General features: G+C 61.6%; 4 protein-coding genes and 2 long non-coding RNA genes across 12 annotated transcripts in view; 2 read left to right on the forward strand and 4 right to left on the reverse strand.

Annotated features, from left to right (window-relative positions):
- The window catches only part of NAP1L4 (nucleosome assembly protein 1 like 4), a 52,826-nt gene extending 52,639 nt beyond the window's left edge, over nt 1-187 (reverse strand). Inside the window, exon 1 of one of the 3 annotated variants that reach the window (XM_049615463.1) lies at nt 81-186. The gene's annotated coding sequence lies outside the window, so the exon portion shown is untranslated. Of the gene's footprint in view, nt 1-80 lie in introns of all 3 variants that reach the window. The other 2 variants (XM_049615452.1, XM_049615474.1) reach the window with 2 other exon arrangements.
- Nucleotides 188-5,006: 4,819 nt separating this feature from the next.
- Nucleotides 5,007-50,118, reverse strand: CARS1 (cysteinyl-tRNA synthetase 1). Of its 5 annotated transcripts, XM_049615390.1 has the most exons (23): nt 50,020-50,118; nt 41,401-41,649; nt 37,314-37,405; nt 36,551-36,639; nt 35,986-36,082; nt 35,477-35,575; nt 34,462-34,611; nt 26,007-26,147; nt 25,715-25,803; nt 23,810-23,931; nt 19,974-20,086; nt 19,365-19,493; nt 18,824-18,953; nt 18,612-18,715; nt 18,091-18,188; nt 17,785-17,974; nt 17,293-17,361; nt 14,756-14,837; nt 8,347-8,427; nt 7,737-7,804; nt 6,304-6,363; nt 5,864-5,947; nt 5,007-5,321 (listed from the first exon to the last, which is right to left on the reverse strand). In XM_049615390.1, exons 1-23 carry the CDS (start codon nt 50,042-50,044, stop codon nt 5,187-5,189), a joined length of 2,496 nt encoding a protein of 831 aa, XP_049471347.1. In that variant the 5' UTR covers nt 50,045-50,118; the 3' UTR covers nt 5,007-5,186. The 5 variants fall into 5 exon arrangements, 3 of the variants coding, with proteins under 3 accessions (XP_049471347.1, XP_049471366.1, XP_049471357.1); XM_049615409.1 differs by lacking the exon at nt 41,401-41,649; XM_049615400.1 differs by lacking the exon at nt 5,007-5,321 and having other exon boundaries at nt 5,860-5,947; nt 6,090-6,363.
- A 101-nt stretch (nt 50,119-50,219) lies between these two features.
- On the forward strand, nt 50,220-53,689 carry LOC125911619 (uncharacterized). Its single transcript, XR_007454385.1, has 3 exons — nt 50,220-50,322; nt 50,821-50,916; nt 52,020-53,689. It is a non-coding gene; the product is annotated as an uncharacterized LOC125911619 (long non-coding RNA).
- LOC125911526 (tumor necrosis factor receptor superfamily member 1A-like) lies at nt 51,292-70,269 on the reverse strand. Its single transcript, XM_049615436.1, has 11 exons — nt 70,146-70,269; nt 64,754-64,841; nt 63,427-63,555; nt 61,271-61,388; nt 59,986-60,065; nt 57,782-57,880; nt 57,142-57,183; nt 57,013-57,038; nt 55,272-55,553; nt 53,607-53,649; nt 51,292-52,731 (listed from the first exon to the last, which is right to left on the reverse strand). The coding sequence occupies exons 1-11, from the start codon at nt 70,203-70,205 to the stop codon at nt 52,427-52,429; spliced, it is 1,272 nt and encodes a 423-aa protein (XP_049471393.1). The 5' UTR covers nt 70,206-70,269; the 3' UTR covers nt 51,292-52,426.
- A 13-nt stretch (nt 70,270-70,282) lies between these two features.
- On the forward strand, nt 70,283-74,570 carry LOC125911625 (uncharacterized). The gene is made up of 2 exons (XR_007454387.1): nt 70,283-71,774; nt 72,646-74,570. It is a non-coding gene; the product is annotated as an uncharacterized LOC125911625 (long non-coding RNA).
- Nucleotides 74,571-87,493: 12,923 nt separating this feature from the next.
- Nucleotides 87,494-106,493, reverse strand: part of OSBPL5 (oxysterol binding protein like 5) — a 53,230-nt gene continuing 34,230 nt past the window's right edge. Inside the window, exons 4-22 of the mRNA XM_049641446.1 lie at nt 106,293-106,373; nt 105,934-106,035; nt 104,658-104,861; nt 103,843-103,927; nt 101,802-101,973; nt 101,279-101,474; nt 99,341-99,525; nt 98,632-98,713; nt 96,264-96,362; nt 95,841-95,937; nt 94,824-94,922; nt 93,131-93,228; nt 92,618-92,707; nt 92,394-92,530; nt 91,764-91,949; nt 91,391-91,517; nt 90,136-90,274; nt 89,480-89,582; nt 87,494-88,456 (exon numbers count right to left, since the gene is read on the reverse strand). Of these exons, the coding sequence (XP_049497403.1) occupies nt 88,318-88,456; nt 89,480-89,582; nt 90,136-90,274; nt 91,391-91,517; nt 91,764-91,949; nt 92,394-92,530; nt 92,618-92,707; nt 93,131-93,228; nt 94,824-94,922; nt 95,841-95,937; nt 96,264-96,362; nt 98,632-98,713; nt 99,341-99,525; nt 101,279-101,474; nt 101,802-101,973; nt 103,843-103,927; nt 104,658-104,861; nt 105,934-106,035; nt 106,293-106,373 (2,421 nt within the window). The 3' untranslated portion in view covers nt 87,494-88,317. The remainder of the gene's footprint in view (nt 88,457-89,479; nt 89,583-90,135; nt 90,275-91,390; nt 91,518-91,763; nt 91,950-92,393; nt 92,531-92,617; nt 92,708-93,130; nt 93,229-94,823; nt 94,923-95,840; nt 95,938-96,263; nt 96,363-98,631; nt 98,714-99,340; nt 99,526-101,278; nt 101,475-101,801; nt 101,974-103,842; nt 103,928-104,657; nt 104,862-105,933; nt 106,036-106,292; nt 106,374-106,493) is intronic.

A 106,493-nucleotide genomic window follows, 5' to 3' on the forward strand; every position in this document is an offset into this window, starting at 1 on the left:
GCCCCGGACCTCGCCCTGCCGTCCCGGCCCCCAGCGGTCCTGGCCCCGGCCACCCTCCGGCCACCCCGGCGCGCCGTTACCCGGCCGAGCGCCTCGCGTCTGCTTCTCACGCCTCCTGCGGCTGCGGCAGTGGCGGCGGCGGTGGCCTCGCTCGCTCCAGGGGCTGCGCCGCCGTGGCCGCCAACAACCCCGCCTCCCATTGGCCGAGGCTTCTGGCCACGCCCTCCTCGAGCAAAGCGGGCTGTGGTTGGGCGGCCTCGGCGCAAGTCAACGACGCTTCGGCGCCGCCGGCGACGACCAATCAGAGGGCGTGGGGCGGGGTTCGCCACGCTGCGTCGCTCTCAGACCCGCCGGCCGTACGCAAATGAGGGCGTGTGACGTCTGCGGCGGCGCGCGTCCGCATTCCTTCCGCCTCTTTAAGGGGCGGGGGCCCGCGGAGGACGCATGGAGGGCACCTGCTGCGGCCGGTTGCCCGCCGCCGGTCCCCGGCCAGCCCCTTCCCGAGCCCGCCACCAGTTCGGCGGCCACTCCCCTCCCCCCCAGTTCGGTGCCACTTCCAACAACGCGCGCGCGGACCCCGCAGACCCCCGGCGTCCATGCCTGTCCCCTCCTCAAATCCCAGGGCTCACCCTGCCTCGGGGATTGGCACTTGGGGTTCCCTGTTTCTCACGCCTCCGCGTCCGCGCGCAACGTGGCTGTCTGTCGGGCACTGGCCGAGGCAGAGCCCACCAGCGGGAGAGGGAGCGATGCGCGCTGCCCCCGACCCCTGTCCCAGGAAGGCCCAGGGGAGCCGGCCCTGCCGCCTGGCTGGGTCCCCACCACGGGCTCCTCACATGGCAATTTGTAGAACAGCATTGACCTAACAAGAAATAAGAGGACAGTGCGCCTGGATAGCCATATGCGCAGGTCCGGGGTTCCAGAGGCTCTTCGTTAAGGGGCTACACCTGCAGTTGGGGGTCGCGTTATTTTGTCCGCTTTTTCAGAAATGGTTGTTGGGTAAGCAGTGCCTGGTCCTTGGGGGTCTGATGGAGGTGGGGCAGGTAGTGGTGCACTCTTTTCCTGGGGTCACTGAGCGGGTGGGAAGGAGCGCCAGGGGTGTCGGAAGGCTTTCTGTCTGTATCATGTTGAGAATGCTGTTTTGGTTTCCTGTGGCAGCAAAGTATACGAATTGAGGTGCTCAGAAAACACAACAGGAATTATTCTCTTGTGGCTAGAAGGCAGAAATCAAGGTGTCATGGGGCTGGGCTCCCTCCGAAGGCTCCAAGGGAGGGTCCTTCTTGCCTCTTCCAGCTCTTGGGGCTGCAGCCATGTCCCGCCCCGCCCCGCCCCGCCCAGTCTTTGCACCTTCACATGGCCTTTCCTGTGTCCCTCTGTGTTCTCTGCAGTGACTACATTAGGGCCTCATTTTAACATCTACAGAGACCCTATTTCCAAATGTCAAGTGCACAGGTACAGGGGTTAGGGGCTGAATCTCTTGGGGGCCACCATTCAGCCAGCAGCACACTCAAAGGTGCATCCTGTCAGTCATACTGGCCAGAGGGCTGTGCAATGGACAGAGCAAGAGTAAAAGGGTGGGTGGGTGTTCCTGGGTGAGACCCCTGGGGCCAGATCCGTGACCTTCCCAATTCTAGCTGGATGGTCCTGAGAGCCTGTGCCTCAGTTTCCCCATCTGTCAATCACGAGCACTTGTAGTACCCGCTTCATAGAGCTAGCAGAGGGTTGGAACAACGCAGGCAAATGGCTCAAGGCGGGTGTCCACTGTTCTGATGACGCCACTCACCCTGGCCAGGGGAGGTGACTAAGTGCCTGAGGACAAGGGTGGGGGTCTTAGAGTTGGTCCCTGGGCCTGTCACCTGGGGCTCTCCTAAGAAGTCTGTCCTCCGAGCGACTTAGCCTGTACCAGGCTCCAGATGACCTCTGGTCCCGCGCAGGCCCTGGTGCTCAGACTGACCAGGGAGCGGCCACCGTGGAGCCTGTATACTGAGCCACCCTTTGAGGGGCCAGAAGAGCTGGCTCCTGGGTCCACTGGTGGCCCAGACACTGCTTGGAGAAAGCAGTCCAGGTGAGGGCCGGTAGAGTCTATCTGTCCACACCTGCAGTTTTCCACACCCACTGGCCCACCCCTTGGGCCCCTTTTGGGGGGTTGTGAATGATATCAAAGTCCTCTCCATCCACATTTTCCTTGTCGGCTCCTGCCTGTCCATGAAGTCCAGCCGGACGGTCACCTCTTCTGAGAGGCTGGCCTTGAACACCCTCCCAGCTGCTGCCACCTCTCCCTGCTTTATGTCCACCAAGTTACCCATTTCCAGCGTCCCTGATGCGTGTGCACCTGATTACACGCATGCCTCCTCCCCCCTGGTCCCTCCATTAGGAGGAAGTGTCAAACGGGCTTCCAGAAAGAAGCAGTGCCCCAGCCCATACCTGAGAGCCAGTAAGAGTGGGCCAGCAAGGAAGGCCCTGTCTGCACAGTGCATTCCAGGACCTACGCATAGCTCAGGGTGGCTCTTGTCCCTAAAGATGGCATGTGAGATCCCCACGGGAGGTGAGCCCTGGGCAGGTGCACACATTTGCACGGCAGAGATCTGGAGGCGGGGGGTAATGCGTGGGGCAGGATGTACTCTGTTGTCACCTGCTAGGGAGAGCGGCAGGCAGGGCTCCAGGCTCAGAGTGACACCAAGCAACCCTGCCATCCCGAGCACTCTGCCTGGCTCTGACCTGTTCTCAGATCTCGGGCACTGGGTCTCCGGTTCCCCAGCAGAAATGGGAGTAAGAGTCCCATACGCTTGACCTCGTGGGGAGTGGCTCTTTGGAACACGCAAAACGTCCTGTGTGTCTGTTGTGAAATTAGGCAACATTCTTCACCTGCCTGCCCTGTGGCTACCTTTTGTCCCCCATTATACCCATGAATGGATTTACTTAGATGAAACATTGTCATAGTAAACGTGTTTCTCTGTTACAGAGAACAAGGTACAAGAATGGATGGTCTGGTGGTTTCCTGGGGCCTGCCACCACCAAGTGCCCTGAACTGCGTGGCTTGAACACAGACGTGTTTTCTCTCCCGGTTCTGGACAGAAGTCTGAAATCCAGGTGTGGGCAGGGCCGTGCTCCCTCCAGAGGCTCTAGGGGAGGACCCTCCCTGCCACTTCCAGCTGCTGGGGGCTCCGGGTGGCCCTGGACTCGTGGCCGGGTCACTCCTGTCGTCACGTGGCCTTCTCTCTGTGTCTGGGCCCCTCCTCTTATAAAGACACCATCCATGTTACGCTCAGGGCCCACCCGACTCCGGCGTCACCTCATCTTAATCTAACTCATTACACCTGCAAAATCTGATGTTTCCAAATAAGTTCCGTTTCGGAGTTCCGGGTGGACGTGAATTCGGGAGCGGGGGTCGGGGGGGATACTACTCGACCCTGTACGTCTCTCCTGGAAAACCCGCCCTTCCCGGGCCAGCTGGCCATCTATCAGGAACGGCCCCTGCAGGGCGGTCTCCCTCTGCTTCCCAGCGGGGCAACTGCTCCTGGCCCTTGAGTTTCTGGAGCCTCCAGTCGGTGTCGGGGCTGAGGGGCTGAGGCCCAGCCCGGTGCTGGAGGGCCTGGGAGGCGGCCTGCGACTGCCCACCTCCCCTCAGGGATCTGCCCTCACCCTTCCAGTCCCTGGGCCAAGACACCCAGTCCCACCGGCCACCCAGGGACAGTGAACTCCCGGTCTCAGCACTTCAGCTCGAAAGGGCTCCCAGCATGTGGGGGCTTGTGCCTGAAGGCACCACCCCACCCTGGACCACAGGCTTTGGGGATCCAAGAGGCTTCCCAAGAGCCCCGAGGGAATGTGGGTTCCATCTCACACCCGTTTCCGGAAGGCCCCATCTCCGCCCTTGCGACGTTTTCATCGTGAGCGGCCCCCCTGCCCCCATCCCAGGCCCTTGGGCTGTTCGCCTCCGGGAAGAGGGTTGGCTTGGCAGTTCCTGCTCTTGCCGTGGGCCGGCCAACCCAGAAGCACCAGAGATGGTGACGAGGTGACTGCTGTTTTCAGCCACCAGGTTCTGGGGCAGTTTGGTGGCAGGAGACAACGGGAACGAGTTTGTTTCACTTTGTCTTGGGGCCTTTTCTTTCTGGTTCAATTTTGCTTGCGTGTAAGATGTGTACAAGGTGGGAGGGCCCGGTGCCTCCATATCAGGGCGGCTCTCATACTCACGGAAGCACCGTGCTCCCCGTGGCTGCGGTGCCCCCGAGGAGCACCGGGTGCCCGGGGGACGGTCAGCCCCCTGAAGGACGCTGCGGCGAGGGGCACACACACATCGGCACGCACGCGGGCGTCTCTCCGGGTTTCCCACAGCGGGGCCCCAGGCGCAAGGGCTGAGGGGGCCTACACGCGGACGTCCCCGAACTCCCCCACGGGGGCCACGGTGCCTGGTGCTGCCGTCAGTGCTGCGTGAGACGGCGTCTCCCGACCTGACCACCCGGCACCGACCACCCTCGGGTCCGAGCAGGTGCCCAGCCTTGGCAGGTGTGCAGCCGAGCTGAGCCGGCTCCGCCCACACCGTCCTCGACAGGGTTCTGCCGGGGATGCTCTGCCCCCCTCCCCCCGGCTGGGACCTGGCGACAAACGGCTGCCCTCCCCGCCCCACCCCCTTATCTCCGCGGCCAGCTTCGGGATCCGGGCAGCGGCCGGGGCCCGCCCTGCTGAGCCAGCCCTTCGCTGCCCCCGGAGCGCGGGACAGCGGTCGGAGCCGTGGCGGTGTGTTTGCTCAGCAGAACGAGAGGGGCCGACCGAGCGGCCTTTGTGTGGGTGTCAGCGGCCTCGCCAGTCTGAGCCTGCCTTTCTCCCGCTTAAATACCTCCAAATGCACCGGCGCGCAGAGGTCAGCCGATAGCGATCTGCAGGGGGAGAGATTTCCCGGCTGAGCTGCGCGGCCAAGTCGTGCCCTGCTGAGCAAGCACCCCGCAGCCGCTTCCGCACCAGGGCCGGGCCTGCGGGCGACAGGCGGCGGCACAGAGGACGCGCAGCCCTGCTGTCTGGAAAAGTTTATTACGGAGTCTCAGAGCCGGCGACGGCAGGTGAACACAATTCTCAATTTGGGACCCGAGGGCCACTGTAAACATCATCGAGCGTGGGGCAGTGTCACTAAGGACGCAGAGAGAAAGCCGTCAGGCCACCGACGGCTTGGTGTGAAAACTGAGTCCCCTGCTGTTTCATTTGAAGCTTCCGTTTTGAACCATTTGCAGGTACTCCTTGTGGAGCCTCTCCTGAGCTTCCAAAAGCTTCTTCAGCTTCTTGGCTTGCCCTTTGCTCAGCTCTTTGCCCTCGCTGTCATGTGTGGGCAGACCCTGGGGACGGAGGGCACGGGGGGTCACCTGCACGCACCTGACTCCCGCTCCCGGGCTCACAGACTCGCGCTAGGATGCGCCTGGGCGGGTACCCGCCACGGCGCACCAACCCCAGTCACCGAGAGGCCGGTCTGGGGCGCCCTCCTCCCGCCCGGGGGCGAGGGCCACTGTTCCCTCTGGAGGCAGCGTGGCTCAGTCCTGATGGGACCGGCCCAAGCGTAAGAACCAGTAAGGAAGACCCAAGGGTCTAGCGGCAAGGCAGCCGAGCCCCGTCAGAAGGAGGAGCCCTGGGGGCAGCGTCCTCGCCTCCTGAGTCACGATCCCGGCCAGCTCGGGAGCGACACCTTGTCTCGGTTTAGCCAGGCCACGACTCAGTGCGGCCGCCGCCACGGCGGGGAGACTCGAGAGGCCACAGGCACTGACCCCGGATAGCGCCTCCCCCGGACTGAGCCCCAGACAGAATAGCCGCTCGCCCGAGGCTGGAGATCCCCACCATTTAGGAGCCCAACGAGGTTCTGAAAAGACAAAAACGGGCTCCTTACGTTTTCATCAAACTTGGAGTATTTGTCAGTCTCTGACAAGAACATCTCACTGGGTGAGATCTTCATCTTGGCCAGTTTCGCCGCCTGCAACACAGACCCTCCGTCACCGCAGCCGAGCCCACGAGGGGAAAGGCGTGACCTCGCATCACTCCCGCCCAGCCCCGGGTTCAGAGAGCGACGGAAGGCGGGGCGGAGCGAGTCAAAGGAGGGACAACCCAACACTGACCGAGCTTCACGGTTTTTCTACGGAACGTCGAGAAGCTCGTTCCGAACGATCACAGCAGCGGGAACCCGGGAGGGTGCCGCTGGTGGGCGTGGGCGCGGGCACAGGCCAGGGTGGGCCCGGCTGGGCCCAGGGAGGCACAGAGAGCAGGGCTCGGGGTCAAAGTGTGCACTTCCTCCCAGGAGAGCCCGGGCCCCACACAGACGGCACGTGGTACCTCTTGTTCCTGTTTTTTCCTGGCGGCCCCCTCTTTCTTCTTCCTCTTCTCTTCTTCAACCTAGGGGGCAGCAGGGGCTCCATGAACCAAGTCTGCCCCAGGGCCTCTGGGGGTGGGAGGCGGAATAAAGCAAGTGCCCGCCACCCCCCACTGCCTGGACTGTGACCTGGCCCAACCCACGGAGGGAGCGGGGAGCCCTCGTTCATTCCCCGCGGGGTGATGCCCCGGGGCCTCGAACCAGCACACGTGACAAGGTCCGGGGTGCGGCTGGCACGAAGTCAGGAGCAGAGCAGCGAGCCCGGCTGGGGGGCTCTGTCAGATGGGTGAGCGGAGAAGCATCGCGAGGGCCCAGAGAGGGCGGGGGGCGGGGAGGTACAGGGCAGCAGGTGCCAGGACACAGGGCCTGGGCCAGGGGAGGGGCCTGCAGGAGACAGGTGGAGGCCGGAAGCCCACCCCCACCCGTAGCCTGCGTCAGCGCAGGGCCGAGGGGGGGCGGCCTGGGAGCAGGGGCGGGGAGGGGGTCCCCGGGCCCGGGTGTCGGGTGGTGCCCGTGAGGACAGGCGCAGGGCCCCGGCTGTGCCACCACCGATAGGAGGGAAGGGCAGGTGTGGGGAGTTGAGTCATGATACCGTCTTGGAATCTGGGGTTCTCAGGCGGGCGGCTGGGTAAAGGCAAGCGTGGGGCCAGAGAGAAGCGGGGCGGGGGGGGGGGGGGGTGTCCCGGGCAGACAACCGTGGGACGGGGCGAGGTCAGGGGAGGGCCAGTGCAGCGGGCAGTGGCACTACGGGAAGCTGCACCTGGGGCCGCGGCGAGCGCGAGCAGCAGCAGGCAGGGCCGCCCCCCTGCCGCCCTCAGCAGAGCCGCCGTCTGCCTCTGTGCCCCACGAGCACCTGCACGGGCAGAGCGCCAGCGGAGCGGAGCGGTAGGCTGACGTGTCTGCTTCCCGGCCCAGCCCGCAGGGATGGAACACAAGGCTGGGCCACGGGACGGGGCGGACACGGGAGGATCGGGGAGGCCAGCTATCGAGGACCTGCCCTGGCTCCTCGCCCCGTGAACCGCGCGCCCGCCCCCCCCCCCCCGGCACCCGCGCCCCCCCGCTTCCTGGGCAGATGGAGGGGTGACTGGCGGGTCCCACCTCAGGGACAAAGGGGACAGCACTTCCGTAGGGCCAGGTACAGCCCAACATGTCAGCTGCGCTTTACTGAAAGGGACCTATTCTCCCTCAAACCCCGGGAGGAGCTTTTTAAGAAGAGGGTCCTTCCTTAGAAGGCAGACCTTCCCGTCACTGGATCGCCCGGCGGTCACACGCAATTAGGTCTCCCCCGACACTCGCAGCCACGGGGCCTTAGCACAGGAGCTGGCACAGCACAGGGCACACGAACGCCGCGGGTCTCGTGTCCCCGTAAGCCCGCAGCGGCTCCAGCACCACTCACCCGTCTCTTCTCCTCTCTCTCCTTCAGCAAGGTCTCTCTGTCCCCCAGCTTGACCACGGTCGGCAGCCCTGAAAAGCCAAGTCTGTGAGACGGGGCCCGGCCTCCACGCCGCCCACGCGCCCCCTCGCCGCTCGCTTCAACGGCCTCAACGTTAACTGACGCGGGAAGGCCTTGCCGCTCGTGACGGAAAGCCCAGAGGTCGTAAGATAGGACAGGCCCCCTCAGTGTTTAAAATCTAATAATCTGCCAAAAGTCAAGCCCAAACCCCCACAAAGTCGGAAGACACACAGTGAAACCGGAGGACGATCCCATAGGCTGTCTCCCGAGTGACAGACAACAAGCAGGGGTGGCCGGTGGCCTAGCCGCCGAAACGCCCGTCAAACACAGGAGGTGTCCTGGACGGCCACAACCACAAATCTACAAGGCCGGCCCCCAGGGGCCACGGGGGCACCACTCCGGGACCCCTCCTCACGTGAAACCCCAGCGTCCTCTGACCCTGTCCCAGAACTTTTTAAAAAACAGCCCCCCACCCCAGCCTCCTTCCCTCCTGCCCACCCACCACCCCGAAGCTCCTTACGACGGGTCCCCAGAAGCAGCCAGGGGGACCCACCTTCGTGATCTTCGAGCCGCACCCCGAGCTCGGGCAGGACGTCGTCCCGCAGGGCGTCGCTGAGCTGCAGGACCTCAGGGACTATGGAAAAGACAGCAGCTCAGTCAGACCAGACACGAGGCGCGCCCAGGACGCGGCGGACGGGCGCCTTGCTGAGCGCCGCGGAGGGAGCCCAGGCCTGGGCACGAACGGGGCCGCTGCCAAGAGTGGCCACGGTCTGCGCCCTGCCCTAGGACGCCGATCAGAGGCAGGTGCTGTCTGAAGACACACACAGGCTGGTCCCAGGGACTCTGAGCAGGGCAAGGTCAGGGCCGCCTGGGGGGGGGCTCAGTCAGTTAAGCGTCTGACTTCGGCCCAGGTCAGGATCTCACGGTTCGTGGGTTCGAGCCCCGCGTCAGGATCTGTGCTGACAGCTCGGACCCCGGAGCCTGCTTCTGATTCTGTGTCTCCCTCTCTCTGCCCCTCCCCTGCTTGTTCATTCTCTCTCTCTCTCTCTCTCTCTCTCTCTCTCTCTTAAATATTAAAACAAAACAAAACAAAACAAAACAAACAAAACAAAACACAAGAAAAAAAATAAACCACCCCAAGCACCTGGCCAACTGGGAAGGCATCCGGGAGTGCTGAGCGCCTGCAGCCCGGCACCATATTCCACACTCCAGGACCCAGGGACCCAAGGCCACCCGCACGTCCTGCAAAGGCTCCTTGCACTCTTCACATCGCAGTCAGGCCCAGGGCAGGCCCAGCGGTGACGAGTCTAGGCTCCCCCAGCTCCCCCATTTCCCCCTCGTTCTCGTGGTGAAACGTGCTCCCGTCCACACGCTCCCCCGCCCTCCACACGTCCTCGGGACTCCGCAAGATTCCAAGCCCCCACCAGCCAAGAGCCGGAAACGGGTCTGGAGGTTGGGGCGGACCCCAGAGCTGCCGGCATTCTCAGCGATGCGGGAGGCCCAGCCGAGGGGTGCGGGAGGGCCAGAGGCCTGGGGGACAGGCACAGGTGCGGGTGACCCTGCCTCGAGCACCAGCTCCACTGCGGGCACGCCGCTCCCGGCCAGGCCTCAGCCCACCCCCAGGCTTGGGCCAGAGTGATCAGAGGGCCCGGGAAGTCCAGGAGGAGGTACAGAGCCCGCCGTCCCACTGGCTTTGAAGTGACGCCCCGAAGAAAGAGCACACACACCCCGACCCAGCAGACGGAGTGGGCAGGGGTGAGGTGGCCACCGACGTGGCCTTCAGACCTCGGTGGACGGTCCCTGCGGGCTCAGACGTTCTCAAACCTCCGTGTCAGTCTCTGTGAGTCCCAGAGGCAGAGCCAACGACCACAGGCTCGCTCCCTCCAGGCCGGGGACGGCGGCCTTTACGGCTCTGCGGCAGTGGTCGCAGGGCGAGCCCGGCGGCCAGAGAGGCCCTGTTCCAGGAGGCTCAGTGCCGGGGATGAGGCGGCAGGGAGAAGCAGTCCGTCTGCCTTGGGGGAGAAGAGCACCTCGCTCAGGAGCTCCGCCGTGAGGACCTGACCTCCGTGAAGGACATTCAGCCGCAGTGACAGCCCCGCAGGTCGGCCGGTACCTGGGACCAGCCGCCTGCCAGGCGGGGCCGACGTTCACGTCTGAGAAGCGGGCACGTGCTGCCATCCCTGAGAGCTCACAGGGTCTGGTGGCGCCGGGACACTCTGTTGTTCACAGCCAGGTCCCAGACCGGATCGGCTCACGCTCCCAGAAGGCCGCCTGGCCCAGCCGCCACGCCCACCAAGTCCCGGGCTGGCCCAGCCCGCACCTGCGGAAATCAGCGCGGGAGCTGGGCTGTTACGGGCACGTCTGTCTCGGAAAGGTCTAACGGTCACAGACCACAGAACGAGGGTCTTCCGGTGTCGGGACAGGCGTGCCGGGGCCCGGCCTCGTCTCGCGGATGCACCGCGGCCGGCGTCTGCCGAGTCCGCCGCCCTCCCCCGGCACCCGCCGGCACCCCGGGGCCCAAGTGGTTCTGCGTGCCCTGGCCGCGCCCCCGTGAGAGCACCTGTGCGGGAAACCGCGTGCCGCCCCCCACCCCTGCCCCTGCCCCCGTGCCGGCCCGGCGTGCCCACACCCTGCACTCGCACTCCGCCTCGTCCCTCTCTGCCGCCCTGACCCTGGCCCACGGGCTCGCGCACTGCCAAAAGGACAGGTGACGCACGGGCGGCGGTTCTGCGGTCTCAGAGGACTTCAGAGGCCCCTGCCCACGAGCACAGCCACCCCCGGGGCAGATTCCCTCTTCCAGATGCCGTCCGCAGAAAAGCCCTTTCAGCCTCCCCGGCACGGCTGATGGAACGCCACCCTTTACGCTCGCTCCCTGCCCTGGCCCTTGCCCTGCCCTGGCACCGTGAGGACGGCGGACCCCGGGCCGGGCGCTGAGCCAAGCTGACCGGACCTGGAAGGAGAGCAAAGCCAGGGCCCACGCTCACCGCCACCAGCCGCCCGGGGGGGCTCCTCAGAGCTGAGGACAGCGGCCATCACCCCCACGCGAGACCTGCCCTGTGCACACAGCTCGGACCCCCGCCTGGCTGGCTTTCTCCTCCGCCTCTTCTGAGTCACGTGCTGACGAGGCCCCGGGGTCCCACAAGTCGCCAAGGTAAGACGAACGGCCCAATGAGAGGCACGGGGGCGCAGGGCCGGAAGGGACCCCTCCCCCCCCCCCCCCCCCCCCCCCCCGCCACGGCTGGCGGGAACAGGAAACCGCGCAGCCGCTGCGGGACAGCTTGGTGGTTCTTACAAAGTCACACGTGCAGCAGCCACGGGACCGCCACGACTCCACTCCTAGGTCCGTCCCCAACCCAGACGCTTGTACCCGCGTGTCCCGAGCAGCCACGAGGTGGGAACAGCCCGGAAGTCTGCCAGCAGCGGAACAGACACGGCGTGGCGCGTGCACTCGGGGGCGTTCCGTCCCGCCCGCACGAGGAACGCAGCCCCACACACGCCGCAACACGGGGGACCCTCCGTGAGGCAAAAGAAGCCTCCGTGGCCGACGGGCGTGCGGGGCCCAGGCCACCCCAGGCCACGGGGACAGAAGGCAGGCTGGTGGGGGCCGGGGGCTCACGGATCACGGCTGCTCCTGCGGCCGGTGGGAACCAGAAGGAGGCCGAGCACGGCTGCACGACTCGGGAAGCGCGAAACACCAGTGGACTCGTTCACTTTAACGGCAGCTGGGTTTACTCGTGTGAAGTTTGCCTAAGTTGTTTTTATTCTTAAAAAACAGGAAAAGTCTGGTTGGATACTTTTGAGGAGTTCGATAAAGCGTTCTTTAAAGAAAAAAATGGTTTTTTTTGTAATTTTAGAGAGTGTGCAAGTCGAGGAGAGGGGCACAGACAGAGATGGTGACAGAGGATCCCAAGCAGGCTCCACACTCAGCACAGGGCCCAACGGGGCCTCGATCCCACGACCCTAAGGTCATGGCCTGAGCCGAAATCAAGAGTCGGACGCCCAACAGACTGGGTCACCCAGGCGCCCCTCGATAAACCATTCTTAAACTAAACGTCTGGAAGCACCAGGTCTCCACAGCTAACGTGACCTTATAAGAGAAGCAGAGAGGGGCCTTGCCTCCGGGGTGGCTGGGGACAGGCGGGAGGACAGGGCGCAGACAGCACGACGGCCGGGACTCCGGGAGAGGCCCCGCCGCACTGCCTGCAATGTCCCCAGAGCGGAGCTGGGGCTCCGGGGCGAGCTGCAGCCTGGCTGCCGAGCCTGGGGCTGGGGCGGGACCCGGACTGGGCAGGGCTGTCATGTGGAGAAGGGGCGCAGGGAGGGCGGGGCCGTGACTTGGGACAGCAGAGGCTGCCCTGAGCCCTGAGCGGCAGGGCAGACGCAGAAGAGCCGCTCCCAAGGGTGCGACCACATAGGCTCGGACCCCGGCACCGCTCTTCCAGGGAGGAGACAGCCCCACAGCCACTCGAGGGCCCAGAAAAGACGGGCCTCCCTGGGTACAGCCCGGGGCACCCCAGCCAAGTGTGCCAGCCACAAGGACCTCGCGGCCCTGTCCACTCTAAGGGGCTCCGACAGCAGCAGATTCTGGAAAAAGAGGGTTTCCGTCGCGGTCCTCCGTGAATGAGCAACAGCTCAGAAGCGTTTTGTATGAACCCAAAGAGATAGCCCCACCGCCCCCGGTGCGAACCCAGAGCCAAGACCCCTACCAGCACCTCCCTCGCGGGCCCCTCCTGGCATGGGGCTCAGAGTCCACGGAGCCCGGGCCCACAGGAAGGGGGTGTCCGCCGGGGCTGAAGGCAGGAGGAAAACAGCGGGCACGGAACAGGCAGGGCTCGGGAGGGGACACAAAGGGCCGTGGGAATCCCCCGAAGGACGAGCGAATGAACAGGATGTGACAAGCACACAGGGGGTATTACCCAGCCTCAAAAAGGAGGGAGACTCTGACGTCATGGCATCTGTTGGGACACAGATGGACCTGGAAGACGTCAATGACACCGAGTGATATGTGCTGTCACCGAGGCACAAGTGCTGAGGATTCTACGTGTATGAGGTCCCCAGAGGGACCAAGTTCATAGAGAGCGAAGGTGCAACGGTGGGCACCACGGCCGGCACAGAGGACGGAGGTTAGCGCTTAATGGGACAGAGGCTCAGTTTGGGAGCATGGAAGGTTCTGGAGAGGAAGGTGGGGACGGGCGCTTAACAGCAAGAATGTGCCTAATGCCCCTGAGCGGAGCACCTGCACGTGGTTAAGACAATAAATTTTACGTTCTGCACCTTTTACCAAAAATGAAAACACAAAGGGGAAACGGCTCTTGTCTCCCCCACCCCCACCCCGGGCCCCCCGCCGAGCTCTGACCACAGGCACATCCCTGCTCCTGTGACTTCCCAATTTCCCAAGCCTCTCCTGGTCAGACACCCCCACACCCCATCCCTCCTGGCCAGGGCTGAGCTCTGGCCCTTTACTGGGGAAACTGTCTCCTACTCCTGTGTCAGGCGAGCGCCTGGACCTGGGAGACTTGGCCGAGTGAATGGACCAGGACCCGCCCTGAGCCTCTCGCTCTGTCTCCACGGCCAGCCCAAGGTGCTCGACAAACCAAAACTCAGCACTTGCCGCTGCTGTCGGGTCGGGAGGGAGTTGGGGTAGGGACAAGGGTGATGCCGCCTTCGGCCCGGAAGGCTTTCCCCATCTGCGGACCGAGGTCCACAGGCCCCGGGTCTCTGGCTCACGGACGGTTCCCTATCCGCAGGGCCCCAGGTCTGCACGTCCCAGGTCATCGCCTCGGGTAGGATGACCTCTCTAGCCACCTGAGCCTCAGGGTCGCACAGCGCAGCAGGTGGGGAAAGCAATACGGCATACACACAACGACCCCCGTCCCGACTGGCCACTTGGCCTTGTCCATCTACCAGAGCAACAAACGTAACAGAGCAGAGAAGCGGCCGAGGAAAAGCAAGACCGAACCGTCCCCCAAGCCGGTCGACGGGCACCGCTCTCGGGGCCTGAGCAGGGACGTGGCTGGTCAGGGCTGCTGTGCTCAGCCTCCCATGGCCCTGGTTCCCCAGAACCTGCCAGGAAGGATGCCGTACAGCCGGGGGGAGGGGGGGAAGAAATGCCCAGGCTGCGCGGCCCCCCGACAAGAACAGTCACCCCCAAACCCAAGACACCAGCACTGTCAATGCTGTTGGACAAGTCAGCACAGGACCTGAACGTCCACCCGTTTTTCAGCTGCTTTAAAACGGCGTGAGGGCCAGGTGTTAGAGACAGAGGACCCTGCTTATTCAACTGGTCCAAACGCCACGGCCCCGGCCTAAAGCCCTCTGCTCCCCACAAAAGCACCGTCAGATCCCGGCTCCTCCCCGAGGGGCCCGTGGCCTCGGCTGGGGGGGGGGCCCTCCCGCCCTCTTGCTCTGCCCTCCCCGGCACAGGCCCAGGCCTGCTCATTCCTCTTCACGGTGCTGCTTCCTCCAGAGGCTCCCCGGCCAGGCCACGCCGCTGGGCCCTCTGCCCGCTCCACCCGCAGGACACCCTGCCAGGACCCGCTCTGCGGGGGTGGCGGCCAGATGAGCTCCGGGTGGGACTTCCCAGCACAGAAAGGCCTGGGGAGGGAGCACAGCACAAGAGGTGACAGGTGGCATCTCCGGTGAGCGAGTCCAGCATGACCCTGGCAAGGCTCAAACCTTCCCGCTTTCCTTTCCACTCCGTGAAATGCCGAGCCTTGAGCCAGGCAGGTGAGTGTGAGCTCAGCCTGGCAGCCCCGGGCCCCCGCTCACCATGCCAGCCCCTGGCCGCCGATTCGGCAAGGGCGGAGAGGCGTCCCGGCCTGGCAGCTCCCGGGAGGCTCCGCCCTCACCCGGCTGTCCTGCCCCGCGGGGACACTTGGGAGCTAGAGACGACGTGGCTGTCACGAGTGGGGGCGCCGTGCTAACCCCCGAGCTCGCCCCCGCCGGGCCAGGAGGAACCTCACCTTTCTGCTCTCTGGCGATCTTCCGCACGCCTTCTCGGAAGTCCGACAACACCTGCAGGTAGGGCATGACCGTGGACTCGAGCTGTGGAGAGAACGATTTCGCTCAGAGACCAGCTCGGCCCGTACTTGAGGACGGGCTTCAGCACGCGCTGCGGAGCTGGGCCGCCTGCACGCTGCCTGTGGCTCCGCTACCACGACCGGGGCCCCGTGTGGACGGTGGGAGCCGGGGCCCGGCAGAGAGCCTCCCCTCCAGCCCGGCCGGACGGGCTCCACAAGCCGCACCGCTCAACCACTCGAGGGAGCAGCTCCGTCCCAGGCCAGACACACGCTCGTTAAGAAGCACCCGTGTTCACAGCGAAACGGTTCGACCCAGGTGAGTCTGCAAGATGGGCTGCCTGCGGACAGGCCGCCGCCGTCCCCCCGGGCTGGGACCTGCGGCCACACGCGCTCCCGTGTGAGGCCAACCAGCGCCTCTGAGAACCGTCCACCATCCACGCGCGCTCGCACCCGCTCCACGGCGCACTCCCCGCAGCACCACGGAGGCGGCCACGGAACACAAAGCCCGCCAAGGAAGGGAAGCCGACGACGGCAGAACCCGAAGCAAAGAAACAGTGATTTTATAAAAACTCTTTCTGGGGGCGCCTGGGTGGCGCAGTCGGTTGGGCGTCCGACTTCAGCCAGGTCACGATCTCGCGGTCTGTGAGTTCGAGCCCCGCGTCAGGCTCTGGGCTGATGGCTCGGAGCCTGGAGCCTGTTTCCGATTCTGTGTCTCCCTCTCTCTCTGCCCCTCCCCCGTTCATGCTCTGTCTCTCTCTGTCCCAAAAATAAATAAAAAACGTTGAAAAAAAAATTAAAAAAAAAAAAACAAAAAAAAAACCTCTTTCTGTTACAGCTTTCCTATTTTTCTAGCAGGCTTTTAAGCAAGGTCTCTCCCTGCCTCCTCATTAAGTCATCCGGCGGCTGGGTAACCCAAGCAATGACCAGTAAGTAAACGCAGAATCGGGCTAGGCCTCCCCGGGCCCATTCCCGCACCCGGGCTGGGGCGTGGCCGTCCTGCAGGGGAGGGGCTGGGCTTCTGGGGTTTAGGTCTGGATCTCCACCAGGCTGAGGCAGCTGTGGTGAGCCTCGGGGCAGAGGGGCAGGGGCCTCAGCCAGCACGCCTGGGGGTGCGTCTGGAGGAGGCCGGCCCCAGCGGTCCTCCCTGCTCCCTCAACAACTCAGGTTTGGGGCAGGTGCACACCCTTCAAGGCCCGGCCCTGTGGCCTCTGGCAGCTCACCTGGCTGGTTCCCTGGGGCTGCTTATCCCAAAGGGCCCGCTGAGGTCACCTGGAAAGGCTCCCACCCCACCACCGCATTTGGAAGTATCTTTAAGGGGCGCCTGGGTGGCTCAGTTGGTTAGGTGTCCGACTTCCGCTCAGGTCATGATCTCGCGGCTCGTGGGTTCGAGCCCCGCGTCGGGCTCTGGGCTGACAGCTCAGAGCCTGGAGTCTGCTTCGGATTCCGTGTCTCCCTCTCCCCCTGCCCCTCCCCTGCTCGTGCGCTCCCTCTCTCTCTCTCTCTCTCTCAAAAAAAAAAATAAACACTAAAAACTGTAAAAAAAGAAGTATTTTTAAGTTCGAAAGCGGATGGTCTCTAATGTAGGAAATTTTTCTTTTTCCCCTGGGAAATAAAAATCTGGTATCGCTGACACAAGAGAACAAAGCAGCTTGTAGGTTTCCTTTTCTGAAAAGCGCCAAAAACGATGAAGGTTTGAGGCTCAGACGGGCCTTCTTAAGTCAGTTCTCGGGGAAACACCTCCAAGCTCCCCTGAAGGACAGAGTTTTCACACCAGCCGCTATCACGAAACCATCTTAAAGAGGTTTTGCCCTTCCGCCCTGTACTTGGTTCCTGTTTTCATTTAAGTTATGTTTAAATATCTACACTCGCATTCCAATCAAACCACAGGGATCATTCTGGAGCAGGGGTGGGGCGTGGAAGCAGTTCTGACAAGGCACACACTCCAGGAGAGTCGGTCACCAGGTCACCACACAGCGGCTCCCGGCCACAAGGGTGACACCAGCTGCTTCTGCTGAACCTTGTCCCCATCAAGACGTGCGGACCAGCGTGGGATCTGATCCACACGAGCAAGGACGTGAGCGCCTGTGAACCTGGGCCGTGTGGCTGTGGCTTCTTCAGAGACCGTCCCAGCTAGCCTGCTCTCCCGGGACCACCTCACACAGACAGCACGGCAGCGCGGTTCCCTGACAAACGGCCGGGAGCAAGGCCCTGGCTGCCCCTGCACACGCACTGGGGTAGCTGACTGCTCAATTCTCCCAGCCAGGCCCAGGCGTGACCCGGGGCTCAGTCCGGAAGGTCCAGTGCAGGTGGGACCTAACGTGGGTCTCCAAATGTCCACAGGCTCGGCCAAGGAGGGGGAACAAGGAAGGCACGGAGCAGGTGTGGAGGGTGAGAGCGTGCTCCTCTGCATGGGCACGCTTCCCGGGGGCGGGGCGACCCAAGGGAGGGGGCTTCTCTGTACCAGGTGCACTTATACTCACATTTAGGCTGCTCCCAGGTCCTCTGACCGGGAATCCCAGGGAGCTTTCCTCTTCTATGGCCCCAAAGACCTGGAAGAGAAACGGACGTGCGGGAGCGTGTAAAGAGGTCCCGAGAGGCGGCCCGCGGAGGTCGGGTCCAGGAAACACGCTGCTGCAGATGGGTAGGGGGAGGCGGGGCAGACGGCCTCGCCGGGTGGAGAGAGACGCCAGGCCCGAGGGTGCCCCCCTCCCCTGCCCTCTCCGGCCCACTCTCGGTGAGGCCACTGGGCAAGAGGGGGCCGGAAGGGCAAGGAGGCCGACCCCAGAACGCGTGAGCACGGAGGGCAGCTGCACGCAGGTGCTTTCTGAGGCGCAGGAGCGCAGCGGGAGCGAAGGACGGGACGGGTCTCGCTTCCGAACGGCACGATTCGCCGTGCCGCCCGGGGCCTGACCGCCTGCGTGCACACAGCCCGGCGAGCACACGGCGGCCTGTGCCTCCAGGGAGCCGCCTACCTTGAGTATGTGGGTGAGGTACCGAGCGATGCTTCCCAGCAGAGCCCGGTTGGGCCTCCTCCTCGCGGCCTTCCGGGCCGCCATGTAGAGGTTGCACTGGCCGACCAGAGCCCGCATCTCTTCTAGGACCGTGCGCGTGTCGACGTTATCACAGAGGGCCTCGTGCACCGCCGTCTTCTTGTCGTAAAAGCTGAGTAAGAGGAGGCAGGAACGTCAGCCGACGGACACACTGCCAAGAACCCCCCGCGGGCCAGCGCGCCCCGGGCGCAACGGCTGCCGGACCCCAGAGGCACGTCTCCCTCCTACCTCTTGTTCAGCTCAGACTCTTCGTCTTCCCACTTTTCAAACCGACCGGTTATGTCAACAGGGGCTCGGAGGATGTCTTTCACGTTTAAGAAAAACTCCTAAAGTCAGAAAGTTCCGTTTAATGGCATTTAGAAACCTCTGCCCTCCGGGGAAGCGCCGAGGAGAGGCTGTTGGAGGGGAGCACATCTCCTTCAGGTAAGATCTGGGGAGCCACGGCACGCCGGCAGCACCCCAGGGCCGGCCGAGACGGGGAAAGGTTTTCCTTCGAGACGGAAACGCGTCCCGGCGTTAGCTTGAGACGCTGGTCCGGCCAACGCCACGGGTCCGAGCGAAACGAGACGCACGAGCGCTCCTGACGCCAGCGGGCGCCAGGGCTTTCGGGAAGGGGGCACGGGGCTGGGCGGCCCCGGGCGAGGCTGCTCTCGCCAGTCTCCGGTCCTCCACCGGGGGCGAGGGGGACGGTCGCGGTCCCGCCGCGGCTGAGCCGAGGCGTCCCCGCCCCGGGGGAGGCGGGCACTTACGTTCATGAACTTCTCGTACTGAAGTGCGGACTCCATGGTGTTGCTCGAGTAGTCCAGCGTGTCCTTCCACGAGTGCATGAGGAAGGCCAGCCGCAGCTGCCGTGCTGGGGGAGGAGACGGCACAGTGGTCCCCCCACCCTCCCGAGCAGCCACCGCCGTCGCGCATCCAACAAGAGGGGCGCTCGGGTCTTTGGGAGAGGCCAAGTTCTTACCTGAGTGCTTCTGCAAGGCGTCTTTGATGGTGATGAAGTTCTTGAGCGATTTGGACATCTTGCAGCCCGCGATGGTCAGGTGGCCCGTGTGGAGGAAATAGCGGACCCAGCAGTCGTTGTCGAAGTAGGCCTGCTCGGGGGGGGGGGGGGGGGGGGGGGTGCGGAGGGGGCAAGGTCGGGCACACGAGGCAGCTGCTGGCAGGGGCAGGGGCACGCTCCGTGAGCACTCTGTGCCCCCCACGATGCAGAACAGGGGGGGCTGCCTTTTCCAGCTGGGGAACGGGGCCCAAGGGACGGCCCTGGACCAACGATGCAAGAGGTAACCACTGCGACCACCCCAGGCCTGTCTGTTGTCCAAGGTCAGGCTGTTCAGGTGGGAAATCGGACCCAACAACCAGGGTTCAAGTTCCACCGGCAAGACCCTGATGTGGAAATCAGGCTCCACGCAGCACCCCGTTGGCAGTGCCCTCGGCTTCTTCCTCCCCCGCAGGGAGAACTCGAGGCCCCCCCAACCGGAACAGCAACCCCGGCCCCTGCCCACCTCTGACTGGGCCAGCTCGTTGTCATGGTGGGGGAACCGGAGGTCGAAGCCCCCTCCGTGAATGTCCATCGAGGCTCCCAGGAGAGCGCTTGCCATGGCCGAGCACTCGATGTGCCATCCCGGACGCCCCTAGGGACCAAGATGACCCGGTGACCGATGGCCAACCCTCTGCGTCCGGGCCTTCAGTTACCCCAGCGTTCATGAGCCTCCAAATCTCTGGGCCTTACTGGAACAGGGGTTATGTTCCACACGTGAAAAACTCAGGGGAGCCCACGGCAGGTTGTGGAGGCCAAGTAAGGCTCATGTAACCCCCAGAGCCGCCTAGCACTCGACCAGAAGCAGATGTCTACACCCCCTCCCGCAGCCTTGGGCCAGGGGCACTGTTGTCACAGGGGACATCAGACAGTAGACTCATCTCCAGGAGCGGGTAACACTCAGAGTCAAAGGCCCCCAGGACAGAGGGGCCACGGAGGTCGTCCAATCCTCCGGGAAGGAGTCCCAAAAGGGACGTCTCGTGCCCCGAGGCCCACGAGGCTCTGTGGCATCTGGGTCCCCGCCAGCAACCGGGTCCCGCCGTCACCGCAGCCCCACCCCTTCCCAGGGGCCCACCTTTCCCCACGGGCACGGCCAGGACGGCTCGCCGGGCTTGGAGGCTTTCCACAGAGCGAAGTCATTGGGGGACCGCTTCTCACTCAGGCGGTCTGCCGAGACGCTCAGGTCACCTGCGGACACGAGGGAACCAGGTCACCCGGTGCTGCCCGGCGGGCGGACCAGTGTCGCCGCGGGGCCCCCGCTGGGAGCGGCTGGCCGACGCTTCTGGTTTGTGCGGATTTCCTCAGCCGGTGCCGCGGCTTCACGGCAAGACTTCGGTGCTGCCCCGCGGTTTGAGGGCGACCACCCGGGACCGGACCACGCCTGCCGCTTCCTCAGACCCTCCTCCCCGCCTTCCCCTCATGGCCGCGGCCCGGGGCCGGGGTGAGCCACGGGGCTCCGGTCTGAGAGGTGAGGCCGTGGCGGGGTGGCAGCCCTCGGTGGGGCGGGCTAGTCTCGGCGGCCCGCACGGCTCCCGGTTCTGGGAGGTCTGAGAACCAGCCAACCCGCTCTGTGCGGCTCCTTGGGCCTCCAGCTCGGCCCCATAGATGGCGAAGCGGGACGTCACCGCTCCTCCTGGCTGAGCTGGGCTCCCAGACGTGGCCCCCCAGGAGAAAGCCGCGGCCAGTCACGGCCGGGCCCCCAGGGGCAGGCCAGCCTGGGGTGGGAGCAACGGGAAAGGACAACGCCATCACCCCGGGACACTTCCCTGGGCCACACGCAGGAGCCGTGGCGCCCACGGACCCACCGGCTGCCGAGAGAACGAACGAACGCCTGCGGTCAGTCCCCCTCACAGGGGGGCCAGGTGAGCGGGGCCAGCGCGGGGCATGGTCCCCGGGCCCCGTGCGTGGTCTCCACGCCGCCTCGTCCTGGGTGCTGTCGCCCCCCCCATGGACAACAGCGGAACAGGAACGACAGACTCCTCCCAGGGCCCACAGTTGCAGACACAGCCGACCTCAAAGACAGCCACCGTTCAAGCAACAGGGCAGGCGACCCAAGAACAGCGGAGGGAGAGCGCGCGCAGGATATTTTTACGACAGACCTGACGCCTATGACACGGGCACTATAAGTAGAATACTTGGGAACTACGGGAAGACCCGGAAAACAACGCCACGGTCACAGACGAAGGCTGACATGTACTGTCAGTTTCCAGGTGCCCCCGTGTGCAGGTTTCTGGGTTGTTTTAGTCTCTGCAAACAAAACACACATCCACACACAGCAGGACAGACTCCACCCCGGTCTCACGTCTCTTTCTCACTGAGCCAGTCACCACATCACACCAGCCGCTCAAAGACGATGTGACGAGCCGTCATGACACCCCTCTGGCCAGCCTGTATTTAGCCGACAGCGTGCATCCAGGCTTTTAATTTTCACGATAACGAACACACTTACTATGAACGTACCTGACTTTTCAGAAAATTTTTTGGAAAGTTCTGTAACCGAGGACCCCCTTTCACACACACCCCTCCCCACACCCTTCGCCAAATGCCACTTTGGGGGACACCTGATAGTTGCTCTAGACTCTTCAAGAGGAGTAAGTCACACGACCCCTGCTACTCTCCTGGTGTCCTTTCTCGTCTCCCTCCTGAGGCACCCAAAGTGACCCCAGGCACAGCGGGTTCGTGCCTTCTGCCTCCCCGATGCCCCGCGCCCCGAGATGGCTCCGGGCCCCTTCTCCCCCGGAGCCCCGCATCCCAGCGTCCATGCCGTGAGGGGCCTCGTGCCGTCAGCACAGCCAGGGAAGTGGAACTGTCCCCGAAGGAGGGCGTGACCCCCCCCCTTGTCCCTTTATATTCGCTGTCGGATCTACTGCTTTGGCCCCCGGAACACAAAGATTCTGACGTCAGTCTGGGAAAAAAGATCCAAGAACAAGTGACATTTAAGACCCCGGGGCGCCTGGCTCAGTCGGATGAGCACGAGGCTCCTGATCTCGGGGTCGTGAGTTCAAGCCTCGTGTTGGATGTAGAGGTTACTGGAAAGGACAAAAGAGAAAAGAGAAGAAGAGAAAGCAGAAAGAAAAAGAACGCAGCTGGGGCAGATGGTGCGGGGTCCCTAGCGCGGCGGGCAACCCCCGTCTCTGGGGCTCTCCCTGCCCCCCAACTGGACGCCGCCCCTGGCCGCGCTGGGCCGAGCGGCGCGGTCCCGTCCTCCCGGGCTCTCGCAGACGCCACCGTCTCTAGTCCCGTGCAGCCCTGTCTGGACGTATTTTCGAATCTTCTGTGTTTATTCATCGGTCCCGCTAGCGGGTTTTCTGTATCGCGAATCCTTACGAAGAACCAGCTGTTGACTGTTTCAATTACCGCTATTTCAGGCACCTCTTCTTTGAGGCTCTGCTGCTCCTTTCGGGGCTTTTCTGGCAGCTGGCCCCACTCATTTGCCGTCTGCGTTTTTTCACAACTACACGTAACACGTCAGGCGGCCCGGAACTGGCGCGAGAGCTCCCCCAGTCCGGTGGGGGGGGACCGTGCGGCCCTCCTGTGGCCGTTCAGTTTCAAACCCGGAGTGACCTCCACTGCGGCTCTGGTGCGACTTTAAACAGGCCCGGACGTCCCCTCAGTGCGGGTGTCCAGCCCAGCGCGCCATGGGCAGAAGCTGTGGTCCTCGTGAGGAGCAACTCCTCCTGCGGCCTGGCGTGGGTCCCACGCGGGCTTATGGGAGGGCCCTGCCCTCATTCGCGTGTGTGAAGGCCCGTCTGCTAGACAAAGCCCCGCTGCCCGCGTACCTCGACCCCTCTGCGTCTTGGGGGCCTCGGCCCGTCTGAGCGACCCATGCGTGGGGCGTGCCCGGCACCTCTCGTGCACACCAGGGTGCGTCCCTGATGCCGCAGGGATGCGGGGGCCCCGCTGCCGGTCCACCCAAGTCTGTGACCATCCTCTGAGGACACGGGTGCCTCAGCATCGTGACGGGACCTCCTTTACTCTGCGGGATGTCTTCAGCGACCCTCGGGGTGGCCGGGGAGCTCAGGGGGCTGAGCGTCTGACTCTTGGATTTGGTTCGGGTCACGATCTCATGGTTCATGAGTTCCAGCCCCAAGTCAGGCTCTTCTCCCTCTGCCCCCTCGCCCCCGCTCACGTGTGTGCACAGAGGCATTCTGTCTCTCTCTCTTTCCCTCTCAAATAAAAAACTTAAAAAAGAGAAAAAAAAGAGAGAGGAACCAGGGATTCTGAGGCGCCGCCCAGAATCAGAACATGCCCACAAAGACCTGACCTGGCAGTTCTTGCCCCGCGTTCCTGCCTTGCTCGTCCCGGGGCACCTTTAAGACAGCTGCGCAGAGCTGAGCCCGCGGAAAGCGGTGACCGCCACCCCAACCGCCTGACAAGGACCAGGGTCCCGCTTCGCCACTGTCTCCCATTCCCCCGGGACAGAGGGCCGCTCCTCCCCCGGCTCACTGTGTGCGACCAGAACCCATAAGGGCCAGCTCTCAGGACCGTACTTCCTCTGGCGTGGGTGTGCTGAAACCGGCCTCAATCCAAACAGCCCCGGGGTTTCCACTTTCCCAAAGGCAGGACCTCAGATGCCAAGGGGGCCACCTGCTGACCCTGGTTGGGGGCGGGGGGGAGCGGCTTCTGCCCCCTCATTCACCAGGTCGCAACCTGCATATTCGTGACACATCGGCACTGGGCGTCCCACACCAGCACGCAGGGCGTCCCACAAGCCGCCCTGACCCTCCGGATCCAGGCCCGGGGTCCGCTACGCTTTTTGAGATGGTGTTGGATGCGCTCGCCTTTTTGTTTCTTGCGGAAAACCCCGCAAACTCCGTGGGCAACAAGGCGCAGCCCCCAGGCGCCCGGGTGAGGCAGGCTGGGGGCGGGGGCGAGGCCTGGGCTTGAACCCCCTCACCCGGCCCCGTTTACCTTCCCCTTCCTGCAGGGCTTTCTGGTCCCCAACGGCCTCGGGCACCAGCTTCCCGTAGGAGTGTCTCTCGCTGGAAGCGAACTTCACGGTGTCAAAGTAGACGGACCCATTGGAAACGTAGCTGGAAAGTAAGAACCAGGCTGTGGGAAGGCGGACAGACCCACGGACAGCCCGGGCGCCTCGCAGGAGGACAACCTGCAAAGCCAAAGGGCTGCACGGGCCGCGGGCCTCTTAAAACTCTGCTCTGGGGCGCCTGGGTGGCGCAGTCGGTTAAGCGGCCGACTTCAGCCAGGTCACGATCTCGCGGTCCGTGAGTTCGAGCCCCGCGTCAGGCTCTGGGCCGATGGCTCGGAGCCTGGAGCCTGTTTCCGATTCTGTGTCTCCCTCTCTCTCTGCCCCTCCCCCGTTCATGCTCTGTCTCTCTCTGTCCCAAAAATGAATAAAAAACGTTGAAAAAAAAAAAAATTAAAAAAAAAAACAACTCTGCTCTGCCCACCGCGTCCAGCGCGGCCTCGGCCGTCCTGCGGCCCCGTGACGTAGCTACTCGCAACCACGGCCGCCGTACAGGCCGAGCGGGCCCGACACGCACGCCTCGTCACGGAGGCCAACTCCTCACTCTCGGGACGGCGTGTCCCCGTGCAGTCCCTCCGCCTCGCAGCCCGGGACCACACAGCTCCCGCCCTGCCCCTCGCCTCGGTGACGGCGCGGTCCCGGGTGCCCTGCCCTCGCTCGGTCCGCCTTCCACCCGCCTGCACGGCCCCGCCAAGGCTCTCTGCCTCTCAGCAGCCCTCCATGTTATTCCAGCCCGGAATGATCCGTCTTCTCTCACCTTGGCCTCGCCCGCGGCACTCAGTCTGGCACACGACCCCGTGTCGCCCTGCAGGGGCCGTGCCAGGTAGGGGACAGGGGAGGCGCCACCACCTCCAGAGAGCCTGTGCTACTCCGGGCCCCACACCAGGTCTTGTGCTCTCCTCGTTCCGCTCGGTGGCGCCTCGTCTCGCCCGAGAGGCGGGGACGGAATCTCCCAGAGCAGGGGCGCAGGGGAGGGCGCCCCCCTCCCCCTGCGCGGCAGACCCCACGCCCCCAGTTACGCTTCTCGGCATCGGTGACTCCCGACAGCGCTACCTTCAGAGACGCGGACGGTCTTTCGCGGGTCAGGTGGTGCCGAGAGGGCAGACCAGGGGTCGCCACCGAGGCCGAGGGCCTCGAGGAAACACGCGTCCCCGGGAGGTGACTCGTGGACAAGGGGTCTCACGCCACGCGGCGGAAACCGCGCCTCCACGCTCGCCAGCCCGGCCCCGTGCTCGCGGACTTAGCCGTGGGCTCGCCGGCAGCCGCAGGCGGGCGCTCTCTACGGCACGCGCATCCTTGCTGCGGCCCCGACGCTGAGGACTCAGCGGCACCGAGGAGCGAGGCTGCCGGGAGGGTCGGCGGGACACGGGGGCGGTTGCTCCCGCGGTGAGGCCATGGGCTCGGCCGCGTCCCCCCCAATTCCTGTGTGTCAGTGCTAGCCCGTAGCCCCCCCCAGAACGGGACAGTGTTTGGAGACGGGGTCTTTGCAGGGGCGAAGCGAGGTCACCAGGGGGAGCCCCAACCCCGCATGACTCCTACGCAGCGTCTGCGTCAGAGGAGGTGACGAGGACACAAAAGGAGCCCCAGCAGCCGAGTGCAGAGTGACAAGTATGTGCCAAGGCGGCGAGAGGGCCGCCGTCTGCCAGCCGAGGCCAGGGGCCGGGACAGAGCCCGCCCTCGAGGCCCGTGGAGGAACGACCCCGCCCTGTGCCGTCCGGAGCCAGGGGCTTGGTGGCCGCAGCCCCACAGCACGACGAGCTCCCCTCCCCGCCGCCTTCCCTGCACAACCTTCCTGGAATGCCGTGCTCCCACGGGGAGGGCCCCGAGCTTACCCGTAGCCGTTGTCCACGATCTTCTGGACAAAGTTCACGATCTCCGGCACATATTCACTCACCCGGGTCAGGACGTCCGGAGGGAGAACCTGGGGGCGAGAAGAACGAGTGCCCCTCTTCCTTCTGGAACGGCAGCCTCGGACGGCACGCTCCAGGAAGCACCGGCACCAAACGCAGGCCAAGAAGGCCCGCAGGCCCACGGCCCGCACTTGAGACCTGACTGAAGACGGTCGGGATCGCGATCATCGGGCCCCGCTGAGAGAGCAAGGGCAGGACAGCTGGCGACACTTACGTTCAGGGTTTCCATGTCTCTGTGGAATTCTTCTTCCCAGAACTTGGGCAGTTTGGAGAAAATAGAATTGTCCGTAACTTCGCTGCCCAGTGTGGAGTCCAGCCAGTCAGAGAGTAAATCTTTTGCTTCTTCCAACAACACCTGTGGACAAAGAACAGCATCCACACGCGTGTCCGAGCTTTACGGGGCCGCATCTCGTGCAGTTGGTCCGCACCGAGACCTCGAATTCGAGGATGTGCCACGCAAAGCCACGTCCACGACGAGCGCCATCTCCGTGAGACCGCGGTGCTCGTGTAAGCGGGTCAGCACGGGGACAGACGCCAGACTCCCTAAGTGGGAGGTTCCAAGACGCAGCACATTCAGGAGGTCCGACTACTGTGGTCACAGGGTTGGGGTGGCCGTGGGGACAAGCGGGGCCGCCGCTGCCACGGGGCGGGGCAGGGCAGGAGCGGGCACGGTGCGGTCGTCCACAGCCAGGGCACAGAGATGGCAGGGCCCCGTCCCGGAGGGCGGCCTCTCGGCCAGGGCGCCCTGACCGCCGGATGCCATCACTGAAGACAGCAGGCCCACGTCACGGGCAACAGCGCAGTGCTGGTACGAGACGTGTCCTGTCACCGCAGCACTCCCGTCAGACAGGAGAAACGTCCATCTGTGATGGGAGGTGAGTGTCGTGGCCGCGGCCTGAGCCGGGCAGGCCGGGGGGGGACCCTGAGGTCCTGCTCTGGAGGCACCCAGCGCCTTCGGCATCCTAACCGGAGCAGTGACAGGGACGTGGGGACAGGCAGGCGGTCTGCGGTCCGCCAGTGGGGGCAACGGGGCCAAGAACAAAGGGTGCAGGAAGTTCAGGAAAAGTGGACACGGAAGACACAGTGAGGACACGCAGGGAGGCACGTTTGTACCACGACGTGGACAGGAAAGGCGCAGCTAGGGGCTCCCGCCAGGCTCCCACCTGGAACACACCTGCGACCTGCTGCCGGGCTGGCGGGCGGTGACAGGGACCCACCAGGACGCTCGGCCCCACGGCCACCACGTCGGGCGCCAGGGAGGCACGGACCAGAGGCGTGGGCTCGCTTGAGACTGAACCCCGCTCGCGGCACCTGGCACGGGGCCCAGCCCCCAGCCTGGTCACCTCCCCGCCCATCCCCTCACAGCCGGGAACCTCACGGCTGGCTATCGAGGAAACACGACCGGGCACGCCAAGAGGCAGGGAACGACGTGAAGACACAGGGCGGCTGTCAGACCCGGGGGTAAAACTACTGGGATTAATACGCTCAGGGTTCCGATGGATGCGGCCGACCATGCGCAGGAACAGAGGGTCAAGGTGAGCAGAGAGAAGGAAGTCCTGAGAGAACGGGCAGGAGACGTCGGGGATTCACCACAGCGTGATAGAAACAAAGACTGTCCTTGTGGGGTCATCGGGAGACTGGACGCAGCCGGCGGAAGAATCTCGGGGCTTGAGGACAACAGAAGAGAAACCCCCCAAACTGAAAATTAGAAAGGCTTCATTTTCACAGAGTGAACAAAACCGAACAGGGTAGCCGAGGACCCGGGCCCGCCATAGACGTGCCACACGTGCGTCACGGGGACAGCAGAGGGAAAGGGTGGGAGAAACATCGGACTCCCGAGCGAGTGAGAGCGCCCCACTCGTGTCGGACCCTAACCGCAGGCGCACGGAGCCCCCGGGACGTCGGGCAGGAGAAACACCGCAACGCCACACCCAGGCACGCCGAGCTCGGGCCGCACCCCATCAAAGCTGACGCAATCCTGAAAGAAGCCAGAGGAAAACACCTCGCCGGTAGACGAGCAGAGGCGAGCACTGCGCCCGACTTGTCCTCACACTCCGTGCAAGCAAAGGAGGACGGGGATATTTAAGTGCTGAGACAAAACGCTTGCCACCCGGGAATTCTGTGCCCTGTGACGTCGGCCTGCAAAAGCAAAGGGAAACCAAACTCTCAGGGAAACAAAACCCAAGGGAACGTGTTGCCAGCTGACCTGCTTTGCAAGAAATGTCCAAAGAAGCTCTTTACAGAGGACGGAAGTAACAGAGGTTGGAAGCTTGGGTCTACATAAAGTAAGAAAGAACATCGCGGAAAGAATTAAGCGCGGGTAAAATAAAAGCAATTTATTATTATTTATTTTTTAGAGAGAGAAGAGAAAGAGCATGCACGTGAACAGGGGAGGGGCAGAGAAAGGGAGAGAGAGAATCCCAAGCAGGCTCCAAGCTGTCAGCGCAGAGCCAGATGTGGGGCTCGATCCCACGACCCTGGGATCACGATCTGAGCCAAAATCACGAGTCGGACTGCTCAACCGACTGAGTCGCCCAGGTGCCCCAGAACTTCTATTTCTCTTAACTGATCCAACAGAGAACAGCTTGTTCAAAATGACGGCAGTGGGAACGCATCGACCTGCACACTTACGTACCCGTTTAAGTAGACACAGCGCCCTCTGTGTTTCCAGACAGCTAAGACAAGTGACGGCCACGACACAAGGGCGGGAAGCAGGAACTGGGGTCATCTCGTTATTGTAGGGCACTCCTATGACCACGAAGGGTACAGTGTTTTTGAAAGTGGGATTAGTCGTAAGTGTATATTGCAAACTCTAGGGCAACCACTGAAAATCAAGCGTTAGATATGCGGGAAAAGGAGAGAAAGCAGAATCATGTGAAATGCTCACCTAAAACCACGAAAGACAGACAAGGAGTGGAAGACAAAACAGGAACGAAGAACGAGGGCAACGAGAGAAAACAGCAGCGTGGATAAGAACCCAACTACATCAACATCACTTTGAATGTCAATGGTCTAAACGCGCCAATTAAAAGAGATCGTCACAGTGGATCAAAATCCAAGACCCAACTCTCAGTTGTCGGCAAGGAATCCACTTTAAGTAAAAAGACACGTACAAATCAAAAGTAAACGGATGGTGGAAATGGACTGCGCGACCACGGTGCAAATCAGTGAGATAAAGCAGGAGTAGCTCCCTTCAGACAAAGCAGACTTCGAAGCCAGGAGAGTCGTCAGGGATAGAGAAGGACGTGGCAGGACGAACGGGTCAGTTCTACAGGGCGACCGTGCTTACGGTGTGCGGGCCCAGGGCAGGGCGTCAGACCACACGAGGCAGAAGCGAGCAGAAGTGCGAGGAGAAACAGATGAATCCGCAGAGGTGGCTGGGGACTTTAACACGCCTCCCTCCGAAGGGGACGGACCCAGCAGTAGGAGATGGGTAAGGAGGCGGATGAACTCAACACGACCATCAGTCGGCTGGACCCAATGCACGTCCACAGACCACTTCGTCCGACAGCAGGCAGAACACGCAGCGTTCACCAACACGGACCACAGGCCGGGCTGTAAAACACGCCTGAACAAACTCAAAAGAACGGAAATCATATGCCGTGTCTGCTCTCGGACCACTGTGCAACTGAACTAGAAACCAGTAAGAGAAAGAGAGCTGGAAAACCCCCCACAATACATGGGGATCAAAGAACACATTTCTAAAGAACACATGGGCCAAAGAAGGTTATCCCAAGAAAAAATTAAAAGTCTTGAACTAGGGGCACCTGGGGGGCTCAGTCGGTTGAGCGTCCGACTTCAGCTCAGGTAACGATCTCACGGTTTGTGGGCTGGAGCCCCGCTTCGGGCTCTGTGCTGACAGCTCGGATCCTGGAGCCCGCTTCGGATTCCGTGTCTCCCTCTCTCTGTCCCTCCCCCACTCATGCTTTGTCTCACTCTGTTTCTCAAAAATAAATAAATGTAAAAAAAAATTTTTTTAAATAAATAAAAAGTTTTTGAGCTAAATGAAAACGAAAACGCAGCGTACCAAAATTTGTGAAATACGGCAAAAGCAGTGCTTAGAGGACATTTGTAACACTAGGTGCATAGATCAGAGAAGAAAAAGAGGTCTAAAATTAATCATCTACACTTCCACCTAACAAACTGGAAAAAGAAGAACAAATTAAGTCCAAAGTGGAAAAAAGAAATAATAAAAATTAAAGCAGAACACGGGAACTCCATACAGAAAAAATGCACGAAACCAAAAACTAGTTCTTTGGGGAAATGAATAAAACTGATACGCCTCTAGCCAAGCTACTTAAGAAGAAAGAGAGGACACAATACTAGGACAAAAGTGAAAGAGGGACATTACTACAGACCCCACGAAAACTAAAAGCAGAATAAAGTAACACTGTATACAACTCTGTGCCCCCAAACTTGAAACCTGGACGAATGGACCAATTCTTTGAAAGACAGAAGTTGCCAAAACTCACCCAAGATGATCCACACGATCCGAAAAAAGCCTGTATCCTATGTCTATTAAAGAGATTTAATCAATAACTTGTAACTTTCCAAAATAGACATCACCCAGCCCAGGTGGGTTCACTGGTGAATTTTATCAAACATCGAAGGAACATGTTATATCAATTTTCTACAGTTTTTCAGAGGAAAGTAGCAGACAGACTACTTCCTAACTCATTCCACGAGGACAGCATTACCCTAATGCCAAACACAGACAAAGACATTGCAAGAAAAGAAAACTGCAGACCAGTATCTCTCATGGACATAGATGCAAAAATCCTTAATAAAATATTAGTGGGGCGCCTGGGTGGCTCAGTCAGTTAAGCATCCGACTTCGGCTCGGGTCACAATCTCACGGTTCTTGGGTTCAAGCCCCGCGTCGGGCTCTGGGCTGACAGCTCAGAGCCTGGAGCCCGCTTTGAGTTCTGTGTCTCCCTCTCTCTCTGCCCCTCCCCCACCCGTTCTCTTCCCCGCTCTCTAAAGAGCATTTAAAAAAAAAAAAAACAAAAACAAAAACAAAGAAAAAGGAAAGGAAGTGGTGTGCCCACGGCTGAACTTTAAGATCACAAAGTTCTGCTCTAGGAAAACCACAGTCAAGAACACAAAAAGACGAGCCTCAGACTAGGAGAGACTACTTGCCAAAGACACAACTGATAAAGGGCTCTTATCCGAAATGTGCACACTCAACAGTGAGAAAACAAACAACTCGATGAAGACTGAGTCAAAGACCTCGACAGGCCCCTCGCCAAAGAGACTCAGATGGCAAAACAGGGAAGGACGTGGGAAGGTGCTCCCCACCGATGCCGTCGGGGGAACACAAACCCCAACAGCGAGATACCATCACACGCCTGTCAGAAGGGCCAAAACGCACACACACACGCCATGCTGGGGAGTCAGAACAGCAAGGACTCCCTCTTGCCGGGATCGGGGGCGGAGCAGCCACTCTGGAGGACGGTGTGCTGGTTTCTTGCAAAACGGAGCCGGCTCCTAGGATCCAGCAGCCACACCCCTGGTATTTGCCCAAAGGAGCCGGAAACTCACGTCCACACGAAACCCTGCAGGTGGACGTTTCCATCAGCTTCTTCACAACTGCCTAACCTCGGAAGCCACAAAGGTGCACTCGGCAGGTGGGCGGATAAACCGGCTGTGGGGCGTCCAGTGGACGGAGTCTTACCCCGCGCCCAAGAGACGCGAGCTCTCAGGACGTGAGACGCGTGGATGACCCTGACGTGTAGATTTAGTGACAAGAGCCAATTTGAGAAGGCCACACGGGGTGCGATGCCAACTCTGTGACGTTCTGGAAAGGGAAACGCACGGAGGCCGCAGACAGACGAGTGGTTTCCAGGGGCTGGGGACAGGGAGGGACGTGCAGGCAGGGTGCACGGCATGCCCAGGGCAGGGAAACCACTCCGCCCGACGTTCGAGTAGATGTGTGCACCACTGCACATCCGTCCACACCCACGGAACACGCACCCCCTCCCCCAGGACAGAACCCGTGTCTGCTGTGGGTTCTCGGTGATGACGACGCGTCTGCGGGTGATGTGCTGACAGTGGAGGAGGCGGGGCTGGGGGGGAAGGCCCCGTGGGAAATCTCCGTGCCTCCTCTCAGTCTTGCCGGGAACCTCAAACTGCTCTAAACACCAGGTCTTTAAAGAAACAGACGAAACAGAAAGACAGAATGGAGGGGACCGACCCGTCCGAAACGACGCCTCCCTATGAAGGTTAAGATCCCACCCGGGCCCCCCATGGGCCTGGACGAGCAGAGGATCGAAAACACACGGGAAGAGACAGCACAAACGAGCCTAGACCTCCTCCCTCCCTGACGCCAGGGACAGCTGGTGAGATGCTCACACGGGGTGGGTGGCACGGCCAACAGAGGAGAACCTGGGCAACCACATGCTCAGACCTGACACAGAACACAAAGGAGCATTTAAAAAGCTGATACGTTTGACTGCGTCATTATTAAGACCCTCTGTTACTGAAAGAAAGTGAAAAGAAGAGCCAGAGATTGGGAGAAAGCGTTTGCCACGTATTTAGATGACGAGGGGTTAGTGTCCGGGAGTAAGGACGCTTTTAAACCCGTAAGAAGACAGAAATCCAGGTGGACAATGGGGCAGAAGACCTGTGCCCAGAATCACGGCCGTCAAGAGAGCACACGGAAAGGCCATCTCGCAAGAGGTCAGACACATGCGGACCCAAACTACAATAACGAGCACGTCACGTGCTGGCTCCTATCCCACCCGTGAAAGGAACCCGGCAACCCCAAGTGCTGGTGCACAACAGCTGACACGTGTCGCAGACACGGGAGGACACAGACACTTAGGGAAGCGTTACTGCACGGCAGGCCCCAGCTGCCAGCCCCCCTGGAGAGGCCCGCGGGCAGGGCGGCCCCGGCTGAGTCTGCAGGAAAATGTCCCTGCACGGAGAGGTGGGGACACCGGGACCACTCTGTGTCATCGAGCGAACAGTGTGGCTGACGCAAAACATAAACCTGCTCGTTTCTGGAGTCGGAAACTCAGTGGGTGGGAGCCACGGTCGGGGGAAGCCGTGCTGGGTGCCGGGTGGATGGGACGGCACCCGTGAAGCCTCGGGCATGGAGGGTCCGATGGGCTCTCTGCACACGAACATCTCCCGCGGGCGGCCACGCATTTTCTGGTGGGGGAGGGCCAGCCGCGCGTCTGCGGGAACCGGGGAGGCCCGTGCGTGGATTCCTCCAGACTCGGCCCGAGCCTCGCCTCCAGCCACAACCCCGTGAGACCCGTGAGACCCCTTCGACGTGAGGACAAGTCTACGCCGAGTCCCGCGCATCCTTCCGGAGAATCACCGGACGCGTGGCCAGTGTTGGGGACCCGACGGTTAGGCAGACACACGGCCCGACAGCCCGGCACCTCCACCCCAGACGAACAGCCTAAAGAAACTCTTGCAAATGTGCGTCCACAGACAGAAAAGGACTCCCAGCTCAGGGTCAGCCGGTCAGCCTCACCGGTGCTCAGAGAAGTGCGAACCCAGCGCCCCACGGGCCACGGCCCCCACTCATCAGGAAGGCTACCGTCAGAAGGACGGAAATCACAAGTGTTGGTGGGAACGGTCAGAAACCGCGGTCTGGATGCTGCTGTGGAAACCGGTGTGGCGGACTCTTGGAACCCTGAAATCTAGCTGCCAAACAGTCCAGACTTCCGCTCCGGAAGTGTCCACGTGAAGGAACGAGGCGGGATATTTGCACAGCGCTATTCACAGCTGCGTTACTCATCACGGACAAAAGGGGGCCCGTGTTTCACAGGGACAGAGTTTCTGTTTGGGAAGACGGAAAGTTCTGGACGCAGAGGGTGGGGACAGCTGCACAACAGCGTGAACGTGCTTAGCGCCCCTGAGCTGTGCACCTGTAAGCGGTTTACGTCACGTCTGTGTTATCGTACTCTTCGAAGAAAAGGGTATCGGTGGAATAATCAAGGAAAAAATTCCCAGTCACACTGCCATAACCAGGAAACGTGACTGGCATCCCAGGAGAGGGAGAAACAGCGGAGGCAGGAGGCCCACCGAAGGAAGGCCAGCTACGATGCGGGGCAAAAACGCTGGTCCGCAGGCCTGTGTGCATCAGGCTCTGTCTCATTAAGCTCGGCAGGAGGCCACGCTGGCCATCTGAACCACGGGAGAATGTGAAAGTGAAAGTAAAGCCTGAGCTGCCTCCCCCCCACTCCAGGGAGGGATGGCCTTGTCAGTCGTCCCACCGAGCGCTGGAGAGGGCAGCCAGCAGGGGGCGCCAGCGTGCAGGAGAAGGGCCAGGCTGGAGGCACCGGCAGTGACAGCCTCCCAGGCTCCAGTGCAGTGCCCTCACCCCGTCCAGGGGGCGGAGGAGCCTGCCCGGGAGGCCCCAGGGCCGGCGGGGAACCCACACAGGGCCCCACAGCCCAGTTCAACTCCAGCCTCACTCTGCTCTCTGCAGGTGCCGCCGAGAAACACGGGGGAGGCCACCAGAAACCCCTGGAACGATCTCCGCACATGCTCCGATGCGCCGCCCCCGCCCGCGAGGACGCTGGCGTGGGGTGAGGGGAGGCCTGCTCGGCCCCGGGGTGGCCGGGCCCAGGTGCCGCGCGCAGAGGCACAGGCTGGAACCCGGGAGCAGCGAGCCACCTCGGGGCAGGGTGTGCGGGACATGCTGGAGACCTCACCTCTGCGCAGCGGGCGGCCTCCTCTGCCGGGAGGCCGCCCCGCACGGCTCTCTCCAGGGGCTCTGCGGCCAGCTCCACCGCGCGCTGAATGCGCTCCAGCATTTGCTTTCTGTCCGGGTCCGTGGTCTCATTTAACTTGACTGAAAACGGCTGCAAGCACAGGGGAGGGCAGGGCCGTCAGAGGCTGCCCCTGTGCGCCCACGGGGGCGCCTCACCGGAGAGGAGGGTCCCTCCTCCTGCCCTGCAAGTGTCCCCAGGGCGTGGTCCTAGCTTCCCCGAAGGAGGGGCAAGTCCGGCAGTGGACAGGCCCGGCCCGACACCCTGCTCCTCGCGCCCCCCCCGGCCTGTTTCTCTGATGTTAAAACGCCTGTGCTCGGGGCCACTCAGGTGTCACCTGGGGACTACTGAGCCTCGCAAAGACGCGAAGTCCTGGCGGGCCCGCCCCGTGTCAGCCTAAGACACTAAGCTCTAATTTCATTCCCACTTTCTCTTCTAGAGATGATGCACGTAAGCACTGATTACTGCTGCGGTCACTAAAATACTAATCACTCTTAAAGAGAATAAAACGACTTATTCTAGGCTTACCCTGTTAGCACCATACTTTGTGATACCGTTACTCAAAATATTAAATTGGAAAGAATTTCTGCCAATAATTCTGAAAATTTCCAGTGCCCCCAACGAAAGGGGCTTGGACGGCTTCCGTGTCGCACACTCAGAATCATCAGATGTGGCTGTGATCTCAGCACAGAAGACACAGGAGCGTTAGGGACATCGTACGGGCAAGCATACTTTACTGCCATCGTGACAAACTCTGACATTGTCCCGTGAGCGGCAGGCACAGCCCCCTACTCCACGCCCCGTCCAAGTGTGTCTTTCCTGGCGACTCTTCCCACAGGCCAGGGGACCACATGACCCAGAGCTCCGGTGCCCAGATGGCGCTAGCTTTCATTGAGGACAACTGAGGCCCCACGCCAGGGACGGTCAGGAGTCAAGGAACAGACAGACGGGGGCCCACCTTCAGGGCGGCATGAACATCCTCCAGGAGCTGGGCCGCCCGCGGCTGCTTCCCCCGGTACTGCTCAAACAAGTAGTTCTGCCGGGCCCTCTTGATGATCTGGAGAGATGAAAGGGAAACCGGGGTCCCGTCCAAAGCGCGCCCTTGTCCCTGCAAGCCGGCAGACTCTGAGCCCCGCCGGGCGGCCGGGGAACACCGCCCTCCTCCCGCGACCTTTCTGATCTTCAGGAAATTGGCTGCCCTCCCCCCGCCGCCCCATCGCTGCACGCAAAATCGCGTGCCACCCGAAGTCTCGTTGCCACGAAGTACCTCGGGCTGACATCTTATCAGCCGGGTCCCGGTCGTTCAGGTTCTCGCGGCATCTTCGCATCTGAAGACGGACGTCGTTCGTACGAACCGCGACGCTAACTGGATGTGTACGGGGCCGAGGCCCACCGGGTTCTACTCACCGACGTCACTTCCTCCTTCCCACCCCCGCCGTTCCGAAAACGGCCTGGTGAGAGCCCCACCTTGTCGTCGATGTCCGTGATGTTCATGCAGTAGAACACGTCGAACCCAAAGTAGTCCCGCAGCACCCTCCTCAGGATGTCGAAGGAAATGTAGGACCTAGAGCACACGGACAGACCTTTCCCGCGGGAAAGGTCACGCACCACCCCCCCGCCCCCAGGGCCACGGCCACGAGAGCAGCCACGGGGGAAGGCTCCCGTGGCACCGGCACCCTGCTCAGGGCCCGTGACCGCCGTGGGGGCCCCAGCCTGCCGCCAGAGCCGCGGGACCAGACGTCTACACGCAGCCGGGACGCCCGCCACGCGGCTGCCGGGCAGGATTCCTGTTACCTGTCCGCATCCCCCAACTTTCCTATCACGGATGTGGGTCACTTACAGAATGAAAATTTTATCTTAGAAATAAGAAAGGCTCGGGGTTGATTTTCCTCTCGAATCTCGGGTCCCTGTAGCAGAGCAGAGATCTCTGAAGGGCAGAGATGCTCCCGCAGGGCCCACACCTCCAGGCGCCCGCAGCGGGTCCCGCCCGGCCGCCCCCCTGCCCGTGCCGGACGCCCGCAGCGGGTCCCACCTGGCGTGCCCCATGTGAGACGCGTCGTAGACGGTAGGCCCGCAGCAGTACCACGTCACCTTCTTCCCGTTTTGAGGTATAAACACGTCCTTTGGTAAAACACGAAGGGACGACCGTCGTCGATGTGTAAGAGGCACCGCGCAGGGTCACCCCAGCCAGCGTCAGAGAGGACGCCGGGGTTTGTTTACAACAAATTCAGCAAGGACAAGTCTGTCTTACTGACAAAGGCCATAGACGTCAGGGACGGGAGAGCTCCGTTACTCCGGCTGGAACCCCCGAGACCCCGTGTCCCCGCGTGCCAGCGCGCTCACGGACAAAATTCTAACCCGCCGTGGCCGCAACCAAGCAAACCCCACTCGACTGGGATCCGATCCCGCCTCCTCGAAACCCGGTCGGCGCCCGGCAACGCCCACCGGGCCCGCCTCTCTGCCCGTCGGCTTGGCTGGCACTGGGGCGCCTGCCGCCGCCACGTGTCCCCTCTGAAGGCAGGCCAGCGCTCGGCGTGGCTCTGAGTGACCGCGGGCGTCTACGCCTGGGCGGCCGGGAGAGTGGTCAGGGCGCTGCAGGGCCAGCAGGCGGCCCTCCCCTCGAGGACAGCTGTCCTCGGGCCGCACGGAGAACGCGGGGCGAGGAGCTGCCCGGTGGCAGAGCCCGACGCAGCAGCGCCAGTCGTGGGCTCCGCGAGGGCACGTGGGCTCCACGAGGGCACGTGGGCTCCCGGGGCCGGCCCTCCCCGCACCCCTCCCGCGGGGCCCCTCCTGACCTTGTTCCGGGTGAGGCTGTTGTAAAGGCGGAGCTTGCACGGCGGAGACCCCGCTGGAGGAGACCACTGAGGCTGCCCCCGCCGACCTTTACCTGCGAAGGCAGAAAGCGTGCAGAGTCACGGAAGCGCACGTCACACCGCAGCCACCACCTGGCTGTCCCGACGCAAACACCGCGTTGCTCTCCATGAACCGCCAGAGGGGCCGAACGAGCGGATCTGCCGGCATCGCCCGGGTCCAACGTGACCCCTTCTCCACGTGGCTCACATTCTGCGCTACGAGCGGAAACACGGCCTGGGGAGGCCCCCGAGGCGTGCTCACGCCCGCCAGCTCCCGCCGGGCCTCACACCCGTGCCCCCCGTTCACGTCCGTTCACAGCAGCGGCGGCCACCGCTCGCGGGTCAGGAGGGGGCTCGGGCCCCGCGCTGCTGGGCTCTAATGCAGCATGTAACTGGGGGTGCCCTGCCCTCCCCCCGGGTTCGAGGGACATGGGCCACTTCCCAGGGCAGCACAGGACCGGCCGGGGCAGAAACTCAGAGAGGACGGCCTCCAGCCCCAGCCCCGTCTCTGTCAGACGGGGGCAAACGAGTGGCCGGCTCCCCCTCAATTCTGGGGCCCACTCCCCACCACAGGCAAGGTGTCCCCTGACTCGACCCTGGAGCGAACTCGTGCGGCTGGGAGCTCCTCACTGGTGCCTGACCGGCTCCGGAAGCAGCGTGGGGCGGCTCTGTCCCCTCGCTCGCCCTCCACGACCCGTCCCCGCCTCAGCACGGTCTCGGGGGCTGCCCCCACTGCTCCACGTGTCCCAGGCCCGGGCTTCCGGCCGGACACGAGGCAGCACTTAAGCAGCCTGCGCCCTGAGAGCCCGAAGGGGTGCGGCTCCGTCGTGGGCACCCGGCACCCTGCGCTACGAGCCAGCTGTGCACCCCGGCCCTCGCCCACGGGGCCAGCTTGGTGCCCGCTCACGGTGCACAGGATGGGCCCCATGGAGAAGTCAGTCCTGGGCACGGCCATTTGCCCAACGTGTCGCATCGGCTACACGGAGGCTGACTTAACTGACAGGCAGAGGAGAGAGGAGGAAGAAGGCGGCCGCCTGTGTGTGTGCACGCGTGCAGGCGGGGAGGGAAGCAGGCAGCCGGGAGGAAGGAGACAGGGCCCCACGGGGGTTCCTTGTTCTGGGTAACTGCCAGCAAACCGAGGTGGCCACGGATTCTCGTGCGTGGGGAGGCCCACACCCTTAATGAAACAGCGAGGCTTATGTTAAGGGCGGGTATGTGTCTTACAGGTTCATTTTAAAGGCAGCAAACACCCTCGAAGGAAACTCTCAGTCCGTGACTGAAGGGCACTCAACCTGCTGTGTATGATGCCATTAATCTCCTCCCTCACTCGGACCCCCCAGCTCCTGAAACAGAGTCAACACTGCCATCCGGGGTGACTGGGGACACCGGCCAGAGCTGTCACACACACCGATGTGACCCAGGGACCCAGCAGTGCTCGCACTGCTAAGCAGGAGGCCTCGGGGTTCGCGGCACTGGAGGCACTTCCGAGACCACGAACCATCTGAGGACACAGCCGAAGGTGGAGTCCACGGAGACTGGCCACGGCCTGAAGGGCCACTTCTGTCACACGGGGTGGCGGGGTCAAGGAAATCCGGCATTTTACAAATGGGAACTTGCATAAGGGGAAAATTGGAAGACGTCACACAAGGGCCCTTGATTTAATATGGAAAATTCTCCACCAGCATTCCCCCTGCATCAACCCGGCTCACTTAGCACCAGCGGCCCGCCTCTACGGCGCTCCACAACCTGACCACGCCAAGCCGTGTCTCCCTGCGCTCTACACAGCTCTCGGCCACAGCAGGGGCCTCCCTGGGCATTAACTTCTCATTTGGCTTCCGTCCGAACGAACACGCGTTCGTTCATCCAACACACACCCAGTCCCCTCCAGGCCCTGTCCTGGGCACGGGGCTGCTGTGCGGACAAACTCGGACCCGACAGAACCACACTCCACTACGAGACGCACTGAAGAAGGCTCGAGGGAGGTCTCCAGAGCACCCCAGCAGGGCCGGCCAGGCCCCCCGCACTGTGCTCATTCCCCTTCCCCGGGGCACAGGGGCGGGTGCATGGGTGCCGAGCTGCACTGTGATGCTCCCAAAGCCATGGGGCCTTCCTCAGCGCCCAGCCCGCCCTGAGGGTCCTGCCCGGGGGACCTGGGAGGAGGGGCAAGGTCCCACGCTGGGTGCGGAGCCCTCCAGACTCGGGGACACAGCAGGTGAGGCCCTGAGCGGGGCGGTCCCCCTGTGCCGGAGCCCAGGAGAGGAGGCTGACGGGGCCAGGAGGAGGTAGAAAGAATGGAGGTCGGGCCGCCAGTGCCCCAGCCTCCGTGGGTACTCAGGGTGTTGAGGCCCACAGCCCCGGGGAGGGACACGGACGGCCCGCGAAAGTCACCAGGACAGAATGCGGCTAGTGGCAGGAGGAGTGGCAAGCCAGGTCACGGTCGCTGGCAGAACAGACTTGGAGGGAATGTGGACGGGGGCCGGGGATCGAGGGACCACACGCCCAGGACAGGGCTCCAGAGCCCTCAGGGACGGAGCAGTGCTCAATTCTGGTGGCAGCGAGGGGGGCCGCAGTGCTCAGCTACATCCCCCCCCCCCCCCAAGGGACGTGGGAGAGGACGCGGCCTCCAAGGGTTCTGGGACCAGCCGCGCTCACACGACGGAACTCGGAAGGGGCAGAGGCAGGAAACGCTATGGGTGCCATCCAGGGTGCGTGTCCCCACCACCTCCGAGCCGGCCTAGAGCAGCCCCGTCAATGCTCAGGGTGACACTCTGTCTCGCGCGGCCTTCCTCTGTGCGGATTGAAAGCTGTTTGCAGGGGCAGGCGCCCACCTTTACGTCACGATGTCCGTGGTGACACGCGTCCGCACCTTTCTTTCAACAAGGTCCCCGATGGAGCGCGAGCCAGGCCACTGCCAAGGCTGGGGGCCCCGGACCCTGCCTGACCGCCACTCTGGCAGTCTGTGTCTTGGGAGCTGGGACCCAGGGGACAACCCGACACCTGAGAATCGGAGGGGACACAGCGGACGCCACTGACCTCACCCGGGGCACCGTGCCAGACGCACAGGGAGGAGACGACGTACACACGAAGCACCCACCCTATGCTGGGGATGGGGCGTTTGCTGCAGGATCGTCGAGGACCCCACATCACGCCATTCTCTAGGACGGACGACGCCCCCACCGCCGCCCCCTGCCGCAGGGGACCCAGCGCAGACCAGGACAGGGCGACGCTCCAAATGCTTCACCTGAAGACCTGGAAAAGCCCCCGGGAGGCTGCCCGGCCTGGCAGGGCCACCAGGGACAGCATGCGGCCCATCCCTCCCACAAAGCAGCAGGAGAGCCCCAAGCCACAGGGGGTGGTGGCCAAGCGGCTCGAGGGCATCGGGCGATTATGGGGCAGATGAACCCTGGGGTTCATCGCAGAAGAGAAACCACGCAGGGCCCGAGCCCCTAAGACTTTCCAGAAGTATCCCTAAACAACCAGCATCACACGGTCACAGATGCACCGGCACTCACAGGCTGGAGCTAAAGCCAGGTGGCGGACTTTAGCTCAAGGCTGAGAAACGACTTTCTTCTGCTTTTCAAATGGCCCAGTGCCAACTGGTATCGTTTCAGGATTCGCCCGTTCCGAATCCGCTGGACACACACAGCCCGCAAGGCACGCAAAGAATAAAGCAGCAGCAGCACGTCAAACGTGAGCCGAGCAAGGAGCTGGCTTCAGAGGCCAGGCTGCAGCCTGAGCGCCCCCCCACCCCCGCCCCCCGGCCCAGGGAGCTCGCTCTCGTGGCGGCTCCGCGCCGTGACCACGGGCCGCCACGGCGACCGCGGGGGTCCCGGTCGGCCAGGGCCGCCTCCTCAGCGCAGCGCGTCCTAACCCCCACTCGGGGCGCCGGGGCGCCCGCCAGGCCGCGTGCTTGCGTGGGGTGCGGGGAGCCAGCCCTGCGGCCAACCTGCGCCACACTTCTCTGGGGCCCCGACCTCGCAGGCGGCCCCCGACGGAAGGCGTGCTCGCGGCTGGGGACTCTGCTACTCACTTGCTTGGCGCCCACAGGGCTCGCCTCTGCCGCAGGCGCCACCCAGGATCGCTTCCATGTGCCTGAACCACCGAGCCACGTGGAAGAGGCGCGTGTCGGCGGGAGGGGCCGAGAGCTGCCTGAACACGTCCACGTCTGCCTGGGACAGTGAGTACCCCCGGACATAGCTACGCGTGCTGAGGTGCTCGTTCAGGGCCTGCACCCTGGCTGCCTCGTCACTAATGCTCAGGATGGACCTGTAGGCGGGAGCTGCAAAGACACAGGCACAGGGCATCAGTCAGGGGGACGGGGGCCTCGGGCGCGAGTCCAGAAAGACACGAGGCTCCTGCCCGTCAACCCTTTCCCGGCCATGGAACGGCAGAAGCAGACAGCGGTTTCCCGGGGCTGGCGAGCGGGAACTGGGGGTGGCTGGTGGGGTTCCCACTTGAGGGGATGGGAATGTTCCGGAAATGGGTAAGGGTGCTGCTTGCATGGCATTGTAAACGCACTAAAGGCCACGGAATTGTGCCCTTTCGATACGATTTCAATGGTGAATTTTACCTCAACTAAAGAAAAAAACGACTGAACACACACACAGCCCCTTGTCTGCAGCGCACCTGCTATCCGGGCGCGGTGGGGGGCTGAGCACACCTGGTCTCGGTGGGCACCGAGCGGGCCAGGACGCAGAAAGCCTGGACTGCGCCCCTGCACCGGCATGGTCTCCGGCAGCTGGAGGCCTCGTTTCTGGGAGGACCACAGCCCCCCGAGATGCCAAACCTGACGGCAGGCTCCGTCTGCCCTCCCTTAGAGCGATTCCTGAAAGGAGCAGCATTCGGGTGTTTATCTCCTACAAGCCAGAAGTGACTCGCAACCACCTGAAGGCCACTCCTCTCAAACGGCATCGTCAGGAAGGACGGGCCCCGCCTCCAGTCTCTGTGGGAGGACAGATCCCGGACTTCAGTCACCACCAGCCAGCAGGCGCAGCTGGCCATAGCGGCCTGTGACACTCACGACCCTTGGGGATTCTTCGCCTCCTCCACAATACTGAGTTCTGCTCACCCTCCCGCCCCCTTCTTCATCCCCAGGGCTCTGTCACCTGTCACTTCTCCCGGTATCAGTCACGGGGCAAAACCTGTCCTTACCACCCTAACTAACGTCCGGCTGTGTCTATCCCTGGCGTGGGGGGCTCAGGGTCAGGAGGAGCCCCAAGCCTGAGCAGGAGGGGCACAGACCCAGCCCCGCCCCAAAACAGGGAGGCAGGGGCCAGGCTGGTGGCACTAAGCTACAGGCCCTCTGGCCACAGGAAGGAGCCTGGTACCCCCGCCCATAGGTCTGAGCTGCGTCTAAGCCCTGATCACCCCAGATGTTTTACCTTAATTTTCTGAGGGAACCGTGGAAAAAGGACCAGGGCTCATTTGCTTCTACAGACACCCTCTTGGCCTGGGACCCACTCAGAGCGGGAAAGTATGAGCCCACCCCTCTCCCTCTTGGCATAGCTGTCCTTCCGGGCCAGCTGCCCGACACTACAAGGTCACTGGGTCACTGTGCGGGACCCACAGCAAGGACAGCTGCAGGCAGCGAGGCGACGCTCCCCTACACGGCCACGCTCCCACCTCTCTGACCCTCGTCTCTCCCATCCCTGCTTACCCGCCTGGCCCAATGCCTGGCCCCACTTGCTTCCACCACGCGAGGACCGTCGTGTAGGTCCAGCCATCAGCAGGCAGCGAGGAGGGGGTGGGATGGACCCACCGAAGGAGGGAGGCCCGCACCGCTTCCCAGCTGCTGGAGGGCCTAACAAGGCCCACTTCTCACGGATGTCCTGAACCCCTTCTCACGGATGTCCTGAACCCCGAGTTCTCTACCCACAGGAAGGGGGTGGACGGTGAGACGAAAAGTCCTCGAGCTCTCACGTGAACGCTGTGCTTAAAAACGCAGGCTTTCGGGGCGCCTGGGTGGCGCAGTCGGTTAAGCGGCCGACTTCAGCCAGGTCACGATCTCGCGGTCCGTGAGTTCGAGCCCCGCGTCAGGCTCTGGGTTGATGGCTCGGAGCCTGGAGCCTGTTTCCGATTCTGTGTCTCCCTCTCTCTCTGCCCCTCCCCCGTTCATGCTCTGTCTCTCTCTGTCCCAAAAATAAATTAAAAACGTTGAAAAAAAAAAAATTTATAAAAAAAAATATAAAAAAATAAAAATAAAAAAAAAAACGCAGGCTTTCCCGAAAGCCCACTTGCTTCCTTCCCCAGCGCACCCCCAGGAGGGCTCGGCTCTGCCAACCGGACGGAATGGCCACCCACTCCACGCGGCCACAAGGGGCCACCCTTCCCTCTCAACTGGAGTCCTGCCCCCTTACCAGTCACACTCAGGAACGCCTACCGCCAAGCCACCGGGCAGTCTGGGACTCCGCCTGCAAATGTACCTGAAATGCAGTCCTTCCCCCCGTGGCTCCCACGCGGGGACCCAGCCCACCCCGTACCCGAATCTCCGTGCCGCAGGCTCCCCCAACACAGTGGCCAGCGTGGCCTGCTGAGAAGTGCAAGATCACATCACATCCCCCACCCCCCTCCTCCCAACCACCCCACCTCGCACGGGTCCCTCGGGGCTCTGACTTCAGCTCCCGCCCCCACCCCGCACACCCTGTCCAGCCCCATGAGGCCCTGCTCACTCCACAAGAGCCTGGAATGCTCCCCCAGACGTGGCCAGGCTCCGCCGTTCCTGGGGCCCTGCTGTCTGGCTGTCATCTTTCCGTCGGCTCTCCCTGGATGTCACTCCAAATGACTGCCCGCCGACCGGAGCCCCGACCTCGTTTCCGCTTTCTCTCCTTACGCTTACGTGTAACCCGCCACTCCTTTCTTTCCGTCTGCCCCACGCCCCCCTTTAATCACTCCGCACATACCCTCAGCATCTAGAACGGAGCTTGGAACATTCTAGATACTCAACACAGGTGCTGAGCGAATGGGGAGCCAGCGGCGGAACACACGCTCGCACTGCAGCGCTCCCTGCGACGTGCCGGGGGTCGCCGCTGTTTCAGGGCCTGGCAGGCCCCCCCCGGACGCCCCCCCCCCCCCCCCCCCCGCCCCCAGCACATTCCCATGGGCGGAGCCTAAGGCTGCTTTTAACCCCGAAGGGCTCGCTCCCAGAGGTGCACACCTACAGGGGGCGCAGCTTCCGCTCACTCCGGACCCACGAGGAGCACGAGCATTTCCGCGTCAGCTCCCGGAGTTGCCAAAGCAAAGAGACACAGAGGGTGCCCCCCGCCCCGACACTGAAGACGCCCCTGCTCTCCCTCCTCCACCTGGGCAGCTGGCTCTGAGGACCCGGCCCGCGGGCTCTCGGGGAGCGGCCCCACTGCCACAGCCACCCTCCCCCCAAAGATCACCCAGGTTCCCGCCAAACACCGAGGCAGGGAACCCTGATCAGCGGGTTTCTCCACGTTTCCTCCAATAAGCACATACTGTTCTTAACATGAGAAAAAAGGGTCAAGTGTCCTATCCGCTGGGCTGGCCGTAAAGCGCCCGGCCAGGGAGTCCGGGAGCTCTCGAACTCGCGGCGGGGCGGGGGCCGGGCCAGGCTCGACAGGCGCGGAACAGCACCCGCCTCGTAAAGCTGCTGAGTGTTAGTGAAATCACGCTTGTCAATGTTCGAAAAGCAGCCTGGCACACAGCCAGCCCCCAGTCGGTCTGCGGCCACTGCCATCACCATCGCCCCGGAGTGGCTATCACGACGGCTCCCGAAGGAGCTTCCCCAGACGCTACACGGGCGCTTCAAGTCTACCCTCCGGAGCGGCGTGGCCGCCACGGGGCAAGGACCTTGGGGGACCGGGGCAGCACAGTGGGATGCGGGGCTTCCAGGCCGCAGGGGCGCACGGGCACCGCAGTAACTGTGGCGGCTGCATCCGAGTTTGTCTTGAGGAAACAAGCAAAACACAGGTCAGCTTTGAAGCGGCCACGGACGAGGGCCAGAGCGGCTATCAGTCTGGCGGTCTGGCTATCGGCCCCGATGCTGAGATCAGACGAGAAGGCTCCCGGGCTGGAGGCGCACCTGCGGTGACGGACCTCACGGCGGTGACCGTGTGGAGGGGACGCCCGCCACCAGGTCAGGTTGCGGTTCCGCCCAGAAACACGCCGCGGGAGGGACCCCTACTGTTCGTGACAACGTCACTATGTGGCCACACAGTTTAGACTGATCTCTCATCCGCTTTTTCCAATTTAGAAGGCTGAAGTCTTCCTAAGACATTTCCTGAGACCACACAAACAAGAAAACCAGGTAATCCGTCGGCACAGGTAGTAAAGCAAACACCACAGGGAATGAGCTGCACTCCCGACACAGCCTCGCCCCTTCTCCGCCTCTCCCTCTCCCTGCCTCTCCCCCTCTCCCCAGCTCCTGCTATCGGATTTAAACCTGCCTCACCTTCCTCCTCCTCCTCTCAGGTGTGGCCCAGCTCCTCCCCATGAGCTGTGGGAAGGGTACCTGCCCGGCCCACCGGAGACCCGCAGAATCAGAACCTGGGGGGTGGGCTGGGCTGGCAGCCCACTGCCCCAGGGCCTGCAGACCTCAGTGTGCATAGAAGACACCCCCCGCCAACCCCCCCCCCCCCCCAGCTTGCAGAAGTGCGGACCCCTCTGCCTTCCTCATAAGCTCCCAGACCAGGTCTGTTTCCGTTTCCAAGATGAGCCTGGGCTCAGGCGTCAGCACCCCTCCTCCACACACACCCCCCCCCACAACTGCCCTACAAATCACGCCCTCCCTGCAAACCCTCTGCTGGCTCCCGGGTTGCCTGCCTGCAGCGCCCCTCCTCCTGGGTCCCCTCCACTCCGTCTCCCTCCGGGATGCTCAGCTGCCCAAGCAGCCCTCAGAAAGGGGCCTGGACAAGGCTTCCCAAACGCATCCCTTCTCCACGTGATTCCAATGTCGGGGAGCAGAGAGGCATGTGCACCGTGCTCCCCACCACCCAGTCCCAGAGCCCAGGGCACGGCCACCATCCCCTACTGGGCTAAAGCCTGGGTGCTCTGCTCTCAGCCCCACACCACCCACGCCCAGCGCCAGCCCTGTCCCCCAGCCCTGCCTACCTCTCAGGCCAGTACGGCCACAGCCCCCACTGTCCTCCTGCCCCACCTCCACGTGGGGGAGGGGCAGATGATCTTTCCCAAGCCTCAAGGTAAGACCTGAATTCCAAAGGCATGCCCAAGGCCCTGCGGCCCATCTCCCGGCCCTCCTCCGCCCACTGGCCTCAGAAACTTTCGGGAAAGCTGTGCCCTCTGCCAGGACACTCACTCCTCGTTCTTCCTCTGGGCTCAGCCTCCATCGTCCTCAGGACCAGAGTGTCAGGGGCTCACTGGCCTCCCGTCCTCCACCTCCAGGCTCTCCTGGCCTACCAGCCCACAGCCTGCTGCCACTGCTTCCGTGTGGAGCCACCCCTGGGGTCCCCACATGCCGTCTCGCCCGGCGGATGGCTGGCAGAGAAGGGCGCGCCGAGGTCTGCAGCCTGGAGAGTCGCGGAGCCCGTGCTCTGAACAAGCTGGCAGTGCTTGGGCCACCAGGCAGCACACGCTCTGGGAAGTGACCGGTGGGGGGGGGGGGGGGGGATTTCCACGTCCCGCAGAGGCTGTGACATCCTCGGTTCCAGCCCACCCTGGCGCTGACCCGCCTCAGCAGAAGGGGCTCGCCCTTCACTGCTGTCACCCAGCCCTCTGCCGGATGGCTCGCCCTTGCTCGCATTCAGGGCTCCGGGGCCCCGCGGTGCCGAGCAAGGCAGGCGCTCCATGCGCGTTCGCGGGGTAAATGGCAGGTGACAGATCCATTTAAGCAAACCTTTTTCAACTGCTCAGTGATACTTTTCCACCGAAACAGAAGCTATAACGCTCTCACGTGGCATTGCACAGACCTTCTGGTGATTAGAAGCACAGTCTGCTGCCCAGGTAAGCGGGTGCCGGGACACCGGAAATAGCTTAGTTTCTACCCCACGGGCACCTCTCCTACAACTTTAAAGAAGTAAATACCGGGAAATGTGAGTTCACAACTGAGCTAATAGTTGCAATCTATGAATACACACGTTCCGTTTTTCCTTGGGAAACCCAGCAGCACGTTGCCTTGATCTTATCTGTCCCGACACGCTCTGGAATTAGGACCCTCGCTGCTATTCTGAATGGAATCGGACAGATTATCATCAAAGGCAGCACGGGATCGTGGTTAAGATCCCCACTGTGGTCTGAGATAGACCACAGAAGCCTGGCTCTGCCTCTGGCTGTGTGACCCCGGACAAATCTCTTCACTCCTCGGAGCTTCAGGACTCTCGCCGGTCCAGGAAGAGAAGCGCAGCATCTACCCCAGAGTCGCTCTGAGGACCAAAGGCCGGGACGGGTGCATGCAGACCAGGGCCCGGAAGACACGCAGGCCGAGAACAACGCTACCTACGTGATTATCGCGAGGACCCTTTGCACTGCATCAAAAACGGAACAGCAAGTTGGACCTCATGCAGAGCCACCAGAGGCTGTGAGTCTGCAGGGCGAGGCCTCTGAGAGGAGCCGAGTGCCCCCAGGGGTCCTCAGAAGAGTCACCGGAACCTGGGAGGGGCGCGCGCCTTCAAAACACAAGGGAGAGGCCATAAACCCAATGTCATCATAGGGGACCAAACAGATGTTCTGAACCACCTTAGGGAAGACAATCTGAAATGGGAAGAATATTCTAAATGAGGGTCTCTTTCAAGGCTGGGAAGATGGTCACTTTTGACGACTCTAACCTTCAGAACAAAAACCTTTCGGGAACTGGAAACCAAGCACATCTACAACTCTGGCACCTAATATAAAGCCCTTTCCAGTTTCATTTTACCTCCAGTCTCCTCAGAGGGTGGTCTTAGGGTGTTGTCTTTGAGGGAAGCCTGGGGAACAGGTGTGGGGGGAGGGGGGCGGCAGTAAAGGAAGTACAGGTGAGCTGTGCCCTGGGGCCAACCCCTGGCTGGGACATGTGGTCCCAAGGCACAAGACTACAAAAATCTATCAGTGGTCCAGACATCCTACCGAGGCCAACTCCTATCAAGGCTCCAAAACCCTCAAATTCTAAAGCAATTAAAGGAAAAAACCAATGAACCAAAACCACACTTTCATTAAAAAAAAAAAAAAAAAAAAAAGAGTAAAGGGGGCGCCTGAGGGGCTCAGTCGGTTAAGCACCTGACTCTTGATTTCAGCTCAGGTCATGATTCCCATGGCTTGTAAGACGGAGTCCCGCGTGGTTTACGAGATCCAGCTCCGTGTGCTTGGGGACTCTCGCTCTCTCGCTCTCTCTCTCTCTCTCTGCCCCTCCCCCACCTCTCAAAAATAAACTTAAAAAAAAGAAAAAAGACAAAACAACAGAAGGCAAGACAGCAGCTCTAGTCTCAACCCAGACACACAGCACCTATCCCGTGCCAGGCGCTGTTCTAAATCCGTCGCTAGTAATGACTCCTTTAGGGGCCCGCATCCTCTGCGGCCGTACGCGTCACCCCTCTGTGCTGCGAGAAAGGGGCACAGCTGGGACCCCAGCCCAGCCGGACCGGCTCTGTGGTCAGGGCTGGGAAGCACGATGCTGTTTTACGGGAGTCTGGGTGGACACCTGTCCGAGGGCTGTCTGGCGGCAAGGCAGGTGGGGGCAGTGCTGGAATCCAGGCACACCTGTTGGGTGACATCCAGCGGGCCTGGTATGTGGGCACTGGTGTGGGACAGCAGCCCCGGCACATGGGTGCCTCTCACATCGCTGGGTTTCCCCACTTTGAGCCCCAGAGACCTCAGGAGCAAAGAGGAGGACTGGGGGCCAGGAAAGCCTTGACCAGCCTACACTGGGGGCAGGCCGGCAGACTGGCATGTAATCGTCACCAGCCAAGAGCATAAGAACTCTACACTCAGAGTGCTTCCCGAGGGAAGTTTGCTCCAGACTTAGGAATCCTGGTGACAGTCTCTGGTCTTGCCAGCGGCTACAGCCTTGCGAGCCGGACGGTGGGAGAAGATCCAGTGCTCTGCGGAGGTCTGCCTGTGGACTCACTTGTCCACCCGCTGGTGGCATCGGTGACCCGGGTGGGCAGAGCCAAGGCTGCTCCCTGAACCTCCGCGGCGGCAATAAAGTGCGGCAATAACGCTCCGACCACGCAGATCCCAATGACCACTGTTTGCGGAGCCGCAGATGAAAGGCTTCGTGAAACCCCAAGCCTTTCATGTGTGGGGCCGCGTACCCCCGGCGTCTTCCGCCCACCCCCGGGTTGCTGGCCGGCTGGGCGCAAATCGCAACAACCCTCGGGCTCTGCCTGTCCCCGGAGCACAGCTGGGGCTGGAGGGGGCGAGGTCGTCCCGGGCACAACCCGAGGAGACTGAGGCTGAGGAGGGGGTGGCCGCGGCGCCGTCAGGAGCCAAGTCGCGTCCCAGCGAAGTGCGGACAGCGCAGGCCCAGGCCGGGGGTCGTCCCGCCTGCCCTCCCCGGGGACCAGCCTCCCTCGGGCCCGCGGTCGCCCCCCGCTTGCCCTCCCCGGGGACCCGTCTCGCTCCGGCCCGCGGTCGCCCCCAGCCTGCACACCCCGGAAACCCGCCGCCCTCAGGCCCGGGGTCGCCCCCCGCCCGCCCCGGACACCCGCCGCCCCCTCAGGCCCGGGGTCGCCCCGCTTGCCTCCCCGCGCGCACTCACCCTGCTCCCCAGAGGAACCTGACATCGTAGGAATTACAAACCAGCAGCCGCGGCGCCGGCTTCCCAGAATCTGATGCAACCACCGCCCCGGAAGTCCCGCCCAGCTTCCGGCCAACCTTCCGGGACACGCCCGGTCGCTAGGCAACCGCCGCGGACCCGGGACGCCGCCGGCTCAGGGCATGCTGGGAGTTGTAGTTGTTACAGCGCCGCGGACGCCATCCTTGGGCATCCCCGGAGCTACCGGTTCCGTGTCCGGGCCCATGACGAGGCCCGGGGCCAGCCCGGGCGCGGGGCTTGGTGGAGGTGTGTGTGGGGTTGGGGTTGGGGTGTCAGGGAGGAATGTTGCAGTCCCGCCTCGGGAGACGGGCATCAAAGACAGATCTCATGCATGCCTGTTTAAGTTGGCATTGTACCCAGTGGTGTGGAGACAGGCCCTTGCCCACCCCCGCCCCCCACCCCTATCCCGCCTCCCCGAGACAGGAATGTGCCGGCCTGGATGGAGGACTAGTTCGAAGGAAGCTCAGAAGATGGGATTCGGGATGGGTGGGAAGTGCCTTCCAGGTAGAGGGTACTGTCCTGCAAAAGAACCCAGCAGAAAGCACAGCCCCTGGTAACTTGAGCCTTAGCACAGAAGGTGCTGGAGCAGCCCTGGCAAGAGGCGGGGCTCCAGGCACAGGCCATAGCTCGGACCTTTTTGAAGCATCTTGTAAGCAAGGTCAAGAAGGGCACTGACCCCTGAAGGGTTTAGACAGGACAAGGCATGACTGTATTTGTGCTTGAGGACTGTCATTCGATTGCCAGGTGCTAGTGGAATGAACCCCGGAGAGCCAGAGGAAAGCAACGCCCGAGGCCTTTCAACAGTCTGTAGGAGAGCGAATGGTGGCCTGGATTGGTAGGGTGAGTAGACAAGCCTGGGAGAGCCACAGGAAGCAGCAGACACTGGGGTGTGGGAGGGAGGGTCAACGAGAGACTCGGTGGCATCCCACCTCTGAGAGGACACCTCAGCTCCTGAACTGGGTGGCTGTAGCAGCATTTAATGAGGAACTGGAAGTCGAAGGGCTTGGTGCTGGAAGTGTGCAGGCTAATCTGGCGAGGTTTGGGGCGAGTGAGGGGGGCAGGGTGGAGATCCCATTCTGAGGCCACTGACATTCCCAGAGCCCCTCCCTCTGGCAAATCACATCCTTGGGGTCCGTTCCTTCCCCTGTGCATGCCTTCCCCTGCTAAAGATATCACACCCAAGATTGTGTACCCACCAGAAATAAAAGGAAATGCTACTTAAGACGGAAATTTTATTAGGTAAAAATAAAGAACAAAATGTTGATATCAGTAACTTCACAAAATTTTTTTTTCAGGCTTATTTTTGAGAGAGAGAGAGAGAGAGAGAGAGAGCGCGCATGAATGGGTGAGGGGCAGAGAAAGAGGGAGACAGAGTCTGAAGAATTCAGGCCTCTGAGTGGTTTTTTTTTTTTTTTTTTTTTTTTTTTTTTACGAAATAGAGTTTTTTACGAAATAGAATTAAAAAGTTTTTTACGAAATAGAGTTAAAAACAATATGTGACCTCCTTTCAACCTGCCCAATCTAAGCACGGATTAGCTTAGAAACATGGAGTCATTCGCTCTCTCTGAAAATAAACAAACGTTAAAAAAAAAAAATTCTTTAACATTTATTTTTGAGAGACAGAGCGTGAGCAGAGGAGGGGCAGAGAGAGGGGGAGACACAGAAATCAGAAGCGGGTTCCAGGCTCCGAGCTGTCAGCACAGAGCCCGACGTGGGGCTCGAACCCACGAACCGTGAGATCGTGACCTGAGCCGGCCGAAGTTGGACGCTCAACCGACTGAGCCACCCAGGCACCCCTTAAAAATTTTTTTAAAAAGCAGGCCGGGGTCTAGGCCTCCGGCTGAAGCCCTGAGATGGTCTCATGCAGCTGCCGGGTACAGGTTCCTGGTCACTGAGCTGTTCACACTCACAGAGCACTCAGTCACAATGGCACCCCGTTCTAGGTCCCGGGGACATCGCAGTGACTCGGACCCGGTGCAGGCCATGGCAGAAAAATAGTCAAACTCTCCTGGCCTCAGAACCCAGAAGAGGGCTGAGGAATGCGAATCAACTCGACACAGTAAGTGGATCCCTCTGGCAAGAGTCCACAACTTGCTAGAATCCCCAGTCCCCGCAGGACGTCCCCACAGGCAGTGTCTGAAGCTCCCGGTCCCTTGCAGGGAAACACTCTCGACTGGCACGTAAAACTGACCTCCCTGATGGAAATGTTCCGTAGAAATCAATTCAGAGAACGCACACAACTTCACCTGGGACTCAAACAATTCCTAATAGGATAGACCTGGGCAAGAAGATCACGTCCAGTCCATTTGAAGTCCTGCTTGAAGGCACAATCCAACGCCAAAACTTCACTTTAGTCGGAGGTCCCTACATGCCTGCCTAAAATACCTTCGGCAACTAAGTTGTTTATAATGTTTTGCAAATACATTTGAAGCCCCAGTTTATGGACGGCAGCCAGGAGTTTAAAAACAGAAGCTTCCTTTCCCAGCTTCTTTCGCCACGTAAAGAGCATCCTGTGACGCTGCTCCATCAAATTGCCTGGATTCTCGCATTCGCAAGAGTCAATGTCCGTCTCATCCAGACCAATTAGCCTCATGAACATCTTCCAGTCGTTTCCCATGCTGCTCTTTACAAACTCATAATGGATGGTCGCGGTAGCTGCAAGAGACAAAGCCAGAAAGGAAGACGGTTACTTTCCTGGGATGACCACGTGGCACCTGCTGTCGCTGGGCCCCGGGAGTAAGGTCACGGGTGGCCCCACCGTCCCATTGCCCCGGGGCCGGCCCCCCCCCCCGCCCCGGCCAGCGCACCACACCTAGGACATGGGAGGTCTTGTACGACCCCAGGGGTCTCCCGGAAGTGATCAGGCCCAGGGGCTGGGAGACGGCGGAGGCTGGGCCACCTCTGCCACAGCTCTTGCCCCGCAGGCGCCCTGCCTGCAGCTCGTTCCTCGAGCCCTTGAGCCCGAGCCCGAGCCCGGGAGGAGCCGAGGGTGGGGGCAAGCAGGAAGCTGTCGGAGAACGCAGTCTGCTGTAGTCCACCTGCCTTCTCTCCCTTGACCCCCAGAGAAAGGCTATAAGACGGTCAGGACAGGAAGGCCTTCTGGTGTCAGCTGGGGACCATGGTTAGGGTCTGAGGCCTGGGGCGACTTCTGTAGCCCGAGTTTCAGACTGTCATGTTTTTAAACCCGTGTGCTGGGGCGATCTTGCAGAACCGTTAGTGGAGGGGATACAAAAGCACCCGACGTGCAGCATGTCTCCTAGCCGGGGGGGGCCCTACCCATCCAGGAGCGTAGAAAGCATTCCTGCTGCCCGTTAGTGTTTCTTAAACACACGAATGGGTCATAAGATCAAAGCCTGATGAACCCCGCAAAACTCATGTCGGGCAAATGCTGTTTCCCCTAATGCCATTAGTGGCTGTGAAAAAGCATGGGTCGAGCTGACAGAAGGTCCCACCGCTTCATGCAGGCAGGGGTTCCCGGAAACAAGGCGAAGCCCGGTCACTCACTGTAAGTGAGAATTCAGATCACGTACCTTCTTTGGAGTTATCCTTGACAAAATATTCCTTTTTGTATCGCTGCGAAGAGAAAGAAATAAAATTGACCCAGGGCAAGAAACCCGTGTCTGAAACAGAAGCACGATGTGGTGGGAGGGAGCAGCAGGGTGGGGGCAGGTGTGGCTCTGCGAACGTGAGGTGGCCTTGAGGGAGCTCCCGACGGGGGCAGAGAGCTCACAGCCCACTCGTGTCTCCCGGCCAGTGGTCCCGGGACACGCCATGCCCCGGGCCGAGGGACAGCACGGTGTTGCCGCTGTGGCACGGAGACCCCTGCTCGGGTGGGCAGGTGACAGCTGAACTATGTCACCGGTGGGGGGGGGATCCTGTCCCGGCCCAGATAATACTAACAGGGAGGACACTCGTAAATGCAGTTTCCTAGTCGCGGGCGATGCCAGTGTGTGCGAGCACCGCACAGGTGTCCGCCCGAGAGCGACCCCCCGGGCCTCCCGCTGAGACGCACGAGGGTCCTCACTTCTGTACCTGACTCCCCTCAGAACTCTTGGAGAATCTGGAGTCATAGACCATGTCCCTGGAATGACGCCTAACGGCACTCGACCCAGGAACCCAGGCTCCAAAGCAGAGTTCCTGACCTCCCTGCACCCCCACCACAGCCGCCCAGGGTCCCGTGATCTCCTCCCTGGGACCTTGTCCCGAAGCTCCTTGAGGATTCAGAAACAGACCCCGGTCAGGCCCCAAGTGCTGGCTCTGGCCCCCCCTCTTCCTGAACAGTGCCCCTCCACTAGTGCCACTCGGCAGGTATCTGCCCAGCTTGCCAAACCCTATTCGGGTGTCACCAACTCCAGACGGGCCCGCACATCCCCGCAACAAAGGATGGGGGCTGCTGCTGTCCTCCGAGGGGGAGCGCACCCGGACGAGGCCCGCCCCTCTCCCCCATGGTCCCGCGACCCGGATGGCACGGCTGGCACACGGGCGGTGCTCGGCCGAGGTCCGCCGCGCGGAACGAGACACGCGCGCGCTCGGGAGGCCCTGGTGTGCGACACCAACGGGCCGGGCCTCCTCCTTCCTGCCACACCCCAAGCGCGGTACCCGGACAAGGACACTCTCGGAGCCTCGGCACCCACCTCCGTGTCACAGTCCCTTTGGACAGCAGATCGGGTTGGGGATTGTTAGGGGCTGACCTGTGCCGCACCCCCTGCCCCCCCGAAAACACTGAGGCCCAAACCCATAAACACTGACCGTGTTTGGGACCGGGATCGTTGCCCGCAGTAAGCTTACGAGAGGGTTATTGGGGTGGGCCCTATTCCAAGGCGCCCCCCGTCCTCAGGAAAAGGGGCGAGTTGGACGCGGACTCGTACACAGGGAGACGCGGCCCTGAGAGTGCAGGCAGAGGTCGGGGCGATGCCACTCCAAGCCAAGGAGCCCCGAAGGCGGCCAGACACCAGCGGCAGCCGGGGGGAGGCCTGGACCAGACCATCCCTCGCAGCCTCAGCAGGAAGCAGCCCCGCGACGGCCTGTTCTTGGACTGAGACGGCAGGGTGTGCTGTTTAAGCCGCCCCAGGGCACTCCTACAAGACGGCTGCGAAAGCTCGCACGTTAGCACTTAACGCGGAGCTCTGCGCACGCGAATGCCCGCTACGCACGGGCTGCGTCATCACCGGGACCCACGCAGACACTTCACTCACCTCCTCTAGACTCTTGAGCGAAGGGAACGCCTGGGTCCCGTCCTGGGGCTCCGGAGCGGCAGGAGCAGAGGCTTCTAACGTCTGCTCCTGGACCACCGGGCTTCCTCCGACCACCAAGGCCTGCAGCTCAGGGCTTTCCTCGGACTCCCCTGAGGGCCCCGGGTGGGGCCTGGCCTCGGGCATCAAGGCCAGGCTCTCCTCCTCCGCAGGCTGGGTTTCTGTGCCGGGGGCCGGGGGCGCCTCGGGTCGCACCGTCTCGAGCTGCGAGTTGCTTCTCAGTGGCTGAAGGGCAAAGTCGTTTCTCTTGGTCACAGAAGCCTGCTGCACAGGGGCTTCCCAAGCCACTACCCGGGGCGGGGGTGGGGGGGACGTCAACTGCCTGACGATTACGCGGGAAATGTGCAGTTTTCGAGAACACCGCATGGGGTGAGCTCCCTGTTCTGCCACCGGCTGCTTGGGAGGGGTCCCGAGACCCCCAACCCAAGCCTGTGGTGGGTGGAAAGTGGCCCCCGCCCCAAGATATAGGCGTAGGTCATTTTATTGCACTTTGCAGGTATGTTTTTTTTTTGAGAGAGCGTGTGTAGGTGGAGGAGGGACAGAGAGAGAGAGAGAGAGAGAGAGAGAGAGAGAGAGAGAACACGAACGAATGAATCTCAGGCAGGCTCCACGCTGTCAGCACAGAGCCGATGTGGGGCTCCATCTCATGAACCGTGAGATCGTGACCTGAGCCGAATTCCAGAGCGGGATGCTTAACTGACTGGGCCCCCCAGGCTCCCTGCCAAGTACGATTCTTTACAGATGAGGGCTCGTGGCGACCCTGCCTTGAGCACATCTGTGGGCACCATTTTCCCGACCCCGTTGGCTGACTTCGTGTCTCTGTGCCACATTCTGGTAATTCTCGCCGTATTTCAACCTGTGTCGTCATCACCGTATCTGGTGACCTGCGATCCGTGAGGACAGCTCACCCGGACCTCAGAGGGTGGTTGGCACTCACGATAAAATGTTTAAGTGAGGCGTGCACGGTTTGCGTAGACGAGGCTATCACGCACTGAAGACACTGCACTACGGGACACGCAGAACTTTCCTACGTGCTAGGAAGACTGGCTTTCCCGTGCACTTGCTACACGGCAGCGGTCTGGAACCGAACCCGCAGCGTCTCCGAGATGCACCTGTGTGCCTACGCTCTAACCCCCTGGTGCCCGCAAATGGGACCTAACTGCAGGGGGGGTAGACACTGGATTAGCGTGAGCCGTAACCCAGGGCGGAGTGTCCCCAAGAGGAGACCGGCTCTGAGATGCACAGACAGGTGGGGAGCAAGCAGAGAAAGACGGGTGCCTCTAAGCGCCCAGCAACCAGGGTTCCCGGCCGCCGCCCTCCCCCAAAGATGCAGGGAGGGGCCCCCCACCCCCCGAGGGCGTTGGAAAGAGCCAGCCCCACAGAGGGGCCGCAGACACGCAAGCAACGAGCTCCGTGATGCGTCGTGACCTGCTTCGGCAGCCCTGGGACCCACACGCAGAACCCCTCTGCCCCTCCGTGCCTCGTTTTCCACTCTGGTCCCGACCAGCACATTCCGGGGCTCTGTCCGCTGAGGCGCATGCGGACGCCCCCACACAAGATGCAGCAGACACAGCCGAGGAAGGGGCTGCCGCCTGCCCCCACCCCCGCCCCGGGGCATCTTCTGGGACTCTGCGGCCACCAAGGCCAGCAGCTACCATCAGGCAAACCCCAGGGCAGTACTCACAAAGACGCCTGGCCCGTCCGACCTTCCTGAAGACCAAAGAGAAGAGAAATGACCACGGTTGGTATCAGCGGGGACAATGACTTCCGTGAGGAAAGGAAGCGCCTTGAACTGGCAAGAAAGCACACTTACCCTTCAACAATCTGACGATCGGCTGGTAGGAGACCCGCACACCTGGGAAGGACACAGGAGGTGAGTGCCACCTGGGGGGCTTTGCCAGCACCCGGGCGCCCCCGCCCACCCACCCCAGGAGCCCCCTGCCGACACAGCACCCGCCTCGCCCTGCTTCTTGGCCGACAGCACCCCAGACACGGCATCCCCAGCCGGTGGACCTGAGACCCTGGCCTTAAGACCCGTGTGCCAGGGAGCAGGCGGCAGGGCCCCCGTGCCACAGCCCGGAGCTCAGGAGCGCGAGTGAGAAGATGAGCACAGCCGTGCTCCCAATGGACAAGTCCCCGGGGCGCCTGGGGGGGGCTCCGTCGGTTAAGCGTCCGACTTCAGCTCAGGTCATGATCTCACGGTTTGAGGGTTCGAGCCCCGCGTCGGGCTCTGTGCGGACAGCTGGGAGCCTGGAGCCCGCTTCGGATTCTGTGTCTCCCTCTCTGCCCCTCCCCCACTCATGCTGTGTCTCTCGCAAAAACAAACACTAAAAACAAATAAGATTTTTTTTAAATAAGTGAAAAAGTCCCCGTCAGGGACCGCTTAACCCCAAGTGTCCACTTCTGAGCTCCTGCTGAGCTGGCTTCTCCAGGACTGACTGACACTAACTCACCTTTCTTCTTATACCAATAAACACCGACGACGACGGCCACGGCAAGAATGACGCTCACGGTCACCCACGGCACGAGGAACTCAGACCCACGTTTGTTTTCTGGAAGGAGACAAAACAGATGCTGTAGCAGGGTCAGGCACACCCTCCTCATTCAAGCCACGTGCTACAGAAAGGCCCCGAGCCCTCTCCCACGGATCATCATCTCGAATGTCCCCAGTGGGAGACAGGAGAGGCTCGCGCCTCCTGTGTCACAGACGAGGACCCCAGGCTCAGGGGACCTGGGGCCCCACGCAGGGGGCCGGAAGCAGCAGAAGGCGTACAGGGCCAGGGGGGCGGCTAGGGGTTCTGGTACCCAGGCCGGGGCTCCGGTGTGAGCGGTCACAGCCGGCAGCAGGAGGCAGGGGACGGCCCGTCCTGACTGGAGCAAGGCCCACCCACGGTGGCCGGAGGGACAGGGCAGGTCTACCCTGGGGAGACATCTGGCATGACCACTTGGGTGTCCTGGTGTCACCCTGGTGAGATCACAGCACCGACAGCACTCGTGGACACAAAGACACGGCGGGGGGCGGGGGGGGGGGGCAGGGCACAACCATCTGAGCCCTGGACCGGCAGCCACCCGCACGTCATTGGCGTCAGCAGCCGGTGCTGGGAAGGACAGACGATGGGGCACAACTTCCGCGTGGTGCTGCTGTTTGACTCAGAGATGTTCCTTATTCTCAGATGAGGCCCTTCCCAATTTTTCCCGGTGTTAAAATACCCTTTCAAAGTGCACGTTACGTGAATCAAAATCTTCTGTGGAAATCAACAAGCCGACTCCCCAGTGTGAACTGACACACCAAAGACCGTGCGGAGAAGGACTGGGGGCCCCGGGCCTCTGCCGGCAAGGCCTGCAGGTGGGTGTGGCCCCAAACCGAACAGGAGGAACTGCCTTCACCACCCAGGGACCCCAGGGCAGGTGGGAGGGACTGTCTTTTCCAAACACGGTCCCGGGTCATTCGTGTGTGCGTGTGGGAAAACACATCGAAGCCTGACCCCCTTACCCCACAGCATGCGGAACACCGATCCCAGGCTCATCACAGGACACAATCAGAACAGGAAAAGAGTACAGCTTCTGGCAGGTCCCGTGAGAATCTCGAGGTGAGCAGAGCTCTCGCACACGGGGCACAATAAAGGGACCTCGTTCAAGGAAGAGCCCGTCCCTCGGGAGACCCCTCAGCGGGAATAAAAAGGAATCCTACCCTAACTTTGTAATTACCAACACTTACAAACAGAGTTGACCCTTGAACATGGGTTTCAACCGCGAGGGCCCGCTTACGTGTGGATCGTTTCTACAAGCAGTAGGGCGCCGTAAACGTATTTTCCCTTCATTCACTTAACGCCCTTTTCTCCCCTCCAGTTTACTCTATTGTAAAAACACAGCACACGGTACAGACAAAACACACAAAACAGGGGTCAATCAACCGTTCGCGTCACTGCTAAGGCTTCTGGTCAACAGCGCACTGTTCGTAGTTAGGCTGTCGGGGGGATCGAAAGTTCTATGTGGATCTGACCGCGTGGGGCATCGGCGCCCCTCACCCCGTGCTGTTCAGGGGTCAGCTATGATTATCAAAAGTGAGAAACAAACCTGCCTGCGACTCAGTATGAAGTAGGCATGTCTCGCACAGGCCCTTAGCACAAGAGGGCGCAAGGCGGGGGCAAGTCACAGCTTGTCACCAAGGATGCTGTTTACTCAAGACGGAGGTCTATGAGCGGTGGCCCACGGGAACCCAGCCCACTACAAGTACGCTTTTCTGCAAGTACGTTTTTGATGGCACCCAGCCGAGCCCATCTGTGTACTTACCGTCTCGGGCTTTTGCTTCAGTGGCAGGGAGGGTTGAGGAGTGACAAGAGAGACCGCAGGGCCTGCAAAACCTACGCTTTTTACCTTTATGGGAAAGGTCTGCTGACCTGGATTCAAGACATGACCTCAGGGGACACCCGGGGGTCTCAGTCGGTTAAGCGGCCGACTTCGGCTCGGGTCACGATCTCACGGTTCGTGGGTTCGAGCCCCGCGTCGGGCTCTGTGCTGACAGCTCGGAGCCTGGAGCCCGCTTCACATTCTGTGTCTCCCTCTCTCTCTCTGACCCTCTCCCGCTCACGCTCTGTGTCTCTATCTCAAATATTAAACATTAAAAAAAAAGAGATAGATGAGCTCAGTTCCTTACCTGGACGCCCTCGATCAGTTTCTGTGGCACAAACCGTGTTGCTGGTAGCATTGCAAGGTGACAGGACAACGCCAGGACATCTGAAGGGTGAAGAAACCCGGAGCGTTACTTCTCCCTGCCTGGGCGCGGCACGCAACGTCCTTCCCACCACCCACAGCTCCCACAACGGCCCGCCAGCCTTCAGGCAAACACTGCCTGGCATCTCCCGGGCTCTCTGGCCCAAACTGGCTCATGGAGAATAAGAGCGTCCTATGCTGAAGAGCCTCCCTCTCTGTTCCTGGACAGAGCTGTGTGTGGCTAGGAGCACTGGCCCTACTGCAGCTGGAGCCCCATGCCCATCGAGAGAGAAGTTAGGCCAAAGAGGAAGCACGTGCAGAAGGGGACAAGCAAGCAAGCCCAGAGAAGCCAGAGCCTGGATCACACCAGACCTGAAAGCAGTCCTTACTTTGGACTCGCCAGGTGCAGGAACCTGAGTCGTATCAGTTCACAATGTGCCTCAGAAACCGGAGCTGTTTTAAACAGCTTTGCCACCGTACAGGTCTCCCCACAAGGCCCTCCCCAAACCCGCGCCCACCCAGAACCCCAGAAGTTGACCTTATGTGGACACAGGGTCTTTGCAGACAGAAGCACTTCACAGTGAGGCCGTGCCAGACTGCAGTGGGCCTAAATCAAGGACCGGTGTCCCTGGAGGAGGGAACTCGGACTGGGACAGAGAGAGGCCGTGTGCAGATACCGAGACACAAACGCGAGAGGTGACCTCGCAGAGACAGAAGCAGACGGAAGGTAAGCGAAGGAGCATCACGGAGCGCCCACAGCGTCAGAGGCTGGAAGAGGCGAGCCAGGGTCCTCCCCTAGAGCCTGCGGAGGGAGCACGGCCCTGCTCACACCTGGGTTTCAGGCGCCTGGTGAACACAGCTGGGAGAGAACACACTTCTGTTGGTTTTCTCGAAGCTGCCCAGCTGTGGCGCTTTGTTACCACAGGCACAGGACCCCCCACGGGGGCCACAGGACCCCCACGGGGACAGCGGCCGTCCCGCGCTGCCGCAGGGCGCGGCCCTACCGTTCTGTCTGCCTGGACTGCTCTTCCCCCAGAACCCTCTATGGCTCCCTACCCTCCTCGCCAGGCCTCTGCTTGAGAGCCTGGTCCCCTCCCACGCCCTCTACCCCCCTCACCCCTCACGGAGTCCTCACTGCCTGTGGGTTTGGACTGTCTCCACCACCACCGGGAGCCTGGGGTCTGTACTACTGGGAGGACAGGAGGGGCCCACGCCTGTGCCCCCAGGACCTTGTACACCGGAGGCAGTTCTCCACGCAGTCCACAGAGTTGCAGTAGAAACTCCCCTTTCTGCACTGACACTGCCGGTCGCTGGTGGGGGAGCACTTGGCCACCACCTCCTGGTCTCCTGGCGGGAGAGGGTCGCGGGTCAGCAGGGGCGGATGGGAAAGTCCCTGCCCACACCGGGCCGCGCCCAGAACCTTGGTCAAGGGCGCCGAACCGTCCTCAGCCTCCCGTCTACGCAGGGGCGGAGAGGAGCTAACAGCCGGCCCTCACCCCTGCAGCCTGGGCCGAGGGGCCGGGGCCAGCTCCTCACAGAGAGCCCGCAGCGCCCCTCACCTCGTGCGCCCCACAAAAGCACACCGCCACCACGTGTCCCACACGAGCAAAACCTCGGGGCGAGAACGGCATAGACACAGGGCCCCCTCCGCCGGCCAGCGAGAACCGCAGCGGCCACGCTGACGACCACCCTTCCAGAGCCTTCCGCCGCGCTGGATGTCAAAGAACCGTACTCGAGATACAGATGACGATGAAACACGACCACACACAGCTCGACGCCACGTCCAGACCCGCACCCGGGTCCGGTCCCTCCACGGCGTCACTCCGCTCCCACGCTTCCAAAACCCAGACGGGTTTGGCAAGACGCGACGCAGGCGGGATCCCGCCGTGCACGCGCCGGGCCGGCTTCCGCGGCTTCCTCCCGCGTGCACCTGCTTCTCGGTCAGCGGACGCTCGGGTTGCTTCTGGCTTTACGCGACTGCGAACCCCTCCCCACATCCCAGCACACACGGGCAAGAGCCTGTCCAGGTCTGGATCGGGACGCGGGGCGGGTGGGCAGCCCCAACTGTGTGCGGACCCTGCTTCTCCCGTGGGGACGGAGCGCTCGCTGTTCTCGGTCCCCGCAAATGCTGGGCATCCACAGCGACGCTCTGTCCGGCTGCCAGAAGACAGCACATCCGTCCGTCCGTCCCTCCACGCCGGCGCTTTTCGCGATGGTTGCCGGCGCTCCGTGCCCCATCTCCTTCACCACGTCTGTCTGTCTGTCTGTCTCCACTCGAAGCGTTTTTCCAAACCGTACGACTGATTTGCTCCAGGTGTGAATTACGCGTGGGCTGTGTCACCAACAGGTTCTGCCCCTTCGCGGCTTAACTTTCGTGCCTCGCGACAAAACGGGAGCTGGGTCGTTCGACTGCCGCCACGTGTACCCACCTCGACGTTATGGTGTAGGGTTTTCAGAAATCCCGTAAAACGTTCTGTCGCTGCCTGGAAGTCCTAAGTGCTCCTCACGTCCTCCTCTCAAAGAAGTACTTTTCACCTGTGGACTGTGAGGTGGGAGGAACCACTCCTGGGGGCAGCGGAAGCTTCCCGTCCTGCACCGAAGGACAGCCCGCGGTCCAGGCCAGCGTCGTTTGCAATTCCGCCCTTCCCCCCATGGACGGGTCGGTCGCGGTGCCACAGGCCACTTTCCACATCGGTGGGGCCGTCTTCCCCTTTGTGCAAATCACGCTGTCTCCGTCGCCTCGAAATATGACCACGCGGGAGAGCCCGCTGCGCCCTGCCCTCTGCCGGAGGGTTTCGGCGACTGTCCGCTCATCGAGTTCCACGAAAACCCTCATGAGGGTTTTGTTTTGCTGTTTTGTTTTTTGTAAATAAAAAACCGTATATTTAAAATATACGGCACGCGTGAGGAGTTGCTACGTGCTGTTGGGAGTTTCACTGCGAACACAGCAAATCTGAGAACCGTTTCACGGAGAACCGACGTGTCTTTAAAACGTGGGGTCCTCCCATAGTCTTGTATTTCTCTGTATGTTTAGATTTTCCAAACTTGTTTGTTCTCGTAAACGTGTTATACGTCCTTTACTAGATTTATCTCAAAGGATCTTAAATATATTTTCTTTGCCTTTGCTGATGCAAATGGTTACCTTTTAAAAAAATTACATCTTTTAAAATAATCTGTTGCTGATATATTGAAATTCAGACAAAGTTTTGTAGATAGTTCTCGTATACAGCACCTCTAAAATCCTGCTGCCCTGTGGATGGAGATTCCTTAACCACACACACACACACCCCGTCCCGATAAAAATACGTGTTCACCTGTAGTAACTCCCTCGGGGCGAGGCCCACAGGCCGAGTTGAAAGGCCAAGACCCCACTGTGCCCACTTACCCTTCCGGCACTGGATGCACCTCTGGCAAGTAGGCTCGCCATTAGGGAAGGCGAGGAAGGTGCCGGTTTCACAGACGCGGCACTCGCCGGCGGTATGGTTCGCCCTGCACGGTTTGAAGACGTACTGGCCTGTGTGAAAGGGAGGTCGCGGAGGTGAGGAGGGGGTTCGCAGCAGACCCAACCCAGCCCCCGAGGCCTCCCCTCGAGGAGGACCAGCCCTCACCAACCACACCTCCTTGGAATGTTCTGAATGGACACTTGGCCACCTGCGTCTGAGAAGCCGGGGACCTGGCGCCCCTCGGCTTTCGCAGGCGACTCCCGGCCCACGTGAGCGGAGGGCTTCGACCACACACGCTGGAGGTGGCCCGAGAGACTGACAACGCCCGTGTGCCTGCCCCTAGCGCCCCGGGGACCCCGGGCTGATTTACAGGGAGCACTGGCGGTCTAGAGACCGAGGGCTCTGACCAGTCCCAGAGGAGCCCCCCTGGTCTAGCGCTTGCCTTGTGCAAAGGCCGTAGCGGAGTCAGATCACGCCTCCCTGGGAGGAGGGGGCCACAGCCCTCACTCTGCCACCAGGCTGAGTTCACCAGGTTTCCAGCTGGGCCAGCTGTGTGCAACCTGTTCCCAGCTGAGCCGTGCGCGTGTGTGGGGACACGTGCACGCAGCTGTGGACGCACAGGTGTGAACGGCCCAGGTGTGGATGTTTGGTCCCTGAAACAGGAGCCCTGCAACGGCCGAGGGTCCCGGAGCAAAGGAGGCACAAGTGGGGGGGGGGGGGGTTACAGATGGAGACGGTGGACGCGTGTGGAGGCCCCCCAAAGACACCGTGGATGCCAACGCGGGCACATCTGTCTGTGTGCGTGGGGGTGGCGGGCTGACCGGGTTCCCCACAAAGGAGGCCCGGCTGCCGTGGCGGTGACTGGGCAAGAGGTGAGGTGGGCCGGGGCGAGGACACAGCAGGCACTCGGAGCCTGAGGCCCGCCATCTGCCTTGTGGGGCTAATTGACAGCATCCTCACGAGGGTCACTAAGGCTCCACGGACGTGTCGTGCGTGAGGACGGTGCAGGCCCGGCCCTGGTAGGACTTCCCTTCCTCAGGTGTCCACAGTCACCCCGACAGGAGGGCAGACAGGAGCGTCCAGCCTGGGGACGCACCCCCACCTCTGCCCCCCCACCAAAACAAGCCCACAGCCCGGTTCACGGGAGTCCCCGGGGCGTGGATGGGGCGGGTGGGCGGCTGCCCAGGAGAGGTCCGCCCACGCCAGCCAGCGGGGATCCCCCCACCCCGGGCAGCCCCACAAGGCCCCGGAAGGTTCTCTGGGACTCACCAGCGGGGCAGAGGCGGCAGCAGAGGTTGCTGTCCTCCGGCTGGTACTCGGTCACGTCACACGGGGCCACGCCAAGCGCCACGTCCACCTCCAATCAGAAAGGGGAGCAGGCGTCATCAAGAGGGGCCATCTGTAGATGGGGCCCACGCATCCTCTGCCCAGACACATGCGTGCAGAGAAGCACACGGCCACCTCCCGGGGGTGGGCTCCGCTGGGGGCGCACGAGCTGGGACCTTCCCTCAGATCTGTGAATTCTGCATTTGCACACTTGCCTCTCGGTGACATTCCCCGTCACCCCCAAGCTGCCACCCACTGCACGCCCGCAGACACGCAGACTCTCGTGCCGGACCGTGCTGACGTCACCCCACCGTCCCTCGGTGAGTCTGCCGTCTCCCGTCCCCGTCTGCGTCCCACCGGCCGTGCTGGTCCTTCTACAGGCAGAGCTCTTAAAGGCCCCACCTCGCCAGGCTTTGCCCTTCTGACCCAACCCGATCGCTCAGAGAGGACGTCAGCCGGTGTGCGCGTGTCGCACCAGCACCGTATTCGCATTCGCTTTCTGCATCTCTGCCGTGTGGTTAAGATCCAGCTTTGCGCCCATTTTCTCGTCCCCTGGCTTCCCCGGCTTTTGCTCCCCCGACTCCCCGTCTCCACATCCCTTCTTTCCTTCCCCGCGCTGGGAAACTGATTACATTCTACTTCTTGTATTCACAAGGAGTAACAAAACACTACTTGGCCAGGCGTCAGGAAGAAAGCTCGTCGTGCACACACCACGGTGCCCACGATCTCCGCCAACAGCCCGCCAAGGCAGGCTCGCGATCGTGAACAGAAGCGCGTGGGAAAGCACGGTACCGACCCAGTTGCAAAGCCGCCCAGCTCCAGAAGAGAAAATGCTAACTTGACCTGCACTGTCACCGAACTCAGCATCGCCGTGAGGGGACACGTTGACGTCACGACTGGAAGAGACACCCCAGTCACTTCTGTGCCATTTCTGCCCAAAATGCCAAGCTGGAATCCGTTCACGACAAGCCGCCCACACAGACCCAACCCGACCCGAGAAATGTTCTGCGGGACGAGGGCTCAGCACTCCTCTGCGGCGTTAAGGTCACAGAAGACACAGAGGACGGAGGAGTCTGCTCGGGGACGTCCGCAGGACGACAGACACAGGCAAGGGCACTGCCCCGGCCCTCGCCCCCACTGTGATTGGGGCGCACACGTCACCCCCCGGGGGGCCTGGGCGGCAAGCACAGAAGCCGGTGCTATTTTATTTTCTTTCCGTTCTTTTCTGAGCCTTTCGTTTTTGTTTTTAATGGGCTAACACACGCACCACCCCTAAGAGTGACCGTTTGTTAAGTGTCGGACGCCCGTTCACATTGTTAAGTGTTGGACGCCCGTTCACATTGTTGTACAACCATGCGAACTACTCTTCTAACTCCAAAAGTCCCAAGTTATTTCAAAAGGAAACCTGAAAAATTAAAAACTTTTTTAAAAAGAAAAGGAAAAAAAAAAACCTCACGACAAGAGCAAAGCAGCTTTCCTTTCTGCAACACCCTGGTCACGAACATAATGGAGGCTGTTTCCTCTATGGCTGGGGCTCCCAGTTCTTCCGGCACCGGGTCCCTCCCCTTCCCCATGACAAACAACACTAAAGGAAGTTGTGTCCCCCACCACCACCACCACACCCCCATCAAGGCCCCCTGCCTCCGCTGCCATCTGCCCAGCATCTGGCACTCAGGATGCCAGAGCACCAACTCCCTGCCCCGGAGCATACCGGACGGAGAGGGGGTGGTTTCAGCTGGACCGGTGGTGGCGCTCTGGGGGCCCCCGGTACATGCCATGACCTTGGGGGCCGGGACACAGGCGGGGAAAAATGTAGGCTTCCTCTCCCCACCCCCCGCCCCCACCATTCAGCCATCAACGTAAACACTGCGTGATGCAATATTTTAAGACATGAAATCAGCGAAGAGCTTGCCAGCTTTTGTGAATCAAGTTTTTACTGGAAACGGGGTTGGAACCCTAGGATGTGAAGCACGTGGGCAGGCTCAGGCCAAGTGCAGGGTCCCATTCTTTGTTTTCATCTCAGGATGTTTTTGCATAGATTTTCACTCTTCAAAAAAAATCACACCAAAACATTCTTCACCCCGTTTCCTAAGTTGTGTCGGTGCCTTCATAAATTGGACACCAGACCCAAGCGCCCGACTCAACTCCTCGGGCACCTGCCTCGCAGATGACGACAGTTCCCGATCCTCCCTCTCCATGGCCCACACCCCCATGGCGCTCCCCCCAGCCAGGGGTCCCCCTCCTGGCTCCAGCAGCCCTCCCTCTCTGCCCTCCCTCAGGCTCCAAGTCCCCTCCAGCCCCTTCACTTCTGTGCCAGGAAATCCCTAAAGAATTTCCCGCTAGACACGCAAAGCCACGTGGGAACCACGACCGACCGGCATTTGCGAACCCCCAAGGCACCGAGTGGACGAACCCCGAAAAGCCTGCAGGCAGCTAAGGATTTAAGTTAACAAGAACATAACACCCATCTGACGTGAGCGTCTTCTTCCCTCGGACCCCAGCCTCACAGAATGGAAGGTTCTGGGAGGGGCTGCGGAAGACTCCGGAACCACCCCGGCCCCAGCCTGCGGCCTGCTGTGAAAAGGCACTGGAAGGGGCTTGAGAACCCTGCGCCCAGTGGCTGTGATGCAGCCACGTGGAGGAGGAGAGAGGCCTTTCCGCTGCACCCCTGAAGGCAGGCTGGCGAGCTCATTCCAGAAGGTACACATGCAAAAGCGGATAGTGTACAGGACCAGAAGGCGGTGGAGGAAAGTACCCTGAGAAAACACTAACCAACACGTTGTGATGCAAGGCCAAGTTCACTGGAATAAAAGGCCCTCTCCTTTTGCACAGGGAAGGAAGCTGTCGACAAAATGAGTGGCAATCTACTGAACGGGGGAGATCCTTGCACACGATGCATCCGATAAGGGGGTGATCCGAAAGACAGAACAGCTACAACTCCGTAACAAAAAGACGAACGCAAATGGGGGGAGAGACTCAAGGAGACATTCCTCCAACGGAGACACACACAGAGGGCCAGCATGCGCATGAAAAGATGCTCAACGTCACTCGTCGTCCGGGAAAAACATCCTGGCACACGTCAGAATGGCTAGGATCAAAATGACAAGAAGTAACAAACGTCGGTGAGGATGCGGAGAAAAGGGAGGCCTTGCGCGCTGTTGGCGGGAACGCAGATTAGGGCAGCTACCCTGCACAACGGTACGGAGGGTCCTCAAAAGCGGAAAGGACAACCACCGTATACAATGCAGCGATTCTGGTTTTGGGGCTGCACCTGAACAGAATGTCGGAAAGACACGTGCACCCCCACGTTCGCTGAAGCCTGATTCACAACAGCCAAGAGGTGGAAACAACTAAGTGTCCATCAACAGGTGGACGAAGATGTGGTGTGTACACGTGGGGAGACAGACAGACACACACACACACACACACACACACACAGACACACACACAGTGGAATATTACTGATCCGTGAAAAGGAAGGAAACCCTGCCATTTGCAACAACGTGGATGGCCCCAGAGGGTATTAGGCTAAGGGACATAAGTCAGACAAATTCCTTCAGATTTCGCTCAGACGTGGAAATCTCAGAAATAAACAAACGCCATGCAAACAGACTCATCCATACAGAGAACTGGTGGCTGCCAGAGGGGAGCGGGATGGGCAAAATTGGTGAAAGGAATCAGGAGACACAAACGTCCAGTTGGAAGTCACAGGGATGAAAAGCCCAGCCTAGGACGGAAGGTGCAGCACGGGGACCAGACACGGTCATGACCGTCGCGCAATACCTATAAATGCGTTAAGTGCTGACCCGTTGCGTTACACCTGAAACTAACATAATGCCGTAGCTCAACTACTATTGTGGAAAGAAAAATTCACAATTAAAAAAAGAAAGAAAAAAGAAAAGGCTCTCTGGATAAAGCTTTTCAGCCGTTAAACGTGGTCCGAAGGCATCGCCATACGGACTTTATTCCTGGCACAAATGGCCCCAAGTAAGGAAGCTGCTAGCAACCAGCGGGCAGGGCCTACCACAGAGAGACAACTCAGGCCAGTGGGCCCCCGCGGTCCTCATTCTGAATGCTCGGAACAAAGCCTGGGCACTGCTTACTACACCTGACAAGTGCAGAAGCAGAGGCTGCCCCAGGGCGGAGGGCCTTCAGAGGTCTTAGGCATGAATGCCCACGGGACAGAAAACACCAGACTGAACTCGGGAATTTCACCAACGCCTCAAGCTGGCACACTGGCCATTATTTAATAAGAGTACTAAAATCAGAAAAGCCATCCTTTCTGGGGCAGAAAAACAGCGACGCTGTAGCCAAACTGGCTTCAGGGAAGGCACTAGGTGCGGAGAGCCTGAGGCCTGCCTCCCTGGGTCCCGAACAGCTCGACCGGAGCGGAGCCGCGACGCCAAACTTTGAGAACGCTGGGGGGGCGAGGACCCCTAGCGGCCACACGTCCCAACTGCACACCCCGATGGGCCGCTAACCTCGGCAGAAAAATCAGTCTCGGCCGCCTGCGGTTTGCAAACCTAACCGTTTCTTGTAACACTTGAAACGGGCTGTGCACCAAACCATTCCTGTGCGGATGCTAGGCCGCAGAAAATACGGCCAGGGAGATGCACCGAATTAAAGGCCGGAATCACTGAAGAAAATTCGAGAATCCCCCCCCCTTGCCCCCCGCCGCCGTTTCCACATCCGTGCGCGCTCCTCCAGCTGCTCGCCGATCGCCCGGCACATCCGACGGCGGGCCCAAACTCGCAGTGTCCCTCTCCAACGCCTGGCTGCCACCGGGGTGCGGCACCGCCGGCCAGGGCGCACGCTCGGCCACACAGCTAAGCACGCCCCCCGCGGCCCGCACCAGAACCCAGCCGCCGGGAATTCCCGGATTCCTCCACCTCCCGAAGGAAGACACACGGTCTTCCCGCACCTCTCCGCGCGCCGCCCCACCCCCCGGGTCTGCGCGCCTCCTCCCCGCCCCACCCTCCCCCTCCCCGGCCTGCACTCCCCTCCCCACCGCCCTCCCCGGTCTGCGCGCCCCCCCCCCCCCCCCCCCCCGCTCCCCCCCGCCTGCCCCCCCCACCCCCTCCATCTGAGCGCTCGCCCCCGCGTCCGCTCCCGAGGATGCCCATGCCCGGGCATGCCCGCGCCTCCGCACTCTTCCCCGACCCTTCCCCCGTGCCTCCCCATCCGCGCCGGAGGCACGCCCGCGCCTCCGGACCCCTCCCGACCTTCCTCCGCGCCGGGGGCAAGTCAACCGCCTCCCGACGCCTCCCCGAGCCTCCCCCGGCTTCTCCCCGACCCCTCCGCCACCGGCTTCTCCCCGCCGCCGGGCCCTACTCACCCAGGCCGCGAGCGGCAGCAGGAGGGCGCACAGCCACGGGACGCCGCGTCCCACCGCCATCCCGTCCGCTCCACGCTCAGGAACTGAACGGAGCCCGCGGTCCGTCGCCGACTAGAGGCGGTCGGACGACGGAAGGGGCGGGCGGACGTCACCTGACGGGAAGCCCCGCCCCGCCCGCAGGCGTCACGTAGCCGCTTTCCCAGGGGCGAAGGTGGAGCCGGGCTCGGCCGCCTGGCCCTGCGCCCGGACTACCCCGCCCGGTGGTGAGGTGGTCAGTGCCTCGGGTTTCCTTTTCCTTATGAAGAAGTCGTCCCTACCGTGGAAAGTGACCAGGGGGCCCCCGGGAGGGACCCAGCCGGCCTTTGCGGGGCCGCCCCACGCGGGCAGGTTCAAACGGTGGAAATCCATTCCCTCCCATCCCGGAAGCCGGAGTCCAAGATCAGGACGCCCAGGGCGGTTTCCCTCTGAGCCTGTGGCGGAGACCCTGTTCCAGGCCCTCTCTCCCAGCCGCCAGCGGGTGCGGCAGACCTGGGCGTTCCTCGGCTTCTAGAGGCATCACCCCGGCCGCCTCGGTCGTTCTCCCGCTGCGCGTGCCTGTGTCCAAGTTTCCCTCTTATGCGTTATGTTTTATTACGTTTTCGTTGTGGTATAGTTAACTTGCAGGGTTATATTAGCTGCAGGGTTATATTATATTCGGTAGAGTGGTTGGCCAGCGCTCATCACTATCCCCCTCGCCTCGTTCGTCCGCGCCCCCACCCACCTTCCCTGGGGAGACCACCTGTTTGTTCTCTAGATGAGAGATTTTGTCTCTCTTTTTCCCTGTTCGTTTCTTTTGTTTCTCAAATGCCACAAGTGAGTGAGATCTTATGGTATGTGTCCTTCTCTGACAGACTTACTTCACTGAGCCATTTTCCCTCCGGATCCGTCCACATTGTTGCAAATGGCGAGATTTCATTGTTTTCAAATTTCCCCTTTTTATAAGTGTAAGTAAGGGTTAAGAGCTCTTATAGACCCCAGAGCTCGGGTCAACTAGAAAGGATAAATCAGACCCTAAAAAAGACCTTAACCACATTGTCCCTTGAGACGGGCGAAAACTGGGTCGATGTCCTGCCTTTTGCCCTTTTGCGAGCGCGTCGTACTCCATTTGTCAAGGGATTTTCCCCTTATGAAATTTTATTTGGCAGACCTCCACCTATCCTGCCGAGGCTAGGAGACGACGTAACGGAACAGTTGGAACGGGACCGCTTGCTGGCCTCACTCGTGGCCCTGCAACATGTACAAAAGGAAATAACCAGGGCCTTCGCTCATCCTCCTGTTCTTCCCCACCCCTTTCAACCAGGAGACTTAGTCCGGGTCAAGAGGCACGAGCCTAAAACCCTGGAGCCGCGCTGGAAAGGACCGCACGCACACCGTGATCCTGACCACGTCCACGGCCGTGAAGGTGGATGGTGTCCAAACCTGCATTCATCACTCTCAGGTTAAGAAAAACTGTGTGAAGGCGGGAACACCCCAGACTGATTCGGAAGCAGATAACGAACGGCAATGGAAGGTCCCGAGGCACCCAGAGGATCCTTTAAAGCTAAGACTGATGCGGGCATAATAATAATAATTGTCTGGGTTTGTATAATGGTAAGCGTGGGGGACTGTATGGAATTACCTCCCCCGTCTTTTTTGGCCATACCAACGGGAACTCAGGGACACTGTCACGGGGAAGGTGATAGCATCTAATACCTCTTCCACTGTGCCTTGTTTTCTGTTTGATTTATGCGACTTGGTGGGGGCCTCATGGGGGACTTTAGTTCCTAATTATAAACAGCCAACGGGCTTCGCTGCTCCGGTCCCCGAAAACCCCTGTATGGTTACCTATGGATGTGGACCCAGGGATCGAGGACAAAAATTGGCTGACATACCAGGGTTATACAGTTGCCCTGCAAATAGAAAGGTCGGATGTGAAGGAAAAGGCCAGATAATTGGTATCAGAGTTTATTCTCTCGGTCCCTCTGGCTCACATCACTGCTCACCCCTATAGCTGGGCCACTGCTGTTGTTACTTCTCGGGTTAACTATCGGCCCGCGCATTATCAATTGGTTAGTATGTCAAGAGGCGAGTTGGTGAAGTAAAGATTATGATGATGAGGTCCAACTATGTCCCCTTAGTTCCTAGTGATGAATCAAGGGATTGATTCACTGACAAGAAAAGGGGGAAATGTAAGGGTTAAATTGTAGTGTAGGGCTAACATGTAGCTTAAAAAATAACAGCTTTGTTCTGACACTGAAGGTCAAGAGATAACAGCCTTGCTTCACTCTTGTAAATTATGCTCTATACTCCTGTAAATCAGGCTTCACCAATGAAGGAAACGAAAGCTCAAAGAAAAGAGCATCAGAGTCAGGGTCAAGGAGACCCACTGGTTGCAACTTAGGGGCAGAAAGTCTAAAATAACCACCTCATCCGGCAACTGTTTCTAACTCATCTGGGAACTCATTCTCTGTTCTGTTTCCAGGTGATGATCAAACGATGTGGTCGGCTTTAAAAACTCTGTACCCCGGCTGTTTGAGGCCGCACTCTGATCAAGAGTGTTGGTCCCCGCTGAGTTCCAGCCAGCCCCGTGTCGGGCTCCATGCTGACAGCTCGGAGCCTGGAGCTGCTTCCGATTCTCCTTCTCTCTCTGCCCCTCCCTGCTTGTTGTCTCTCTCTCTCTCTCTCTCTCTCTCTCTCTCTCTCTCTTTCAAAAATAAATAAAACAAAGACACCTCTGGAGGCAGCTCCCATGGCACAGGGGGCAGCCAGGTAAGAAGGGATGAGTCCCGAAGGAGCATTTTGCTTGAGTCCCGAAGTCGAACACATCTTCCTAACTGCCCGCCAAGGGCCATTCCGAGCACCTCTCACATGCTGCTCCTCCCCGACACTGCTGGCCACGACACTGAGTGATGCCACGTGAGCCTTGGACGTAACCAGCGCTTCACGTTGCCATCAGACACAGACTTCGATCGTGTAGTTGCTGGGGAATCAGGAGGCGAAGCAGGCGGACAGAGAAAGGGACTTGGGAGGAAGACGACATCTTGGCTCTGGTATGGCTGCTGGGGCTGAGGGTCAACCCCCTGCTGCTTCCAAGTCACAGATTCGTCCCCCGGGGCAGGAGGTAGTATTTCCACCCTGGTAGGTCTCGGATGGTGCTGCTTTCCCAAGGATCACGAGGGTCCCTGTAGGGCCTGCCCCGGCAATGCTGCTTCTCGTTCCGCTCGCGATGCCAAAAACTCGAAAGCGGGACCTTGAGGAAATATTTGCACACCACGCTCACCGCAGCATTATTCACCAAGTAATAACGGAAGTGATCGGAGAGTCCGTCAAGGGATGTATGGACGACCTGGAGTCCATCCACACCGTGGTATGTGACTCAACCTTAACAAGGAAGGGAACTCTGACAGCTGCTACCATGCGGCTGAAGTTCGAGGGCATGATGCTGAGTGAGGCAGCCGGTCACCGCAGGGACAGATATTGTATGATTCCGGCTCTGTGAGGGCCCAGAGGAAGCCAGTCCATAAAGACAGAAAGTAGGACGTGGGGCGCCAGGGGCTGCGACAGGACGGGGGGCAGTGTTTCATGGGACAGAGTTTCAGGTTGGGAAGGTGGAAAGTTCCGGCGGGGGCGGGGGGGGGGGGGAGATGGGCATACAACGATACGGACATACTTAACACTGCAGAATTGTGCATTTCGTGCTGGTCAAGATGGGAAATTTTGTTACGTGCATTTTTAGCACAAGACAAGTCACTAAAAAAAAGAAAACCCAAACAGACGGGCGGCAGTATAGGACCCAGCCCTACCTGTTCACCACGCAGACCGAACGAGCAGGAGGACCGAAAGGCAGACTTTCACCCGAGCACCAGCTTCAGGAAGTGGGATGTGGCTTGACGAGCTACAGTCATGATGCACCTGCTCAAGGCTCACCCAGGGCTCAGTCAGACTGAGAACAGAGACTTCTACGAGATTCAATCCTTCAACACGCGTTAGCATTTTTCTGTCATAATAAATCAGGTTTCTTCCTCGAATACGTACTCGGTTCTGAGCCGAAGCCTCAGGTCACAGGAGACTCATACAGAGACGTCACTAAGCCGCACTTTGGGGTCTGAGTCAGCTCCCTACTTCTGGGTCTGCCACGTGGGTCTCTGTCTCCTCTCCCCTCCTTTAAAGGACCATCAAATGTGCTCCTCCCTGTTTAAAAGGCCAAAAGCAGCCAGAATGAGTGGGCAAGAGAAAAAAAAAAAAAAAAGGCCATCCAAACGGTACATGAAGAAGTGAAGTCTATTCACAGGACATCCTCTTAACCACAGAAAACCCTGGAGAGTCCCCTAAATGAGAAACAACCCTCTAGAAGTAATAAACAAATTCGGGACTGAAGCCTGATTGCAGGGACTGTCCTGTCTCACACCATAGTGATTTGTGGCGCTCAGTATAGTGGGACCATCACGCCCAGGAGCGAACCCGCTGGTGCGGCCCGCTTTTGGGGGTGCTCCTCCATGAGGCAGGGATGGGGGGGAACGTAGGGACCTAGGTGAACCGGGTGGGGACTTCCCAGGATGCCCAGGCAGGTGGCAGGGGTGGGGGGGGGCCCTCTCCCAGAAGGGCCCACAGGCACTTGAATAAATGAGACCCAACTTGAAGGCATGAAAAGCATTGCTCACCCTGAGGAAATCCCTCCCGGCTCCTGGCTCCTAAGAACCGTAACAGGAGTCAGAGTCAGGCTGGAAAGCTCCAGAGACCCCTGGGGAAAGTGGGCTTGCTTCCTCCGAAAGAAGGCTAACGTCCAGGTAAGCTCCAGCAAAGTGGGAGGGAGGAGAACGGCACACCTTTCCCCAGCTTTTTTTTTTTTTTTTAAGTTTATTGTTGAGAAGAGAGAGTGTGAGGGAGGGGCAGAGAGAGAGAGAGAAAGGGAGAGAGAGAATCTCGAGCAGGCTCCGCGCTGTCAGCACAGAGCAGCTCACTCCAACTACGAACCCTGAGATGGTGACCTGAGCCAAAATCAAGAGTCGGAGGCTTAACCGGCTGAGCCACCCAGGCGCCCGGCCCCAGCTTTTATTATTTTATTTCATCTTATTTTAATTCCAGTATGGTTACCGTACAGCAACTACATTAGTTTCAGTCGTACAATATAGTGATGGTCCTCAAAGAATTAAGCACCACCTTGGGCTCAAGCTGCCAGGGACCTGCTTGTCAGAGTGGGCAGACGGCGGCGGGGGGAGGGGGCGACCTTGACGTTTCCCACTTGGAGTCAGATTTGGTTGGTGCAGGCAGGCAGGGTCCCAGGACCCAGAGGGTGTCCTACAGGACCACAAGAGGGGCCCTGCCACCTCACGGCATAGCAATCAAACACGAGCCAGCAGGAGGTGAGCAGAATTTATTGAAGGTATAGGGAGAGTGCAGGTAGACGGGGTCCGGGAGGTTCAGGAAGGAAGGGAGGGAGTCTCTTCTTGGCTCGGGGCCTGGGGTTTTATTGAGAGTTAGGGTCCGGTGTGCCAGTCCTCCCAGGAGCCGGTCAGAACGGACATGAGGGTCCAGGCGTCCTTCATAAACCAGTTCCTTGGAGCCCGGGGTCTGGGCATCACGATGCCTGACGCTGGTGGTCTGGATGTGCATATGATGCCTTCACGTCTCACCCAGAGCTTCTCTGATGTTGTCTCTCGTTCTGACGGATTCTGAAGAAACCGTGAATTCCGTGTCCCTTATGGGGGCGGGGAGGGACACACACGATTTGCACTAGGAAGCATGCGTAAAGAGGGGGTCAGGTCTTGGCAAGAATAGAAACAGGACAAGGAGCAAAACGCAGATTTTTATGGAGTCCTTCAGGCTTCCTATGTCATGTGGCTCTGAACCCCCGTTCAGGGTACATGTAACTAGATAACCACAGTTTCCGCTTTGCAGACCACAGAATGAGTGTGAGTTGACGGTGTTGTTTTCTGCACAGGTTAAATTAAGGTTTGAACTAAGCGTCAGGCTTAAAAAATTTTTCCCTTATCTCTTGAAAAAAAAAACCACCTCTCAAGGTGAAAGCCTTAGGGGTGATGGCTCAGTCGGTTAAGCGTCCAACTCTAGGTTTCGGCTCATGTCATGATGTCACGGTTTGTGAGTTTGAGCCTGGCATCGGGCTCCGAGCTGGCGGTGTGGAGCCTGCTTAGGATTCTCTCTCTCTCCCTCTCTCTGCCCCTCCCCAGCTCGCTCTCTCTCTCTCAAAGTAAATAAACTTAAAAAAAAAAAAGTCTTTAGGGGCGCCTGGGTGGCTCAGTCGGTTGAGCGTCCGACTTCGGCTCAAGTCATGATTTCGCGGTTCGTGGGTTCGAGCCCCCAAGTCGGGCTCTGTGCTGACAGCCTGGAGCCTGGAGCCTGCTTTGGATTCTGTGTCTCCCTCTCTCTCTCTGCCCCTCCCCTGCTCATGCTCTGTCTCTGTCTCTCTCTCTCTTTCTCAAAATAAATGAAAACATTAAATTAAAAAAATAATTAAAAGTTCCATCCAGTCTAGGCTCAGAATTTCAATCCACACCCTATCCAGTGATTCTCCCAGAGCCCATCTAGGATCCTGCGGTGGGGGCGGGGGGCATTTCTTGGCTCTCTCCTGCCTTCCGGTTCTTCCAGGGTCAGGCAGGGAGGGAGGGAGGGTGCAGGGGACGGAGGGTCCCCCATCCTGGGAGCCGCTCCCTCTCAGCTGGCACTGGCTACGAGTGTGGACGTGGGGTCTGCAGAAACCCCTCTCGGGGCCCTCGGCCTGGGTCTTCCTGTGGCTGGACCGCTCCCCCGGGCCGGGTCCCCTCAAGACGCCTTGAGGCCAGCCACTTTCTACACTAGCGATGTCGTGCCGTGTAACGCGCGCCTGCAAACCTCACCTGTTAAAGCGCACGCATTTACCGTCCGTGGTGTCTGCGGGTCAGCAGTTCATCTGCCCGTGACCTTGCTGGCTCTTCTGCCCAGCCTCCCACAGACAGAAAGCAGGGCGTTGGTCGGGGCTGGCATCCGGTCAGAGGCCGGCCTGGGGATGGGCCCGTTCCCAAACTCACCGGCCTGCGTCGGGGAGGGATGCACGCCTTCACCTATTACCATGCCTAATGTTTTTAGGTCTTACTGAGGTTGGCGGAAAGCATCCAACCACACGAAACGTGTAGGGAAAAGCGGCCATATTCGAACACAGCCACAAGGATCGAAGGCAGTGAGCAGAGAGAGCCCCAGCGCACGCCGAAGAGGGGACGTGCGGTCAGTGCGGGCGGTCCCGCTGGGCCTGGGGAGCCGCATTCTCATTCGGCGGCACCGCGGGCAGACGTCCTCGTTCTTCAGAGCCAAGGAGCTGCGGCTTCCGGCCGGGCCCAGCGTCTCAGATTCAGAAACTCCGGATCATCGGCCGGGCAGGGCTGCGGACCGCCCTGCAGGTCTCTCGACCTTTCCCGCGCAGCTGATGATGGCCTCAGCGCGCACGCGAACCAGCTTGGAGCCCGTGGACGCGCTGCGGATTGTGCGGCGTGGAGGAGGGCGGCGGATTGTTTGAACACGTAGCGGGAGCTTCCGCGTTAACGTTTTCTAAAGCCGTCACCGCCTCTGTCACGCTCCTCCCTGGTCACGGTGCCGACTCCCCTGCACCCACGAAAAGTCCTGCTGGGGCGCGCCGGCTAATTCAGGGCGGGCAGGTCGAGCAGGTCCTCGGTGTTTTCTCCCAATTTTGCTTTTGCTGGAAGGTCTCTGGAGACACCAGCCTTCAAAACGTCCTGTCTCAAAATGACTTGAGAACGAGTGGCCTTTTTTTTGCCAGTGTTGGTGGGGGCAGCGGCAAAGGCCAAGGCGACGTGTGGGGGAGCCTCGCCACGGCGCGGGGGAGCAGCTGGCCAGAGGGCCGCCAGAACCCAGGCAGCCGGGATGCCGACGGCAGGTGCCCGAGGAGCCGGGAGGGTGGGATTCAGACAGAGGAGGCTACAGGCCCCTCAGCTGCCCCGGATCGCACCGCCACCCAGCTGGTGACCCAGTGACCGGGTTGCGGGACGCCGAATGCACACGCCCGCGGGCCTGCGGTTTCCCCAAAAGTTCTGGCATCGAGGGAGGTGGCTGTCCTGCCCCCCCCCTTTTTTTGAAAATGCTTTATTTTTTTCACAAATTAAGTCAGAACAACACAGAACCCAGAGACCGGATGTGTAGCAACTCAGACACCTTGTCTGCTGACCCCCAGGAAGCTAGATTCGTGCCCTTGTACCCGGAACCTGTGAACGTGACCTTAGTTGGAAAGAGGTCTGTGCAGATATAATTAAGGATCTTCAGATGAGATCGTCTTGGATTTAGAGTGGTCCCCAAATCCACTGACAGGAGTCTTTGCGAGAGTGACACAGAGAAACTGAACACACGTAGGGCAGGTGGAGACAGAGGCGGAGGCCAGAAGGGGTGAAGCCACACGTCCAGGGATGCCCGGAGCCCCCGAAGCTGGCGGAGGCAGGAAGCATTTCCCTCCAGAAACTCCAGAATGGAGAGAACACATTTCTGCAGTTTCATTCAGCCTATTTCTGGTCATTTATTCTGGAAGCCCCAGGAAATGAATACACCAGCCGTCCTGGCTTGTCCTGGGTAGAGCAGTTTCTGGGACATGGGTCTTCCTCTGTGTGACTTATTCACTTACTACGATGCCCTCAGAATCTAGCCACACGGTCGTCAATGGCTGGCCATTCTTCCTTTTACAGCGGAATGATGTCCGTTGTAAGCACACCACGATTTCTTTACCCATTTGTGGACGGACCCTTAGGCTGTTCCCACGTCCTGCCTATTAGGAACGATCCTGCCGAGAACACGGGAATGCACGGATCTCTCAGCATGATTTTGTTTCCTTTGGACATGTGTCCAGGAATGAAATACTGGACCAAAGGGATAACTGGTTCCTCTTTTTTAACTTTTTGAGGAACAGCCATACAGTCTTCTGTGGTGGCCACGGCAATCGACACCCCCAAAACACATCTAGCGTATTTGGTGAACGTGTCAGTTTCCTGAGGGTTCCAGAACAAAGCTCCTCAGGTCGGGTCCACCACACAACAGACACTGATGCTTTTAGTCCTGGAGGCTGGATGCCGGCAGGGCTGGCCCCTCCTGGGGCTGGGGAGGACAATCTGTGCCAGGCCTGTCCCCCTGCTGCTGGTGGCCTCAGGCGTCCCTTGGTGTGTAGATGGCCGTCTCCTCCCTGTGTCTTCACACGGGCGTCCCTGTAAGTGTGTCTGTCTCTGTGCCCAAGTTTCCCCCTTTTTTAGGAGGACATCGGTCATGTTGCGTTAGGGACCGCCCTAGCGACCTCACCTTAACTCGGTCCTCTGCAAAGACCATTCTGTTCCCAAATAAAGTCACAATCATAGGTATTGGGGGGGGGGGGCGGGGATCAGGATGAGCTCAGGCCGAAAGGAGCCAGCGGGAGGGATGACTGTCACTCCTGGTCCGAGGTACACAAGAGCGGTGGGGGTCCCGGACTCTGCCTCGCTGCCCGCCTGGATGCCTGTGCCACCACATGGGGCAGAGGAATCCCGGAACCTGAGTGTGTTCCCAGGGTACGGCCTCATCTAATCTGACAAACTTGGTTAAGTGACTTAAACTTCCGCAGCCTGGTTTGGCCATCGGTGAAGCAGGCATGAGAGCACCTGGCCCCGAGGACCGAGTAGGGGTCAGGGGTCAGAGGTCCTGCTCCGCATGCGGGCACTGTAATGCCTGCTGAGGCGTGTCCACCAGGCCCCTGGGCCAGCCGCCCTTCTCACCTACTTTATCAAAGGGGCGCCTGGGAGGCTCAGTCGGTTGGGCGTCCGACTTCAGCTCAGGTCAGGATCTCACAGTCTGTGAGTTCGAGCCCCGCGTCGGGCTCTGTGCTGACAGCTCGGAGCCTGGAGCCTCTTTCCGATTCTGTGTCTCCCTCTCTCTCTCTGCCCCTCCCCTGCTCATGCTCTGTCTCTCTTGCTCTCAAAAATAAATAAAACATCAAAAAAAAAAAAAAAAGACAACAGGTAACCTCTCTTCTTACAGAAACGAAGGTATCATAGAATAGAGGCAACATTCGTGTGCTAAAATAAAAATGAAGCTTTATTTTTAAAAAGGTTTTTAAATGTTTACTTATTATTTTGAGAGAGAGAGACAGAATCCCAAGCAGGCTCTGTGCTGTCAGCACAGAGCCGGATGCAGGGCTCGATCCCATGAACCAAGAGATCATGACCTGAGCTGAAATCAAGACTGAGCCACCGACGCTCAGCTGACTGAGCCACCCAGGTGCCACTTCAATTCTAGACGGGGCTAACTCTGTCACTCTACTGTCCTGAGTGGAAGCAGGCAATACTGGGTCTCCAGAGCCTTCTGGCCAGTTGGCTGTCGAAGTTACACAGACCAAGCTTCACGGAAGAGAATTTGTACAACGTCTAAAATGACAAGAGACTATCGAAATCTGAAAAAAATGAAGAAAACAGTAGGAAACCCTAATGAAAAGCAGACAATTCAAAAGCAGCTCACATGGGAAAATGTGTGTGTGTGTGTGTATGTGCATGTGTGTATTTATGCAAAGGTTTCTGTATCTGAAACACCAAAAAAACCCATATAACTTTTGTTAGTCACACACATGCACAATGGTGCCCCTGGTCCGTAACTCGTGTTAACGGTGTATATATATCCTTTTATTATCTTTTGGCTATTTAGAAGTTTTGAATTTTAGGGATTCTTTCTGTCCTCAGGGTGAAACCCCAGGAGCCAGGCTTCAAGAACCTCTTAAAAAAAAAAAAAAAAAGGAGTTTTGAATTTTAATGTAGTTGAAATTATATGTCTCATTTAAGAAATCTTTCCTTACCCAAGTTTATAGATATGTTTTCCAATATATTTTTTGAAACTTTAAGGTTTTGATATTCATTATTTACATTTTTTTAAATTAATTTTTTTTAACGTTCATTTATCTTTGAGAGAGACAGAGTACGAGAGGGGGAGGGGTAGTGACAGGGAGACACAGAACCAGGCTCCAGGCTCCGAGCTGTCAGCCCAGAGCCCGACGCGGGGCTCGAACCCACGAACCTTGAGATCGCGACCTGAGCCGAAGTCGGACGCTTACCCGACTGAGCCACCCAGGCGCCCCTAAATTGTTCGCTTTAAAATGGTTAATTTTATATTACGTGAATTTCATCTTAGTAAAAAGTATACGTATTTTAAAAAGAGGTAAGAGGCGCCTGGGTGGCTCGGTAGGTTGAGGGTCTGGCTCTTGATTTCGACTCAGGTCATGACCTCACGGTTCAGGGGATCGAGCCCCGCATCAGGCTCAGGGAGGAGCCTGCTTGGGATTCTCGCTTTCCCTCTGCTCCCCCCCCAACTCGCTCTTGCAAACTCTCTCTCTCTCTCTTAAAACAAATAAGTAAAAAAACACAAAATAAAATAACTGAAAAAGAAACCCTCTCTTACCGGCACCAGCCGAGCTGCATCATGTCTGCTGTCATGTTGCGTTTCTGGGGACCGTGTTCCCTTTGGGACACCTGAGGGGGGAGAGAGGTCCTCGCTGTCCCTCCCCCATGTCCGCCCTGGCCTGGCACCCGGTCCCCATCGTCACCAACAGAGGGTGCCCGGAGAGTCCTGGCGCATAGCCGGGGCGTGCCCTCAGCCCACTTTTGGGGAGTACCGGGGACAGGGAGAACCACAGGGCCGTCACCCCGAACCAACATCTCAGACATCATGACGCCATCTTGTTCAGAGGAACGTGTACCCGTTCGGTGCGTGTTCACGGCCTTGTTTGTGCCGTCGGCACACGGACTCGGGACATGCATGCGTCCTGCTTCTGACAACGGCTCGGGACTTCGGGGGCTCCTTCCTAATGGCTGCGAGTTCCGGGCAGTCGTTCGTTGTCGCACACGTTCACAGTCTGGACGTCACAGGCGGGCTTGCTGGACGGAGGATCGTGTCACTACCTGGGCCGCCCGCACTACGCCGACCGTCCGCAGCCGCGGATCTTTCTACGGGAGTCACTGCCGTCGCCAGGTGCCCCACCTGCTTCTGGGAACACGGGACGTTTATTCCAGAAAGCAATAAAAAAAAAAAAAAAGGCAATTCCAAAGCAGGAAACTCTGGAGGAATCTCCAGGTGGGATGAGTTTTATGGCACCGAGAGCCCTGTCCAGCCTGTCACTTGGCTGTCTTGTGACTGAACCCGGCCTTGGAGAAGTGGGCATGTAAGTCCTGCCCCCACCCCAGGCCCTGGAGGGCCTGCACCGCAGCGCCCCCCACCATGAGGTGCCCGGCAGGCATGTCATCAGCCACTCGATGTCAGAGGACAGAGGTGTGATGGCCCAGAGTCCCAGTGGGGGCACCTTCCCACCCAGAACGCCCTACACAGCCGGCCAGTAGCCGCGAGGACAGAACGAAGGAGTAGACCGAGAAGCGGGCAGCGGGGGACCAGGACCCAGGAAGGCGGGGAAGGGAGGTCTTGCCCCAACAGCTGGGAACAGACTTTGAGAGCGTGGCGTCCAGCTGGGGGCCAAGAGAACACAAGTGATGGATGATGGACAGAGAGGGTGGCGGTGGCTCAGAAAAAGTGAGGCAAGAGGAGGGCAAGCGGGGCGTTAGAACAGGGAAAGGGGTCAGAAAACTGAGAAGAAAAAGAACTGTTGGGAACAGAGTTGGGCCAAAGAAGAAATCCCCAGGGGGTGGGGGTGGGGGGCAGCTCCGTGGGCCTGGGGGGAGGAGTCACCTGGCCGGAGTCTTCGTGATCCCTGGGCTGGCGCTGGGCTGTCCTCACCCCGTCCCCAGTCACGCATCCTGCTGGTTCTCGGCGACTGAGAAATATCCCCACTCAGGCCCAGACCCAGAGCCACCTCTGACCTCCGCCCAAGGCACCTGTGCAGAGTGTCGCTTACGTGGCACGCTGGCTGCGGAATCCCGAGGGCCCCGGGTGGCTCTGGCCACGGCCTGTCTGGCGCTGGTGGAAGGGTCCTGTGCCACCATTTCTTGGTCTGCAGTTCAGGGAAGACCGAATCGGTCCGAGGGGCACGCCCTGTCCTTGTGCGCACACAGGGGCTCCCACACGGTCACGTACGGGACTCAGCCAGACACGGCGCATGCGCCGATGGCCCCGAGAGCTGCCGAACGCCGTAGATGATAATGCTGGGTGTCTCAGTACATTTGGGGGGGACCCCCCAGGCGCATGCCCGCAGCCGGCTGCTGGCTCAGAAGGTCTGCGCAGATAAAATTCTGAAGCACGGGTGCCCCCACAGGCTTCTATTAAAGGCCGTTCCGATGTGTACGCACAGCACTAGGCAAGGGAGCACTGTTTCGTGAGTCCACTGTCCCTTCTCTACCCAAATGCCGGATCAGGGGGCCCTTGTCTCTTCTCTAACTTTTCAGAGCAAAGCCGCAGACATCCGTGTGGCTAAGGATTCGGGGTTCGGTTCGTTGGCTTCTTTAGGGCACGTTCCCGCCTGGCCAGGGGGCTGCAGATTTCCGAGCAAGGGAGGGGCCTGTGGCCGAAGACTCCCCCTCAGAGCTAGTAGAACACGGAAGCAGGAATCCCGGCCGTTGGGAAGCACCGCGCGTGCCCCTGAGTCACGCTTCACGCTCGCCTGTGTCACTGACGTGCTCGCCTGTGCAAGAGGTCAGGCACCGCGCTCAGATCCCGCCCCAGGGTGCAGCCGGGGACCCGGGCTGTGCCGGCCACGCATCCAGTCCCCGGGGGCTTGCCCGGGCAATGCGTAAATAGAAATACCTACGTCCCAGAGTTTTGGAACTAAATACTCTCTGGGTTGTCACAGTTTCTGGGAAACCACGAATGTCGAGCTGTGTTGGCCGCCTCCGTGGGCTCCAGTCGCCGGCCCTGCATTTGCACCTGAACAGCTGCGCCGTGGGGGACGACAGGGACCCCCACGGGACCCCGCCCCTTCGACCTGTCAGGTGCTGGGGCCCACGGAGGAGCATCGCGTCCAGGGTCCGTGGAAGAACTCGGACAACAGCCCAGCTCTGGGTGCCCCCTGCCAGGTCTCACCGCCCAAATCCCCCCCTCCCCCCAACGTTGGACACCGGAGCAGGTGATGGCTGCGTGAAGCTTTGGGGCCCAGCGTCGCCCCCACGTGAGCACGACCTAGGTTCCCTCTGAAGGCACCTGAGATCGGACACACGTTCTGTTCCTGATCGGATAACCACTCGTCTTGGCCAGTGTGGGTTTCCCTCGCTATGTTTGCTAAGGGCGGGACGGTTCTTCCTTCGAGACGTATTTTCCCCGGGGCCTTTCCCACCTTATCAGCCCTCCGCCAGCCTCTGTGTTGCAATGTCAGAGGAGTTTAGTTTACCTATTTATTCTGTTGCACAGCCAGAAAAAAATGAGTTTGGGGGACATCACCGCCCAGTTGAGCCCGCACACCAGCAGGCACTCGCCCCTCGGGCCCCCAAGCCCGGCCCAAGGGAACTGGGTGCACTGCGGCGTGACCCCCAAGCCCTGGGTACCCACTCTTGGCACCATGTGCTCTTTTCGACGGCCTTGAAGGTCATTTCCAGGAGCCGGAGGTCACGTAGCCTCTGACAGCCACGTGACAACAGAGACCTGGGGCCAAACGGTCATGAGGTCTGGTTGTAAAACGTCAGACACAGAACTTTGAAAGGGTCCAGACGTCTGTGTGTGTGCTCGGCGGGTCTGGAAGGGGCGAAGCCAGTGCGTCTCGGCTCACGGCTCTCTCCGGGGTCACCCATACTGAGTTTTCACGCACAGCGGTGACGCACGTTTCCTTTTCAAAACAGACGGGTTTAAAATGTGAAAGTGATTCCGACCCGTGAACAATATCGAAGTCATTGTCTAGATGCTGGGCCCCGGGGTGGTACACGAGCGGGCAGCTTTGGGGGGGCACACCGATTCTCCAAGCCCGTGTTCAAAACCTGATGGTCCGCAAAGACAAGTGCCATATACGATTTCACTCACGCGTGGAATTTAAGAAACAAAACAGGTGAACATGTGGGAAGCGGGGGAGGGGGGAGCGAGAGGGAAACGAAGCAGAGGAGACTCTCAAAGACAGAGAACAGACTGAGGGTGACGAGGGAGGTGGGTGGGGGATGGGCACTAACGGGGACACTTGTCTGGATGAGGGCCCGGTGTTGCATGCAAGCGATGAGTCACCGACTTCCACTCCCCAAACCAACATTGCCCTGTATTCGAACTAACCAGCGATAAAAACAAAAACCTGATGGTCCGGTGGGGTCAACGTTACTGCCCCTCTTTACTGACGGGGAGAGGCGGTCAGCAGGGGGCACAGCAAGGGCCATCACTCTGCTAGTGAGATGCCTTGATGGGACTATGTGTGGTCTGAGGCTCTCCTCCAGGGACACGGACAGGGGACAGGGGACAGGGAGTCCCTCCCCGGGCAGACACACTGCCCCCAGCCGAGTGTCAGGGCCGTGACCTCAGCTCAGGTGGCCACCACAGTCCCCCTGTGTCCCGCATCGGTCCCGCCCTCTCCGCTCAGCACACAGTGTGGAGTTGGGGAGGGGGCTGTTGGGGTGGATGCCCTGGAACCAGGGCGGTGGTGGTTCTTTTGTGGGAATCGGACCCTTTCTCCGGGGGGGTGAACAGAACGTGGCCCTTGCACTCCCCACCCCCCTCCTCGGTCCCCTAACCCTCCGACAACCGTCCAGGACAAGAGCCCCGCACTCCAGGAGGGAACTGGCAGCTGCCTGCTCCTTCTGGGGGTGGGGTGCGAGGGGGATGGTCTCCCAGTCCTGCGGGGACCTGGTCGCTTCCATCAGGAGATCTTGCTCCTAGAAATTGCCGGCAGTTCATCCAAGGAGATGAGAGCTGTCAGCAAGGTGGCTGTCACTGTGTCACAGGGGAAGCCGCATCTCCTCCTGCCCTGGGGTTCCTTGGGGGCAGGGCTGGAAGCGAAGATCGTCACTCCCCCCGTCTACCCTCCCGGTCGTGTCTGGCACAGATGGCCGAGAGCCAAGCCAGGTATGTTTTCAAGGAGGCCAGGAAGGGGGGTCTGGGGTGCGGGGAGGGATGGGAGCTGCCGCTCCGGACCCACATCATTCTACAAGATCACCGCCACCGTCTCTGTGCCCGAGAGCCAGCCCCGTGGACCCAGACATCACGTCCAAGTCTTTACTATTTCAAGGTGCTGCGATGTGCCCTCGTCACCACCCATTTGGATGTCGGACCAGCTGTCTCTGTGGGATGAGTCCGCTGTCTTCTTTCCCTGTCGATCTAGAATAATTCTTGGCCCACCAAGGACGCAGAAATCATTGTAGAGGCGGTTCTGAGGCTGCGGGGGGCGGGGGGGCAGGCTGTGCTTGGGTGGTTCGGGCCCGCTCTGTCCAGAGCAACCTGCCGTGGCATCTGCGACCACCTTGAGGGCACCCACTCTCCAACTGGGGTGGCCTCCACCTGAGGGTCCGAGGCCAGTCTGGGGGCAATCCGACCCCAGGGCCAGGCAGCGAGAGGCAGGCATCCTCAGCCCCGCCCGAGCCCTGCCCAGTCCTGGGGACCGAGGGGGAGAGGCTTGGAGGGGCGAGGTGCCTCTCTCACTTACCTGCCTCTTTCCCTTCATCTCGCTTCCCCTCCAAGTACTCCTAGGGGTGGGCCAGGTCCCCCTTGGCCGGGGCACGTGGGGTGCGTGGCTGGCTGTACCCAGACTCTCCTTCAGGGGCCTCCTGGGCCGTCCCAGCAGAGACAGGGCCCACTCACTCCGGCCCTCATGGCTGGGAGTACCCGGGGCGGTGGCCACGGAGGAGTCAAAGCAAGGGCTGGGCTGGGGACAGCAGTGAGGGGGAGAGGGTGGTTATTGGGGGGGGGGGGCGGGGAAGAGATCAGGCAAAACGGGCTTCAGGGTCACCCACAGTCTCAGTGGCTCGCTAGAGGGGGCAGGGCCACCTATGTCCTCAGCTGGCTTGTCGGACAGTGGACGGGACCCCCGTCTCTCCGCACCTGGTCCACAGGGTGGGCCTGCTTCCCACGGTTCCCTGCAAACCGCACCCCGTCCTCTCCCGGCCCCTCCTCTCCATCCTCATGGCCTCGGGCCCTCCCTGGGCACCTCCAGCCCCAGGCAGCCTCTGTGGGCACCAAATCTCTCCTTGGGAAGGCTCCCCCATCTTTCCAGAAGTTCCCCAAGAAGACAGCACGGAACGTGGGTCTGTTTACTTCAAGGTAAGGGGCATAGACACGCCCCCAAACCTGGGCGGGAGGTGCAGGGACAAGAGCCTGCAGACCAAAACCGGAAAACGAGACCATCCGTGCCGACGGCATCGCCACACGTAGTTTAAGGCTCTGTGTGTACCTCTACGCGCAGGTGCTCACACACACGTGCACACGCACACGCCCGCGGCGGCACCTGACAGAGGAACGGAGGCGGGATGCCAGACGCTGCCTGCAGCCTGCCTAAAATACCGCGTTTATTAAAAAAGTGTAAAACAGGAAGACCGTGCAGCAGTCTGAGCAAAGTGGCGAACTTGGGCTTCCCCGACCCGGGGGATGCGGGGCCAGCGGAGCCGCCCCTGTGCACCACAGCCCACACGTGCACACCTGTGCACACCTGTGGTCAGGTGTGTCCGCCCCCCCTTGGCTCGCCCAGGCTGTGGGAGGTGGCGGGGGTTCCACTGGCGGGTGTGGTGGGGTCCCGTCCAAACAGCAAACAGAATGAAATCCAAACGCTGTCTCCAGAGTGGCTCCGGCCTGCCCGGGAGTCCACTGGAGGCCCCTCTGTGCGCCTCGGGCAGCGCGGGTCGGGGCTCAGGAAGGAAGGGACTGTGCGGCAGGACGAGGGAGGCCCCGGGTGGCTCCACACAAACTTCCCATTCACCCCTCCTGGGGAGTGACCGTGCAGAGCCTGGGCGGGCGCCCTGTCCCCCGCCTCCGTCACTCTCGCGGGGCGAGTGGGCGCCGGACGGGGAACGGGCAGGCCAGGTGAGCGGGGGCGGGGGGGGCACGAAAGCTGCATTTGGCGGTAGCGTTAAGGCCGGCCCTGGGTGGAGGGCCCCACGGGAAAGGTCAGCACCTCCCCTGGAGGAGCCCGGATGGCCCCCCAGGTCCTTCCTGCGGTCCTCCTGCCGCCACGGGCCCGTCCGGCCACAGTGGCCGCGCTTGTGGGTCTGTCTGCCTCCCCCGGGCTGGCTTAAAGTGCTAGGTGCCTGGGAGGGAGGGCTGGGGCCGGCCCAGTTCTGCGGGCGATGCCCACGTTGTCCCCAAGGGGCTCCTATTTGAGGACGTAGTTAATGAGCAGCTGACACGCCATGAACACGCAGAGCAGGAACCAGGAGCGCGGGCTCTGTAGGAGGCCTGGGGCCGGCACCTGCCTGGCCCTCGCCGTGGAGCTCAGCATGGCCGAGAGGTGCCTGCAAATGGGGTGGAGGCTGAGCCAGGGCCCAGACAGGGGGGCCTCCCCTCCCCTCAGCGGACGGCTGGTCAACACAGGGGTCCCAGGGCAGGGCGGAGGCGGCGGGCACACATTCCAGGGAGGGAGGGGTCACGGCTGGGGCAGCGGGGGCTCTTGTACCCCCTTTCCCATCCCGCTGTCGGCCTGAGCCGTCTCCCCCTCCCCCAAAGCCATACGTTGGAGCCTGACGCCCAGCACCTCAGAGGTGACTCTTTTTGGAGATGGATTTTTTTCAAAAGGTAATTAAGGTGACACGGGGTCACCGGGGTGGGCCCTGATCCCGCGTGACCGGGGTCCTTGTAAGAAGAGGGGATCGGGACACAGACACGCATGGAGGGACAGCCCCGTGAGGACACAGGGAGAGGACGGCCGGCCACACACAGGAGAGGGGCCTCGGGGGGACCCGGCCCCGCCCACGCCTGGACCTCGGGCTCCGGCCTCCAGGACGGCAGGGGGGACAGTGCATCCTGTGGTGCGAGCCCCGTCTATGCACGGCGTCACGGCCGCCCCAGGACAGTAACCCCCACCCGGGCCTCGGATTATCATCGTGTGCCTGGAAACTTCTGGCTATTCTCTGGCCACATGCCTCATAGCCAGCCTCCTGTGTGGGGCCAGGCGGCTGCTCCCACAGCTTCCTTTCTGCTTCCAGGCCGGCGCCATGCTCCCCTCCCCCCCCACCCCCCCCAAGGGCAGTGCCTTCTGACTCACACTGACTCAAGGCCCAGGCTCCTCCAAGCCTACACCCTATGTCAGGCATCCTGCTATTTATGTTTTTAGCACAGAGCTAGGGGGCCCCCCGAGCATCGCCAGCTCATCCTGTTCAGGGGGATCCCCTGCAGCCCCCACACCGCCCAGGGAGCCTTCGTCCTGTCCTCATGACACCAGACCCCCGGCCAATCTTCAGGGTTCTGGCACCGGAGCGACATTCCGGATTCCAGAGCCCCTGGCGCTCTCCAGGCGGGGACCCTGGGAGCGAGCCTACCTGTGCAGCTCCTGCTGGGCCTCCCGGATGGACAGCACGGCCTCGTGCAGCGCCTGCAGCCGCCGAGCCTCCTTCCCACACCGAGGGCACGGGCTCTCGCTGCCTGGGGTGGCCGGCCGCACGTCACGGGACCCAGGGGACAGGGGATGGAGGGGGAATCTAAGGTGAGCTGCGTGTCCCGGGAGCCAGCAAGGGGGCCCCAGGGCCACGCCACACCTCTCGGGTGAGGCTAACCCCTCGAGGATTAGAAGCACGGGCAGCGAGGGTCCCCCCCTCCCCCGGTCCCCCACCCCTGGCCAAGCTCAGCTGGTCTCTGACAAGCCCTGGGACACAGAAACGGCTGAGGCACAGCCCATCCTCCACAGAGGCAGGGACAAAGTCAGAGACACACAGGGGCAGAACCGGAGGGTCACAGGCGGACAGACACTGCCCAGCCCCGCCCCCCACGCTGCCCCTGCCAGCCATGGGAGGCGCCTCACCGCCACCACCCCACGCCCCCGAGTACAGGGTTGGGGACCGCTGCCCTCCACGCCCCTCGTCCGCCCCCGGGCTCAGGGAGGCGGGTGAGGGCCCCTGGGAGGAGGGTCGAGGCAGACCCTGTACCTGCCGGGGCAGCCGCTTCTCTGACCCCTCCCACCCAGCTCAGGAGGGCTCACCGGGGATGAAGTCACCGTCCTCCTCCTCTTCGTCAGAGAGCTCTGGGCAGGACTCGGGCGTGGAGCTGCTCTCCGTGACCTGGCTGTGGCCGGACGGCTGGTCGCTGGCCTTGCGGAGCCGCCGGTGTGGGCCGGGCCCCTAGAAAGAGGCAGACCCGCTGCCGCTGGGGGCCCGCCTGTGCCCACCACACCCCCCGCTGGCCTCGTGCTCCGGCTGAGCCCCAGGGGCCCTGCCGGGGATGTGCCGGCCCGCGGACACGGCGGCACGGTTATGCCGGGACGGCTCTAGAAGGAGCGGCCGTGGACAGTTCTGACCCGTGGGCCGCGGCCGCTGGTCCCGTCTCACTGTGTGAGCTGACAGCTAGGGATCCCCCGGCACCGGGGAGACACGTCCAGAGAGACCTCCAGGATTGGCTGACCCCCAATGCTTCCCCAGAGTACAGGGGCGGCCGAGGCGTGGCCGGCCGGAGGGGCTGCGGAGAGGGTGGTGGGGGGGCCCGGGGGGCATCCAGGTGGAGGCGGCTGGGGCTGCCCGTCCGAGTCAGGGCTGAGGGGCGACGGCAGGGGTGTCATGTGGACGGCGAGAGACGTGGCCCCTGCTTGCTGGGGAGACTGGGGCCACCCTGCCTGTCCTGCCTGTGTGGCTGCCGGCCTCCAGCTGCGAGCACGCTGGTCCAGCAGATGCCGTTCTGTTCGCACACAGACTCTGCGACGCGTGGGGTGGGTGGCACCCATGGAGGACACCGCAGGCTTCCCTCACGGGCTGCGCCCTGGGTTTCCCTCAGGAGACCTCTTGCTCGCCTCCTGGAGCCCCCCTGCCTCCTCTCCCCGCTCTCCCTCTGCACCTGTGCAACTGCCGGGGCCGCTCCTCCTCCTACCCGGCCGGGCCCCCAGGCTGCCCTGAGCCTCGGTTTCCTCATCGGCTGTCAGCCTCACAGAGGGCACCTCCGGGGGGCGGCGGGCCAGGAGCCAGCAGCCCCCCGCACGGCACCCTGTGCATCTGGCTGCCCGGTGAACCCAGCCTCCTGCAAACCCAGGCGTTTCGGGTGCCGTGCTGGGTGGGGCAGGGCAGGGGATGGGGGGCGCAGAGGAGGCCCTACTGGGAGGGGGCGAATGTGCGTGGGGGGGGGGGATACCGGAGGGGGAGCGGCGGGCAGGTAAGAGTGAGGGTGGGGGGCGGCCGCCACACCCACCGCCTGACGGTCCCCTCCCGCCGCTGAGGTCGACCCCGGGCGGGGACCCTGGGGGAGCTCACCTGGTGCCTGGGCCCCGGGCTGCCCAGGAAGGCGGTCCGGTGGGCCGTGGTCCCCCGCTGCACGGTGTGCAAGACCCCGTCTTGCTCAAACTGGCCGATGTCCTTCAGGGGATCCCAGGGGCTGCGGCTGGAGGGTCCGGAGGGTCTCCGTTGGCAGAGGCAGTGGCCCCTGGGGCGAGGGGACCCGTCCCGGCCCAGCCTCAGCCCCCCAGCTCAGCCCCCAGAGGGGGACTACTGCCTAGGCCTGTGTGCAGGGCCCACGGGAGGGCGGCCGCGGAGCCCCGGGAGGACCCTCCCGCCCCCATCCCTGCCCCTCCAGGGCAGCCGGGGCCCCGTGTGGAGCAGTGGCCCCAGGGCCCCCCCCGGCACTCACTCCTCGTGCAGGTAGCGCCACTCCTGGGTGGCGGGGTCCAGGCGGAACAGCTGCGGTTTCCAGGGCGTGAGGTTCTGCTGGCGCTCGCGAGCCCGCTGCCGCTGTGCCTCCTCCAGCGAAAACTTCTCCCGTGTGGCCTTGTGCTGGTCGCCCTCGCCGATGGCCCTGGTGACGTGCTGCCAGAGCCTGCGAGCAGGGCACTCGCTCTGAGCCGGGGGCCCTGGGCTGTCCCGCCCACTTGGCACCGGAGGGGAGGCTTAGAGCAACCTCCACTTGGTTGCCTCCGGGGACAGGCAGCTCACTCTCTCTCCTAGGGTGCTGTTTACTACGCACAATGAGATGGTTCTTTCCCACTCTGAGCTCACACCCCTCGCCCGCAAGGTCCTCCCTGTGGAGCTGCTGGTCACCTGCGGGCAGTGACGGGTCCCCAAGCCCTCCGTCCCTCCCCCCGGCAGCTGCCCCAGTGGGACATGTCATCTGTCATGAGAGGTCGGCTCTGGTCCACCCTCCCTGCCAGCGACATCCTGGGACAAGCTCAAAGCACCGTAGCCCTGCCGACCGGGAGGACAGCCGCCTGCCCAGCCACCGCGGGCTGGGGTCCCGGGTCCCGCGGCCGCCGGCAGGCCTCACCTCTCCGACTCCAGCTCGGTCTGCTCCTCGAATAGCACCGTGTGCCGCTTCAGCCTCCGCCCCCGGACCTCCCCACTCGGGTTCCAGAAGAGCTCGGTGCTTCCTCGGCCCTCCTCCTTGATAAACACTTCTCTGTCCTGCCCCAGACGGCCCGGGCAAGGTCAGAGGTGCTGGCCCCATGGCTGTGCCCATGCTCCGGGGGCCTGCCTGCGCCAGCCTCTTACCCAGTGTCCGGTGAGATGGGCCAGAACCTCCTCTCCGGATGTGATCTTCCCCGAGATCTGGTTGATGCTGGTGCTGCCCCCGAAGAAAGGCTGTGGGGACGCCCCGCGACAGTGCTGCTGAGGGGTCGGTGGCCTCCCCTGGACCCTTGTGCCCCTCCGCGGGCCGGGGGAGGAGGAGGCCCCTTCCTCATGAGGGTGCAGGCCCCCCGCCCCCGGGACGTGGGAGGCTAGGATGGGACCCAAAGCCGGGGGGCGGCCACGCTCACCCCAAGCCTCAGCTTCAGCTCGAGGATGCCCCCAGGGCGTGCGCCCCATGGAGGGGAAGGGGTCTGGGCCTGTGCCGGCCCCACCGTGCGGCCTGCGGGAAGCCCGTCCTCTCTCCTGGCCCTGGCTGTGCCACAGAGATGCCAAGGGCAGCTCCCTCCTCCCGTGGGCATCTGCTCCAGAAACCCCGGGGCGCCAGAGGGCTCCTCCCTGCCCTGAGGTGGCTGGGGGTGTGGCAGCCAGTGCTACCTTAAGCTTGAATTCCAGCTCAGCCTGCAAGTTGTTCTTCTCACACTCGATGGTCACTCTGCCGCCCAGCTCCATGGTCATGGTGCCATACAGGATTCCTGAAACACAGTCCCTGCTCGGTCCTGCCTCGTCGCCCCGACCCAGCCACGCTGACCCCGAGGAGGCCGGTGTCGGACCCCAGGACGGGGAGAAGGGGCAGGGTGGGGGAGAGGACAGGGGCCCCTGGGGGCAGAGTCTCTGGGATGGAGAGGAGTCGGTCAGGGGGAGCGTTACCCCGACCACACCTGGCTCCTCGGTGACCCTCTGCCCCCAGGGAACGGAGTCTCTACCCCCAGGGCTTTTGCTCCCAAGAGTTGCTCTGTCCAGGGAATGTCCTGCCCTTTGCTGGGTGCCTTCCTCCAGGAACCCCCCTTTCCAGGCTCCCAGGGCCCCCACGAGACGCTCATCACCGTCTATCATTTGCTCTGCAGTTTGGGCCCCGACGTGAGCTCCTACATCCTCCCCGCTCACGGCTGCGCCCGGGATTGGCCCGGCATATTCATTTAAAGTAACACACATATTTTTTAATTAACGTAGGAATGGATGAATCTCCCGTTTCTGGCCATACGGAAGACTTACTCTAACTAAAGACAAGAGCTGTGTTGTGTCGGTTGTAAAACACCTGGGCGTGTGGGATAACGTGGAAGAAAAAAAAAAGACGAGCCACTTGGAACAGAAAAGGGCTGGGAAACACCCAAATCCCACAGGCACACCTGCGTGCTGCCCAGGACGGCCCTGCACCAAGTGGGGCGGGGTGCTGCAGAGCGAGGGGGTGGGGGGGGGTGGTCCCCTCTCTGCTGGTGGGGACAGGGTCCCGAGACAGACACCAGCCTCCTCTGACTACACCTGTGGTTTCGACTTTGGAACCAGGTAAACATTGCATTTCCACAAGCACTTAAAATATGACATTTGCCAAAGGAAAACGAAACTAAAACCAAGTGGGAATTTTCCCTGGTAGTGGGATCCTGCAGGGGGATCAGTCCCCAGGACTTTACAGACCCCGGGGAGACAGGCCAAGATAAGACCAATCATCACAGTGAAAGCACAGAGTGCTTCCGGTCGTCACGCTATTGGGCTGGGTGGTCAGTGTTATTCTGACCGGTGTGCGTGGTGTGGGGGAGGAAAGGTGACCGTGGTGGTGTCACTTAGAAAGGGGCTTTGTGGCAAGAGGGAGAAAGACGTTCCAGATCCCCGGTCCCCAGGACTAAATACAAGTCCGACATCTAGGATCTGGATTGGAAATATGTAAACTCGTGATGTATTTTAATCTTAAAAAAAAAACAACCAAAAAAACCAAGATTAGCTACTGTTTAGTTACTGGAAAGTCCTAGAGACAATGACGAAGCACTCCTAAGAGGCAGGTCTGGCTTGCAGCTGTGATACCAAAACACCATTTCCTACTGGCAGGAAGCTTGGCTTCCTGCAGAAATGCCTGCCTCGTGGTCTATGCCAGGAAGCGTCACGCTCCCGTGGGGCCAACCGGGAAGGAAGCGGGGTGTTAGGGCCCAAAGACGTCTTCCGAGAGGAGTCCCACACCCAGCTAGGAAGTCACTGAAGAGTCGAGCGCACCCTCAACCGACCAGTGAGGACCAGAGCGTCTGCACCGAGGGAGCCGGCCTGGGCGCTGCTCCCCTGGGCAAAGGGAGCCCCTCACCTTTGCAGTGGGCGTAGGGCATGGTGAGGGTGTAATCCTCCGCACGGTTCAGGAACGTGAGCGTGGCCTTGCCGTCCAGCAGAGCCGACAGGGAGTTCCCTGCGGAGATGCGGCCGGGGGCACCGGTGAGTGGAGACGGACCCTCAGGACCCCGGGGGCCCGCCCCCTAAGTCACAGGGTCTGAGCTCCCTTCCAGCAGGTGGAAAGAGGCCCCTGTCCCTCCAGCTGTGTGACTGTGGGGCAGCCGGGCCTCTCACTAACCCTGTGGGTCACTTAACCTCTCTGTGACTCAGATTCTGGAAAAGGCCCACCCAGGATGCCACACGTTAACGTTGATTTCACTTACCGAAGGGGGGATTTTCAGGGCGTAGGCCGCAAACGTTTGCAAACTAGCCCAACCCCTACCTGGGTTTTTTTGTTTTTTTTTTTTTTAATGTTTATTTATTTATTTTGAGAGAGAGAGAGAGAGAGAGAGAGAGAGAGAGAGAGGGAGAGCCAGCACAGAGCCCAACGTGGGGCTCGAGCTCACGAACCGTGACATCATGACCCGAGCCCAAGTCGAGTCAGATGCTTCACTGACCAAGCCACCCAGGCGTCCCTACTCTGTTCGGATTTTGGGGAGACAGAAGCCACGAGCCACGTGGGGCCACAGAGCAAGTGCAGGGCAACTGAGGAGCTGCTCTTAAAACTTCATTTTGATCAATTTAAAGAGCCACACGTGGCTAGGGGTGCCGCACCGGACAGCCCAGCTCTAGACGGCACCTGTTGGCGCAGGTCCTTGCCCGTGACCCTCACAGCGTCCCCGCAGGACGTGCCCTCTCTGCGGCTGAGGGGCGGCTGGGCTCTGCACGGACCCTGCCTCTCTCCGGGTCCCGAGCTCTTCACCACCCACGTGGTCCCTGACCCGGAGACGTGGGGAGGGAGACAAAGCCGGCCACCCCGTGCGGTCTTGGGGACCTCCGCATCCAGGGGGCCCCGTCATCCCCCGGCTGGGACAGCCCAGGGGAGCCCCCTCACCGTAAAACCGGGACTTGGCTGTGATGTTGCCGCTGATGCAGAAGCCGTCCTTCCTGTTACTGACGTGGAAGGCGGACACGGGTGGGTGGTGGGACACCTGCGGGCAGAGGACAGAGGACAGTCCTCCCCGGGGAGGGCAGAGCCCGGCTTCCTGACGAGAAGCCCCCGTCCCCTGCCCCACCGCATGCCTCCTGGCCATTCCCGGCTCTCAGTCCCGCTGCCCAGGGAAGCGGTGCAGAGCGCCCGGGGGGTCAGGGTGGGCCGTCCCCTCCCGAGGAAGCACCTCTGCTGTCCCGGGGCCTGTCCCCGACTGCAGCTCCCGGGAGGATCCTGACGGCGGCCGGGGGGCCGCCAAGAACGTGCGCTGGGGTCGGAGTGCCCACCACGGGCCCGGCGTGCCGCCTGGGAGCGGCCGGGCCTTACCTGCTCCGCGATGTAGAAGGTGTGGCTGCTGGTGTGGGGGTGGAACCAGCGGCAGCGGAAGGTCTCCCCCAGGACGGGGTTGTACGGCTTCTTGATCCCCTGCGGGCAATGACCGAGAAGCGCACGTGAGGAACTGGGCCCAAGCGGGACGGGGTGTGGACGCAGGGACAACCTGGGGGGCTGCCCACTGCCCACCCCCATCCCTACAAGGGACGGCCTGCTTGGCCACCAGCACCTGGGGGCAGCGCCCCACTTCTGCTTTGGGGAGAACACGCTTTGCCCATGGTTTACGTTCCGGGGGGGCAGCCTATGAGGTGTCCTGTCCGGTTCCTGGCTCCGAGGGGGACCGGAGACCCTGAGCAGGTCACGCTTTCCCTGGACTTTGGGTGAAACCAGCGCACAGCCTGTTCGAAGCCCCCAGTGGCTTCTATTGACCCTTTCAGTAGGACCCCAAGCCCCCAGCCCTGCGCCCCACTCCCCAACTCTGCTCACCACCTTTCTGCTCCCGCAAACGGCCCAGGTTCGTCCCCGCTGCAGCAGGGAACAAGTTCCCGTTCAGGACAGCCCTCCTTCCGGGTCACGGACCCCCTCATCTGATCGGCGGCAGCTGGCCACCCCTTCACGCCATCCAGCAGACCTCTGTGCACACGCACATATGTGTGCCTGTATGTATGTGAGTGTGTGTGTGCACGAGTGAGAGTGCCTGTACGTGTGTGCCTGTGAGTGTGTGCATGTGTGCCTTATGTCTGTCCATGTGTGTGTGCACATGTGTGCCTTACGTGTGTGCCTGTGAGTATGTATGTGCGTGCACACATGTGCGTGTGGGTGCCTGTAAGTGTGTGTACATGTATGTGTGTGCACACGCACATGTGCGTGCCTTACATGTGTCCATGTGAGTGCGTGCACATGTGTGTGCGTGTGTGCCTGTACTTGTGCGTGTGTGTGTGTGTGCACGTGTGTGCATGTCAGTGTGTGCCTATATGTGTGTGCACGTGTGCGTGCCTGTGTGCATGTGCGTGCCTATACGTGAGTGCATGTGTGTGCATGTGTGCCTGTACTTGTGCATGTGACTGTGTGTGCACGTGCGTGCGTGTCAGTGTGTGCCTGTATGTGTGTACGTGTACGCGTGCATGTGAGCATGTGCACATGTGCGTGTGTGCACACACGTGTGTCTGTGTGTGCATAGGAATGTGTGCATGCACGCACATGTGTGCGTGTGTGCCTGTACTTGTGCGTGTGTGTGTGCACGTGTGTGCATGTCAGTGTGCGCCTATGCATGTGTGCGTGTGTGCCTGTATGTGTGTACATGTGCGTGTGCATGTGTGCTTGTATGTGTGCGTGCGTGCACATGTGCGTGTGGGTGCCTGTACTTGTGCATGTGAGTATGTGTGTGTGCACATGTGTGCGTGTCAGTGTGTGCCTGTATGTGTGTGCATGTGTGCATGTGGGTGCCTATATGTGTGTGTACATGTACGCGTGCATGTGAGCATGTGCACGTGTGCGTGTGTGCACGCACGTGTGTCTGTGTGTGCATAAGAATGTGTGCGCGCACACACGTGTGTGCCTGCACTTGTGCGTGTATGTGTGTGCACGTGTGTCAGGGTGTGCCTGTATGTGTGTATGTGCACATGTGCATGCCTGTGTGCACACGCGTGCCTATATGTGTGTGCGTGTGTGCCTGTATGTGTGTGCCTGTGCATGTGTGTGTGCACACATGCACTTCCCCCCGGAGACCGGGCTCCACGAGCGATAAATTGGCAGGTGCCCTCGGAGGACGCCTACCCCGCCTGTCTGAGCCTCCCGTCCGCTCCTCCCTCTCTGCCGAGCTGCCCGGATCTCGCCCGGAGCCGCCCCTGCGGCGCCCCATCCTGCCCCGGCCAGCCTCCCAGACGGACGCTCCTTCTCTGCCCCAGCAGCGCCCCACCCAGGGCCGCCACGTGGGCGCGCACCCCGTCCTGCCGAGGGCCCCGAGGCAGTTAAGAGACCTTGGATCTGCTATGTGACTCTGGGGCCGTCCCTCCCCTTCCCCGAGCCCCAGTTTCCCCTTGGGCGCAGTGGAGGAGCAGAACCAGAACCACACGGTCACGCCCATGTCCCTCGGAATCCCCCGAAGGGCCCAAGCAGGACCCTCCAGGTCTGAGAGACACAGCGGCCACACACAGCGGTGCTGGGAAAAGGGCTCTCGCCCCTGCACCTCAAGGAACCCCTGGGACCTGCTTTTCGTGATGCATCTTGGGAGTCATGGAAACCTTTCTGAGAACCCAGACTCGGGCTCTGATGAGCACAGGGCTGCTGGGGTTGCAGTGAGAGCAGGGGGCCCGCGGCCCCACACCTCCACTGGGCCCGCCCTCCCCGCCGGGGCCCTGACCTTGGGTTTCTTGTAGAAGCCTGACAGGTACCACCGCAGTACAAGCTTGATGCGGCTGTAGGCGTCCTCCTCCAGGGCGGCCCTGTGCCAGGACGGGAGAGGCCCCTCAGCCCAGGCCGGGATCCCCCAGGCCACCTTCTTGCCCTGTCCACCTTCCATCCGCTTGGCTGGACACGGGCCACCGGGCCCCTCCCGTCCCGCCCAGCCCCGAAGCAGGGGAGCTGCCCGCCCTCCAACAGGGAACCCAGTTCTCCACCTAACCCGAGAGTGCCGGGGTGACCGCAATGCTGGGGCGGACAGGGTGCTGCTGGCTCGAGGGCCGGCAGGGTGCCTCTGCTTCCAGGAAGCCCTCCCGGGTACTCCCGCCCTCGCCCAGCTCCCGAGCCTCTCTCTTTCCAGCCTCCGCAGCCTGCAGGGTTCGGCTTGAGGGCACCAACGCCCCGAGCTCGGGACACACAGAAGGTGCTCGGGGCTGGCCCCACGCTCACCTTTGACGGCTCCGGCCCTGACCTGACGGGCAGCCTGCCCCCCTCCTCCCTCTCGACCTGCTCCTCCTGGGGCCGGTCTTGGACACGGGGCCCGCTACGAGGCTGAGCTCAGCCGCGGACCCCGAGGCCCCTCCGGAAACATCCATGAAGGGGCCGGGGGCTGAGGGAGGCTGGGGTCTCCGGGTGCGCACGGGTGGGAGGGGCGCCCCCTGCTCGCTCACCTGGACAGCAGGTCGGCGTGGAAGTAGTAGTCCGAGAGCTTGTCCAGGAAGGAGCGGGGCTCTAACACGAAGGTGGGCAGCACCACGCGGGACAGGTCCATGCCCGGCCGCAGCTGCCTCAGCAGAAGCCACATCAGACTTTTGTTCTCCTCGGACACAGTCTCCACCTGGGAGGCCTGGCCCAGCTGCCGATGGTGGGGGGGGGGCGGGGAGGCTGCGGTCAGGCCCCCGGTCCGTGCCTCCCGGGGGAGCGGGGACGGGGGGCAGGACAGGGGCGGCCGGCTCTGGCCGGGGGACGTGCGCTTCCTCGGTCTGGCCCCCGGCAGCCCAGCCGGCCTGTCTCGCCCGGTCTGGCCCCTGCTCTCTCCGGCGACCCCAACCCAGAGGGGCACGTGCTGGCCCAGGCTGGCTGCTGTCTGCCTCCACTCCTTGCCAGCCTGGCCGACCTGGGCCCTCCCCTCGGTCTGGGCGACCCCGACTCTAGAGCCCGCCCACCCTGGCTGCTGAAACCCAGTGGTGGCGGGAGGCGCGGTGGGTACGGGGAGACCCCACCCCAGCCCATTCAATCTTCCCAGTGGCCCGGAGATATGGGTGCGGGGGGTGCTCTGGGCCTGCGCTTCCTTTAGAAATAAGGGTCCAGGGTCACACTGCCGGGTGGGGACCGCCCTGGCCCCCGCCTGTCCTTCCCAGTAACACACTCAAGGAGACAGAGCTGTGGGGGCTCAGGGCTTTGTCCCTCTGGGTCTGGGCAGCGGGGTCGGGTGGCTGCACCTCGCCGTCCACGCCAACCAGCAAACCCTGAGGCAGGCAGAGTCTCAGAGGGTCACGGAGGCGTGGCCAGCTCCGTGGGGCGCTCACAGGACGGGGCAGTACAGCCGGGACACGGGGGAGTCCCACAAACCCCGGGCGGAGGTCTAGCCCATCATCCCTCCCCGGGGACCCCACCGTCTTCAGCCTTTGACGCCTCAAGCCTGGGGCGGATCTGGACTCAGCTGGTGGGGGGGTCCCCTCAACTGCCTACCTCTCTGAGCCCCGATGAGGCCCTGAGCTGGATTTGGACCCAGGCGGCCCCTGCACCCCTTCTCCCCAGACTTACTCCTCGCAGTGGCCCCTGGGCACCACCACGGCACTGCGGTCGTCCCCACGTTACAGAGGGGACAGGCGACTTACCCGAGCTCACGTAGCTGAGCTCGCACAGCACAGGCGGGCCGTGAACTCAGGGCTGTGTGTGTCTGTGGCCCGAAGGCAGCCACCCCGAGGGAGGCGGGATCGGTATCTGTCTCCACCCCGCTGGGCCGCCTTACCCAAGCTGCTTTGCCTTTCTGTGCTAGCACACCTGTCCTGGGGCCCCTGCCAGGTCTCCCAGGTCCCTCTGTGGAGCCCAGCCTCGTCTGTGCTGGGCCTCTGAAGGGTCCCTCGGGCTGCCCGCTCTCGGCCCCAGGGCCCTCACGTGCATCTCCCCCAGTGTCGTGGCCCTGACCCTACCCCCAGCTGCCGGCCTCATAGGTGCCTCGCCATCCATCGGGCTGGGAGCTGCCCATCCTCCTCCCATGTGTCTTGAGCCCCGCCCCTTGGCCCTCCTCCAGGGCTGCCTGGGACCAAGGCCCTTGTCGGCCTCCTGACAGAGGCTCCTCCTTAGTGGCTCCGGGTTTCTACCCCCGGTTTCTTCCTTGGCTTTCTAAAGGCCTCGCTGGACCTCGGCGGGCCCCCACCTAACCCCCCCCCAGGGTTTTCCCAACACCCTCAGCAGAGTCCTCACGGCCCCCTGGCTCTCTCTGAGTCGTGGACACCATCCTGGTCTGGTCTGGTCCCCCAGCACTCCCACCCCGGGCACTACAATCTCCCGTCCAGGGGCCAGCCGGGCACCGAGGCCTCTGTCTTTTCCGGGGAGGCAGGGGACGGGGCGACACCGGCCGCCCAGGTGGGGCGGGCTCTCACCTCCCCAAACTCCTCGTGGACCTGCTCCACGTACGTGGTCCCCCGGGGCGCCAGGCCCTCCAGGGTCTCCGACTGGACACTCCCGCTCTCGTTCGTCTTTCCGCTGTGGTCCTGGGCCTCGTTGTCCGACTCCTCTGCGTTCTCCCTCTCCGACTTGTCTGAGAAAGCGTCGTTCTCCAGGGAGGAGCCATTCAGCCTGGAAGGGAGGGGCGTGCCGGGGGTCCCAGGTCAGGAGTGCGGCCCGGGCGCCCCCACCCAGGGCACGGCTCACTGCCGGCACTGCACCCACATCCTCGGGTCTAACCCAGTGTGCACGTGAAGAAACTGAGGCCCCCCGGGCCCAGTCGGGGTGAAGGAGGCTGCCTCCTGACCTCGGGGTCTGGTGGCCAGACCTCCATGGTGCCTGCCCCCCTCCCCACGTACAAGGAGACCCGCGTGTGAGTCCCGGTGACAGCCAGGGTCCTGGGGTCCCCAGCAGGCCGGAGACCCGGGCTCGACCCCTGCCCACCGCGCCCCTGCTCACGGGCACAGGTCTTGGTCGTGGATGGTGGCCGAGGGGGGCAGCCCGCAGAGCGAGGGGGGCGACGCATCCGGCGAGGACCCGGGCTCCCCGTCACGGCCCTGCTTGCACGAGCTGAGTCGCAGAAGGCTGGAACAGCGCAGAGCCAGCTCTAGGGCGTCCAGCCAGCAGCGGCCTGTGGGGGGGGGGGGTGGTGAGCCCACTGCGAGCCCGGGAAGGGCCCCTCCCCTGTGCCTCCCCCACCCCCCTGGAGAGCCTTCCCAGGTGTCCCCGCCACGCAGGTGCACGTGGGCGAGTGCGGGTGGCAGACGTGAACAAGGACGGGGCCTGGCGGCCAGCCCCCGCCCGACTGGGGGAGACAGGAGCCCGGGGGAAGGAAGACGCCCTTCGGGGGATGCTCCAGACCCTCCCTCAAGGTCACACCTGAGCAAGACCCAGGCACCTGCAGCTTCCACACACGGGGCCCTGCCTGACGACAGCCGCCTGCCCCAGGCCTGGGGGGCAGGGGTGCGCCTCAGGGGCCCCGGGGCTCCTGCTGGCCCGCGGCACAGGCCAGGACAGTGGGCGGCAGGCTGGGGAGGGGGCTGCTGAACGTGGCAGGCAGCCCAGGGCGTCCTGGAGGGAGGGTGGCCCTGAGGCAGAGCCGGCCCAACCCACCCGCCCCCCATCCCTGCTGCCTTCCTGGCGGAGGCTGCCAGTGGGTGAGACCAGCAGCGCTCGCGTGTCCCAGGCAGCGCTCACAGCTGTGGGGACGCCTGTCCGCCAAGGCGACCCCCGGTGTCCTGGTGGGATTACTAATAGCGGCCTTTCCACTCACGAGGGCGTCTATGACCGCACATCACGTGATCAAGCGTTACTCCGAGAAAAGCTTCAGGGGTTCGAGGCGTGGGATTAAGGACAGTGACGATACCTCCCTAGTCTGGGCCTTCAAAGTGCGGCCTCTCGGAGAGCGTGACTCTCGTTCCCTAACTTTGAAACCCACAGAATCCTTTGGGGGGCATCCCGGGCCTGGGACTGGGAGGCGAGGGTTTGCAGGGACGGTGGCCCCTGGTTCTCACAGGGGCACCCGGGGTCCTACGGGGTTTCGCTGCAGGCTTGATGGGAGCCCGAGCGCCCAGCCCTGGGGGCAGAGGTGGGGGTCACGGGAGCAGCCCCCGCAGGAAAGAGTGGGGACACCGAGGCCTGCTGAGCTCGGGGCTCGCCTCGTCGTTGCCACAAAGGACCAGACACCCCGAATGCTACGCATCCTTTGAGGCCCATTCCCGGGCCCCCTCCTCGTCCTCCAGAAAGCCCACCCTCATCCGCACGGGGGGCTGTGGACACCGTCCCTCCCTGCTCACGGCGCCCCCGCCCATCTGGGACCCAGCTCACGCTTTAGTCCCATCTGCCTTGTCTGACAGTGGGCTGCTCTCCTTCCCCTGAGACCACAGGCTCCAGGAACACGGGCGGTGCCTCCTGGGGTGTGGACGTGACAAAGTCCACCAGCCCCGCCCCCCCCCCCCCACCGCTCTGGGCCCCGAGGGCTTGAAAGAGGGGCAGCTGCATTTCCCCAGAGCCGCCACTGGAGGGCGCTCCAACAACGCGCGCCGCACTTGGGAGCCCGGGAAACTGGATGTGGCTCTCCAGACCTCAGGGCTTCCTTGGGGGCAGTGTGCCCGTGCCTCAGTTTCCTCGTATGTCAACGGAGGTGAAAACATCAGCAGGTGAGAACCTGCTGATTCGACGGGGCCTGGCATGTGCGTGGCGCTCAGCAGCTGCGATCTGGTTGCTTTAAATAAGGTCGCTGGGTGGTCGTTACAACTGGGTAGCCGGGCAGTATTCATGGTTTGGCCTGGGGAAACTGAGGCTCCGAGAGGTAACTAGTGGATGGCAGGCCTGCCTGGCCCAAGCCCAGGCTTGTCCCGTGACATCTGCCTGCGTCCTGCTTGGGCGGCAGCGGGAGGGTCTGGACAGGGGCCGCGGGCACCTGGTCTGCGATGCCCCCGGGGCGCCCACTCCAGGCGGGGCCCCACCAGGGAGACCCACAGGGCAGCGGGGGACTCACCGTCAGACTCTGAGGCGGCCCTGAAGATCAGGTAGCTGCTGGGGAGGGGCTGTGTGATGGAGCCCACACTCTCGCCTTTGGGGCCCTGGAGAGACAGAGAGCCGGCGTCAGCCGAGGGGACACGCAGGCACGGGCGGAGATGCGGGTCACGAGGGGTCACGCAGACGCACACTGAGACACACGCGGCCTCAGGACCCCCAGGTGGGGCCAGACCCCCGGCCACGCAGACGCAGCAGGCAGCGAGAGGAGAACGAGCCCGCGGCTGCGTCCTGGGCTCTCCTCCGGCTCTGGAGTTCCCTCCGTCTCCGGGTGGCCGTAATCGGCACGTGCACGCGCGGGGTGCCCGTTCAGCGAAACGATGAGTAACTTTTTACAGCAGAAGTATACCCCCTGCAATCTCTGGGACATACCTACACTAAAAAAACCATTTGGGTGTTCGTCTGAAATCCTGCCGTAACCTGGACATTCTGGATTTTGTCTGGCAACCTGACGGGCAGCCTCCCTGTTAGGAAGGTGCAGCAGGGAGGGCTGGGCTACGAGCGGCTCACACGGCCGGATTCCTCAGCCTCTGTGCGTCGCGTCGCGTCACCAGGCTGGGGGCCCCGCCGTGTGCTCCGCCCGGGCCGCATCTGGTCCCCGGCCACCGAGAGACCTCACCCACGGCCGGGTGGGGGCCGGGTGGCGATGGGCCCACAGAGCAGTTGCGATTAGGCTCCTGGCCACCCCTCGGCGCCCGTCTCTTACTCGGCCCGCCCGCGGGGCCTCGCTCCTCCTGGGGCCCGACCCCCCTGAGCCCCGGGGCCCCCCGGAGGTACCTTCACGGCCCAGACGGACTGGTCCAGCGGGTGGAAGAGCTTGAAGCAGAAGCCGTCTTTCTTGGAGGGCCGCTCGATGAGCTCGCAGCAGTGCAACAGGACGGTGCCCACCCACTGGCCCACCTTGGGCGTCTTGTAGATGAGCAGCACGCCAGGCTTCAGCACGCACCACAGTTTGGTCCAGCTCTTCAGCGTCCCGCGGATCTGCGGGGAGGGGCACGGCTGTGGGGGGGGTTGGGGGGGGGAGGCCGGCGCCCCGGGGGCACCCGGACAGCTTGGGGGCGGAGCTGGGCGGTGGGCAAGGTCCTCGGGCTTTGACAAGGAGCTCGGAAATTACAGTGAATCCAGAGAAATGAGGCACTGCAGCCAGGAGCAGGTGCCCGGGTGAGGTTCAAGGCCAGATCGGAGCCCCTCCCCCCGCCCCGGAGGACCCAGCAGCCGGTGGACTATTGTGATTGTCAGCTTTGTAAATTTTGGAGTTGGTCAGTTCTTTTCTCGCTCCAGAGAAGAATTTCACTGTAGCGCCTGATTTTTTATTTTGTGGGGGGCCAAAAGGAGCCCATGCCGGCCCAAGTCCTAGGCAGGTGACCAGGTGCTGGTACACCTGTCTCGGGGGTCCTTGGTGGCAACCCCGGGGTTCAGCAGCTTTCCCGCCACCTTAGGGGGGGCAGAGAGAAGTCCCAGGAGCTGAGGGAACCACCATCACCCCCGTCGAAACACAGACTCTAAGCCCAATCCATGAGGCTGTGATACGGCCTCCCCGCCCCCACACCCCGGCACGGGGCTTCGTGGCATCCTGGGACCCCCATCCACAGGCCAGGAGCCCCCCCCCCCACCTCAACTGGACACAGGGTCTCTGCAGATTTCAGCGGGTGAACATGAGGCCACATTGGAGCCGGGTGAGCTCTGATTTAATGACGTTTGGACACAGACACACGGACACAGGAGGGGCCACGTGAAGGCAGAGGCAGAGGCTGGAATCAGCAAGCCACAGCCCAGGGCTGCCTGGAGCCCCCCAGAAGCTGGGGAGCGGGAAGGATGCCCCACTAGGGGGCGGGGCGGCCCTGTCCACACCAGATTTAGGGGCCAGCCCCCGGAACTGGGGGAGAACGCATTCCTGTCTTTAAGCCCCAGCCTGTGGTCCTTTGCTGGGGCCTCCACGGGACACTGGCACAGACTCACAGTAACAAACACGCCCAACTGCCTCCTGGGTGACTCTGCAACGTCCCCTGGGAAGGCCTGAGACTGGGACAACGTGCCCGCCCGTCTGGCCTACCTTCAGGCTGTCGGCCATGATGACCACGCTGGGGTCCGTCAGGGCGCTGAACAGCTGCTTCGTGGCGCGTTTCTTCTCCTGCCGGTAGTTCTCCTTCTGCGCCTGGGCCCAGGGAACCCAGCGGGCGGGTCAAGGGAGAAGGCCCTGAGCTGGCCCCCGCCCCCGCTCCTCCTGCCAGCCTGCCAGCCCACCGGGGCTCCCACCGTCCAGTCTGGGGCGGGGGGGAGAAGTGGGGGTGGGGAGGTGGCCAGAGCACAGCCCGCCCCCTCCCTCTGGCAGGCCGGGCCGTGGTGACCTCACTGGCCCACCCATCTGACAAATGACACACTTGTGTCCCCACTTCCTGGGCCCGTGCCCACCTTGAGAGCTTCCTTCTTGGTGACCTTGGCTGTTGGGGACACACATTCCTTGTCGGACCCATTGTATAGCCTGTATTCTACCTGCAAAAGAGATTCAAGTTGGGGGGAGGAGGGGCATCAGCGTGCATTCTGGGGCTGCAGAGGGCTGGGGGGTGGCCAGGTGCATTCTGGGGCTGCAGAGGGCTGGGGGGCGCCCAGGTG

The sequence above is a fragment of the Panthera uncia genome, chromosome D1 (assembly GCF_023721935.1).
Source record: "Panthera uncia isolate 11264 chromosome D1, Puncia_PCG_1.0, whole genome shotgun sequence".
NCBI lineage: Eukaryota > Metazoa > Chordata > Mammalia > Carnivora > Felidae > Panthera > Panthera uncia.

Bases quoted from the DNA above. Each gene is read 5' to 3' on its own strand.
- CARS1 (XM_049615390.1), bottom strand. From the start codon at position 50,044: ATGTCAGGTTCCTCTGGGGAGCAGG. The intron at 18,716-18,823 runs GTAAGAACTTGG...CTCCTCCCCCAG, and splicing joins CGCCTTGCAGAAGCACTCAG to CACGGCAGCTGCGGCTGGCC. The intron at 5,948-6,303 runs GTACCACGTGCC...TCTGTGTTGCAG, and splicing joins GGAAAAAACAGGAACAAGAG to GCGGCGAAACTGGCCAAGAT.
- LOC125911526 (XM_049615436.1), bottom strand. From the start codon at position 70,205: ATGGCGGTGGGACGCGGCGTCCCGTGGCTGTGCGCCCTCCTGCTGCCG. The intron at 60,066-61,270 runs GTCCTGGGGGCA...TTCACCCTTCAG, and splicing joins AACTGCCTCCGGTGTACAAG to ATGTCCTGGCGTTGTCCTGT. The intron at 53,650-55,271 runs GTGAGTGAAGTG...TTCTCTTCGCAG, and splicing joins CGCTCAAGAGTCTAGAGGAG to CGATACAAAAAGGAATATTT.